We start from the raw sequence: 118,263 nt of genomic DNA, 5'->3' as shown, positions 1-118,263 counted from the left end.
TCTTGCAACAGTTTTTTCTGAAATCACTAAAAAGAATTTTTTTTAAGTGCAAGACTTCTTTTTCACATCAGTACATGTAACATTTCTTACTCATTTTCATTATTGTCCCACACAGACATGTGATTTTCCTGCCTCCTCCCCTTCCCTCTCTACCGCCCCAGAATCTCTCAGGGAGGGCAGGAGTAGGAGGGAGCATACTTCTTTGCTATTTTTCCCCTTTTCCCCTTTTATGTCTCCAAGGGCTAGTATCTCCAAGGGCTATTGAGTCCTGGAAATCATGAGTGGAAAAACTGAAGGTCAGCACCTGGCCCTTTCTTTGTGTTAAAGTTTCCCCATCCCTTTTCTCAACTCCCTGAAGTTATGTGGAAATACTGAGTGCTATAAAAAGAGTAAAAACATCAGCCTGCTCCATTATCCGTCCTCCCAAATGGCCCTGAACTCCCGCTGTCGTTGGGATGATAGGTTCTCAGGCTTCTTTAGAGAGGAACCCTTCTTGCTGAATGAAGGAGTCTAATAAATGAAGCCACCCTTGAGCCCAGAGTTCCACGGAAGCCGCTTTCGATAACATCACATTAGATGATTTAGAAAAAGCCTCCGGGAGTCTCCCCACATTTGCCCACATATCCCATGATGCATCAAGACTAGGTTACCTCAGAAGAGCCCCCTTTAAATTAAAATACACATAAACAGAATGGCAATTAGAGGTTTCTCTTTAAATTCATGAATGCTCCCAATGGATGACTGTAGAAAAGATTCTTTTGACTAAGCAGATTTACTTCTTCTGACTAGCTGTGTGAGTCTGAAGACCCATAATTCCCCTGTGTTCCTCAGTTTCTTCAGTTGTTACAGAGGGAAAATCCAATAGTCACTTCCCCTCAGAGGACCTCTGAATGATGAATGTTGTCTGAAAACAAAGCAGGGTATGATTTCTTTGGCCAGTGAAAATTGAGAGGTCAGGATTTCAGCTGTTCCCTGAGATTCCTGGGACACAAAAGTGTGTCCTGGTGATGAGGCGGAGCCATTCAACAGGAGCCCAGGGTCTTGCAAGAGGGGAGGGTTCAAAGCCCTAAGCCTGTGTGGTTTGATTCAGAGGACTGGGTGGCCCCAAACCAGGCCCATGATAACAAGGCAAGTAGGGTTACAAAAAAATAATAAAGCTTTGTTTTCCAGAAATTATATACACATTTGAGAAAAGAGGGGGTTAAAACAGGGCCTGGGGCCAATGCTCAACACATAGGCATAAGTGTTGGTGACAGGGTGGTTGGTTTCGGCCTAGTATCTGGTTTGGACTGGTTTGAGCACTATGTCTGTTAGGAGAGATCAAAGACACACTTGCAGGCAACACTATGGAAGGTCAGGGAGCCTGCGAAAGTGGGGTTTTCTGGGAACTGAGTAGGGTTGGGGATGGAGGTCCCATGAGGTGCACACAAAGGGGCCTGGATCTCTGTGCTACCACTTAAGTTCCTAAAATGTTCCCAAAGAACCAATATTGGCAGCCAGGCCAGCCCATAGGACCCAATGTTTCTTTTAAAATGTAGTAGAACCAGTGTTTCTTTCTAACCGTTACAAAACCCACATACCCAGCTTCAATAATGGAAAGCACCCTCATTGCTTTTGAGAGTTGGGTCCTGAGCATCAAACCCATATAAACTGCAGTTTGAGGACTTGCGACTCAAATTGTTGTCCTTGGACCAGCAGCATTTGTCAGAAATGCAGAATCTCACAGGACCGGGACTAGGGTGAGGCAAGCAAGGCACCCAGGGCACAACATTTAAGAAGATGCTCACCATACAGGCCATGTAATGCCACTCTAGGTACCTCCTTGCCTCATCCCAGTCCCAGCCCCAAGGCCCACCCAGACCTTCTGAATCGGACTCTGCATTTGAACAAGATCTGTGTACACAGGAAAGTTTGAGAAGCTCTGGCCTAAGACATGGGGCATGGATTTGGCAGGAAGCATGTCAGGCACTGAAGGAACTGTCAAGGAAGAGTGCAAATGCCATACACTCTGCAAGCACACTGGGTTGACTAGTGTCTCCCAAAACTTCATGTCCACCCAGTACCTGTGAACGTTACCTTATTTGGAAATAGGGTCTTCGCAAATGTAATCAAGTTAAGATGTGGTCATACTAAGTTAAGGTGGGCTCTAAATCTAATGACTGGTGTCCTTATAAGAAGAGGAGGAGAGACACACAGACAAATGGAGAAAGAAGGCCACATGATGACGGAGGCAGAGATCAGAGTGATGCAGCTGCAAACCAAGGAATTCCAGGAAGGGGCAAGGAGGATTCTTCTCAAGAGCCTTCAGAAAGATCACCATCCTGCTGGTACTTTGATTTCAGACTTCTGGATTCCAGACCTGCAAGAGAATAAATTCCTGTTGGAAACCACCACACTTGTGGTAATTTCTTAGGGAAGTTCTAGGAAAATAATGCAGCCAGAATTGCTGCATCTTTAAAAATGGGATGCTACCTTCCCCACCATGTCACTGGACTACGGGAAAGAATATGGGAGAGAATAACACAAAGATGCTTTAAAAACTGTAAAATGCAATGAGAACATTTGTAATGAGAACATTTTCAATTATAAAAGTATTTTATGCAGTTGTCTTCAAAAAAATGTGATAAGTTTGTGTGATAGATGGATTGTTGTTCAGCAAATACTTGCTCCCTCCCACTGTGGGTAGTGTATACTTCCTGCCCCATTGATATGCTTAGCCATGTGACTTCCTTTGGCCAATGGGATGTTAGTGGATATGATGTGAGCAGAGGCCTCCAATGTGCTAGCACAATTTGGCTGGTCTCTTGCACTCCTGCCATCCACTATGAGAACAGGCCCCAGGTAACCACCTAGGCACAGAATGAGACACATGCAGCAGATCTGAACCTGATCCACAGCCTGCCGCCAAATCTAGCTAGATCAGCCAACCCATAGACTATGAGTATGAGAATAAATTCTTGCTATTATAAGCCACTGAGTTTGAGGGTAATTTGATAAGCAGCATTATTGTGGAATAGCTTACTAACGCAGGATGAAATATCACACAAAGTAGAAAAGGAAATCTTTCCACACTAAAACTATCTAAAAAAATACGCTGTTGCCAATTTGAAGTGTCTTTCTAGTCTTTATACCATCTTGTAACCTAGTTTTTTTGTTTGTATTTTAATATGATATCTATTAAGTCATTCCAGATTCATGGAAATTAATTAATTTGTGAATTAATCCATGAAAAAAATAGCTATTTGAGTGCTGGCAGAATGCAGGGTAGGGGGCTATGATCTTGCTCTAAGGCAGCCTAAAACTTCTGATGTAGAATATGATGCTTCTTCTTTTAAGACAATTATTTTCTTTCTTTTCCTTTTTCACACCTTCATCTACTCCCCCACACATACACCCTCCCATCACCTTTGGCAACCACCAATCTGTTCTCTGTTCCAATGAATTGGTTTTTTTTTAGATTCCACATGTAAATGAAATCTTACAGAATTTGTCTTTATCTCTCTGACTTATTGCACTTAGCATAATGCCTTCAAAGTCCATCCATGTTGTCCCAAAAGGCAGGATTTCCCTCCTTCTCCTGGCTGAATAATATACTATTGTGTACATTTGCCACATTCTCTTTACCCATTTATCCACTGATGGACTCAGGTTGGTTGCATGTCTTTGCTATTGTGAATAATGCTATAATGAACATGGGCTCTTCAATGAACATATAGCTCTTCAACATAGTGATTTCATTTCCTTCAGATAAATACCCAGAAGTAGAATTGCTGGATCATATGGTAGCTCTATTTTTCATTTTTTGAGGAGCTAGCATACTGTTTTCCACAGTGGCTGCACCAATCTGCATCCACATTTTAAGATATTTTCTTGCTTGCTTTTCTGATCCTATCCAGGAAATTCTCTTACAGATTCTGAATTTGATCATGTTTCACCATAGCCAAAAACCATTGGCCTGGTCAAAAAGGAAATTAGAACAACAGTGGAGGAATATCTGAGCCCCAGTTTGAGAATGCATGTCTCCTCATCTGTAAAACAAGGGTTTGGATTGTGTGGTTTCTTGTAACCCTTTGTACTCCAGCATTCTTTGATTATGGTCCATTTTCCCCCACAATCAGGTTGAGATATATCGTCCATTCTGATGTAATAATCCAGGGTCTTTGCCCCATGCCTGTGCTTTTTTCCCCAAATCTGGCATCTCTCTGTCAATACAACCCTATTATCTGAGTCAGACCACATAATTATGTAACTCAAATTTCAGGGTGGGTTGACAGGCTGCCATGGCAGTCAAACATGCCCCAGAGGCAAAAGGGATACCAAGAGGGTAAATGGTTATGCCAACCAATGTTAGAGCAAGTGAAATCAGGCTTCTGCCTCCCCAAAGAGTAGTCTCAACAATAATAGAGCTAATGTTACATGGCTAAAAGAATTAGAAGCCTGACATGTATTAAGGGCTATCACTTGTGTTTCCCATGAGTTATTTCAATTCAATCTCTGGGTGAGGTATGTCTCATCAGCATCATTGTACAAACTAGGAAATGTACAGTGGTGTGCTAATTAATGTTCAACAATCCTGTGGGTGGGAGGGAGCCCTGATTTGCCAATTTCCCTGGTGTAAAGACCCCCAGCACAGCCAACATGACATCATTAAACACAGAGTTGGAAAGAGATTCAAACATTCCGCTCTCTGACAGGGAGAAGCCAGCTCCGGCACACACCGTAACTATGTACACAGAAACTTGTCAAGGTCACCCAGCTAGAATGTGCGAAACAAGGATTTGAACTCAGACCTTCTGACTCAGTGCTCTTTAGCACTACTCGTGATATTCCCATGTGAATGGCAAGGCCTCTTAAGACAAAAGCCCTAGGTTGTCTTTATTTGTGATAATACCCCTGAGGTGATTTTTCCCAGAACATATTTGGGTACGGACTACCAAAACTCCAGAGACTTTTTTTCCCTCTAATTATGTTATACTAGGTTGCAAATGCCAAAAGAGTGGAAATTTCTACTAAAAAAAATATTCAGATCCCAACTGCTGGCCCACTTGTCCAATAATGGCATATGATTGCAAATCCGAGTCAGAGGTAGGGTTCAGGAGAGGAGGAAAGAATTCTGTCTTCTTCCCAACAGAGCAAACACTAGACCTTGACCGGAGACAACCCCATCCACCCCTCACCCCATGACTGGTTAGCCCAGGTCTTGCCATTGCATATAAGTGATTAATGTCAGTTCAGCCAAAGAGAGGTGACTTTTCCTCAGGGACTGAGCTCTGTTTTTAGACATTGAATGAAATGTTCTTATTCTGACCTTTTCCTCCCTTTATAAATGGTTCTTTGAATAAGGTAGACATCAAGGAAGCCAATGAGCAGCCAAACAGTTGGCAAGAAGCTGTTGAATAATTCATTGCTTATAACCTAAGCAAAACTCACTCTAGGATAAGGGGCTGCAATTGCAAGTGGACTCAGGGATAGATGATGTACATGAGCATAGTCAGTCAGACATGAGAGCACACAGATTTGTGAGGTATGCTCTACCTACTATTCATATGTCTTAAACATATGTAAATATATATCAAATATATCTGAGAACTTAATGTAGGCTATAGGCCTATAGTTGTCAAGCTATGCTAGGGTTCAGCCAATTGTAATTCAAGCATACTCATGTATATATTATATATTCTATATATTTTTCTATTATATGATCTATATAATTTATATAATATAAATATATATAATTTATATCACACTGTATAATTTATATAATTTAAATGTTATATACATATATGTTAGAATTGCTTAGCTACAAGGGACAGAAAATCAAAAATAATAGAGGTTTTTCTCTCTTCCACCCAAAACTCATAAGACATGTCAGAGACCCACATCCTTTTATCTTTTTACTCTGCCTTGCACAGCTTCTACTCACAAAGTCAACTCAACTCTAACATGGCTGCTTTAGCTCCAGGCATTACATCACATGACTTCACTTAGCTACAAGGGAGGTTGAAATATTTGGTCTTTATTGAAAGTAGCCATGGGCTCAACTGAAAATCAGGGTTCTTTTAGTGATAAAGAAGGTGAGAATAGATATTGGGAAACAAGTAGCTCTCTCTGCCATAAGCAACTGTTATGTGCCAGGCACAATGTTAGCTGCTAAGGACAATACAATATATTGAAAGAGTTTATAACCTAGCAAGAGACAGATGTCTGCACAAATAACTATAATGTTATATAATAAGTATTACTCTTGAGATATAAAAAGAGACATCTGAGAACAAAAAGGAGGGAATAATTGCTTTTGCTAGAATCAGAAGCAAATTAGGAAGGATTTCCCAAAGGATGGGACATTTAGGCTTGGCCTTGAAAGATGAGTAAGAGATTGCCAAGTTGGGAGAAGGGCGAGTATTAAGTTAATCTTGGCAGAGGGGCCATCAGCAGAGAGCCAGTAAATGTTCTTATCCATGAAGTGCCATGATTACACTTGCATTTTAAAAATATAAGACTGACAGCTGATGGAGGATAGATGAAGGGAGGCCACACTGGAAGGTGGAGGGTCCGTTAAGATACGGCTGTGACAGCCAAGTTAAAACTTGGGGACTGGAACTTAGCCAGTGGAAAGAGAGGTAGAGCAATTTGAGAGCTGCCTCAGAAATAAAATCATCAGACTTTGTGACTGTGGCCAATACTATAATATTATTTACCTACCAAAATCATTTCCCTTCCTCTTTGCTAACAGAATTTGATTTGGCCCCAGTGATGGATCTTTACTGGTCTACACAAATCATGACAATCCTATTCCCCAACATCCCAGCTTCCTTTGCAGGAAAAGGTGGCCATGTGACCCAGCTCTGACCAATGAGGCCTAAGGTGACAGATGCCATGAAGATTTATGGGAAAGCTTTTTCTATCCTGACAAAAAGGATATTCAGCTTCACCTTCACCCTTCCCCATTCTTCCTGCCTAGATGTGGATGCGATACCTGAAGGTACAATAGCCATCCTGCAACCAGAAAACAACATGCATCAAGATAAAGGATAGACTCTAAAGATATGGAGCCTAAAAATGGAAAAAGTCTGTGTCATCATGGAGTAGCTGAAGGGAAATCAATATCTGCCTAACTCTGGACTTTTTGTTATGTAAGAAAAATAAACAAATTTGGGGGGATCCAAGATGGCAGAGTAAATAAACGCTGTGCTTGCCTCCTCCTGTGACCACCTTAAACTTACAACGAAATGATAGAACAATCAATCTGGAGAACCGTCTGAAGTCTACGTGAACAGAAGTCCTATAACTAAGGATATAAAGAAGAAGACATGTCAAGACTGGTAGGAGGCGCAGAGACATGAAACAGGCTGGCCCCAATCCTGCGTGTGGTGGATGAGAATCAGGCGGAATATCTCAGCCCCAGAGGTCCCCTCCCTTGGGGGAGTGAGGGACCCCAGCCCTACACTGTGCTCCCCAGCCCAGTGTACCAGTGCCAGAAAGAGGAACCCCCACAACATCTGGCTGTGAAAAACAGTGGGGATTCTGACCATCTAGATGAGAGAGAAGGCTGCAAGAAACACAAACATACCCTTAAAGGGCCAACGCACAGACTCAGTCATTCACAGACACTCACCCTAAGATCTGTCAGAGGGACAGTGATTCGGGAGGTGTCAAAGACGTACTGGGAGAGACTGAGTTGTATGGCTGCAGGATGAGGACTGGAGGGAAAATTGCCATTTTCCCTGTGTAGAATCCTTCTCCGGTGCAGCAGGAAGGCAGGCACCATCTTTCCTAGTTTGAGCCCTCCCCCACACAGTCAAATCTGAAACTGCATTGGCCTAGTGAGCTCCACTCACTCCATCCTGATAACTCCCTAGGACCCCACCTCACCCAACTTGTGCATCGCCGGGAGCAATTTCATGGTCAGCAGCCATCCTGGCCTGTGCTGCACTCTTTCTTAGACAACTTTCAGGGGTCTGTGGGCAGTGGCTGACCTTAATGTGCTCTGAGATTTTTTTCTGAGTAGCTCCAGGTTCAGCACTGGTACCAGACCAGAATCTACATGAATCTGGTGAACAACACTTGTCCCACTCTGGTGACTCCCTGAGACCCTGCCTTACTCAACTTCCATACCACACAAGGCTCTATCAGTGCCTGAGCCATACAGGAATCAGCAGGCAGCAGCTGGCCTTGGAGTGCACTGGGCTTTTTGTGGAGCTACCCCAGGCCTGGTACTAGTGGCAGCTGTCCTCTATTCACAGTGTAGCCTCCCCATGCATCTCCAGATCCACCACAGGCAGGGACCAACTGCAGATTGCTTTGTAGTTCCTACCAGGTAGTCCCTGGCCAGTCACAGGCAGTGGCCGACTTGGGCATGTACCGGAGCCACCCCAAGGGCCCAGAACCAACATACCAAGAGGTAAGCTTCAGACCACAGCAGAGTACCACCCAATTAGCCCCACAAGTGGCATACCCAAAGGGTGGTCTCAGCAGGCACCAGAGACTGCTGGCATGAATCCAATTCTGCAGGGTAAGCCCTCACACAGTAGCTCATAAGCTGTGGATGAGGCCAAACTCCACAGCCAGTCAGCCTGCGAATCAATCCCCACCATGGATGTACCAATAGCAATCAAGACTCAATGATAGGAGAAGGGTACACACCATCCACACAAGGGATACTTCCGGAGCACCCAGAGCATGTGACCAGAGACACAGGACCACTGGGCTGCACAGAGCACCTACTACACAAGACCATCTGACCAAGAGTTTGAGACATAGCAGATATACCATGTTTCCCCCAAAATAAGACCTAGCCGGACCATCAACTCTAATGCATCTTTTGGAGCAAAAACTAATGTAAAACCCAGTCTCATTTTAATATAAGACCAGGTATAGTATAATATAATATAATATAATATAATATAATATAATATAATATAATTAATATAATATAATATCAGGCCTTATATTAATTTTTGCTCCAAAAAAACTCATTAGAGCTGATGATCCAGCAAAGTCTTATTTGGGGGGAAACACAGTACCTAACACATAGAAACAAACACAGAGAGGTAGCCAAAATAAGGGGGGAAAGTAATATGTTCCAAATGAAAGAAGAGGAGGAAACTACAGAAAAAGAACTAAATGAGATACAAGCAAGCAACCTACCAGATACAGAGTTCCAAACAATGGTTATAAAGATGCTCAAGGACTGTAGTGAGAACTTTAACAAAGAGACAGAAAGCATCCAAAGGACATAGAAACCATAAAAAAGAACCAGTCAGGAATAAAGAATATGATAACTGAAATGAAGAATATATCAGGTGAAATCACCAGCAGACTAGGTGAAGCAGAGGATGAAATCAGCAATTTGAAAGACAACAGAAAACACCCAATCAGAAGAGCAAAAAGAAAGACAGAATTTTAAAAATGATGATATTTTAAGAGTCCTCTAGGACAACATCATGCACAACAACATTCATATGATAGGGGCACTGGAAGGACAAGAGAGAGAGCAAGAAATTGAAAACCTGTTTGAAGAAATAATGACAGAAAACTCCCCTAATCTAGCAAAGATTTTAAAAAATAGATATATTAGCCTAAAATGCACAGAGAGTCCCAAACAAGATGAACCCAAAGAGGCCCACACCAAGGCACATCATAATTAAAATGCCAAAGGTTAAAGACAAAGAGAGAATCTTAAAAGCAGCAAGAGAAAAGCAGTTAGTTACCTACAAGGGAACCCCCATAAGACTATCAGCTGATTTCTCAACAGAAACTTTGCAGGCAAGAGGGGAGTGGCAGGAAATATTCCAAGAGATGAAAAGCAAGGACATATAACCAAGATCACTGTACCGAGCAAAGCTATTATTTAGAATCAAAGGATAAATAAAGAGCTTCCCAGACAAGAAAAAGCTAAAGAAATTCATCACCACCAAGCCAGTATTATAAGAAATGTTAAACAGACTTCTTTAAGAAGAAGAAAGGATGAAAAAAAAAAAAAGAACATAAATATGAATAATAAAATGGCAATAACTATGTATCTATCAGTAATCATTTAAAATGTAAATGGATTAAATGTCTTAATAAAAAAACATAAGGTGACTGAATGGATAAGAAAATAAGACCCATACATATGCTGTCTACAAGAGACTCACTTCAGGTCAAAAGATATACACAGACTAAAAGTAAAGGGATAAAGAAAGATATTTCATGTGAATGGAAACAAACAAAAAAGTTGGGGTAGCAATACTTATATCAGACAAAACAAAATGGACTTTAAAACAAAGATTTGAAAGAGACAAAGAGGGACATTACATAATGATAAAGGGATCAAGATAATATGAGGATATAACCTTTGTAAATATTTATGCACCTAGCATAGGAGCACCTAAATATATAAAGCAAACATTGACCGACATAAAAGCAAAGATCAACAGTAATACAATTATACTAGGGGACTATAATACCCTGTTGACACCAGTAGACAGGTCTTCCAGACAGAAAATCAACTAGAAAACAGTGGCCTTAAATGACACATTAGACCAGACGGATTTAATTGATATTTTTAGAGCATTTCACCCCAAATGATCAGAATATACATTCTTTTCAAGTGCACATGGAACATTTCCTAAAATAGACCACACGTTAGGCCACAAAACAAATCTCAATAAATTTAAGAAGATTGAAATCATATCGAGCATCTTCTCTGACCATAATGGTATGAAACTAGAAATTAATTACAAGAAAAAAAACTGAAAAACTCACAAACACATGGAGGTTAAATGAAATGTTACTAAATACTGAATGGGTCAATGATGAGATCAAGATAAAAATCAAAAGATATCTTGAGGCAAATGAAAATGAAAACACAATGTCCCATACCTATGGGACAGAGCAAAAGCAGTCCTAAGAGGGAAATTCATAGTAATACAGGCTTACCTCAAGAAACAAGAAAAATCTCAAATAAACAATCTAATCTTACACTTAAAGGAACTAGAAAAACAAGAGAAACTGAAGCCCAAAGTGAGCAGAGGGAAGGAAATACTAAAAATCAGAGTGGAAATAAACAAAATAGTCTAAAAAGCAATACAAAAGATCAATGAAACCAAGAGCTGATTCTTTGAAAAAAATAAACAAAACTGGTAAACCTTTAACCGACTCATCAAGGAAAAAAGAGAAAGGACCCATATAAATAAAATCAGAAATGAAAAAGGAGAAGTGACACTGACACCACAGAAATATAGAGGATTATAAGAAAATATTATGAACAATTATATGCCAAAAAAATTGGACAATCTGGAAGATTGGATAAATTCCTAGAAACATAGAATCTTCCAAGACAGAATCAAGAAGAAACAGAAAATTTGAACAGATCAATTACTACTAATAAATTGAATCGGTAACCAAAAAACTCCCAAAACAAACAAAAGTCCTGGACTGGATGACTTTATAGGTGAATTTTACCAAATATTCAAAGAAGAATTAACACCTATCCTTCTCAAACTATTCCCAAAAATTCAAGAGGAGGAAAAGCTCCCAACCTCATTTTACGAGGCCACTATAACCCTGATTCCAAAACCAGATAAAAACATTAAAGAAAAAGAAAATTACAAGCTGATATCCCTTAAGAACATAGATGCAAAAATCCTCAACAAAATATTAGCAAACTGAATTCAGCAATACATTATAAAGATCATACAACATGATCACATGGGATTTATTCCTGGGATACAAAGTTGGTTCAATATCCTCAAATCAATTAATGTGATACACCACATAAACAAAATGAAAAATAAAAATCATATGATCATATCAATTTTTTCAATGCAGAAAAAGCATTTGACAAAATCCAGCATCCATTTATTGTAAAAACTCTCAGCAAAGTGGGAATAGAGGGAACATACCTCAACATAATAAAGGCTATATAAGACAAACCCACAGCTAACATCATACTCAATGAGGAATAGCTAAAAACATTCTTCTTAAGATCAAGAACAAGACAAGAATGCCCACTTTTTCAACATAGTATTGAAAGTCCTAGCCACAGCAATCAAAGAAGAAAAAGAAATAAAAGGCCTCCAAATTGGAACGGAAGAAGTAAAACTGTCATTATTTACAGATGACATGATACTATATAGAAAGAACCCTAAATATTCCACCAAAGGAAAACTATTAGAAATGGTAAATGAATTCAGTAAAGTAACAGGACACAAAATTATTATTCACAAATCAGTTGCATTTTTATATGTCTGAAAGAGAAATTAAGAAAACAATACCATTTATAATTGCATCAAAAAATAAATAAAATACCTAGGAATAAATATAACCAAGGAGGTAAAAGACTCATACTAAGAAAACTATAAGGAACTGAAGACAGAAACTGAAGAAGATACAAATAAAAGGAGACTTATACCATGCTCATGGATAGAAAGAATTAAAACTGTTAAAATATCCATATTACCCAAAGGAATCTATAGATTCAATGCAATCCTTATCAAAATACCAATGAAATTTTTCACAGAACTATAACTAACAATTCTAAAATTTATATGGAACCACAAAAAAAACAAATAACCACAGCAATCTTGAGAAAGAAAAACAAAATTAGAGGTATCACGCTACCTGATATCAAACTATAGTAATCAAAACAGCATGGTACTGGCAAAAAAATAGACACATAGATCAATGGAACAGAATTGAGAGCCCAGAAATAAATCCACGCCTTATGGCCATTTAATCTATGACAAAGGAGGCAAGAATATGAAAAAACAGTGGGGTAAAAAGTGGGGTAAAAACAGTCTATTCAATAAATGATGTTGGCAAAACTGGACAGATACATGCAAAAAATGAAACTGGATCACATTCTTACATCATATACAAGAATAAACTCAAAATGTATTAAAGACTTCAATGTAAGAACTGAAACCATAAAAATCCTAGCAAGATATAGGCAGTAAACTTTCTGACATTGCTCTTAGTAATGTTCTTTCTGATCTATCTCCTTGAGCAAGGAAAACAAACAAAATAAATAAATAAATGGGACCACATCAAACTAAAATGGTTTTGCACAGCAAAGAAAACCAACAAAATGAAAAGACAGCCTACTGAATGGGAGAAGATATTCACCAATGATACATATGATAAAGGGTTAGTATCCAAAATTTACAAAGAACTCATAAACTCAACACAAAAAAAACAAACAATCCAATTTTAAAAAATGAGCAGAGAACCTGAATAAACATTTCTTCAAAGAGAACATACAGATGGCCAATGGACATATCAAAAGATGCTCAATGTCACTAATTATCAGAGAAATGCAAATTAAAACCACAATGAGATACCACCTCACTCCTGTCAGAATGGCATTAATAAATAAACAAACAACAAGTGTTGGCAAGAATGTGGAGATAAGGGAACCCTCATGTACTGTTGGTGGGATTGACAATTGGTGCAACCACTATGGAAAACGGTTGGAATTTCCTCAAAAAATTAAAAATAGAACTACCTTATGACGTAACATTTCCATTTCTGGGTATTTATCAGAAGAAATTCAAAACACTAACTTGAAAATATATATGCACCCCTAGGTTCATTACAGCACTATTTACAATAGCCAGGAGATGGAAGCAACCAAAATGCTCATCAATAGACAACTGGATAAAGAAATTGTAGTACATTTATACAATGGAATATTATTCTGCAATAATGAAATCTTACCATTTGAGATAACATGGCTGGACCTAGAGGATATTATGTTAAGTGACATAAGTCAGACTGAGAAAGATAAATGTCATATGATCTTACTGATATGTGGATCTAAAGAACAAAATAAATGAACAAACAAAATGAAAAAAGAAAAAAATTGTTTAAGCTACTATTAAGTGAATTTTCCATAACTTGTAGCTGAATATATTCCTATTTGATTGTGGTGAACAGTAAACAAGTGAATTTGTAGAGTAATGGACCAGAGGATCAAGCTTGACCTACAGTTTCTAGCTTGGCTAGTTGGGTGGGTGGAAGCCCAACTGGTAAATAAATAGAAAGGATACCGGAAAGAGAGAAGATTTCAGTGGGCATAGATGGTAAATCTGTTTGCGGTGACTAAGATCTCAATCACTACTTACATGATGCAATTCTATGAAGTATGTGTGGACCTTGGCAATCTTTTTGCTCAAAACATTCTGAGAACTCCTGTTTGAATTCTTAGCAAAGCCTGATTCATTTGGGATATCCTTATTGCTGATGGATTTTCATTACTTTCATGGGGATTCAATTTTTGAAAATATCCACTCTGGGTGGTGAACACACAATGTGATTTATAGATGACGTAATACAGAATTGTACACTTTAAATCTATGTAACTTTACTAACAATTGTCACCCCAATAAACTTTAATTTAAAAAAAAGGAAATATGCAAGACTAAATAAAGTGACTTATGAGATTGTGATAAATAAAATATTTTGATGAATGACTTAATAAATAAAAGTAACCCTGATGATTGGTTTGTGTGTGTGAATCATAAACTCCTCCTGAAAGCAATTCCAGAACAAGAATTACAAACGTATTTTAATCAGGGAAAGCATCATTTACAAAAGGGCACCACCTACCAAGTAACTTTGCTCAATATCAACTCTTGCCAGATAATTTTTTTAAAATCACTCTGAGGAGTTGGTGATCCAAATATACTCTCAAATAAAATATACAGGTATTTTCCATGTTCTCAAAACTCCTAAAAAAAGGAAATGGTCTCAGAGTTCTTATCTTGGGTCTTTCACAGACTTACTTTATGAAATCAATCCCAGTTCCTCCAGCAATAAACTGGAAGTATAACATCTAAAAGTAGCATGATGAACAAAAATTGGTCAGCAACTTCCTAGAATTTGGAGTAGCTCTCATAGGTTTCACAAATACTTGGCATAATTAATAATCACCAATAAAGTGATTTGTTATTAATATATTATTAAGGATTAGTAATCATGTGCTGACAATCTATATTATTTTCAGTAATGATAGAAAGTCATCACTGTTAAAATCCGCTTTTCAAAAAAAAACCACAACATTCCAACTCTGAAATCACTGTTTACGTTCTTTTCTTCTCAAGCTTCCTCAACACCTACCTGCAGCTGATGAGCTCACCATACATTAATGAGCAGAGCAAACTTATCACATGGGAAGAGCATCATCTTTTTACTCTGTATCTGTCTTCACAATGTCTTTCTTTCCTCCTGCCCCATTGAGGGAAGTGCCCAGTCTCCAGCCTTCTCAGTTTCCCCTTGTGACCTCCAAAGGACTTTATTCCTGCAGCTTGCTCTTCTGTCTTCTGCATCATTCTCCCCTCTCCCCATTTCTTGGTGCATTCCCATCCAGCCCGCAAACATGTTCTCTATCTGTGAGGTTTTTAAAACAGGGCTGCAAATGCTTTGACTGTCTTCCCATCAGGAGGTGGGGTGTCTGCCCCCTCCCCTTAGATCTGGGTGGGCCTGTGGCTGGACTGACTAATAGAGAACAACAAAAGTGATACTACATGACTTCTAAATGTAGGTCATGAAAAGCCATATTGCTTCTGTCTTGTTCACGGACACTCCCTCTTGGAGCCCTGAGGCTACCATAAAAGAAATTCAATTACCCTGAGGCCATCATGCCAGAGATGCCACAAGTAGGCAATCCTGTTGACAGTCCCAGGAGAGCCCAGCCTTCTAGCCATCCCCACTAAGGTGCCAAAGTTATGAGCAAAGCCATCTTGAACCCTCAAAACCAGCCCATTCAATAGCTGCAAATGATCAGTGACTCCAATCAATGTTGTGTGGAGCAAAAGAATCATCCAGCCAAGCTCTAATCAAATTCCTGACCCACAAAAATCATGAAATAGAATATAAGGACTTTTGCTTTAAGCCTCTAAGTCTTGGATTACATGTTAGGCAGCCACAGACAACTACAACTTTATTTAAAAGGTTTTAAACTTTATCTTGCCCCCTTTTCCCACTCCTTTCCATAGTAAAACTGTACTGATGTAGGATTATTTTCTCTGTGCCGGGATTGTGTCTTGTGAAACCGAAGAATGGAAGCATGGACCAAGGAGAGATGAGGAGTTGTAAAAGAGGATAGTTTATTAAAAGTAAAGAGTAAAGAATCGCAGCTCTCAAAACGAGAGGGGGTCCCGACCAGGTTGCCCAGTGACTGAGGCAAAAGTTCTTACTTTTATACCTTTCCTCGCCTGCTTGGGGAAGGGGGCTGGTGCCTTCTAATGGAATTCGTCTTTCAGGTTTGTCCTGTTTGCACACCCTAAAGAGATTAACAAACCCATCCTTATCTCTCAGATCTGCTTATTTGTCCGGTCAAAAGGGATTTATGAGATAATTTATTAACCTCAAGGTGCGTTCTCATACCTTTGTCCTGAAGTGAAGGAGACATTCCAGAATGTGGAGTTTCAGGATATGGCTGCCTTTTGTTTATTCCACCAGGGACCTTCCTGTCTACCTAACGACATGCTAACTAACCAGTCTCAAAACTTCTCCAAAAAGTTAAGAAGACAAATACACACTTTCTCATATTCTTAACTCACTCCTCTCTGGTTTTGTTACGGATACCAGGACCGGAAAGAACCCAAGCGGCACTCAGAGAGTTAGGAAGGTCAGCTTTATTACACCGGAGGGCTCCGCAGAATCCTTCCCAAAAGACTGAGCCCCTAGCAAGGTTTTGGGCAGGTTTTTATGGGTTGGGGACTTCCTGGAGTTGGGGAAGGGGCAGGTGTCGTCTGGTAATTGGCTCGGGGTGTGGCTTGGAAGGGGTTATGCGGAAGTGGGCTGGGGCTTAGGCTGGGGACTTCTCTCTCTGCTCGGGCCACCATTTTAGGTCGGTTTTACGTGGCAGGGAAACATTTTAGGTCAGTTTCTCCATCAGTTTTTGTCCCTAACCCCCACTAAATCCCCTCTTGTCCAGGTCATAAATGTCCTCCATTTTTCAGTCTCTCAAAACCGTCTTGGCTGTGCCTTCCTTAATGAAACACGCCTCTCTCAACTTCTCAACTTTCATGATTCCAAACTTTCCTGAGTTTTCTCCCACCTCCTTGGCTGTTCCTTCTTCGCCTGCTAGGCTGATGCCTTCTTTTCTGTTCCATCTTCAAATGTTGGCTTCATCCTCTTCTCTGTCTACACACTTCTTCTAAGTGGTCTCTGTTAGGTACGGCCAGAGGAATGAGTCGCGGGAGAACAAAATTGGTCTCTTAGAATGTATTTGGCATGTTTGAGCTGTGGGAGGTCAGGCTAGAAAAGACCATAACCTCTCTGAGTAAAGAGTGGTATGGAGTTTTATAGGAGGGGGCAAACGAGGCTGTTCCCCCTGCAATGCTTCAGGAGGTTTTCGTTGACAAAGGGTTTCAGGGCATGACCAAGCCCTCCAGCTTCACACCTGGCCCCAGGTCACCGTCCAGAAGCCCAGGCCTGCTGGTCACAGGCCCCTAGAAGATAAAACAAGACAGAATCAAGACAAGATGGCTTTTAAGATACGGTTTCTGCTCCTGGCCTAAATATGGCTTAACGGCCTCAACGAGTCTATTGGCTTTAAGCATCATCTATGTGTTGATATGTCCAAATGTAACTCTCCAGCTCTGACTTCTCCCCAGAATTCCAAAGTTAGATGCCCAGTTATTTCCTCAACATCTCCTTGTCTACCAGACAAGGTAGAGATGTCTAGGTCTATGAGACATCTCAACCTTAATATGGCCGAAGTAGAGCCTGTGATTTTCCTACCTCAAATTCATTGCTTTCTTAGACTTGTCTAACCGAGTAAACGGCATCTCAATCCATCCAGTCCTCAGACCAAAGAGCCTAGGGATCCTCCCTGAGACCTTCTTTTCTCTCATCCCTTGTGTATTCGTTTCCAATGGTTGCTGTCACAAACTTGGTGGCTCAGACAATGGACAATATTATTCAGCCTTAAAAAGGAATGAAATTTTGATATATGCTGTAACATAATAGATCTTGAAAACATTATGCTTAGTGAAATAACACAGACAGAGAAGGATGAATCTTGTACGATTCCACTCATAAGGAGTACCTAGAATAGACAAATACGGACAGAAAGTGTAATAGAGGTGTGGACAGAAAAGCGGTTACATGTGAAACCTGACAAGGTCAGGAGACTGAAAATAACCACATAGAATAGTGTGAACATAAAAATTCCTAACTAAGGTGGGCCATGGCAGGAAGTTATCCTTGGCCTGTAGTTTCCTTGATGAAGCGAGTATATCCATTGTCTTTTTGCATCTAAGATAACATTCCCTTAGAATGTAAGAGTAATCCCTTTCCAGAGCCCCCAGGAGGCACAAACACCAGAAGAGGAAACTACAAAATTCCTCATTGTTAACTTGTTCACTATGTGCTGTAAAATGCTATTAACTATCCTGCAAACCACCAATGTAAAAGAAGTGTGTGTCTCTCCAGTTTGCTTTTTATTCAATCCCAGAGATTTCCCCACTTTGCTTTCACCCAGCCCCTTAATCTACAGCCAATGGATTTCATGTAACCCCCACCTTTAATTCTAATGTATGAAACAAGTTGCACAATGGCCATTTTCTGCAGCATTTTCTCAATCCATTGAGACTTTGGCAATCAATGGATTGCCACAATCTATTGAGGCAATTGTCATCAGTTTGGCTCAAATAAACTCTTACAAGCTTTCTTTTAGGCTGGATGTTTTTCATAGACAGGTTACCGGGAATTGAAGGTGGGGCTGGGTAGAGGGAGTTATTATTTAATGGGTACAGAGTTTTTATTGCAGATGATGAAAATATTTTAGGCATAACAGTGGTGATGGTTACACAATATTATGAATGTATTTAATGCCTCTGTATTGACTTGTACACTTAATGAGTGGTTAAAATGATAAATATCATGTTATGTATATTTTATCACAATAAAAATAACAACATAAACATTTATTCTCTTAAGAGTTCTTGAGGTGAAAATTTTGAAATCAGTTGCACTGAGCCAAAATCTAAGTGTCAGCAGAGCCGTAGTCCATCCAGAGAGTTTAGGGAAATCCATTTCCTTGCCTTTTCCAGCTTCTAAAGCTGCATTCCTTGCATTCCTCCTACCCTTTCTCTATCTTCAAAGCCAGCAGTGTAGCCTCTTCTTTCAGTCTCCACGTGACCTTCTTCTCTGTAGTAAAATCTGGCTCTTATAAAGACATTTGTGATTACATTCAGGGCTCATCTGGAAAATCCAGGATAAGCTCCCCATCTCAAAATCTTTACCTTAATCACATCTGCAAAATTCCTTTTGCTTGATAAAGTGACATTTACAGGTTCCAGGGATTGAGACGTGGATATGTTTGGGGGCCATTATTCAGCCTACCATACCTTATTTACAATCCATTACCAAATCCTGTGGATTCTACTTTAAAATATATTTCAAAGGCATATATTTGTCTCTACTTTCATTGTCATCACTCTCGAGCCAGCAGGATCACTTCCCCCTTGGACACTTTCAATGCCCTCCTAATTCAACTCCCTAGCTTTGCTCTTGCCTACAATTGACATAGAAACAAGAGTGGCCTTTTAATGCATAAAGCAGGCCACGTACAACTTAGTCAGATGAGCGTTCCTGCCTACCTCTCCCCTCACCCACTACCCTCCAGCCACAGACATCTGCTTTCTGTGACTCAAACACAGCAGGCTCCTTCCTCCTCCAGTTCTTTGCACATGCTATTCCCTGGAACATTATTCCCAAGGATGACAGCTCTATAGCATCCTTGGGTCTCAGTTCAAGAAGCAACCCTTCTTGATGGCCACCTCCACTCTCCTCCCCAATTCCTTTATGTAATATGAACCTGGTTATTTCCTTTATCACTCTTACTGCAATTTGTAATTACCTCATTTATTTGCTTAATGTCTGTATTCCCTGACAGAATGAAAGCTCCTTGAGAGGAAGGCCTATATCTGCTCCAGCATTTACAGTGTTTCCCCGAAAATAAGACTTAGCCAGACAATCAGTTCTAATGTGTCTTTTGGAGCAAAAATTAATATAAGACCCGGTATTATATTATCTTGTATTATACTATATTATACCCAGTCTTATATTATAGTAAAATAAGACCAGGTCTGATATTAATTTTTGCTCCAAAAGACACATTGTCTGATTGTCTGGCTAGGTCTTATTTTCGGGGAAACACGGCAGGACAGTGGCTAGTGCAGAACAGATGTTCAATGAATGAATGAATGAACAAAAAAACAAATGAACTTGACACCATAATCAAGGCCTGTATCAATCCAAATAGACAAGGCTATGCTGCCATAACCAGCAATCTGAAACTTCAAAGTTTGTTTCTCGCACTATATAGCCATGTGTTTAGCCTCAGGGGCGCTCTGGTCTTCAGAGACCCAGGCTGATGGAACAGCCAACATCCCAAATGGTGTCAGTTGCAAGAGGAGAAGAGAGCGCCTTGGACAGTCTCACACCAGCAATTAAATTACAGTAATGTAATTAATCAGTTACAACTCATTGGCCAGAAAAAAACATGAAAGCATGGCCCCCCTCAACCACAAAGGGCCAAGAAGTACAACCTGAAAGTGGCCAGAAGGAAGCACCCCTGAACTATGTGGCAAATAGCATTAACGACTACCACAGGGCCTTTTACACTGTGACCCGAAACCTTTCTAATCTCTTCTCCCTACACTCCTCCTCCCTGGCCCCTGCGATCCTCCGGCCCTACTGAGCTGTGCATTCCCTCAACACTCCACACCTCAGCATACCTCCATTCCTTTGCACACACTGGGCCCTCTGACTGGGATGCTCTTCAGAGGTAACGAGCTTTCTGACCAGTAATTCACTTTGCCTGGTTTTGAACTTTGTATCAATAGAACTGTACAGTGTGTACTCTTGTGCCAGGCTTTGTTGTTCAACACAGTGTCCATGAGACCCATCTGTGTTGTTGAGCATGACATAGGTCCTTCCTTTTGTGGCTTTGTAGCAGCCCATTGCATGACTAAACCAAAATTTATGTATCGATTTTCCTACTTGTAGCCTTTGGGGTTGTTTCCAATGTGGGGCTTTAATGAATAAATTTGCTATAAATATTCATTGGGCGGATATATGCACTCATTTCTCTTGAGTGCAATTGCTGAGTCATTAAGTAGATATATGCTTAGCATTTACAGACACTGCCAAACAGTTTTGCAAAATAGTTGTACCGTCTGACATTCCCATCAGCACTAAGAGTTCTAATTGCTCCACATCCTTCCCCAAATTTGGTACTATCAGTCTTTTTCATTTTGGCCATTCTGATAAGTGCATAGTAGTCTCTCGTTGTGCTTTAAATTTGCATTTCCATGGTGAGTAATGATGTTAAGCGCATGCTCATAGGCTTATTGGATAGAATGCATTTCTTCATCCCACAAAATATTACTGGACATCCACAGTGCATGGGAAAGTTGCTGTAGCCATGGGAAACAAATAACATCCCAGCTCCATGAGATTCCAAATCATTACTTTGTTTGTGCAACTCAAATACTTTTGCTTTTGGTAGATCTTTTTTTTTTTTTTTTTTAATATATTAGAAACCTAAATAAATATACAGCAAACCAGGACTATTCTTCTGTGGGAATTCCCAAATAAGAAAATATAACTGATCAGAAACAGGAAAAGCAGAAGTCACAGTTAATAGACACTCATCCAGCAACTATTTCTTAAGCATGTAGCATGAGCCGGTATGGCCAGACACTGGGATACAGCAGGGAACAAACTAGATACATCTCCGGGCCTGACAGAGCTCGAAGATCAGCCCTTTGTGACATGATAGTGAGCTCCCACTGTTGGTGATGGTTTCGTCTTCTGCCCCTCCTAGACTGGGAACTGCTTGAGGGCAAGGTCCAGGTCTGGTTCATCTCTGAGTCCCCATTTTCTATATGGAATACCTGGGGCAGGTACTGGCATGTTCTCAGGACATGTGTGCTGAATTATTAAGCCTGAACCAATTCATTGACTTTACACATGAAAAATGCAAGACAGCCAGAAGCTTAAGAATATAGACATTGTACCCAATAAAATAGTAGCAGTGTTTGGATGCAAACCCAGTATCCTGTCGCACTTTAAGGAGCTTTTACACTTGTGCTGCCTCTGACCGTGGTAAATTCCAGAATGTGGTTTATAAAAATGGCCTATGTACAGTTTTGTCCCATTTCCTACAGCCACGAGCAAACTCAAGTGGCAGATTAAAGTCTGACCTCTCCTTTCCCATTGAATCTTTTCCATTACAGATTTTAAAAGAATCTCATTTAAAAGTGGTATTTTAAAAAATTCTAAGCATTTTACAAATCCTCGTGCTGAAATCTTACTGCCATTGAGTGATGCCTCAATAGGAAAATAAACTCAAGTTTCAACGACCGTTTTATTCCCTCAAGATCATTTCCTCGCAGGCAGGTCAGCCACGTCAGCGGAGAGCACACAGATATCTTGGTCCCTACCACCCGAAAGCCTCTTTTCTGCATACCATTCTGTGAGGGCTGGCTGCCTAGAGACTTGACAACCTGGTACCGTATCCTCCCACCATCACCCTCCCCTTCTTCCAGCTTATCTCTGGTGTCAGAGAAGAATGCAGCCTTCAAGTTTGTACATTCCAACTCCAGCACTTGGGAGAAGAGCCCTCTGTACAGCCAGCTGCTGTCTGAAGGGCAGGGCAGGGGCAGCTGGCTAAGCAGTCACCTGTCACTGGGTCAGCTCCCTCACTCCACTCCAGGCTGCCAGAGTTGTGAACAGAGCTGGACAAGATGCCCTTGGAAATGTCCAATTCTGGGTCTCTGGGGCAACCACTATTATTATTTATTATTGGAGTTCTATTATTTATTTCTGGAGTTCTGGGAATGGGATCAAAACAGCAGGGGTCAGAACCCCTAAAAACTCTGTCCAGTGACCTGACATTCACTAGCTGTGTTTACTTAGTCATACCTGCGGGCAAAAGCTAATGCCAGGGCAGGTGAGAGACCTGGTCAGTGGTGCAAATAAGCCTAGAGCCCAGAATAGAACAGTGAAAATTAGGTCGCCCTTCTTCTCATTGGATAATTGGGACTCACCTGTGTGACCTCAGACAAGCCAATTTTCCTCTGTGGGGCTCAGTTTTCTCCATCTAAAATGGAAAGAGAGGGGTGGAACCAGGCAAGTTCTAAAGTCACTTCTAAGGCCAAGGATCTACCACTCTAATTTTTATCTAAATCAAGAAGAGAAGTGCAGCCAAGTATATAATTACTGGCTCTTTATTTTTCTTTTTTCTTTTTTTCCTGTAGGCTGGGGTTTTACTAACACTCTAATCTTGTGATCTTCTGCCACAAGATTTCCCCACCACCATCAAAGACCCATGAGAGTGTGGGGAATCTTGATTAGAAACTTCTTGGTGACTCAATTCTCTCCTTGCACCTCCACCTGCCCCACACCATGACCCAGTTCACCCTCACCTGAGGCCTTCTCAAGGCTGGGATGCTGCTGGACCTGAGTGGCAAATCTCACTTGAATTTAATGTTTACTCTCGCGAGTCCTGCCTCATCCACTCCAGAGCACTATGGAGGACCTTCTGACTCACCATGTACTCTTCCCATTCATTTGTTGAATATTTGTCTCAAGTGCCAGACTCCACCCTGGGCACCTGGGCTACCGAGAAGAATGACATGGCCAGTTCTCAGGAAGTTTGGTCCTAAGTTACGTAGGGGGCCATGTCAATCCACCTGATGGCTGTTAGCCCAAGTCACCTGGGAGAGAACACCAAGGGAGGGCCCCCTTGGGAGAAATCGTGAAGGGTACGACAGCAGATGCTATCAATGCCCATCCTCTTAGCCCTCCCTGGAGTTGTTTGATGCATGCTCAGCTCAAGCCAGGTGTGCCAAGGAATTAAAGCCACAGGAAAAACCCTCAAGCCAACGAGAAGCAGAAGCTGGTAGGTAAATACCCCCACTTCCTCACCACTTGATGAAACAATCCGAAGCTGCTCTGCAGTCTCTCAGAGGGTCCCAGCGAGTGACCTCCTCAGTCACACACCTGCAGTACCTTCCCTTCCCTGTCTCACTTCCTTACTCCCTCTCCTTGCTTCTTGGGATCGCCCTCCAAATGAACTACCTGAACCCGAGTCCTTGTCTCAGGGTCAACTTTTGAGGGAACCCAAACTGGTATGGAAGAGTGAACCGAAACGGAGAGTAAGGTGGTCAAGGTGGAGAGCCAGGCAGACTAACTAGTCATGTGCTCAGAGCCTAGTCAGCCTCTGTGAGCCTCAGTTTCCTTATCTGTAGCATGGGAATAATAATCAGAACCTGGTGAAGATTCGATATGATAATGCATTAGGCTCTGACTGTAGTAAGTGCTCAATTTAAAAAGGGGGTAGTGGTGACAAGCAGAATACACCCACTGGGGCAAGGCCAACGTGCCACCTGGGTGAGACTGGTAAGCAAACTCTGCCACCAGACTCCTCAGCTCAAAAGCCCTACTGGGCAGCCCCCAGGATGTATCTGCTTGGGTTGGGTATCACCAGAGCCAGAGCAACAGAGCAGTTCAGAGGGCCAAGCTCAGACGTCAGGTCAGCCAGTCCAGGCCAGGCCCTTGCCGCCATTGATGAACTAGCCAACAAGCAGCAGGGACAAGAAGTTGGCTCAAGGGCCTGGGGCTCTGGGCAAACACAGGGCGATGACTTCAGGGAGCTCCACAACCAGAGCCTCCCCAGATCCACTGGTGTACAGAGGAGACCCCAACATTACCACCTGGGGTCCTCTTTTATAGCCCTCCATGGGGGGCCAATTTCCTTCCTCCTCAGGGTGTCTGTTCACACAGGTGAGTTTCAGTGGATTCAGCTCCCTCTCATCTGGGCAGCCCTGCCTGAACCCCCCAGACCCCTGCTGGCCTCAGGTAGTCAGTCCATTGCCTCTAAGGTAGAGCCGGCTCTTTTAACTCTGAGAGAAGCTGATGTTTTCATTGACCTGCTGGGTGCTCTCTGCAACTGGTAAACCAAGCAAAGGCAGCGGTAAGGGCATCACTGGAGGCTGACACACGGGTCTCCTCACTTTCACACTTTTCCCTCGACTTCTCCCTCCCATTTGGCCTTCTGTGTTGTCCATGGCGCAGCGTTTCTACCTCTGGGGCTCCCTGGGTGGTGACTGCACTGTCTCAGAACAGGCTTCTCCCCACCCCCACCTGGGGCCAATGAAGGAACACTTCTGAGCAGCAAGGCCGTGGCTGGCACTGAGGCTGAAAGGATATTTTTGAAGCTTTGGGTGGAGAAGGCCTAAAAGGAGATCCCCAAGGATGTGCAATTATCCAATTAACCTAACATGCCAGTTCCAAGGTGTCCTGGAATTCCTCAACGTTGCTCAGATAAGGACTGACAGGAGGAAAGATTGTGCAGTTCTGGTCTCAAGGTCTGTGTACAGAGCACTGGGGATGATTCACCCCTGGCCTGGGGGTGAGGGAGAGGGTGTAGATCAAAGGTCCTCAGACAAAATGTCCAGTCTTGGAACTCAGGGGGAGAAAGGCAGCGTCTGCTCTAAACAAACATGCTCTAAACAAACGTGCTCTAAACAAAGCTCATTTAGCGTCTTCACCACAGCTTCAGGGAGACCTGGGGCTCTCGGTAAATAGGATCAATAACTCCAGCCATGATGCAGGAATGTTCTTTCTGCATTTCCGCTTTCTTTCTTTATTCCCCCCACTTATGAGAGACAAACATCCACACTATCACTGAACTGGGTCCCAGAGAAACCAAACCAAACCTTCTTGGGAACCCCAGGATCTAGTTTGAGCCTGCCCTTGCTCCCAGACTCCTCTGAAGAACTCCTCTCCGGCCACTTTTTCCTGTAAATCTCTGCAGCCCTTCCTGTGGACTGGGTTACCTTCCTCCTTTGGGGCACAGGGCTTCCTCCTTATTCCAGCTCACCATTCAGCCTCCAAGCATCCTAGGAAACGGGAACCACCTGGCAGGAGGATCAGATTCCTGGGAGGTGACAGTGCCACCTCTGCATCACTGCGCCCATTAGCCCTCAGCCCTCACTTTGGCCCTGGAGAGCTGACTCCCTCCATTTCTCAGGCCTGGAAAGGCGGAGTAAGGTGAAGATGGGGGAGGGCTAGGAGGAGGTGCCAGGCCTGCAAAGGGGCAGGCCCAGGCCCAGAGTGGGAGGAGGAGACAGGCAGTGAGGGAGTGGGCTAAAGACCACAATGTGAGGAAGAAAGGGCTGCAGGGGCTGGGGCATCTCAGGCCCTCTCTGTGGGTGGGGCCGGGGGGCAGGGGCATCTGGGAAACAGGCTTCCCTCCGGAGTTCAGAGTTGAGCTGCTGTCTAAGTCACTGGCTCCTGAAATCCATAAGACAAGACTGAAGATTAAAGATTGAACGGGTATCCAGAGGTGCTACATTCCAAACGCTCAGCTTCCGGTGAGTATGACATACTGCTATACACATGGCTTCCTGGCCTCAGTTTCCAGGATCTTCCTCACTGCCTTGACCCCCCACTAGCAAGAGGGAGTCCTGGGTGATTGCCCAGAGACCTAGTGGCCAGCAGAGATAGCTGGGACAGAAATACACACCTACAGAATTGGGGGAATATCAAGGCGTGACCTCATGGCCAGGGCCTGGTTGGAAGTAGCTTTGCAGCTCCCAAACCAGCCCACAGCTGCCTGATCTACCCCTACCTGACCTCTCAGCTGCCCTGTACAATCCTGGGTACTCCAGAAACTCCAGAGCTAGCAGCCCTCAGCCATTCCTTCTGGGCACAGCTGGCCTCAGGAGCCCTGGCTTTTGTTGGGACCAAGAAATGCTTGACTTCAGCTTCCCACACCTCACAGCTGTCTGGGGGCTCCTTTCTTCCCGAAAGACAACCCTGAGTGCCCTCCCAAGAAAGAGACCCTAGAACTTACTTTAAAATGTGACCTGCAAACCAGGGCTCACCTGCACCTGGGGCAACTGAGTTTTCACTGGGGTTGACAAAATCTTCCTCAAATCCTATTTTTATGTTCCAGCAGATCTGCTTTCCTAGCTGAAGCCATTCACTGGTCTGCACACCTGGGGAGAGTTTACAGGAATAATGGGCATGTTCTCTTCCCTCAGGAGGTTCATGGGATGGGGACAAGGAAACGGAGGGGGTTCCTGGGGTACAGGCCCAGGCGGGACACACGAGGGAGGCCTTCCACAAGAGGTCCCCTGTGGATTAATATTCACATAATTAAAAGGAATTAGAGGGCACAGCATCACTGGGAGAAGGAAAGGCAGGAGGTGCCACGGTGTATGTTGGGAAGGCCATAGGGTAAAGCAGGCGGGGACAGTCACTGCACACCCAGTCATGCTGGGGAGCACCCCCTGTCCCTCAAGGAACACCCAAGGCTTGTCCTCCTCCTCAGAGCTCGGGGTAGGGGTACATTTGCCCTTCTTAGGTGGTTTCCGCTGGATTTAATGGTCTGTCACATTATTCTCTCCCCAGCCACGCGCCATGTGGTGGGCCCTGCGGTGGCTGCTGCTGCTGTTGCCTACGGCTGCGCTGAGCCCCGGCCCAGCAGGGACACCCCACGAGAGGACGCCTCTTTTCTGGCTGACTCAGCAGGGTCCCTGGGGGAATGAAGCCAACAACGCCACGCGCTCCCCCTGCGACGGGCTCTTCGCCGCGGGGGCTACGACCTTGACCCTGGCGAACCGCAGCCTGGAGCGCCTGCCGGGCTGCCTGCCCCGCGCGCTGCGCAGCCTGGACTGCAGCTACAACGGGCTGCGCGCCCTGAGCGCGCCTGAGCTCGGCCACCTGCCTCACCTGCAGGTGCTGACGCTGCGCCACAACCGCATTGCGGCGCTGCGCTGGGGCCCCGCTGCGCCCGCGGGCCTACACACGCTGGACCTCAGTTACAATCGGCTGAGCGCTCTGCCGCTGTGTGTGGAGCCCGCGCTGGGCAGCCTCCGTGCGCTGGACCTCGCGGGGAACCCCCTGCAGGCGCTGCCGCCTGGGGCCTTCGCTTGCTTCCCAGCGCTGCGCCTGCTCAACCTCTCCGGCACCGCGCTGGGCCACGGCGCCCAGGGGGACATCGCTGACGCCGCCTTCGCGCCCCTGGCCACGCTCGAGGTCCTGGACCTCAGCGGCACATTCCTCACGCGAGGTGAGTCCCCGGCGCCCCGGGTTTTCAGAGGCGGGCTGGGCATGCGCTCCTGGGGTGGGGCTATGAACTTCCTCGTGGGGGGTGACCCAGGTGCCAAGCTCAGAATGCCATTTATATAAATAACCCCACCGAGATTTCCTGAGCCAAGCCGTCCCCGTTTGAAGCGCCAACGGGGCTTAACTCCTTGAGTTCCAAGAGGTGAGAACAGACAGGTGAATAGTCCGAGGTCTCACAGTTTAAGTGGTGCCTCCAAATCCAAATCCAAGCATCCTGGGTCCAGAGCCCAAACCTTTAACCACATGGTTCTACTAGCACAGCTGGTAAATGCTCATAGAATGGGGAAGGGAATGCGTGGTTTTCCCAGGGGCTGATTGATAAATGAACTCAGCACCAAACAGGCTGTTCAGCCCAAGCAACTGCTGTCCTAAGGATGAATTCATTGGCTTTTCTACTTGATTGGCTAAAACTGTGTCTGTAAATGTTGGCTCCTTCAAATAAGACACAGGAGGGAGGTGAGAATAGCACTTCACTTGTACGTGGTATGTTCTGATTGTGGTTCACACGGTTGGTTTTATTATTTTTAAAAAACACTTCATGTGTCTATAATCACCTGTTCCGCCGTAGACCAAGAAAGAAGCGTGAGAACTGGAAACAGGAGAAGGGACACATTCTCTATGTGTTAGGAGAGCCACACAATTAGGTTTCTGGACCTCCTCTAGCCTTGCTCCGCCTTCCTTACCGCCTTCAAAAATTTCCCCACTCATGGCGGCCATCAGAGGGAAGTTTGGGGTATTTCTGTGTGGAGAGGGTGGGCCAGCAGCAGACTTGGAGACAGTGTCCTGGGTTCAAGTCCTGGCTCTGTCCTTTCCCAGCTGTGTGGCCTTCGGTCAACCATTCTCCTTTCTGGCCTCAGTTGCCTCAGGCTGAAAGGAAGGACTGGTCATCTCTGAGGGCGCTTCTGGCTGAAATGACCTGTGCTTCTGAGATTCCCAAGCTGCCAGCTGTGCCCATGCTCAGCAATGACCTTTGCGACTCCCCTTGTCACTCTTGGTGTTCCCTTAATATCGCGCCAGCGTCTTGGGTTTGTGCCTTCCTGGGTAGTGGGCAGTTGTCCCTGTGTGTTTCAGTTCAGTCAGGGTGGATCAGAGACCTGCCAAAGCTCACATCCCTCTATCTGAGGAAGATGCCCAGGCTGAGGAGCCTGGAGGGGGACATTTTCAAGATGACCCCTGACCTGCAGCGTCTGGATTGTCAAGATTCCCCAGCACTTACCTCTGTCCAGACACACATCTTTCAAGACACTCCTCACCTACAGCTCCTTCTGCTCCAGAAGTAAGTGTTTCTGAATCACATGGCTGTATTTTGCCCGTTACACTATGTTGAATAGGTATAACTATTTTATAGAATACACCAGATCTTAATTTTCCTCCCATGGCTCCTTTAAATCCTCTCTGAGCTTTTGTTCTTCCTCATCCTTTGGGTGATGTCTTGGGCAGGTCCCAGATAGTCCACTCTGCCTACAAACCAGGCAACTCAGTCCTGTCCAGGGTAACATTGAAACTCCAAAGTCTCATGAATGTAAGGTTTCCTTTAAGCCCAGGATGAGAAAGCTGCAGTGAGAAGAGGGGATGAGGCCATTAGGTTCTTCTTTATTTCTCCATCCACCTGCTTCCCCATGCAGGAAGTCAGCCCCTTCCAGGGTTTGAGCAGGTCTAGGGAAGAAAGGTGGGAGGGTAGGAAGGTCCTACTTATAGTCGGGATGCAGGGTTGGTGCCCTCTGGCTCAGTGATATTTATAGTGTCACTATATCCACCTCCTTCCCTGACTTCTACCAGGAAGGGCAGCCTCCTTTTGAAGATGATTCCAAGCTACCTCCTTTCCTGGGGCCCACATCTGGGTCCTGGGGAGCAGGCACCTGTGCCCCACCACCACACTCAATGTAGCCGCTTCTCTCTTTTCTCTGCTGGCTCCAGCCCCAACCAGAGTCCTTCACTTCAGGCCTTGAAGGAAAGGGAGATGGAACATGCAGTGTGCTTAGCTCACTGTCTGGCACACGGTGGTTGTGGTGAAAGTGATGGTAACACGGCAGTGATGGTGATGATGGTGATGATGTTGGTAATGTGGTGAACTGGTGATAGTGATGGGAATGGTGATGATGATGGTGGTGGTGATGTTGAGGAGAGTGATATCATTTCTGGCTCAGACTCCTCTTTTGAGCTTTAAACTGATGCAACATTGTGTGTAAGACAGCAGGTGTGGAGCCAAATTGCCTCGGCTCAAATCCTGAGTTCACCACTTACTAGCTATGGGAGTTGGGGCAAGTTATTTAACACCTCTATGACTCAGTTTTCTCATCTGTGAAATGGGAATAATGACCAAATTCTCCCCACTGAATTGCTGGGAGAGGAAATGCTTTGATATGTGCCTTCAAAATACCTGGCACAGAATAAGAAGTTTGTATTATTCCTATTACTGGGCATTTGCACTGGATGTCTCATATGTTTTTCAGTATCCAGCAGGCAGTTAGATACATGAGCCTGGAGGTTATCACAAGGCTTGAGAGTCCTCAGCACACAAATGGTGGAGGAAGCATCAGGTGATAATGCTGACGGTGACAGTGGTGGAGGTATTAGGAACAATGGTGATGTCGATGGTGATGATGGTTTTGGTGATGATGGTGGTGGTGAGGATAACAGCATGGCCCCTGCTTTCAGGGACCTCACAGTTCAGTGTAGGCAGCAGACATCAGGCAATTGTCTTTTTACATTGTGATCAGTGACAGAGGCACAAACCATGTACTGTGTTATAAGACAAGTAGAGTTAGTGATCACCTCCATCACACTGAAGAACATAATTGATCCATATCTTTAAAGGTGAGTCCAAACTCACCAGGTGAATGCCAGAGGAGAAAGGCAACCCAGACCCAACATAAGCAAGCACCCCTGGTTCAGAAGTGGTGACCACCTCCTATCCCTGCCCTTCTCAATTCACTGCAATCTGACCACCCACTTCAGCTCCATGATTGAATGGAACCAGTGGCATTTCAGCTGCTAAGTCCAGTGGCCACTTCTCTGTTGAGCCTCTTGTTGATTCTTTCCTCCCTATTGATGCTTTCCAACTCCTTGGCCTCAGGACACTGCCCTGATGTTTCTCCAGCCTTCCTGCATAGGCCTCTTAAGGTCCTTGGCTATTTCCACTTCTCCTAACATTGTTGCATGTCATTTCTCACCCTACACGCTGACTTCAGCACTGTCCCCACCCCCATGTCTGATATCTCCTCTGTCATCTCTGTGCTGAGTACGCTCAGTTAAGTATCTCCAGCCCAGGCCTTTTGATAAGCTCCAGGCTATGTATCTAACTGTCTGGATGTTGAAAGACCTATGAGACATTCAGAGCAAATACCCAACAATAATAATAATGGTAATAATAATAATACAGACCTCTTGTTCTGTGCCAGACATTGATTGTCCTAGGTATATATCAAAGCATTTCCTCTCCCATCAATCCAATGTGGGAGGATATGGTCAGTATCCTCATTTCACAGATGAGGAAACTGAGCACAGAAGCATTAAGTAAACTGCCGCAATTCACACAGCTAGTAAGTGGTGAACTCAGGACTTGAGCCCAGGCAATTTGATCCCACATCTGATAACCTTAAACAACACTGCATGAGTCTGAAGCTCAAAAGAGTAGTCTGAGCCAGAGATATAAATGTGAGAGTACAGAGATTAAACTTGAAGCCATAGAATTTAGAGCAGAGATTTAGAGAGAAGAGGGCCCATGACTGAGCCTTAAAGAACCCCAACTTTTAAAATTAGGAAGAGGAAGAACCAGGAAAAGAGAGCAAGAAGGTACCACTAGTGAGGCAGGAGAAAAATTAAGAGGGTGTGGTGCCCTGGAGGCCAAGAGAAGACAGTGTTTGAGGAAGGAGGGAGTGGTTGGCAGATCTGAATGCCACTGGGAGGCCTAATCAGCTTAAGACAGAAGAGTAACCATAGGATTTGGCAAAGTATGGGGTGTTGGTGACGTTCATTCTCCATGGAGCCAGACAGGAGTAGGTTCAAGAGTTAGTACAAGTGTAGGCGACTCTTAAGTTTTGCTTCCCTGTCACCAGATCCGGCCTGGTCTCCAATCCCAACAGCCCCCCTTTAGGGCAGCTTTAGGTCAAGTTCTCATCATTTCCTACCCCATTGACCAAGGGCCCTGCAATTGGAGACTCTGCCTTCAGGGAGCCACCCCTTAGTGCAAGGAATCTGAAACACTTCTGTGCCAGACTTCTTGGGCAGTCTGGTGCAGCCTATGGCCCTTTCTCAGAATAATGTTTTTATATGCCTACAATAAAGTATATAGGATTACAAAGAAACCCATTATAGTTACAAAAGTATTTCTAAATATGTGTTTTATAAATATATGTGTAGGTGGTGTCCTTCTTTATTTAACATCTTAAATAACAAAATCCAGGTCTAACAACTTCCATAATTTTTTGATGATTATAAATGACAAGAAACTACTGTAAAGTGATATGCAAATATCTGTCATTTCAACTGAAGATTCACCCATGGTTTGTTGCCTTCATTCATCATTGAAGTAAATGGTAAATTTCAGTTAGAGGTTCGTGACAGTGAAGATGTTATATCCTCCATCCAAGTTCACGGACTCTGTCTCTGCAGACTCAGGTTAAGAAACCTTGAATCCAGTCACTACATTCAGCCAAGAGGTCTATCTAAATTATAATCTGACTGAGTCTCCTGCCCAATGAAAACTTTTCAATGCTTTTCATGGCCTGAAGGAGAAGATTTAATTCCTTGGCTGGCTTATCGTAGGCCCCACGCTGCACCACCTGTGACCCAGCTCAGAGGAAGGAGCCACTTCTTTCTGGGTGCTTTCTGGGTGCCTCTGAAGTTCATGAAATTCCAGTTCCTTGCTGGACCCATTCTCTCTGCCCCCTCAGCCTGACACGCTCCTGGCTCTCCTTAGCTCACCCACTCCCCTCCCCTGGGAAGCTATCTGTGATAAATAATGGGTGACATTCCTGGCACCCAGCACCCACTGAAGGGGGGATAGGAGACTTCCTGGCTTCTCTCCAATCCAGCATGCCCAAAGCCCTCCATAGTCCCCTCTGACAACACTAGATGCAGGACGGAGAGGCCCTCATAATATTTCGGCAAAGAAAAGAGATTATTTGGGAGAGCAAATGGAAGCTTCTTTCATATTAGGGCTCTGTCAGATCAGACTCAGAGAACCCCCAAATGTGGATATGCATCTGGGTGTGAGCCAGGTTCTCCCTTGTCTCCTGGGAGATTGGAGACACAGGGAGAAAGGCCCCTGCAAACCCACTAAAGACTTCATATATGTGAGGCCATCCTAAATTTTCTGGCCCCAGCTGAGCTGGCTCAGAGCTCAAGAATCACTGAACCAACCTGCAGAATCAGGAGAAAAAATAAATATTTATTGTTTTAAGTGACTAAGTTTGGGGGAAACTCTCTAGTCAGCAAGAGCTAATGGATACACTTCAGTGAGGGGTCTTCCATGGGGCTGGTGTTGAGGGCCATTAGCTGTAGTCCAACCGCAGTAGCGTACATTCAAGAGTATTCTCATTAATTAAGAATTCCTGCCAATTCTCATGACTGGCCTGTAATAACAATATCTTACTTTTGTGTAGAGATTTACATTTATAAACACTTTCATCGTCACAGACTCTTTTTGATATAACCAGCAGTCAGGGGAGTATTGTCTCCATTTGATGTAAGGGGTGACATTGACTGAGTCGGGTTGGTATCTCCAATTTACAGATGACAAAAAAGGAAGTCCAAGGTCATTAAGAGTTTTGCCCAAAATAATATCTAACCCCTAGCAGAATGGTTTCCCCATGACGCCACCATGACTCTCAGGGAATAGTTCTGACCTGATTGTAAAACCCTGACTCAACTGGTTTTCTGTGTATTTCAGCTGCAACTTGAGCTCCTTCCCTCCTTGGACCCTGCATTCCTCCCAGGTCCTATCCATCAGCCTCTTTGGCAACCCCCTCACTTGCAGCTGTGAGTTATCCTGGCTCCTCATGGATGCGAAGAGGACTGCCCTCAACAGGTAACACATTTACAAAGCAGGTGACTGAGGGGGGACGGCCAGCACCCCCAGAGCTGAAGTTCCCACAGCTCATGTCTTCCTCACCTAACCATGCTAGGCAGGTGGGCAGTGTTGGGCAGGGTAGCCGTCCCTCATGTTGTCACATTCAGGGACTCAGGTGATGGAGGCTATGCCTGCCTTCCAGTCAGCCAATGGGGCTGACGGCATAGAGGAGCAGACATGGGAAGTGTTAATGGACCAGGCCAATGGTGGTGCAGATCACTGTCGGGGTGCTTTTCTCACTTCCCACCCAAGCCTGGATATCAAGTGGGGCTTAGTCTGCCCCCTTTCCCCTTCATGTTAACTCCAAAGACAAGCACCCAGATCCTTTGCAATGAAGTGTCTCTCTTTGTCTTAATGAAGAGGTTGAGAGTGCCGTCTCTTCATATCATTTACTGCTGTTCATTTTGGCTGCATTACTTAACCGCTCGGGGCCTCTACCTCCTCATCTGTAAAATGGGGATAATAGTGCCTACCTTATAAGGTAGTGCAAATTAAATTAGTTGATATAGTAAGATGCTAACAATAGTCCCTAGCATGTAGCAATCACTCAGAAAACATTAGCTAGTGTGAGTATTGTCACTAGCACTCATGGCCAGGAAGCAGACAGGTGAGCACAAAATAGCAGACGGCAGTTAGAGAATCTGGACTGCTCTTCACAGTGCCCCCCACCCCCCCCCGCCCCCACCCCCGGGCTTAGGCTTTGCCATTTGCCAGCCCTGCTGTCTTGGGCAGTTAACTCCTCTTTCTGCTCTCCCGTTTCCTCCTCTGCTCAATGGGAGTGATGACAGGCCCCATGACCCTGCTCCACTGGGTGCCCTGAAGGTCAGTGAGGTGATGCGTGTCTATCATGTGTACCATGTGGTACCTGGCAGGTGTGTTGATAAGGTTTTGGCAGAGGAGTGTCTGCACTGAGGACTCAAAGGTCAGCACAAGAGCAACCCAGATGCCAAACACCTTCTAACTGGTTGGCCTCTCCTCTAGGGCAGCAGACACTGTGTGTGCACCAGCTGCGGGCTCCCAAGGCCCCTTCTCAGCCCCTCTCCTGCTCTCCCAGCTGCCCAGTGTGTGCCATTCCAGCCAAAGCACCACCCTCCTTGATTCCAACTCAGCCTCCTCTGTCCCCTCCACCCACGCACCCTCCACTCCGCGGAGCACAGCCCCCTCCACTCAAGCTGTGGGAGATCGACAGAGTGTCACCAAAGCCCCCTCCCACCCTATGGGTCTCCACACAGGAACTGCATGGCCGCACAGCCCTGTCGGGGAGAGGGTAGCTGCCTCCTCTACAGCAGGTTCCAGCAACTCCGGTAATCTGCCCAGGGCTGCAAGCACAGCCGGGACAGAGCTCAGAGAACAAGCTGCCTCGCTTGTCCTTGACCCTAATATCTCATCTGCCTTCACCCCATGGGCCAGCAAACACCTTGGTCTCTTCCCTGCCTCCCAGAACCCAGTGAGCACTCCCCAGCTCGACTGGAGGACACAGGCCACCCCGCAGGCTCCCCAGCCAAGTCCTTCCGAGGGTGACATTCCAATCTTGCTGTTGGACGACTCCAGTGAGGAGGAGGGGGAGGCGGAGGAGGAGGAGGACGCGCCTCCCCAGGAGGGTCCCTGTGATTACCACCCCTGTAAGCACCTCCAGACCCCGTGCGCAGACCTGCAGAAGCGCTTGCGGTGCCTGTGCCCAGGCCTCAGCCGGGAAGACACCATCCCAGAGCCTCCCAAGCTGCAGGGGGTGTCTGAGACCACCGACACGTCCGCGCTTGTCCGCTGGTGCGCCCCCAACTCAGTGGTGCGCAGCTACCAGATCCACTTCTCTGCGGAGGGCCAGCCGGGAAACCAGTCGGTGGTGGGCGACATCTATGCCACCGCCCGGCAGCACCCTCTGTATGGGCTCTTGCCGGGCACCACCTACCACGTGTGCGTCCTGGCGGCCAACAGTGCAGGCCTGAGCCTGCCTCGGGCCTCGGGCCTGTGGGGGCCGTGCGCTACCTTCACCACCAAGCCCAGCTTCGTGCTCATCTTCGCGGGTCTGTGCGCCGCCAGCGGCCTTCTGCTGGTCAGCACCCTGCTGCTGTCCGCGTGTCTCTGCAGGCGGGGCCGGACTCCTCGCCAGCAGCGCTACGACACCCACCTCGTGGCCTACAAGAATCCCGCCTTTGACTACCCGCTGAAGCTCCAGACCTTTAATTAGTCCAGCGTCCTCTCCAAACGAACCTGAGCTGAGGAGCTGCCTGCCTGTGTGCAGAAAAGATACAGAGGGTCAAACAACGCCCCATCATCTCTGACCATCGGTAATTCCTGTGAAGCCGGGCGCTCCTCAGCACACTAGGCATTTGCCGAGCCGAGTTTCTCAGTCTAAGGAACTTCCCTTCCTTCTTCTTCACTGTGTGTTTCCAGAAACGTGGTGGTCCACACCAGACCTCTCCCACTGGGACTGGGCATTCTTGTGTGTTATTTGGTTTTGTGTTTGGTTTTTTGTTTGTTTTTCTGTGGGTTTTTTTGTTTGTTTGTTTGTTTGTTTGTTTTTTAGCAATCAAGCCCTTTAGTGTCCAGTAGACTGGAACTGTGTGTGGAAGTAAGAAGAGAGAAAACAAACTCCGTAATCTGGCCTCATACTATATTGGAAGCGACATCCTCAAGTCATTTTAAGGAAGTTCCCTCACGGTCAAGCTCTGGCAAGGCACGTGTTATTCAAGGAATCAACTACAGTGGATTCTTACTCTGAGAACAGAGGGTGAGGGAGCAGAGCACTGGTTCTGTTTCCTGAGGCCTTCTGGGTTCTTAGTTGTAGTCTAGGGATGGCAATAAATAAATAAATAAATAAATAAATAAATAAATAAATAAATAAAGTGCTTCTAGCTTTATAGTTAAAACTTCAGTCTTCTGGGAACATTTATGAAACACAGGAAAAGCTGTTCTTTTTAAAGTCCATTTTTATTGCATTTCACCTAAGTGGACAAAGTAACTGTGAACTTTTTTTTTTGGGGGGAAGCATAATGAGCTCGATTTTAGGAACTTATTTTTCAGAGAGAAATGAGCAAAAGAGAACCTCAAAGCTCTGGCTAGAGGCCAAAGCATTTCTTTGCTGCCAATTGCATTAAACAATGCCTTCATGATTTGTATCTGCGTGTGGGATGTGCCTTTTTCACTTTTATACAAACTTAGGGGAAAAAATGATTTTGTAAAATTACAATGGGAGTTATATTTCTAGATTTTTTTCCCACCAAATGGTCCATTCACTCCTCTGTATTTCCCATTACTCCTTGCAGAGCCACATGACTGTGTTGACCAATGAAATTGAAGAATGATGTATGTCATTTCCAGGCTGAAGCAGTACAAGCCTATGTGCAATTCTCCAGTCTGTTTTCCTCTTTTGTGGCAACTGAAGAGGCTACATAGTCTAAGAAATGCAGCCATAGGTGATGGCACTTGTCTGTCTGAGCTCTTAAAAAACTATGTGGGAAGTACACACCTCCCCTGCAATCCCACACAATCACCGTATTAGGATGCAGCATAAGCAAAAATAACAAGAATTCTGGGGGTTAATTTTTTAGTGCAATATCACAATGTCTGTGCTGGTAAATACAATGTCAGTTTAAGACAATGCCTTTATTACGCATGTTGTTTTGCGACTGTTTTATCATGACACTGCATTCTCATTCAGAAAATAGTTCTTCTGCAGAAAGAACATCATTCTAAAGGTAATCTGAAACAGTAAATCAAGCTCCAGAGAATTTTACTGATTTAATTACTTCATTTTAGAAACCTTGAGATTTTAATTTTCTACATTAGCATTTCTTAATTTCCTGTGGCTACCATAACAAATTACCATAAACTAGGTGCCTTATAATTGAAATGTATTCTCTTACTGTTCAGGCCAGAAATCCGCAATCAAGGTTATCAGCAGTGTTGGTTCCCTCTGGAGACTCTGAGGGAGAATTGTTCCAGGCCTCTCCCCTAGCTTCTGGTGGTTGCTGGCAATGTCACTCTATTCTATGCCTCTATTGTCTCGTGACAGTCTCTATGTCTGTGTCCAAATTTCCCTCTTTTCTATTATTTACCCTCAGCTTTGAGATACGTGACATGTAACACTAACTTTGAAGTACAATGTGATGATTCGGTACATGTATATATTGGGAAATGATTACAATAAGGTTAGTCAACATATCCATCACCTCATTACCTTTATGCGTGTGATGAGAACTTCTAAGATCTCTCTTAGCAACTTTCAAGTATACAATACAGCATTAACTATAGTCATGCTGTCTTCTGGGGATCATTAGATTCCCCAGAACTTATTCATCTTGTAAGTGGAAGTTTGTACCCTTTGAACCAATTCCCACCCCCCAACCTGTTTCTATAAATTGGTTGCTGTGTTTTAATTCCACATATACGAGATCACAGAGAATTTGTCTTTCTCTGACTTATTTTACTTAGCATAACGCCATCAAGTTCCATGCTGTTGGAAAAGGCAAGATTTTCTTTTTATGGTTGAATAATATTCCATTGTATATACATATACCACATTTTCTTTATCCATTCATCCATTGACAGACACTTAGGTTGTTTCCGTGTCTTGCCTATTGTAAGCAATGCTGTCATGAACATGGGGTACAGATACCTCTTTGAGATAGTGATTTCATTTCCTTCAGATAAATACCTAGAAGTCAGGTTTCCCTCTTCTTATTAGGACCTTAGGCATTGGGTTAAGGTCACCCAATTCAGTATGATCTCATCCTACCTAACTTGAGTACATCTGCAAAGACCCTATTTCCATATAAGGTCACATTTACAGGTACCAGGCAGGGGTTTGAACATGAACATGTTTTTGGGAGACACAGTTAAACCCAAAACAGCATTTTTACTGTAATTAATTTTTAAAAAATCAAGTTTGATTCTCATATATTTGTTTCCAAACTGCGCTGCAATACAAAAACCCTGCTGCAGAAACAGCATATTTAAGTTTGACCCAAATAACTGTACTATATATATTTAGATAGTAAAGTTTTGAAAAACCTCCCCCAAATCCTAAGGTGTATCACCAGATTCATCACATATGTAACCAAGAGAAATGGACTAAGTGATTTAAAAGATATCTACCAGCAACTGATTAAAAACTGCAAAGTAAAAAAACCTTGCATAACAAAATCCAAAAATGTGATTGATTAGCACAGCCTTCAGACGTAATTATCCCAATGCCTTTCTAAGCACACTACCAAGACTGAGTGTTATGTGAAGGCACCAAAATGAATTTCTGCCGTGCTTGCAGTCTGTATGCATGAATATACACTCAAACATGCCTAATATAATTCCAATGTTCTGTCAACTCAGAATTTATGTTTTACAAGTCAGTATCCACAAACCTGAGGAAACAGACCATTTTTCTAAGGGTTGAGGCGGCCAAAGTATATTAACTAGAGCCTGATAAGACTTTAATTCTAAAGAGACTGAGTCCAACTCATAAGTCACTCCAAACAGCATCAACACTAAACTATACATAAGCATAATGAAGCACAAAATCCGAACTTTCCCACAACTACTTCAAGTTGCTTTTTGAATACTATTTTTGTGGGCTCACTTTGCTAGTGCTGAGATGTGCTGTGTGTCTCTTGGATGGTCTAGACTTTTACCTTCAGCCTCACTGCCTCCCAGGTGACTATACAGGAGGTTCCGGAAGCCCTTCTCTTCCAGAACTCTCACCACCCTCCATTTGGTTCAGTGGCAGTGTCCCTACCTGCGGACTTCAGTGTTTTCCAAGCCAAGGGTGGCTCGGCAGCTAGTCTGGAAACAAGGAAGCCAGGACCAGCAGGCCAGCAGAAGGGCACACTGATCAGAAGATACCGCCAAGAGGCAGGAATTTTGCTCATAAATTCCCACCTTAACATGGCAACAGGCTGTGTGTAGACCTGGGAAAATGGGCAGCAATTGCCCTCCACTGATAAGAGGAAGCAACCAGTACCAGCCCGGTGTTCCTTCTCCTTCTCCCTGAACTAAACACGCCAGCGCAGTGAGGATCACGGCTATTAAGTCAGATGGTCACAAACCAATTATTTTTCCAATGTAAGTGCAAGTGATGTACCTGAATGGACTTTATGAATTAGAAAACTTACAAAAAAAAGAGGACCATATTGTTATACAAACAACCCAAAATGAAGGTACACTTTTTTCCCCCGTTTTTTTTCTTTATTTCTTTAACATCTTAACAAAAGAATACTCCCCAAAGTTTAAAAAAACCTTTGAAAAATATACAGTTTCATATTATTTACAGTAACATATAAGTACAGGTTCCAATATTATACAAACATTGCTTTGTTAGAAATACAGTGGGAAGGCATGATACCGTTCACTGCCTCCTGGATGGTGCAGGCTCATGGATATGTTTTCATAGTCCAACTACCTCTGTTACTTGTTATCCTGATACATAAAACTATTAGGCACCTGAGAGGTTGGAAGACTACTGAATATGAACTTCAATACCTTCTATTTTGATCTTACTATTTGCAAAACCTAGGGCATTTATCATTTCTTTACAAGTTTATTTCATTTACAACTAAGCTACTTTTGTCATTATCCTAAAATGATCAAATATTAACCATATGAACTGTTAACATATACATCAATCGAATTAAACATACACCTGTAGCTGAGTTGTATAGGATATATATTTAAAACCAGGAAACTCCCTATTGCTTTGTGAGCAATCTAAATTCTATTAAACATAAGTGGCAATTCTCCAGTTTCCATGCTCTGGTCTAGTAAAAAAAAAAAAAAAAAAAAATTACAAAGTGACCGACAATAATTGGAATAACTGGTTCCTTGTAAGTTAATTAAGAAACCTAAGATAAAAAAATAATTCTAAATGATAGTTTTATTTGCATTTAAAAATACACTGGAAATTCTGCATATGCTCATGATCAAACTTATTTTCAATGCACATTACTTAAATTTGGATGACATGGTTTGTTCTGACAAGCCCTTTTACAAGCTGAACACCAAAACAGGGAAACTCCTGTAGCTTTCCACTGGCCCTGATGCCGGTAATGTATACTGTTTCCTTGCTCACGATGATGGATGACCTTCATCTGCCTTTTATCACCTGAATAGTTTTCCGGCCGTAATGGTAGTAACTGTATGCTGACGCAGCTGTGGTGAAAGCTGTGAAACACCTTTAACGGAAAGAAAGAAAATTTAGTTGTCAAGTCTAAAACTCAGTAACTGTGAGACTCATAAAGAATACATTTAAAAGAGTTACTTAAAAAGTGAAAAAGGCTGTGTGGTGTAAATTTTTTTTTTTAACTGCAAGAATTTACACTGTGGAATTATAACAGCTATACATGATGTCAGAGGCATAGGAGACTGGGGGGGCAGGGGTTATCACTTTGTGAGGGGTATAAATGTCTATTACATTGTCTTATATACCTGAAACTAATTTTTTTAAAAAGAATATAAATACACTACTTTTAAAACTTCATTTGAATTACTAATGTCAAACCCTGTAGTTAATGAGCCTGAAAAAATACTAGCAACCGTCATTTTTACCCAGACATTACTCTGTCTTATATTCTCATTTCACTTTCACAACCTCATCTTCTAGAGGAAACGGAGCCCCAGAGAACTTGCTCAGGGCCACAGAACCTTGTCTGAGCCTGGCTTGGCTTCAACTCTAGCACCATGCACCCTTTTCCACTGCTCCATGCTGCTTAGACTTTATTATTAGCATTAGACTCTATTTCCTGAAATTCTGAGTCATTTAAAGTAAGTTTCCCCTTTCTTTATTGATTTTTCCTTAAGTGAATTACCAGACTAACCAGATTCGCTGTGACATGACATCAGTGATGCTCAGAGCACGCTGAATGCTCGCAGCTCCCTGGCTACACTTCAGCGCACTGCCAGTTCTGCCTCCACCCGGTGAGGTGCAGGCCCATCAGGACTCTACTTTCATTTGATCCTAAGGTGGTTCGTGCCAGTTTAATATCGTAAATTCACACATAAACCAATGAAACATACGAGTAGGAAAAGTTGCTATTTCTGAGGTCTAGTTTGGAGACTCTGGAAAAACTTGACAACAAGGCCAGTTGCTAAAAACTACTGTCAAAATAAGCAGGCAATATGATTGTTAAAATACTGGAGAAAATGGTAAAAAAACAAAACAAAAAAAAGAAACAACCTAGAAAGTTTCTATACTCAAGATTGCTTTGTAATGTCTTAAATTCTTATATCACTTTAAAAGAAGCAGAAAATGAAAATCTGAGAGGTTGTATTATGGATGTAGTTTATTAAAGGAAAAAAAGCTCCCCTTGATGGACCTATATTCAAAGAAAGGGCGTTGGTCCTATATCAGAAGATGTAGGATGAACCAGAATAAATGTACACTTACATGTATTTTAGAAAATGTTTAGTTTGTGTATGATTTTTTAAAGCTTCTTTAGCTTCATTGACTGCTTAACCAACCATTTTCTGGCTCAGACTGCATCAAGCATGAAGGCTTTAAGTATGGAGTTAAAAGCATACTAAAGTACAGTGCTTCAATACCAGTGTGACACATTGGATTCTGGGAATTTGAATGTGACACATTTTCAAGGCTATAAATAAGCACAGTAAAATAAAATTCAAATTCCTCTCTCCAAGTTCCCCTCCTACTGTGCCCCTTTCACTAGCCTGGCTGCACCTTCCGTTGCCCACCTCCTACACCTCTGACTTTGCTCAGGGTCTGTCCTTCAACTGAATGAGCTCTCCTCAGTCTCTCCCTGTAGAAAATTCACCTAGACCTCAGGGCTCAAATGCTACTTCCTCCCTGAAGCTTTCCTTCTTCTTCCTGACTAGAACTCTGTCCTTCCTCCACAACCCAACACACTATCCGTACTTCTCATCCCTTTTAACTTGTTTGAAAGCGCCTATAACTCCTACATCCCATAGTTGACAGTAAGCTTCTTAAGAATGGTATCAAACATAAAATATACCCCAGAGTTTTACCCAGTTGGTGCTCAATAAACACTGTAAGAATAAAATAATTCTAGGGCTGCCACAGTAAAACAGTTTGTTGACATTCACGCAGAGTGATTCTAAATTTAGCTTACCACAGTATTTGAAGATAGATGCTGTCAGCATAATTGAAAACCGGAGCTGCCAAAGAAGCTGCCACCAAGATTAACTGGACTGCTGTGTTTACCTACAGAAAAGGAGTCATAAATGAACAGTGCCAACCAGATTGTGTTTTCAGCTCACGAGACTAAGGCATCGCCCACCACAGTGTAACACGATGGACCCTCGGCATGCCTAATGTTCTAATGTCCCTGCCAAAGAAGCTGGCATTCACACCAAAGAGTGAACTTCACTAAGTGGTCCATCTGTCTGCACAGTTAGTTGCTCTTTACAGTGAGAATGGCAACTGTCAGAAAATACCACTACCTTGAATTTCCATAGCAATTCAATAATGCTGCAACGTTCTTTGCCTTTTTTTCAGTTGCCCATTAAAACAGTTCTGTCTGTGAATACGCAAATAACTAAGGTTAATAGGTAAGGAGTTAAATGACTTGCTTGTAGTCATACCAGGTTACAGATCCAAATCTAGAACCCAGATTTTCCAGAACCCCATTCAATGCTTTCACTTGCCTACCTGTCAAACCTGAGGTTAGAAAACTGAAATACATTCAGCTCTATGAGAAAGGCTCTCCGAAGGAAATGAGTAGGTTTCCCGACTCTAAAAGAGCACGGAGGACAAGAGGAAGGAAACAGAACCAGAAAGACACTGGAGACTCCCTCTACTCATCAGAAGTGTTGTGGGAAGTGTGTGAAGTATGAATCAATGGGTGATGTGCCCAGAGAAGCACATATGTTCTATCCCACCATTCTGCAGCCAAATTACAAGAATTCCACTTAGTTTTAAAAAGAAATAATAAAAATTGTATGCAGAACTTCTTGCAAGACCAAGGGTTTGAGGCATTTGTCCCTGCACCTCTTTAACCCACTTTCAATGTAGTGCTACACTCAAATTGCTGCACTTGATATAACTGTGAAGTTGAATCCAAAGAACAAAACAAACAAACAAACAAAATAACCCAACCCCATAAATGTAGGTAAAAGTCCATGCCAGGAAATCTGTGGTATAAAAGTCATCACCCTCTGTCCCAAAGATGATCAGCATCCCTAACCTGTTAAACCTCTGCCACAGTGGATGGTGCAGAAGAATGATTAGAGCAAACTTTTCAAGGCTACACAGTTGAAAAACCAGCGTGCCTTAAGAAGCTCTATGTGCCAAGACTGGCATAGAGTTATTGCCCTACAGAGGTCTCGGAAAACAGGATGGACAACTAAGAGCAGCAATTATTTATTAGCAAATAAAACTTTCTCCTATCCCTTTGCATGTAACAATCAATCTTAAAAATGAAAGGACCTAATTTATTATATGGTGTTTTCACCAAAAGGAGGGGTGTAGTGAAACCATAATGGCCCCTTCATAATCTGTCATGTTTTAATCAAAATGCAATTACTTCCCATTCCTTCCACCTTCCCTACATGGTGGCCCTATCACCTCATTCAAAGACTTACGTTCTCAGACCACCATCACAAAACACCATGAGTATATTAAAGATCCAAAAAGCTTGCAGGACAAAAGAACTGGGTTAATGGCCCACTCTATCCCCTATAGTCAGTGCATTTAAATTTGTCTCGTTTTCAGCTGCTCCATACTGAGGTTTACATTCATTGTAATAAAAATCCACCGGTAATAATTTAAAGGACGTTGTGTGTCTCTTACCTTGCTTATGAAAGTGGGCTTTAACCTAGCAGTGGCGTAGCAAGGATTGAAATACTTAGAAAGTGTTCGCTGGCAGACAACAAAAGAGATAAGAGTTTATTCAATTTACTGTTCAATTTTAAAACAAACATTTCCTTATTATATGTAGGTAACAGTTACTGAGTGCTTACCACATGCCTATTTCTGTTAGATAAGCCCTTTATCTGCACCTTCTTTTATTATCCTAAATGAGCAGTATCTACATTCTTTACAAATCATACACGGGTTACTGAAAATAAATTTTTTAAATTTATAAATTTCTCAATTCCTACAAAATTCCAACACAACATCATAGAGTCTGCCTGACTACATCTTTTTACAAAATAAACTCAATAAATCTCCCTTATCACTATGTTTTTAAGACTAAAAAACAAAATGAATACAATACTGATATTTTCACCAGCTTGGAAACCAAAAGATGACGTTATTATGCTATGCTTATGTGCTCAAATATTTGTAGAACAAATATACAATCCATTCCATGTTCATACAACTGTGATCTTTTAAAAACCAGTCTATCTAGAATCTAGATAATTCAAAGTATAGTAACTTAGATAGCACGGGGAGGTGTGGTTATGCAAAAGCTCTTAATAGAGCTTGTTGCTAAGGGTGGGGCTAGCTGGTCTGGGTTTTATGTGCTATCAATTGAAAAGATTTTGACTAAAAACAAAAACATACTTTTAAAAAACTCCTTATTTATGTGTTAACTGAACAACTACCATAGCAAGATGATAAAGTATGTTTTTAAAAATTCTTGGTAAATGGATCAAAAAATTGCCATAAATTATTCCCACAAAGTGAAACTCAGCATATAAGTGCTCCTTTTTTGCCTTAGGTAATAACTAATAGTAAAAGAATATTTTTTGGTAACAAACTCACCGGTGTTGGAAGAGTTCGATATCTGACATAAAAAACAGCAGCAATCAACATGACATCTCTTGAAATTATCATATAAGTAAGTGGAACTGAAAATCAAACATAAAATAATTTTGATTGGGATTTTTAAAATTACTAAGACATTACACATACAATGAAGCCTCATTCAGCCTTACATAACTGGTATTTCTTATAAGTAAAAATTCTGTGATAAACACCTATTGATGGTTTACAGTCCTTACAGTGTGTCACTGACTTTTTATGTTCTTTAACTGGCCCTCAAAACAAATGAAGGACAATGGCTTTTAAAATCTATCTCTGCCTTTCAGAATGTTAATTTTCTCGGCCTCTTTTTTGTTTTCCTTTCTCTTGTACCAGTTTTTAAGCTGCAGTGTGTCAGCTCAGTCCCACTATCTCCTTTGTTATTTCTCAGCTTTGTGAGTTTGGAAGAAAGATAAATACGCTCGCTCATTGCAATTACATGGAATGAGATGGTAAAGAAGTTGGGAAGGATGTTGGGACTCAAACCATTCTGGTGTCTCAGGACCTTTGCTTGCTTCTGCATTCTAGACTATTTTAGGAATAATAAAATTTGCTATATACCACTTTTGGAGAAATAAAATATTTGTATTCTTGTCTAGCCAGGTCCTACCCAGGCAATTGCTATTTTTTCCTAGCCCCATTCATTCAATGAATTCTAATTAAACATGAATTCAATTTATCAATAGTTTTCACATCATTTTTAAGACTCCACAGCATGACCCCAGAGCCAGCAGAAGGATATTTTAGATGGATACCCAAGGAATCCCTACTTACTCCTCTGTTGGATGGGAGGGCAAGGACCTGTTTCACTTTACACCCTTCTGTGCTAAAGAAAGCTGTAACCATGAACATGTATCATTTTTATAAGAAAAAAATTTTTTAAAAAGGGAAAAAACTCCTGAAGCTAAAACTCAGTTCAAAATATTTTAATTACTAAAATAAAAGGATCATGCACATCTCTTCGATAATACCTGTTTCCCCGAAAATAAGACCTAGCCAGACAATCAGCTCTAATGCATCTTTTGGAGCAAAAATTAATATAAGACTAGGTCTAATATAATATAATATTATATAATACAATACAATACCCAGTCTTATATAAGACCAGGTATAATAACATAGTATAGTATGACATAATACGGGGTGGGGTGGGGTGGGGTGGGGTGGGGTAGGGTAGGGTGGGGTGGGGTAGGGTAGGGTAGGGTAGGATAGAATACCGGGTCTTATATTAATTTTTGCTCCAAAAGACAGATTAAAGCTGATTGTCCAGCTAGGTCTTATTTTCGGGGAAATGCTGTACTTTCAAACAGCTCTTTTGTGAATTATTTTTGAGGCTATATTCTCTAGTTTGACATTCTACTGATTCTGCAACTTGAGAAAAATCTCACTAATTATAGACTTAAAATTTAAATCTCTGCTGATCACAGCCATGATGTGTTCATCCTCGCCCTAGTCCTGGATGACAAGATTATTCCAAAGAGAAAATGCTAATCCACCCAAGTCATGGCATCTGGAACACACAGAAGACACAGCCACATGAGCCAAACAACAAAAGAAGCCAGCCACCCATGATTTTAAAAGCATTTTGTGCCTGTAAAACAAACTTTTCTATAGCAATTACTAGCTGGTAAAATCTAACAACAATCAGATTTTAAAATGCAGCAAACTCATGCAAATTATATATAGTAAATCTCCTAACCGTAACTTTAGAAGAAAATAAATGCCTGTTAATGTATTTCATCACCACCAGAAAAAAAAAGAATATGGCTTAATCCTAAATAAGAGGTTTCTGCACAAGAGGAAATGAGACGATTCAATCCACTGCAAAGACTAGGATTCTAGTTCTAACTATTTACCACCAAAATTACCATTTATTGAGCCTCTGGCATTGTTTTAAGCATTTCATACATACAAGTCCTTCAATCTACATATCAACTCCATAATCTAGGGACCATCATTATCCCCATTTTGTCCCCAATATGGAAAACAAGCCTCAGGCAGATTATATAACCTGACCAAGGTCAACAAGTAAGGAGTACAGCCAGGTATGGAACTTAGGTCTATGGAATTCACAGCCTATGCTCAGGACAGTACATTAGGCTCCAATCCAGCAGTGTGACTAGCAATTAGCATCTCCAGACTCAGTTTACCATCTCTAACAGTCTGGTTGTGGAAAGGGCTGTTAATCAAATCAAAGGTTCCCCAAACTGACTTCCCATCATAGAATCACCTGGTTAGAGCTTCATTACAGATTAAAGCTCCCTGGGGGGCTGGATGCACCCCAGGCTGGAACCCTGTGGCACCAGACGATCCCTAAGGCCTCCGCAACTGACTGTATATCTACAGGCTCTCTTGCTTTGCTTCTCTGGGCACTTTTATCCAGTTCCCTGGCTGTCGGATCTTCTAAGTGCCCCTGCTTTGTCCCCCAGCCTTCCCTTCCCTTTGCTTCCAGGGCTACGGGCGCCCTCATTCTGCCTATCAGAGCACCATAGTATGTTAGTGTGGGCAGGAGGGTGTGAAATCTGCAAGGGATTGCTCCAAGGTCTTCCTCCCGACTTGCTAACTCTGTCTGAAATATAGTTAATGTCTGCGACAAGGAGGTGCACCTTGGGCAAATTTTATTGCTATTAAAGGGAAATAATAACATCAACTCATCTTCATACATTAAAAGTGGTCATTATCAATATCACAGGCTATTGCATTGAAAATAATAAATTTTACAGATTCTAGACATTGATTTAAACCAGCAATTAGAATTTGCTATATTATAAACCAGGAAAATACGATATGGTAAATGTGACAAAACAAATGCACATAAGCAAGTAAAAATTAACTTGGACTGACATCCTACACACTGTTATAAACGTAACAAATCAAAGAATTTTTTACCTTTCTCTCCCCCTTCCAGAGAAAAAGCAAGAAAAAAACCCCAATTATTTATTATCCTAGCTGAGGAAGAAAGCAAATGTCTTATTCTTGAAAAAGCAAGGCTATTCTAATCAAGGTGCATGAACTTTTAGAAAAAAGCAGTATAAAAGTAAGAATATGAGATTGTATACATGACTGCCTTTCTCCCCGCCCTCGAACCCGCCTAAAATGACAGTAAAGGGATGAAAGAATACAAAGTCACAAAGAGAATGAGTAGAGACCAATTTCAAAGTTTTCATTAAGGTAATCAGTATAACTGCCTTAACAGAGTGGGAAGAGCTGAAACGTAAGTCCTTCACACAGGACTGCTCACAAGCAGGCCGTCTCACAGCGGAGATCCAGAAAGTCCACAGGAGAGTACTTGGGTCCCTGGCCCAGAGCCCTCCCTAGTATCATTCTGGTAGGTCTCTGTGGTTCCCTGCAGCTAGGAGTGGTTGTCAGGTTGGGGGAAAAGCCCCAAAGAGTACTATTTCATGATACATGAAAATCATATGAAATTCAATTTCTAGCATCCATAAGCGAAGTTTTATTGGAATACTGCCACACTCATTCACTTATGTATTTTTTATGGCTGTTTTCACACCACAATACTAAAGTTAAATAGTTGTAACAAAGACCACATGGCCCACAAAGCCTTAAACATTTACCATTTGGTTCTTTACAGAAAAAGTCTGCCAACACTTTTTCTTTATATTAATCGCTGTACATAGGGCTCACTGGGGTACAATGGGATTAAGTAAACGTCAACATACTGAACACTGAGACACCTCAAGTTTCCTCCCACAGTTCAGCTCCCAAAACATTGCTCTTATTTACAGAATAGACCTAAAAGTACTGAGAATTCAGAGCCATGCCTGGTTCTTGCCTGTTCACCCTAGAGGGAAGGACACCACCCAACAAATTCCACCAATGCACAGAGAGAGCTCTATTAATATTTAATGCCTCACTAAAATATAAGCAAGCAGCCAAGGATCATCAGACATTTCAGTAAAGTCTCCATCATAAGAGAGAGATCAAAACCGAAAAGAAAAAAAAGGGGGGAATTTGAAATAACCAGATACAACAGAGAGGTAAAAAAAGAAAAAAAAAAAAGAAAAAAAAAACTCTTAAAAATATAAATACATACAGTCATGCACCACTTAACAACAGGGCTACATTCTGAAAACTGTGTCATTAGGCGATACCGTTGTGCAAACGTCACAGAGTGGACTTACACTAACCTAGATGAGAGCCCACTCCACACCTAGGCTGTATGATATAGCCTACTGCTCCTAGGCTACAAGCTTCTACAGCATGATACTATACAGAACAACACAAGGTTAAATCAAACACAAGAGAAAATGATGCCATCGAGATGTGGCAAACACAAGATGTATGAGGTTGCTGCCAGAGTCACACAGCATACTGTTTTACAGCACACTTTTCTTTTTAGTAAGTAGAAAGAGTATACTCTAAAATGACAATAAAAAGTATAGAATAGTAAACACATAAATCAGGAACACAGCCTCTTATTATCAAGTATTATATACTGTACAAAACTGCATGTGCTGTACTGTTATATGACTGGCAGATTTGTTTACACCAGCATCACCACAAACACATGCATAGTGTGTTGCCCTATGACATTACGATGGCTTCGTTATCACTAGGCAATAGCAATTTTTCAGCTCCATCATAATCTTATGGGACCACGTAACACATGCAGTGCAATGTTGACTGAAACATTGTTACGTGGCGTGTGACTGTACAAACAGATAGGATAGATAGGTAGGTAGAAAATATCCTCAATGACAATACTCATTGATAAATTTTTTAAAAAATATATGATTTTTTAGAAAAACATGGAACCAAGAGCTCTTGGAAATTAAAAATGATAGCAATAAAAATGTCAATAGAAGAGGTAAATGACTAAGTTGAGGAAATCTCCTAGAAAGAGGACAAAGAGTTAAAAATATATAAAATAGGAGAGAAAAAGAAAATCCATCCAAGAACTTCAATTCTGATTAAGAATTCCAGAAAGAAGAGAATCAAGAAAACGAAGGGTAGAAAATTATTAAAGACATAATATAATACAACTTTCAGAATTGGAGCATGAGTTTTAAGACGGAAGGGGCTTACTTAGTACCCAGTACAAGGAAAGACACACCAAACTCAGGTAGAATCTAGAGCATATACTATTGTATAATTTCAGAACTACAAGGATAATGAAAACATCCTGGGGTTCATTCAGCTTCCATGAATATCTGACTACATAATTCAGAACAATCGTCCTACTAAGACAACTAAAGAAGAACATTTAAAAAAAGAAAAAGAAGCTTGAAAGCAAAAAGCTTACAAGATGCTAAGAAAGCTTCAGGCTAATACCTATTAAAGAGTGAGAACTCAGAAAAATAAGCCTAGACACTCAAAGCCATTATCCCTACACCTAGGAAGTACGTACACACACACACCTCTGAATGGAATCAGTGATAGTTTCATGGGGTCTGGAAGACAGTAGTCAGAGCCCAGAGCCTTCAAGGTTGGGCTCGGATAAACCATCCTCTAGCTTTGAGATGAGATCTGAATGACTATTCATTCCCACAGGTTTGGGACAGGAAGTGGTACTAAGTAAACGAGGCCTCACAAGAATGTCTCATAATCTGACGGTCTAGGTGGTCCCGTCACTTAGCATTCCTAAGCACCTAGCAGAAATTAACAAAAAAATCTTCTATGGAGAGTGATGCCATTATCCTAGACATCAAAATATTCTTCCAAATTATTTTTCAAAGATTAATACAATGTATAAACAGTCAAAAATAACCAAAAACAGAAGATACCATAAACTTAATACAAATGACAAATGAAAGAGACCCTCAAAAGATGAGATTTTAGAATTGTAAGTCTATAAGAGAACTAAAGTTACTATGTTGAAAGGGGTACAAAAAAAAGACTTCAGCTGGAAACTGAAAAAAATAAAAGATGATTTAGTAAGTTTGAAAAAAATAGAATCCACAGATTTAAAAACAGCCCAAGTCTCAAGCAAGATAAATAGAAATTCATACTCTGAAATATTACTGTGGAAAGCCAAAGACAAAGGAGATTTTAAAAGCAATCAAAGTCAAAAAATTTCCTTTAAAAAAGACATGGATTAACAGTGTTATTGCCAACAATGGATATAAAAAGACAAATGAACAATATGCTAAATGTGCTGAAAGAAAATAACCACCAGCCCAGAATTGTATACACAGCAAAAATATCCTTCAAGAATACAGGCAAAATCAGATAGAAAGACAAATACATACTACATGGTATCACTTATAAGTGGAATCTAAATTAAAAACTTGAACTTATAGAAACAGTAAAAATGTGGCTGCCAGAGACTGGAGGGTGGGAGAAATAGGGAAAGGGTGGAAAAGGGCACAAACTTTCAGTTCTAAAATGAGTGAGGTCTGAGGATCTAACATGGTGATGATAATGGAAACAAATGAAATAAACATTGCCGAGAGTCAAAAATAGAGATGGGAGGCTATTAGGGAAGTGTGGCCCATACACACCTTGTGCCTCAGTTGTCCGAGATACTAATTAAGTTGCTATACCTGTTGCTAAACTCAGCTTAAGGCCAAGCTATAAACATCCTGGAATAACAATTGCTACATGGACAAACATGGACTTGACTTCTTTCCTTCTAGTTTTTCCCTCCCTTATTTGCATATTAGAACTAACCAATCTCTGTTAACCTAAACAGAATCCTTCATTTGCATAAAGGAACTACATTTTGTGGTGTTGCCTTTATAAACCCTACCTTTCTTTGCTCTTTTTAGAGTGCAGTTTGGGTTGCTAACTGAATCGTTGTCTTTTAGATTCAAATCCTTTAAGACCTCAAATAAACTTTCAATTTGTTTGTCTGGGCACTGGAAGGGCCTTACAATGAACTCCATTTGGAACTCTTTCTCAACTTAGGTTATTGTTATACTTTGATTTTATATATCTCTTAAACCCACATGATATTGTTTATAAAATCAGTGTTTGTTAAGATTTATCTTTATATTTACATTTTTTTTTTTTTTTGGTTTATATTGTTTGATGTATTTCAGATCTTCCATTGTTAATTATTTTTCTTTTGCTTAAAGTATATCTTTAGAAATTCTTTTAATGCACATCTACTGGTGGTACATTCCTGTTTTTGTATCTCTGAAAATATTTTGATTTTTCCTTCATTTTTCTACAAACATAATATATCTGCCCTATTTCGGTCTTTTAAAAATGTCAAACAAAATTTATTTTCTCTAGAGAGGTAATAAATAATTTTTTCTTAGATTTATTCTTAGGTACTTAGTAGTTCTTGATGCTTTTATAAATGGTAGCTTTTTTATATTTCATTTTGTAATAACTGCTTATTGATAGATGAAAACCAGTTCTATTTCTAATGTTGATTTTTGTATCTGGTAAAACTCGCTAAAGTCTTATTCTAATATAAACATAAAGTCTCTTGGATTTCCTGTATCCTCAATTATGTATTGTGTATTATCAATGACAGTGTATTCTTTTCCAGTCCTTTTACCTCCCTTACTTATTGCACAGTACAATGTTGAATAGGAGTGGTGTCTGTGTCTTAATTCCCAATCTTGAAAGGAATGAATTACATACATATGACATTTCCTGTAGGGTTTTCCCGCTCCTCCTCTTGCCCTCCCGCCCCCTTTCCCCTCCCCCCCACACTCCAGTTCAAGCCATTGTTTCTCAGTCTAGTTGTGTAGGATTAGACTGAGAATGTTTGTAGACCAGAAAACTCAATATTGTAAAGATATCAATTCTTCCAGATAGATCTATAAATTCAATACAACCCCAATTAAAATTCACAAAGAATTTTCTGGGGAACTTGAAAAGCTGATTCTAAAATTTACACATAAATGGAAAAGGTAAGAATACCAAAGGTGGAAGGACTTGCTCTATCAGTTATCAATACTTTTAGCAAAGTAATAATCATTAAAAATGGTACTGGTGCAAGGATAGAAAATCAATAGGGGAAAACCTACACAATCCAGAAATGAACCCATGTATGTATACATGGACACTGAAGTAAGTCTGGAGAAAGTATACACTTTTCAATAAAAAGTGCTGGAATAATTGGGTACCTACAGAAGCAGTTCAATAATTGTTTAAGAGAGATAATGGTTTAAAAAAAATCAACTAGAAAAATGTAAAAAAATGAATCTTAAAAGCTTTCCAATCCCAAACAGAATCATATATAAAGGAAAAGGTTATCAGAATGGCATGAGACTTCTCAACAGCAGCATGAACTCTGTAAGTCTACAGAAACGGGTCTTCAAAAGTCAGCGTGAAAATAACCTGCAATTGAAAATTATGCCCAGTTCAGACCTCAGTCAAGTATGGAGAGTAGAACAACAAACATTTTAAATGTCTCCAGAAGAAAGACATTTTAGAGCTGATAAGAATTTGGCTGCCACACTGCGTCTTTGCACAGGAAACAACTGATGGTTGCCCTCCGCCAAAAGGAGCGCCTTAACAAGGAAGCCATGGCAGCCTGGAAAAACAGATTCAACACGGAAGAGGAAAAATTGACATTTCCAGAATGACAGTGAAGGAAAGTCTTAGCTTGGAAAACAACCTACACCAATAATTTAGGCAAAGCTCACAGCAACATCATCCATAATACCCAAACCTGGAAACAATGGTGTGTTTAACAGGGAAATACCTGGCTAATCTTTGTAAAATTATACAAAAAAATACAAAGTAACTGAAAAATGGGAGGCACAAAATACACAAGATCATTTGAATTTCGAATGTCAACAGAATGCTCCTTAGATTCTTTACTACAAATTATTTATGTTAACTAGAATGAGACTACTCCTGCCCCTTCCACACCCCCAATCATACACATGCAACAATTCTGACTTTCAAAAAAGCACATAAATATAAACATAAATCCAATTCACTTCTTAATTTGGTATGGGAACTTAAATACCTAAAGGCAGAAGAGAAAAAGAATGTCTATGTTGAGGAGACTGTACTACACTGAAACACCATCACATTTCTTCCTATCGAATGCCAATAATACATGCTAAAGTACATGCAAAATACAAAGCAAAAGATCATAAAACTTTGTTAGAAAGAGTATTCATATAATGTACAAACTATATGCATGATTTGAAATTGCATAATAGTGTCTAAGTAATAATACTGTGAAATTTTAGACATCTGGTTTTCAGGGCTCTCATTTATGATTAATTTGTACGTAGGAAAACATTAAATTGCTTTCAAAAAGCTAGGCACTAAAAACATACAAGTTTCAAAACATTCTAGACTCATATGAATTGGCACTGTAAAATTGTAATTATAAACAATCTTACTACGCAAACAACAGATTCTACTAGTATAACGAAGATATAAATGTGAAAGTAAAACAAATAGCTTGACAAGTCAAACAGTTCAATAGTTTAAAATTAGGCAAACAGTTTAAAGTTGAAAAATATATTTTTGGAACAAAAAGAGAAATCCTCAGCTGACTAACATCATTCTTCCCGGTGCTATTAAAAAGCACGCATGACGGCGTTCTTACCTGGAATAAGATCTGCATAGGTCAAGCTAACATATAAGATACTGATAAGTATTTTATCAGCAAGTGGATCAAGAGCACTTCCCAAAGCTGATTTTTGATTGGCCCAGTTTCGAGCAATAAATCCATCCAACTGAAAATAGAAGTTTTTTTTAAAATAAATGTCATAATAGGTACAGAGCAGATATCTTGAAGAGATACAGAATAACAACTATACTTTCACAAAATGTAAATAAAATCTCTTCTGTTTCTTACCAGCAAACCTTCTCATTCTTTCACTGGTCTACGTTTAGCTTTTAAATTACCAACTGGTCTGAAAATAATTTCACGTTTCTACAGTATTTTTCTTTTTCAAGGCCTTCTGGTATTTCTCAATGTTTTCACAATGTCCCTTTGTGGGATGAACCCAGACACAGATATAAAAACCCAAATAAAACTCACAGAAGGCATGACCGACAGAGCATGGACCAGGAGCCCCCCTTTCTTGAACCTTGGGCTGAATTTTCACTGGTCCAAACTGCTGCTTCTCCTTAAAAGGATGACCCCGTAACTGTGAGGCTTTTTCACTCCTACAAACTTTTATGTAATATGATGACTCCCCAAGTTTTAACTGTTATTATTTTCAACTTCTTTTTTTGTTGTTGTTTAGTGCCACTGCTAATTCCACATCTGGCTGCATTCGCATGACCTGTATTTGAATAAAAAACTCAACCCTCTACTTAGCATTTTGGTATGAAAATCACTTAATCACTATTCTTGCAAACAAATTACATTTAATTATATTTAATTTGCTTGCAAGAATAAGGTCATACATGGTTGCCAGTGGGCCAAACGGGGCTTACAGGCTGGTTTTGTATGACCCTCCCAAAGCTTTTAAAAATATAAATTAGTTGCCGATATTTGAATATTCAAAATCTTACTACAAAAAAAAATTAAAAAAAATCCAGATCTCTAGGCCTATTTTGGCGCCACAAAATGGACTGAAACCAAGAATCGCCTATCCCCACTAAACAAGACAGATATTTTCAGGTTTTCCAAGTTCCTACCTGGCTTTTATTCATTTTATTTTACTTTAAGCTTCAAACAAATGTTTAATTCTGTCATCCTATTTCCAAGAGAAAAGATCAAATTAACTCAGACATAATTTAACAGGCACATCTCACAGGAGAAATAAGTCCTCCATATCTCAGGTATTCCAAGGAGTCAGAGGAGACGGCAGTAGCACAGGACAGTGGTTAAGAACTTGCTCTTTGCTGCAGAATATAATTTTCCTGGCTCTCCCACTTACTGTGTGACCTTGGGCAGATTATTTGGCCTCTCTAAGCCTCAGTTTCCTCATCTGTAAAACAGAGATGGTATTACCTACCTCAAAGGGTTGGCTGTTTTCAGCATATAATGTGATTAATACTTGGTCAGCACTCAACACTTAGCAAATCCTCCAAAAAAGCAGTTACTAGCTATTACTACCACAGAGAGAATCTATTTTATTTTTTAGTAAACTCGATGTAACACTGTCTACCAGAAAGTGCCTAGAACTAGGAATTAGGGCCTTGGAAGATCCAGCTTTCAGTTGTTCTTGATCTGAGGGAACTTAACCTCCCATTTTTTCATGGTCATCACTCTCTCATCCTCACTGTTCCTCTATCTACATTAGATTCCCAAGTCATCATCACTGCTCTGCAAACGCCTGTAAGACCCTACTCTACTCTCTTTCAACTCTGCTTACACACCAGTATCCATACACTCCAGCCAGGTCTGCACCCAAGCAGCTGATCAAGAAAAACACATAAATGGGCTGATTGATTTCACTTCAAATGCATGACCACAAATCTCCTGTGGGCACTCAACGGTGTCTGGCAACCCTACACCTGCTGTGTTTACCTTCTCTTTTCACCCTGCCTGCTCTTACCTCAAACTGACTCCATCCCTCCCAAAGCCTCTCTAGCTCATGACCATGTCTATAATTTCCTTGAAAAGTAAAAACAGATTGTGAGCCCCTCATATTCCCACCTGCAATCTACCACCTATCGGCAGCTATTCGTTCTCTCTGCCGTCCGATTCCAGGCCCTCTTACCTTCTGAGTTCCCCCATCCTTCCCCACTCCCTCTGCATCACCAATCTCTTCCTTTCCACCCGCTCTTTTAATTAATTAACAACAAAATTTCCCCCAGTATATATACCCGGAGTGCAAAAAAAAATGTATACAAGTAGACACTTTGGTCAACGTTGCCCAAGCAGTAGTTCACCATAATCAGAAGTGTCTGACGCAGTTGGTAACCACTTTGAGCACCTTTTGTAACTGCAGAAGTCAGACATGACTTGTATTCATCTTTTGTTATTGGTACTTACCGAGTCTTAAAATTTTAATAGTTTTCCTTAAAACGTGTATACATTTTTTGGGCACACTCTGTATGTATCTTTAAAACTTCCCTTCTTCCTTGACCCTATTTCTCTATTCCCCTATAAAACAAAACTTCCTCAAAGCAATATCTATTGTCATTACCACCTCACATTTGCTCACCAACCCACTGACTGCCCCTACCATCTAGAGGCCCTAAACGTCACCAATGAATTCTTCCTGTTTCGCTTACTTGACATTAACACCAACACAAACGGAAGCACTTTTTTTTCCACTTAACTTCAGTGACACCTTACTGCCTAATTTTCTTCCTTTCTCACCAGCCATTCCTAGCTCCTTGTCCTTTACTGGTTCCTTCTCTACTGCTCACTGTTCATTTCTCTGATCCCTTCGCTTTTATCACAGCCTAGATGACTTCGCCAGACTTGACCATCTCAGTATATGCTGATAATTCTCAAATCTATCTATAACCACGACTTCTTCCAACTCCAAACTACTCTCTGTATTCATCTACCTAGTTGATAGCTCTATGTGGACGTGCATAATAACAGTTCTTGGCATTTTTCCACAAACACTGTCCTACCCTAAGTGTTGCTAATCACAGAAAATGTTAAGCTCCATGTACCTGCTTGTTGAAAAGAATAAAAGCAACAGCCTACCAGTCATACTTGTCTTTTTTCTCAGCCCTTATCCAATTCATCAATACATTAACTCTATCTTCAAAATAGATCTCAAACCCATTCACTTCTCTCCAACTCCAAACTACCACCTCCCCACCCTAAGATCACTGTGAGCCTCCTAACCAGCTTCTCTGCTTCCCCTCACCTGCCAATAATCCATTTCCCACACAAAATATAAATTAGACCTTGTCATTCCCCTGCTTAAACCTTCCTTGAGTCCAGTCATCTGCCATTCCAGAGGCATCAAAACCTCCATGAAATAAATGTGAAATATGCCAGTTAGTTTAGGTTTCCACACTCACTGCCTTATATATTTAGAAAAATGTAAACGAGGCCTCTGCCATTCAATGAATATTGCAATCTCATGTGGAAGCTAAAAAAAAACAACAACAAAAAAAACTGCAAATGAAAATAAAATAAAATCCAGTAACGGAAAAAGATCTTGTCTGTTACAAAAACCAAAAATTCCACTATCATTATAATATCCTTGGACAGACTTGGAGACTCTGCTAATGAGTGCAGGGCTTCAAACTTCAGAAATAAAAGCAGGTGTAAGAAATTGTGAGAATGGGGAGATGTTGTGACAAACAGGAGCTAAACTCTGGAAAAACAGAGGTGGCGGCTATTTTGAGAGACTATTTTGATGCATATTTGGAAATGCCATATAACAATGCAAATGCCCTCCCTATTTATCCTGAAAAATCTTCAGCTAATTCCATACTGCTCACCAGTACTACTGGGCAGGTGGAATTTTGTTTCTATGAACCTCAAAGAGAACAGCTGATGTTACAAAGAAAGATGCTATACCACTTTTATTAACAGAAAATTAGTTTTGCTTTATTCTCACTTATTAATTAAAAGCAAAGCTTTTCAAACATAAGTCAGTTTGAAGACGACCAAATCATTACTGCCTGTCTGGGTGCTCACATGGTAAGACGTCTAGACCAGCCATGTACAATTTATTTTATCTATTTCTACATGCTAACTTTGCCCTAATTTAAAATTTTTCCTCTAACTTTTCTCCACTTCCCTCAACTGTATTTTTATAGGACGTGTAGTTTTATGAGCCATTTCAAATTCCTTATGAAACAAGGTAGGTGATAAACACAAATAATGTCATATATGATGATGGCTGTTAGTTCACGAAAGCCAATTTAACACATAATGTAGCCTTCTGTTATAAAATTATTTTCCAAGTTCTAATTTGAGACAGCCCAAATAATGCCCCCGCCAAGTGACACAGTAGTATCAAGGAGCTCTTCTCTCTTTTGTCCATCTGCTGGGGGAGTAGAAGAAAGGAGGCCTAATGCCCACCCAGGGCAGGGTCTACTGCTGGGTGGTCAGCAGGGTGTGGAACAGGGATCAAGGATCAAATCTATCAAATCTGTGGGGTGCCTATGGCCTCCCACCAGCATAAACCTGAGCAGAGCTCTGGGCTCTACAAGCTCCCTGAGTACAACAACTGGCCCACTGGTCCTCTCTCCACCAGTAAAACCAACTGTTGTTGAAGATCTGAGTATTCGTATCACAATAAATAGAAAAATGGTCTCATAGCGTCTCTCCTTTATTTCTATCCCTAACGCAAGTACTTGGTTCTTTGAGACTTTCTAAGGGTTTTGCTTTGATGAAGAGGTTAAAAACCAAAGTAAAAGGCTCCCTCTCCTTCCTACAACCTCTACTATTACCTTCCTTAGATCATATAAAGAATCAGAGTCCCACAGAGATGCTAAAGACAAGTTCTTGCGTAAAATACCAGGGGAAATTAATCTTGAGGATTTCCTTCTAAAGAAAAGCCAACTAAGGCTGTGCTATTTCATTCAGTGCAGTAAAAACCCTGGGATTTCGAAGGAGAGCAAAACAGATGGAGTACCTTTACAACTTACCAAATCAGTTAATCCAGCTAAAGCAAAAACTCCTAGCGCAATATTAAAATCTTCTTCAATAATCAAATAGCCCAAAACTGGGGCCAAGCCAATTCTCGTCATTGACAACATATTTGGGATTGTCCATGGGTTTTCATACTGAAACACAAAGACAACAAAATCTAAATACTATAAATTCTTATTTAAATAACCATATACATTAGACAAATACTTTATCAATTTAAGGGTTAGAAGATGTATAAACTTTAAATTTAGTACTTTAAATTGAGTTTTTAAATCTATTCTGTTCTTTTTACAGATATCACTCTAAAACTGTCAAGTAACACAGACAACGAAGATGCATCATGTACCCAAACATAGACTAAAGTGTCTACTATATATAGGTTTTCTTCCTAAAGAGAGAAGGAACAAACATGTATTATCAACTATATAAATCAAGTCTTTATTAGATTTCATTAGAATTCAAAACTTAAAACACTGCTTTTAAAAATTAAACTTCAAGATCTTATACTTCAAGTAGATAGCCTAAAAAGTCAGAAAAAAGCCACATTATTAACCCCAGGCATTTTGGCTTAAAAATGTTTATTGCAAATAACCTCCCTCACTCCTCTACATATACCCATCAAAAGAATACTAAATGCTATATACACAGTGTGTGGAAATACAAATGAAGAGAAAAAAACATTCAATTCCATAACATCACTACTAAATTGGCGAACTGCTGCAGCAAATGGTACTAGGAATAGGGATTGAGACCCTTAGGAAATCGAGAAATTTTGTAAATCTGTTCAAAATAGCCATGGAAATGTTAAGATCTCAAACTAGAAACCAAGAGAGCTTTCACAGCTGCCCGTGGGAGGCTTTATGATTCCTTGAAACTTCATTTGGAGCCAAGCTGTTTGAAGTTGGCACTAACAAAAGGGCTTCTTGGCAGCTTCTCTGAAGAACATTACTTCCTTGCCAAACATAATCTATTTCATGAGAGGTTATTTCAACTTTTGAAAAAGCCTCAGTCTAGCAGAGCTAAGACACCCTGCACAACAGGGTATAGAAATAATACCAGAAAATGTCTTTAACTAAAGCCTGGATTGTTCTCCACTAAGGGAAAGGTGCCAATTCCACCCCATAGGACTATCTCCTCACAAGACTAACCCTGGTTAACCTCTTTCTTAACAGTAACCAATTTGCCTGAACACAACAATCCTTTAAGAAAAGAGAGTTTCCTAAAGATACTAAGTTTGTGTTTTTAAAAAGACACCCCCCCCCCCCCCCAAGAAATGTTCACCTCAGCTTGGAGGGATAGTGGGGTTACTGGGGTCAGGTGGCAAAATACAGTCATTGAAAGCTACAGAAAAACTTGAGATTCTCCAGGAAATAATCACCAACCAAGAAGCAATACAAACCTCTACTCAGGGACCTTTTATTGAAAGTAGACCACATTACACAATTAAATAGAAACATTCTTGGAACATATTCCAAATTGAAGTTCAAAAGTCAGAATTTCAGAGTCCACAGAAAAAAGTAAGTATGTTGACCATATTGTGGTATAGAATTAAGTCAAATACTGATTCAATGTTACAGCAACTCATGGGGGGGGGGGGGGGGAAGAAAGTTCCTGATTGCGAAAAAGGAGCAACAAAGCAAACGGTCAGAATAAAGAGGCCAAGCATTAATCTCAGAGATATCCATGGGACAAAATTAAAGACAAAGTTGCAAACAGCCATTTGGTGAATCAACCAGACTGAATGTTGCTGGGACAGTGAAAGGGGTTCCTTTTAAACTCCATACAAACGATTTCAGTTTAAATAGTGCCTCCCTAATCATTAAATTTGTTAAGTTTCTAAATTAAAAATAAGAGAGCTAATCTCCGATCACCCAACCAGATAACCTGTGGCATACTCGACCAACTACTGCCGTTCTGGGAAGGCCTTCAGCCAGCATATGGCAACCTCAAAGCAGCCAGCATTCAGACCCTGACATGCTTTAGCAATTTGTGGAGTCGCCAGGATGTGGCCACCTCAACCCATGCTGCACAACAGATGAAAGCAGCACAGGAGCCCACTGAAGACCTAACAATGAAGATGTAATAATTGCATGAATCTTGCTAACATGACATCAAAAGCTCTCCCACATTCGTGCTCTGCTGTCTTCTGCTTGGGCAGTAGTTCAACAGGTACGTAGACAAATATTTCCCTCCGTTACCTCGAGAGTTTATTCTTTTCCTGCAGTTAGAAGTTACAGGATATTTTAATTACGATTTAAATAATTTAATTATCCTTCATCTTATAATACGTAAGGTTGCCAGAGGTCAAGTAATAGTTAACCAAACCTGCACAAGCAAACCAAAAGTACCGTATACCTTTCTGATGATTCACAGACTTGCCCTAAACATCGGGGATTCCCTTCAGAAAATTAAAAATAGGCTTTTAATAAGACAAGTGAAGGCTATTTTTACCAATGCAACATCCAGAGGCCGGATCAGCAACTGGCGCGTATAGGAGGGGGGAGGGGATTCTAACTTGACCACCGAGACTGACGGGGGACCCTGCTGGTACCTCTCAAGTTCATCCCAAACGAAAAACCTGCCCGTAACTTCGCTCCAGGAAACGGTTTAAAAGTTCTGAAAAAGAAGGGCCGGAACCCGGCCGGCCAGAGCTTGTCATTCGCGTCCAGGACTGACCCCAGCAGGGCCCGCGACTCCGACCGAGGGAAGCGGTTGCCCCTCCTCTTCGGTACGTACCAGGCTGGCGGCGCTCGCCGGACCCCATCGGCCGCCCCGGGCCTCCGCGGCGGCGCCCCCTCCGACCGGGGGCCCGGGGGCCGCCTTCTCCGAACCTGAGCAGTGGCCCCGCGGGAATGCCCCGGGCAACCGCAGGCCGAGCGCGGCCGGGCGCAGCCACCAGCGCTCCGCCAGGCAGCGCAGACAGCCGGGTGCGGACGGCAGCAGGGCCCGGAGGGCGCTCCCCTTGCCCGGCCGCGCCCCCGGCGCCCATGCAGCGCCGCGGAGGGCCCCCCATGAGCCGCGCGCCACGCGCGAAGCCAGCATGGCCCTGCGGCCGCGCTGAGGGGACGCAGGCAGCGAGAGCTCAGCACCCTGAGGTACCGACGAGCCGCTTCTCCCTCGAGTGTCCAAAACCTCGGAGAACCTCGGTCAGCTCCATACTTGCTTCCAAACCCCAGCAAGCTCTTATACAGGTGGCTTGGAGCCGCCAAGGGCGGACGGGCGCCTTCGCGACGCTTTTGCGACACCGTCGCCGCTGGGCTTCCCAGCACCCCCGGCGGCCGCGGGACGCGCGTGCGGTTAAACCCCGAGAGATGTTGGGTGGCCGCTCGTGCGCGTTGCTTGCGTCCCTCCGCCCGCTGTCGGGACTAAGGTCTGCGGGGAGGGGAGGAGAGGATCCGCCTGGGCCGGACGACCACGTGACCGACTCTGCGGGGAGAGGACGGGAGCCTTTTCAGGCCCCAGCCTAAAACTCTCCCAAACCCGTGTCCTGCACAAGGGACCCCTCCGAAGTGTGCGCGGCGCTCTGGGGGCCCTCGTAGGAGATTTAAATATTAGCAGAATGATCCAGAAGAACTAATTAGTGCTAACTCCCTGCTCATTTTCTTCTTTTGAGTGTTGCATATGCCAAAAATACGGGTTTTAGAAAATGTCAGTAATAGCAGTTACTAATTGTTTATCTGAAAAGGGTGTTCACTATAGCCAGGCGCATCATCCCATTTAATCCTCCCAACAACTCTTAGATACCTTCCATTATTACCTTTACTTTTTTACAGATAAGGAAAGCTAGGCTTAGAGAGGTAAAGAAACTTGCTTATTAGAGGAATATCCAAAATAAGTTTAATTAACTGGTTAATATACATGTTACTAACTTAATAATTATGCATTATACTTATTGATTTATTAATATTCATTAATATTGCAATGTTGCAGAACTGTTTTGAGTTCTGTGTCAAATTGAATTTGAATGGTTCTTGCTGCTGAAGGGTAGCAGAGTTTGCCACCCCCAAATGTACTTCCTTGGGATGTTATTTTAGGCTGGTTAATTTTAAGAAACAGCAGGCATTCAGAGAAGCTCTGAAAACCAAGTAGGAGTTTTCTTCATGTAAAGACATTTACAACTATAAGGGAAATCCTTCTTTCTAAGAGTGTTTTCCTCACCCTACCAGGCCTGGCTTCCCTATCAATGGAGAAAACATGGGTATCCTGCTCGCTTATCTTCCTGTCAGCATGATGTCATCAATGTATGGACCAGAATGGCATCTGTGGGATGGTGAGATGGTGGAAGTTTTTGTATACTTGTGACAGCGAATCAGAGTTGTCACATACCCAAGACAAGACACTGAAGGAATACTGTTCTCCTTGGCAGGTGAAAGCAAACTGCTTCCAGTGTTCTTTCATTATTGGGATAGAGAAAATAACATTGCCAAATTTATACCTGCATACCAAGTTCTAGGGTCTATATTGATTTGCTCTATAGAGAGACTGCATTTGGAACTGCAGCTGCAACCAGTAATTTAAAATATTCCACTGTTTTTCCTAAGACATCTTCTATAGTAAAGTGAGTTAAATAGTGCACTCCTTCATCTTCCAGAAGAGTTGGTGGCAGTAATCTCTGATTCCTCCCGGAATGCAGAATTTCCTTTGGTTTACTATTTTGGCCCTTCTATCATACTACAGTATCTACTATTTTCTCCTTTGAACAATGATAAATTAGTTTCTTCTCACATCACTTTATTTTGATTGATATGATCTATGTATGTGTTAACTTTTAAATAAAGCTTTTAATTCCATTAATAGATTGTTACCAGCTTTAAATACCTTTAACCATCCAACCCAGACTTTAAAGACAAAGACATCATATTTACACTATTATCTACCTTCTCTCACCTTTAAAAATCAGGACTTAATATTTACATTTTCTCCTATGACAGTAATCTCATTTGTTTAAGTTTTGGTCTTAGAATTAAACATTCAACCATTCTACAAGAATGGTTCATATTTTCTGAGTTCTTGTATATTATTAATAGATCGTGTTTATTGGTTTTATACACAACCAGTACCATTTGAACTCTCAATAAGAACATACGGGAAAGTCTAGTTTTATTGGTCCTGTCTCCCTAAAGTAAAACCCAGAAAATTCCCTAGCATTCTATGAAAGGAGTATATAAACTAGCCTTCAATCAAGATGTTTCTGGGTGACTCAGAGGCCAAATGACCCAGAAAGCCTAAAATTTTTTGTCTGGACCCTTACAGAAAAAGTTTGTTGACTCCTTTTTTGCAACTAAGAGACCTGACTGAAACATCTGGGTACGAAATTCTTTCTGAAAAAATTTTGTAGGCATTGCCCCTTGTTTTACTAAAGAATATTGCTTTGATGGAATTTGAGGACAGCCAGATTTTTTTTCTCCTTCAAATTGGCTCATCTGTGTGGCTTCTCATTTAACATATCTTTACTTCTTGTACTCCAGCAAGGTTCAGAGAAGCTGCTGCTGCCAACCTATACGCCATATTCACACTGTTGCAAACATGGGATGTTTGTTGCTCCAAAAGGTGTGCAAAGTATACTTTGAGAAATACACTTTGCTGGTTCCGTCTAAAATCTTCGGCCACCGGCATCATCTCTGCTTCCTCCCTCATGCAAAACTGCCTGGTTCATCTTGATAGCTTTTGGCAGCTCTTCCTAATCTGTTGGGGTTTGTGGTTTGTTTCCTCCTTCACAAAAGATGGACCATCTATTTCTGTTTCTGTTTCCTTATTGTTTTTGAACAACTTCACAGGAGAGAAGGGGGAGAATTCCTCCATCTTGTTACTAGAAACTCTTTTTTATTCTCTACCACTCTGTCCTTATTTATAAGTGGTATAATCACCAATTTTACTTGTGGCCTCACAGGTATATGTGGCCAAAACCTATTCTACCTGCTAGGGCAACATCAGTGAATAAACAGAAACTTTGTCTTTATGAAACTGGACAAGAGACGGTAGCTTGGGCCAAAATAGTGGAACTAAAATAAAAAGTGATCAGATTCCAGATATTTTGAAGATACGAGGTTGGACAATTAAGTTCGCCAACTCATCCTAGAAAAAGTGCTACATACCTCATTGTTGAATATCACCTTCAAAGTACTCCCTTGGGAAGTGATGCTCCAACGCCAGCACCTAGTCCACCCTTCAAAGCAATTTTGGAAGTGTTTTTCTGGAATGGCCATCAGAGCTGTCGTCCTATTACCCTTGATGTCCTGAATGTCATCAAAATGTCTTTCCTTCAATATTTCCTTTATCTTCGGGTAAAGAAAGAAGTCACTGGGGGCCAGATCAGGTGAGTAGGGAGGGTGTTCCAATACAGTTATTTGTTTACTAGCTAAAAACTCCCTCACAGTCTGCTGTATGAGCTGGTTGCATTGTCGTGATGCAAGAGCCATGAATTGTTGGCGAAAAGTTCAGGTTGTCTAACTTTTTCACACAGCCTTTTCAGCACTTCCAAATAATAAACTTGGTTAACTGTTTGTCCAGTTAGTACACAAATTCATAATGAATAATCCCTCTGATATCAAAAAAGATTAGCAACATCATTGCAACAAGTTCATGAACTTAAATGTTAGACCTTGTAGTGTCAAGATTTGTTTTGATAGACTGATATGGGGATAAGAGAAAGATGTAAAGATTAACTCCAACATTTTTGGCATGAGAAACCAGCGTGATATTATTAAACACGAAAATTTAGAATACCATGGGAAAAAAGAGAGATCCAAATAGCTTCTCAAGAGAAAAAAAAGTCACATACCAAAAATAAACATCAAAATGGCTTTAAATTTTTTAAACAGCAACACTGAAAACTAGAGCACTATCTAAAATTGTGAGTGAGAATAATTTCCAAACTAAAATTCTATGTCTAAAGTATCAATTCAGAGGTGAGGGTAGAATTTGCCTTATGAACACTTTCTCTATATATGAGCTTTTGGATTCTGTAATGCCAACCTAATCAAAAATAAAAACTCCAGTATGCAAAGAATCTTTTCTATTTGTTTTAACCTTAGTTCTAAACAAAGACTACCTTTTGAAATTAAGTGGACAGTTTTCCATATACACTGTTTTACATGATGGAAAAGGGGAAGGGGATTAAGAAGTACAAACTTCCAGTTATAAAGTTAGTCATGGGGATGTGATGTCCAGCACAGGGAATAGACTCAATCATGTAATAACTATGTAAGGTGACAGATGGTTACTAGACTTACTGTGTTGATCACTTTGTAAGGTATATAAATTTTGAATAAATATTGTATACCTGAAACTAATATAATATTGTCAACTATAATTTAAAATAAATTTAAAAAATAAAGTCCTATTACATCCATTCTCACTAAAACTTTTCAGTAGGTAGAGTAGGTGGAAGAGTTCATTTAATAAATGAAAACACAGATTCAAAGACATTAAGATGACTTGCCCACAAGGGACTGTCAGAAAAACATGGAAATGTTTCCCTGTAACTATCAAGATGCTGAAAAACCTTTTGAAAAGAGGTAGGTAAATATAAAAACTATCTTTTAAAAGCTCTGTACAGCTAATTTCAAAACTTAAATAAAGAAAACAAGCTTGTATTTTTAAATACTCCAAAAATGCTGATTCCATTATTTTAATCCAAATCTTTTGATATTTAAAAGTTCTATTATACATTAATAAAGACTGCTGACATTATTATAAAAAAGATTTGTTAAGTATTTGGCTTATCATACCTGAATGTTTAGCTCTTTGGCAATCTGCCGAAGTTGATGAAATTGAAATAAATTATCGCAAGTTCTTTCAGCAATATTGTTGAGAGCAGAAATAAATCTTTTTGCTGCTGATCTGTTGCTCATTCCAGAACCGTGCTGGGATCGCTCAAAATCCAGGTTCCCAAATTCATCAGAGTAAGTTCCCAGCATGCTTAATGGGAGAGGAAGATAAACAGTTACCCAATGTGGCACACCTGTAGAAATTTTTATCCCAGGCCACCAGATTATAAGAAAAATGGGGAAGTAGCCATGAGGCCTCACATAGCAAAGATTTAAACATGTATTTACTGAATGGCCACTATGAAATTCCCTATAGCATGGAGGGATACAAATATTTTGGACACAGATACCATTTTTAAGGAACTTCTAAATTTGAAAGGAGAAATATATAAAAATATAAAGTTGATAGATTATAATATGGATACCCAGAACATTTTTTTTTTGATCCATAAAAAAAATTCTAAATATACTCAATTTAGACTTTCCTGGGAAAAGATACATCCCCAGTTCCCAATGCGGCATCTGGCAAATAAAATGTGTTTAAAATACTCTGGGAATGAACTAGAAGGGTTTGCTGACTTGCGGTAATGATTGTTACATATTAAAAGATATACGTATTACCTCCAGTTCTCTGCTGCTGCTTATTTTCACAATATCAAGGAAAGAAACATGTACTTGACAATACATTTTAGCCAGAAGTCTGAAAACCCCAGTTAGATACAATTAGCCATTCTCTAATACAGCCCTATTGCTGATTCCTTGCCTGAATTCTCCGCCTTTTTGATGGGACAGATACACTCTCACAGTCAGGCTCATAGGCCAAGATGTTATTTAATCAGGAGTTAATCAAATATAATTGGTCATCTGCTAAGCAGTGGGCTTATGATGGTGAACAAAACAGGTACAATCCTTGCCCTTGAGGAGCTTACAGTAATGAGTTTAAAGGGTACTATAAACAGCTTCATTTTGTTTCTAAATAGATGAGAGCCTACATGAAAGAGAATGAACTGTGCAAACAGGAATTCTCATTCAAATAAGACTCTAATAAATGACAATAAGAGATGAATATGTTTCCCCCTGAAAGATAATATAATCTTAAGGCTTTCGTGATTAACTACTCTACCATATAATTGACCATATGCTTATTTCTCAGACAGTTGTCAAAACTGCTTTAGGCTACTACATTAATTATAGTGGCTAATATTTACCTTAATTATGTTTATTTACCATATGCCATCCCATTTAGTCCTCCCAGCAATTCTATGACATAGGGGCAATTCTTATTTCCATTTTACAGATTCTATGACAGATTCTATGAAGAAATAAAATCTAGTAAGGTTAAGTGACTTGCCAAAGGTTACACAGCTGAGTGGCCTATCTGGGATTTGAATCTTCAGATTTGAAGAAAGATACGTAAAATATTTGAGCTACTTTCCTGAAATAGAAAAAATTCACAATGACCTCCCATTTGATAGTGGCTCTGTTCTCTTCCGCGTCCTAGTATATTTTTGATTATAAGAGAAAGCTTATGTGAACTACTGCCAATAAACATTTCATTTTTACAGCTATGTGCCCCGATAACTGATGAACTATATATCACAGTTTAGATTTTTCTTATTTAGGTTCTGCTTCCCAGTTAAAATGTAATTTTACAGGTTCAAAACCACATTAAGGACAAACATTCAAAAGCTGAAGAGACAAACTCTGAAATGGAAGAGTTAATGAATGAAAGATGAGTACTAAGGTCAACTTTACCATCAATGCAGTACAGTTACTGAGGGCCTATTGTGCACCAGGCATGATTCTGGGCCCTGGGAATACACTGGTAAATGTGACCGATAAGTTCCCTGCTCTCATAGAGTGTAGACTAAGGACAGGAAGTAGGATAAGTATAGCAAAACAGATAATTCGCAATCTAGTCTCAGTATTTTAACTGGGTCTTTATCTCTACCATGGATATTATGCCAGGTAATTCCAATCATTTGGAATCAAACTATTACATTTTATCTGAATATTTTTATAAAAGCCAGTAAAAAAACATTCAGTTTAGGAAAACAAACTGGTAATCTCTTGTGATGTGGGTGGTGTTTACACTTAATAGTGAGACCTTTTTTTTCAGGAGCCTAGAAGTAAACTGACAGCCTGAAACTAACTCAAATTTACCAGCAAGGCTACTGACATGATTATTCAGTCATGCAGAACCAATTATAAATGAGCAGTGTAGCATTTTTATTAAAAAAGTAATCAAGGTATAATTTACCTTGCTTAAGTATAATGCTCAGATATGAGAATTAATCCATGGTGTCCACAGACCAGTGGATTTACTGAGGACAAATACCAAATGACTGCTTCAGGCAAAGTCTGGGGTCTGAGGTCTAGGGAAATTGAGTAAGGGTAAAGCCTCAAAGAGAATGTTACAGGTGAGAGAAGGTGATCAGGGTAGATTGACCCTTGATTGGTTTGACAGGCAACATTCTATGAAGTAGACATACGTACATGACATTTTCAATCGAACCAGACACCAAAAGACCCAAAGGACAAGAGAAATCATTAAAAAGAAAACCAAGAGTAGAAATCTTAGCCCCAACCCCATAGCTGGACAGTTTAAGCACAGGATGCAAAGAAACAAAGACACAATCTAGATTGTAAGCAAAGAGGCAACTTCTTGTTATTAAATAAGAAGTTGTTATTGTTGGTTCTTGTTTTTAATTAGGAAAAAAAGTTTGAATCCAAATTATTTGGCATTTCGGTTAGGTTCAGAGACTTACTTTTTAGTGAAAAAAGGATGACTGTTAGGGCAGTTTCTGGTTTCTTACTGGTCTGGTCTCCTCTATTAGAAGTCAGGAAGGCAACTGGTATTTGTGGCCATTCCTTTATTTCATATTAGTAAACTGAGCCCCTGGCAACATGTTGTATGAGAAAGTCTAGTAATTCCTAGACTATCTGGTTGCTTATAAATCGTAACTGGAGGGTCTCCAACACAATGAAGTCAACTGGAGAGGGAAGGAAGCCAGCTTGGTAAAATTTTCACCCATAAGACCCCTCAAACCCTAGTACTGAATCACATAAAAAATTGATGGTTCAATACTGTGTGATGCTAAACCAATAGGATATTTAGACGTAGAAGGCAGTACCTGTTTCCCCGAAAATAAGACCTAGCCAGACCATCAGCTCTAATGAGTCTTTTGGAGCAAAAATTAATGTAAGACCTGGTATATTATATTATCATTGTATTGTCTTATTTTACTCTAAGACCGGGTCTTATTAATTTTTGCTCTAAAAGACGCATTAGAGCTGATGGTCCGGCTAGGTCTTATTTTAGGGGAAACACGGTATGTTAGGAATTGGTTGAAAGGATTGATAGTCTCATTAATTGTGAATGATTTTACTCATTGTAAGGCAGTTCTTTGGCACCAGCAATAAAAAGAGCAGTCAATTCTAGAGTCTTTAAAGCTTTCAAAGACTGCAAGTATAACCTCACTGTTGCTGACAAGTTCTGACTCATTGAATTAAAGAGAAAGGCTCCCCTTCACCCACAGGCTGCCTATAAGAGCAACAAATTCGAGATTGATGCTTCGACCTTCAGGAGGTAGCACGGGCGCCCTTCTACCATACAGCAGGCTTCTGGAGGCAGCAGTGGCCTCCAAGCAGGTCAGTACCCGCTGTGAATGAAGAGACAACCAGGTAAAGTCTCTCCCTGTGAGGAAAGGGGGAAAAAGAGCTGCAGCTTAGAGCTATTAGAAAAGTTAGGTGGAGAGCACTGAAGACTACACCCAAGATTCTTCAAAAAGGTTAATAATTTTGGAAACTTCTGGTCTGTGATGTGAGATCTGCCAGTTTGTGAAGGCTGCAGTGTGTAATATGAGCCAGAGAAGGGGGGGATCTGCTCAGTCTCACCTTAATATCATCGAGGCTAGCACTATTGGTAATACAGTGTTCTGAGTGTCCACTAATGTGCCAGAACCATACTTGTCACTTTATATAGCCTCACTGCATGATACCTCAGAGCACAATTCTTTGTTGTGCATTTCACACAAAAGGAGACTGAGAAGCACAGTGTAACTTGCTCTCAGTGGGAACACCAGGTCACACTAAAGCCTGTGCTCTTCCAACGATGCTGTACCACTTTTACTCAGAGCCAAAGAGTAACAACTAGGCGAAGTCACCTAGTTCTGATTCCAAGCAAGCCCCATAATAGGAGCTCTAAGAAAAAAAGAAATTTACTTTTGAATGGAAATTACTTAAGATAATTTCACCTTTAATGTATTTTTTGGCATTGGAAAAGTAGATTCCTAACGATTTATATTTTAATTGCTGGGAGAGCATATTAAAAAGAGCTAATTTGTAAATTGTGATACATCCACACAACGGGATACTATGCAGTTGTAAAAAATAAAAGCTCTTTAGGCACTGATATGGAATGGTCTCCAAAATGCACTTTAACTGACAAAAGCAAGGTATAGAATGTGTATGGTATGCTACCATTTCTTTATAAAAGGGGGAAAAGAATACACAGATACAACAGAGTTCTGATGGGTATTCATATCTGGTCACAAAAAGATATTTGTTGCCACTGGGGCAATAGGAGGAAGAACAAGGTAGCTAGTAAACAGAGTAGGAGGGAACTTTTTCCACTGTTTTTGAACTTTGGAATTTTGAAGCATATGAATGTGTGAACCAATTTTGAAAATTTTAATTGAAAGAAAAACCTACCTAATGATCAGCTTTCACTTAAAAGAAAAAATCTATTTCTAAGGTAGACATATACATTAAAATTATTTTTTTTTCTTTTCTACCTTCTAGGAATCGTGATCTACCAAATGATATAAAATACAAAGGACAGTTTAGCAATATTTGTCAAAGTCCTAATGTGTTTATTTACCCACGGACCCAGAAATAACCATTTCTGAGAATTTCCCATTTCTGAGAATTACCCACATATGAAGTATCTTACAGAGATTACTCATTGTAACATTTTTTTGTAATGGCAAAAGAATGGAAAATATTCATGTATCTAGCAATGGGGACTGGTTAAACTATAGTGTATCTAAACAATAGAATATTACGTAGCTATAAAAAAAGGAGAAAGTCTTTGTGTCCTTCCAGGGAAAGATCTCTGGATATAACGTTAAAAAAAAAAAAAAGCTACAGAACAATGTAAGTCATATGCTATTTACAAAAAAGTAATGAGTGTTTGGTGAAGAGGAAGAGTGGATGGTAAACAGGATGGGAGCAAGCCTTCTCAAAATATGTATTTCTGAAATAATTTTAGAACTATGTGAATGTATTGCCGCAAAAAAAATTCATGGAAAGACTATTTACATGGAAATATTTTAAACCAAGAAAGTACAGTTTGTTCTGAGGAAGATGTGATCCAATGGGAAAAATAAAAACAATTTCGTTTGGCCTAATTAAATCTATACTTGAGACGGAACGATCACTGGTATTTCATTTAAAACATTAAAATTTTTAATCTTACCTATATTTCATAATTTCAACTATATCCTCGGCGTCTTCCTTGGTTGCTTGCTCTCTCAATTCCAACCTTGCTCGTGCCTTTGAAAGATAACAACCATTTTCAGATAACAAGATTATAAATATATTTAATCTTGTTTGAGCAGGTATAACATGTCTAAGCTTCTTTCATTTACTCATTTTAAACAAAAACTGACTTTTGGGGAAGAATGTTGTAATATGAAAGTCAGAATTTTAAAAAGTGATTTGAAACCTTTAATATGGATTAAAATCTACTTTTATCTACTAACATTCTCTCTGAGTGTTTACTTCAGAAGATTTGATTATGAAATGTACTTGGTTTTTCCTTGCCTTTTACTTTCAGGAAGTCATGCCTAACCAATCTGTTAAAACAACAAAGAGATTATCAGATTTTAGAAGCAAAAAGCCCAAATTCTGACCCAGCTAATTTTAACTGCAAGAATTCTCTTAGCATTCCATAGCTGTGAACAGCTGTTAAAAAAAATCGGCACTTCTATCCTGATGGAGCTGTCGTGCATCAAATCAAATACTCAAGGTATTTGACACATTCCATGTTCCCATATACTCAACTTTGAATTCCAACATCCTTAGTTAACCTAACTACTCTTCACACTACAGGAGTTTCCTAAGTGTCATTTAAAAAGAATAAAAAAAAGTTGCTTGGCAATTTACTGCTCCTATGCCTAGAAAGAAATGGCTATATTTCAATATTTCGACTGATATGTCAAAGAGATGAACAAACCTTTTAAAAAACTTAATCTAGTTCTAATGTCTCCCAATAAAAAGAAAAACCAAATCAATCATGCAGAAAATGGAGAGAAATCATATTAGTCCTTTGGCCCCCTTCTTAAGCCAAAAAAGCATGAACTTAAACAAACCTCCGTTAGGCGAATCAGAGATTCCAGCTGTCTAGTAGTGATTGGTGAGCTGTTTAACTGAGTGCTCTGTTTCCGGAGCTCAAGGTAAAAATCTTGAAGAATTTGAGCAGCTTCTGTGGAAAGCCTTGGAGAGACATATTGACGAGCGTAACCGATGTACTTTCTCAATAGCTGGTGGGGAATTGGATCTATTGTTTCTCCAGGAACCACCTAACACACGATAAAAAGGCCCAAGATTACAAAGATAAGCAGCAAATGAAATCTTTCTGCTAAAATAACTTGCTTAGACAAATATAAAATTCAAAAAGACTCTACAGATAAACCAAACATGCTACAGTTCTAGCACTTGGCCTAGTTGACTTAGGTCACTTCACATGGAGTTTACATAAAGCCTCGTATTCATTATAACATAAAAGGTTTGGTATGAAAGATTATATACTACTGCAGTACAATAAACACACTCGGCTGACATTAAAACAGAAGCGACCTGAATGATTAAGGAGAAGAAACATACCTTCAGTCTTTCTGATAACGGTTTCTCAGAAACCACTTCAAGTATGGAAGTATTTGAACCTTGACTATTCACACGAGCTACTGGGGCACTGCTAACAGTTCTCTGCTTCCCAGCTCGTATTGCAATGACATGTTCAGAGAGTAAGTGATCATGATGCTCATTTGGGGTGTCTACGAGGATAAAGACCAAATCAAATCTGGACAGCAGGGCACTCCCCATTCTAAAGAGGCATGAAAGAAAGAAGAAACAATGACTAGAATCAAAACAAACTGAAAACCTAGAACACCACTGACTTGCTTGTTTATTACTCACATTCCATGTAGAATTTAAAACAGGTTTTAGATTAAAGAAACAAGCAATAGATTTTGGATTCAATATCCAGAGACAACAGGCCATATGCTCTTCAATATGTTCACAGCTTTATAGCCTTGGTAGGCTGAGGACATGGCCCTTTCTACCACCAAAACCAGAGTTCTTCTCTATGTTCCATATCACTACCTATGATTTAGGATCATTGAATTTTTAAGCTAGAATGCTATATGATATATCAGCAATTATCCAGTTGAGTATTTCTTAATCTTATTATCTGTTGCCTCACATTGAGTCACTCAAAACACTTATGCCCATTTAAAAGCAAAAAGCCCATTTTATTTCTTAAAGGGCCATCTAATTACTCACTATAATAAAAATGCTATACTCTAATCATCATCTCTAAACCCACCAATCAGATAACTTCATCTTTTTGAGACAAGACTGAAATCCAAAGTGAAGGATTTGACCAATGTCCCAAAGCATGTTCGTGGTACCACTAAAAACCACAATCCGTGTTCCTGGATCCTTGTTTAATAGGTTCAATAGGATCCTTAGGATCTTCCCAATAGACATAGCACTTTGTCATTTTACTAAGAAAAACTAATAGATTTACTTTTTTGGTGGTGGTGGTACAGAAATACCCAGAATCTCAAAGTATAATTGGGTATTTTAGTATATACCATTTCTGTATTAGAGGTATACATTATTAAACATTAGGAAATTAGCTTTTTTTCCCTACTAGAATTTAAGGTTCCAATTTTTTCATTCTTTTATCATTTTCTCTCTTTTGAGTCACTTGAGTCTATTTTCCCCCTTCCATACATTTTGTCTAACCTGTACAGAACAAATCAGAAGAGAAAGCATACATACATACAGATATAAACATTGTTTGGGCGAACAGTGGGATCATTCTACATATGTAAGTATGTGTAATGTGCTCTTTGTTCTTAACAGTAAAGAACAGACCTGTTTCCCTATCAGTACTGACAAAGTTCCTTTCATTCTCGTAACTGCTACTTTCCACTGTATAGTCTTACCCACTATATAGTTTAACCACTTCCCTATCAATGAACATTTTAAGTTGTTTCCAATCTTTGGCAGTGATAAACAATGCTATAATACCCACCTTGTAAACATATTTTTGTGCACTTGTGTGACTATTTCTGTGAGTACAACTGCCAAAAGATTTGGCAGGAACAAACAGAATATAAATTTACTATAGTGATAAAAGTGCCAAGTTGTCCTTCAAAATGCTAAATTGTGTGAGAATCCATTTCCCCATCCCTTTGCCAATAATGATTATTAATATTTCAAATGTTTGCCAATCTGGAACATATCAATGGTATTTTACTGTTTTAATTTGTAGTGTTCGAATACATTTTTTTACATTTATTGGAAACTTGTAATGTCTGTGAACTATCCATTATATCTTCAGTTATCTTTTTCTTACTGATTTATAGGGATTCAACATATTAAAGGTATAAATATTTGACGAGACTTACTTTAAATTCTCAGAAACTGTTTTGGCTTTATTGTAGTGTCCTCCAACTGGATTTGCAGCAGCAACAATGGAAGTTCTCGCAGGGAGACTACAAACCATGCCAGCCTTAGCAAGACTAATACTTTGCTGTTCCATGGCTTCTAACAAGGCTTGATGTTGATTCCCCATCTTATCAAATTCATCAATTCCACAGATACCTACAATCACAGTAAAATAATACAGACAAAAACGTTTCCTTTGGTCAAGTTCTAAACCTTTTCAGAATGGATATTCCACAATAAAAAATTATTTCCATTTGATTCCAGCAGTTAAAACTATAAAATGTCATACAGTAGAGAATTTCTGACTGTTTTACAGCAAGTAAAACACTTGTCTTACTTAACGAATTTTTATGTAATATTTGCTCATTCAGCATTTTCAATAGGGAAGGTCCTATGTTGTGAGGGTTACAAAAAGCAAGGGGATATGAGAGTGACGTTCAAAAAGCTTAAAGGCTTAAATTCAAACAGGCGAGATAAGATACACATTCTACAACTCTAAGAGATACACAATTATGTAAAATGAGTTTTTCTGTGGTTGTGGGGAGATTAAAAGAAGAAAGTTAATCTGGAAAGGTTTCAAGAAAAAGGTGCGATTTGAGTCAGGTTTTTTGGGAATACTACAGCAGCACGACTTGGAAAGAAAAGCCTGGGCTCGAAAGTCAGAAGACTCGGGTGCAGTTCTCAGCAATACCAGGTACTGAGTGTACAATTACAGGGAAATCACTTAATCTCTTTAAACATAATGTAAAGATCTACCACTGACTGAAGACATTTTATGTGCCAGGTATATTACATCTAATCTACAAGTTACTGGAGACCCTCTACCATTACTTTGTAATATTTTTCCTCCCTTCTTCCCCATACTATGAGCAGTTAGGTGGTCATCTCCAAAGGGCTTTGCCCTTATCAACTTTTTGACTAAATAAGGCATGCCAGCTCGGAGGTCAGTCCATGTCTCTCTAGAATTGATGGTATGACCAGAAATATCTCCAGATTACTACCCTGTTTCCCTGAAAATAAGACCTAGCTGGACAATCAGCTCTAATGCGTCTTTTGGAGCAAAAATTAATATAAGACCCAGTATTATATTATATCTGGTATTATATTATATTATATTTATTATATTATATATTCTATATATTATACCCAGTCTTATATTACATAAGACCCAGTCTTATAGTAAAATAAGACCGGGTCTGATACTAATTTTTGCTCCAGAAGGCGCATTAGAGCTAATTGTCCGGCTAGGTCTTATTTTCGGGGAAACACGGTAGTACAGTTCCTCAGAGGTGAGGACAGTGTAGGAACAAAGGCAAGCTACTTCTTTGACTGCCACTTTTCAAAGTTTGAAAACAGGAGTTGACAAGCTTTTTCTCTGTAAAGGGGCAGACATATATTTTATGTTTTGCAGGCTACATGGAGTCTTGTCACATATTCTTGGTGATTTTTTTCTTGTTGTTGTTCTTTACAATCATTTAAAAATAAACCATTTTTAGATTGTGGACTGTACTAATAAACAGAGTGAAGGCTGGGTTGACCTGTGGACTTCAAGTTCACTGACCCCTGGTTTTGACAGCATAAAGTTTAAACTTTAAAAATTTTAAACTCTTTCTCTTATCTTTGGAGACAATGGGTAAATCTTGCTGCTTTTTTAAAAACTATTTTTTAATCATTTCATCAGATATTGAAGGGAAATATTATAAAATAGCTCTATTTCTCCTTTTCCCTGTGAGTCTTCAGTAAAGACTGTAGCAGGACTCTGTATTTGTTTCTAGAATCTGAGCTCTGCTGGCTAATATTCCTTTGTATTTTAACAGTGCTACTTGTGCCGGCATAGTGTTCGGCTTATCTACCTATATTTGGGAAAGAAGGCAGTAGGCTCTTACCATTGTGCATCTTAAATCCCATTACCTATCCGTCTAGCTAAACACATCACCTTCAACTTCTTATCAATGGAAAGTCTGACAGTTTAACAAGAAATATCCTCTTCTTATTATTTTCTTTATCTGGTAACTTAGTAAAAACACTGTCACTTCTAATGAGCTACATGATAACCAGATAAATGTTTGCTCAATTTATTCATCCAGCAAATATTTACTGCATACCTTCCATATATCAGTACTATGTTCTAGGAATGGGACATAGCACTGAAAAAACAAAATTCTCTGCTTTTGTGAAGCTTAGATTCTACTAGGTGTAAGGAGGCAGACTAAAAACAAGTAAATCATATAATATATTATAGAGTAATAAGTGCTACGGGGAAAAAAGGTAGAGGAGCATAAGGAGAATAGGGTCTGCTGGTGGGAATGGGGGTTACAATTCAAAATATGGGGTTTAGGGAAGGCCTTGCTGGGGTCGGGACACTTGAGCAAAAATTTGGGGGAGGAAAAGGAACAAGCCTTATAGATCTATCTGGTGTAAGAATAGCCCAGGCAAAGGGAACAGCAAGTACAAAGGCCCTGATGAAGGACTGTGAGTGATTGGAGGGCTGGTGCTGGTCAAGCTGTGTAGCTGGGGAAGAGAAATACGAAGGAAGCAGAAGGCAAAGAGGGGATGAAAGGCTCAATGTGAATGGCCCCGGGCCACTAACAAGGCCCAGGCTTTCCCTGAATGAGACAGGGAGCTACTGGACAGTTTTGAACAGAAGGATAAAGTGACCTAAGTTGTAATGGGATGGTTTTTGAAACAATATGAAGGGCAAGGGTAGTCACAGGCATGCCAAGTGGGAAATCACAATACTAATCCACGCGAGAGGTGATGGTATCTTGGATCTGGGTACTACCGTGTTTCGCCGAAAATAAGACCTCGCTGGACCATCAGTTCTAATGCATCTTTTGGAGCAAACATTAATATCATACCCGGTCTTATTTTACTATAAGACCGGGTATGATATGATATGATATATGATACCAGGTCTTACATTAATTTTTGCTCCAAAAGACGCATAGAGCTGACTATCCAGCTAGGTCTTATTTTCGGAGAAACACAGTAGCAGTGGAAAAGAGGTTGGGTGCTGGATATATAATTGACCCTTGAACAATGTGGGGGTTGGGGCGCAGGGCTCCTGTGCAGTCAAAAATCTGCATATAACTTTGACCCTCCCCAAATTTAACTAATAGCCTACTGTTGACTGGAAACCTAAAGAATAAACAGCTGATTAACATATATTTTGTATGTTATATGTGTTATGTATGACATTTTTACAATAAAGTTAGAGAAAATAAAATATTAAGAAAATTATAAGGAAAATACATTTACAGTACTGTGTTTACTGAAAAAAAAATCCTCATATAAGTGGACCCAAGCAGTTCAGACCATGCTGTTCTAGGGTCAACTGTATTTGGAAGGTAGAGCTAACAAGAGTCACTGACAGACTGGATGTGGGGAAGATTCGCTGACAGACTGGATGTGGGGTATGAGAAAAAGTCAAGGATGACTCCACATTTTCTTATTTGAGTAAATACAGGGATGAAATTTACTGAGATGGGAAAGACTGTAAGAATAGGTTTGAAGGGGAAGATCAGCATTTTGGTTTCGGACATGTTAAGATTGACACCGTTATAGACATACTGCAAAGGCAGTAAGAAATGTGTGCCTAGAGTTCAGGGGAGAAGAAATACAAATTTGGAAATTTTCAGCATATAGGTGTAAGTAAAGCCATGAGACTAGATAAGATCACCATGAAGGTGAATACAGACCAAGAAGAAAAATGGTACAAAAACTAAGCACCCTGAGGTACCAACCAGTTAAGAGGCTGGAGAGATGAAGAACAAGTCAAGACTGAGAAGGGGAATGAAGCAGGAAGAAAACTAGAAGAATGAAGTATCCTGGAGCTGGAGGGGGCAGTGATCAGCTGTGTCAAATATAAATGACGGGTCCAGGATTTAGAAATGTGGCGGTCACCGGCAGACTGGAGGGAATGAATGACCTTTATTGGACTGGAATCTGGGTACTGCCTGACACGTGCATAGGAACATGTTTTTCCAATAGTGTTAAAGCATCACAAAGAGAAAGTTCGGTAGCAAAGCCCAAAGGAGATTCCGTCTTGTTAAGCCCTCCAACTGGATTTTTTATGAACTGTCAGTCAAATCCTGAAAAACACCCCGATAAGATGGGTTAAAATATCGCAAAACTTCTACAGTAATAGCTCTAAGCTCTTATTGTAAGTCCTCTGAGAGCAAAGGTTAACATTCACCTTCTTTTTAGTTCCAAGGCATCTAGCACCATTCTGAGCTAAGTAACGGTCATGTATTCAACAAGCATTTACTGTGCACCTATGTACTAGGTGATAGGAATACAGCAGTCAACAAGCCACCCAATCTCACCCCACACGGAACTTACTACAAAGCTTTTTTTTTTTTTTTTTTAGTCTCAGATGCACAAAACAAAGTAGTACTTAGACGTTTATCATTTATATCCCTCACACTGTGTCAACCCCCTTCACCCCATATAAAGCTTTAAAACAAGTCACAAATGTGATGGGTGGTGTGAAATGGAAAGTGTGGAGAGCTATATCTATTTGACCTGATTATTTAATTTTTACATACAATTGTATCTGCTGCAAGATTCTGAAAATGAACGACATTTAAGTACCAGTTTCAATTCTGCATATAAATAAAAATGCCAGTACTATATTTCTTGTTATTTTTTCTGTCATTTATACTTAACTCACTGGTTGGGAAAGTGCTGTCCAAGTGCCTCTTGAACAGAATATAAAGAAATTAACTGAAAAGTTTTTTTGAAAAAAAAGCTCCAGAATTATTATTATTCACTTTGATCTCTTACCTTGATCACCAAGTACCAGGGCACCAGCTTCCAAAGCAAAACCTCCAGAGGAACTATCTTTTGAAAGAGTTACCGTCAAACCAGAGGTGGTTGTGGTATTACCACAAACATACACACCGCGTGGAGCGACGTTGCATACTGCCTGGGAAAACAAAAAGTTTAAGAGAATCAGCGAAAGGAAAAGGGAAATAATAGCTAATAGTAACTGCTCACAAATGTTAACTATATGCCATGTATTCTTCTAAGAGCTTTAGCATACAGTCTTCAGCAGCAAAGTAAGAGGAAGGTATTACTACATCCCTGTGTACTGATACAGGAAACCAACGCCTACAGAGAGTAACTCACACAGCTATGAAGGTGTGAAGTCAGGATTCAATCAAACCCAGGCAGCCTGACTGATGTCTGTGGGCATGTGATACTCTACACAATTCCATTTTATGCTTCATTTTCAAGTTCAAATAGCAAAAATGTGAGTACGAATTTTAATCTCAAAGGCCCCAGTGCTTCTTTAAACATCAAATAATAAAATGGCTCAATAATGGTTGCCCCTGAGTAAAAAATCTATGATAGATCGGAAAAGTTGTCAAATAGCACAATAGTTAAAAGCATGCACCTCCAGTCAGGCCGACCTGGTTTAATCCTTGCTCTACTATGTGCCAGCTGTGCTGCTCTTGGACCTCTCTAAGCCTCATCTTCCTTGTATTTTATCACATATTGTCCTGAGGAGTAAGTGAGATCACGTATGGAAGGCACTTACCCTGGTAGCCGGCACACAACATGTGCCCAGCGCAAGGCTGCTGGATACGGCCGTGCACTACACAACTCTAGGAGACAGCGCTCACACTGTTACCTACGAGTATGTCAGTGACCTGGGCTTGTGCAGTGCACCGGCCAAGGCACCCTACGGTGCCTTGCTTATAAACAGTAGCTATAATTATTTTTGTTACTTGTAATTCCTTATTTGTTAGTCTAAGAGTATGATGGTTTACTACATGGTCAGAGGAAAGGGGGGTTAAAAATATAAAGTAAATGACTCATAACTGTTAGTGTTAGACTAATTTTTTAAAATCCTGGCTTAGTGGGTCTAGCAGTCTTACATGCGATACCCTCAACTATTATTCACAACATTTAATTTCCACTAATATTACATCTTCTATTTTTAAATTCAGCCAAGGGTTTTAAAGGTATTATTTTGGGTCTAAAAACAAAAACTGCCAATGTCATTTCTTGGTATTAAAACATTTGCAATGCCCTTAATGTTTTTTGGAACCATTACCTGCCAAGACGTACTGTGCAAATAAAAAAGGAGTAAGAGAGAAAAATGAAGTTTCATATGCTGTAAGCAAAATGTAAAAATTAAATGATTTGTACAGATAATAGACACTGTGGAGGTTAAGCCAGGCTTCAACCTATAATATTCTTAATTCAAAAATCACATACACAATGCTACAAAAAGATAGAAAAGAAAGCTGTACCAATTTAGACCCCCACATGTACTTTACGTGTGCATATTCTGGCTAGCTATCCTGTTTTCATTTTTATCAACTTTGTTTCACCTGCAACTGGGTACTCTGTGCCAGGCTTGTGGCAAGGGCTCAGAACAGAATGCTTTTTTGTGTGTGTGTTTTTTTAAATAGGTCCAGTTAGTCAAAAGGAACAAAATACGGAAACAGATGAAACGTCAGATTAGGAATTAAAATGATGACTGGTTTAACACTCAACCACAGGAATTAAAGACCTTATTTCCTGTGGATGAGTGTTAAACCAGTCATCATTTTACGAGAAGGGCAGTGTTAAACCAGTCATCATTTTACGAGACTCTTAACGAGAAGGACAGTGGGTTTACAGAGACCAAAGCAGTTCTCAGTCCTGGCTGCACGTCACAATCACCTGTGGAGGGTTATACACGCACAGACAGTAGGATCCTAACCCAGAGACTCTTCATTCATTTGGCCTGCGGCAGGCCTCAGTATTTTCAAAGTGCTCCAAAGGTGCCAGACTTCCCAGCCCTCAGAGGAAGATTCAGTAGTCATAGGACTATAACACCCCCCAAAGAGCCAGGGATCCCCTGGCCTAGTCACATTTTTCCACATGGGGGTAGGGGATAAGGAGGGGGCGTGGGCATTCTTAGAAAAGACATCATGGTTGGCTGACCAGGTTTCACTCCAAGGAAACCACAAGCATCCTCACAAGCAGCACCTGTAGGGCCATCATAAGCCCTTGAGGGGAGACTCACTAGACTCTGCTCGGCACAGACAGAAACTTCTTGGGGACCAACAATGAACTGGTCACAGAAGCTGCCTTCCTTTGGACTCAGAAGCAGTGAGATATCAACAGATTTCTTAGCTTTATCAGATTATTCTTCAAGCCCCAACAGTGTTTACCGAGTTGTGTGAAGAGAGAACGGGTGACCCTGCTTTGGTTTCTTGAACTATTCTGTGCATAGGTGAGGTCACAACGATAAAGACGAGCAAAGCAATGGAGACAAAGTGGGGGTTAGGGAAATAAATGGCTGATGTTTCACAATATTGACATTTCCACAGACCGGCAGGCCTGTGCAGCCTGCATGACAGAAGACCAGCTCAATTTGAAAAGATGCTCAGGTACAGGTTCTATATGCCTCACACAAACCCAATCACTTATACCACCAGGCAAACTAGATCCTGTGGAACACACACACTTCATGCTTTGAACCAATTCATTTGTGAATTATTCATGCGTTTTATAAGCAAAAGGTAAAATATTAAATGATCGATTTCCTACCTGTAGCATCTGACTCTTTCCCAAGCCTGGATCTCCAACAACAAGGACATGAGGGTCTCCTCGAATTGGAATTCTGTTTTTGTCATCTGCATATTTATGGCTTCCTCCAAACAGTGCTAACACCAAACCTGCTTTCACAAGCTCAAGTGTGAAGAAGTGAGGGGGTAGAGTGAGAAAAATATAAAGATGCCTAGCAAAAGGGGTGCTCCTCCTTTTAGTTTATGACATTTATTTCTTTAAGAAATTTTTTAAAGCATGACTGAACTTAACTTTTTTCATAAGAAAAGTTAAGTCTAATAATATGAACTACTATAATGTAAATGATTAAAAAGCAAAAACTAGAAGTACATAAAATCAGAGCAGTACATATCTTAAAAGTCTCTGAGTGAAGACCTACCGTGCAAGGCATGAATCCATTCCACAAAACTGAGAAATATTTGTTAGTTTCCGCTTTAATGTTTACAGTGTCCAGAGTCAGTTTAAAGGAAACCCATTCCTATTAACTAATTAATAAGCAACTTTTTCTTACAAGGGGCTATAGTTTGCCTGTCACAGCATTCATTTATGGAGAACAATGATTCATATTAAAATATGAATAACTGGCCAACAGAAATTAGCTATTTTTATAAAGTCTAATTTTATTTTTGCCAACTTTATATACTTTTGAGTAAAAATGAAATAAAATACTTACTTCATGGCCAAAAATGACAGGGCAAAGCGAGCTGAAAAACAGAATACAGCTTATAAATTCCAACTTACACTTCATTAATCTACTAGAAGATCTACTTTACAGTTTGCTTAACTTGCTTTATTTTGCATCAAAAAGACAAAAAATAAAAAATTACATCCCCTCAAATAACTCAAGAAGTTTCATTCTAACAGTAAATTTCTCAAAATTCTTGGTAAATTATAAAGGGAAGAATGCTTAAAAACTGTTCCAATGTAAAGGAAACAGGATACTTATAAAGTATTTTAAAGTAACCAAATATACAGTTGATCTTTTTACATCACTAGCCTTTAAAACGATCGCAATCATGGTCTTCCACTTTTGCGTACAGAATTATACTGTATTTTATGTGAATAGACATCTTTAGACTTGTGCAGCCGAGTCACTGAAATGAGACTAAAGGGTGAACTGCATACACATTTTAAGGTGGGACAAAATTTCATTTTTCAGTTCAATCTAAAGATTCAGAACAAATAAGACCATATATGAATATAAAGTAGTTACTTTTATCAATTGTACAAACAAGGAACACAAAAAATAGGGTGGAAGAGATATACTAAAGAGTAACCTGTGAGTCATTATCCCGTTTAATGTATGTAAACGCGGACGTTGGTGTCCTGCCATATCCCCTTTGCACTCCCTGACCAGCATGTTCCTGCATAACCACTGCTGGCTTCCTACCTGGCTTTCTATGGCCGCAGACAGGCTAGAACTGCTGAGTTATCTAGAGCTCCCAGGAGCAGCTCCAAATCTAGGCCCTTGGATGGAAAAATACTGAGTTCTGCAGTCTAGTGTCCCAGCGGCCTCAGGAGGATTAAGCCCCGGATGCTAGTAGTAACCTGTTCATTATGGCACCATACACTCACTGACTGCCATCCTTTCCCTGTCTCACTTTCCCATTCCCCTACCAGTATATCTGGGTAAACTACACTTGCCAAATCATTGCTTCTGAAGGAACCTAAACTAAAACACATCCTTCTAACTGTCTTCTCCATTCTCCTTTCAAGGTCCTCCATTTGTTAATCTGGCAAGAGTCAACAAACCTTTTCTTAAAGGGCCAGAAAGTATTTTTGGTTCTATTGTCTTGGTCACAACTACTCAATCGGTCCAAAATCAATAGTCAACAATATGTAAATAAAAGTGCTCTAATGGAACTTTATTTACAAAAATAAGCACTCTGCCCAGTTTGCCAACCGCTGCAAGATTAACAAGTAGAGGACCATAAAAAAATTCTAGTTTTGATGTTGAAATCACAAACTTAGAACAAAAAGGTAAAAGCAAACCGTAGGAAGAAAACCCTAGTTTTTCATACTAGCTTATCTTTTATAAGTAATACAAAGGAAGGACCACTACAAATACTCATTTTTATTATTAACGGAGGAGAGGAACCAATCAAAGGTGTTTTGGTCCTCAACCAGGTAGCTCCTGGGCCCCTGCTACTGACCACACACGACACCCTCACTTCTCAGCAGATCAAACCCCCACCTGGGCTCAGCACCCTCTCTCCCATGGCAATCTATTCAGAAGTCTCTGAGAGTTTAAGGACTAATCCCCTGAGGAACTCTGTACTTTTCATCGTCCACTAATTAACATATTAAAAGCAGAAAAAAACAAGTGTACAAGCCTGAAGGAGAAAGCATGACAACACCAATTTTTCTCATACAGTTCATTTCAAAACCTCAGTTCTTTACCTCTCTTAGGTATGTCTATTATTGAGTCTCATTTTCCTCTATTTCTTCATAATTATCTAAAAAATTGTCAAAAAAGTATCAAAATAACAGCACACTGTTCATAGGTATATTATGGAATCTCATTTAATCTTCAGAACAACCTTCTGAGACAAGTATTAGATGATAAAAATGAAGGCGAAATTAAGCAACATGCCCCAGACCACACAAAGCAACTGGCTGAAGCAGGATTCTAACTTAGGTTTATTTCCAAAACAGAGCTCTTAACTACTCAAAAATGCCTCTACTTTGTTTCTTCTCTACTTCATGGCCATAACAAGAAGAAAAAAAAGAATATTACGAAATACTTATTGAATGTTAAGTGAGTTCTCCATGAGTCTCTTTCTTGCTTTTTCAAAGTGAAAAAAATAATCCCTTACGTACTACTAATTGAAATGACTTTGGAGTTCATTGTCCCATCAGTCTCTTGTGAGACAGTAAATTTTCCTTACTGTTTAAACTAGACGTCAGCAAACTTTTCTGTAAAGGACTAGACAGCAACTGTCTGTGAGCCATTTATTCTGTCGCAACATGAGTTCTCTCATGAATGAGTGTGGCTGTGTTCCAATAAAAGTTTATTTATGGACAGCAAAACTTAAATTTCATATAATTTGTGTGTCACGAAGTATTCTCCTTTTGATTTTTTTTCAGCCATTAAAAAATGTAAAAACCATTCTTAGCTCATGGGCCAAACAAAAATGGGCAGTTAGCTAGACTTGGCCTGTGAACCATAGTTTGCAACTGTGGACTAAAAGGGGCCACATACTAAACCTGACAAGCTCAGGGGAGACCTGCATGGTGGGCCTTACAAACTCAGAGACCACAAGTAACCACATAGGATGGTCTGAACATAAAAACTCCTAAAAGCAGGTCAGAGTGGATAGTCACATCCTAGGCCTGTAGGTTCCTTGACAATGACCAATCTTTACCTTAGGTGAGCCTGTCTATTATAACCTTTTTGCATCTTTGAAATGTCAGAGTAATCCCTTTTCCAGACCCTTCAGGGAACAACCATGCACTACAGCAAGAGACCACAGAACCCCTCATTGTTACCTTGTTCCCAGAATACCATCTCTATGCACAGTAAATGTTAATTGTTAACTATCCTGTACCCACCAAAGTAAAAGTATGCATCTCTCCACTTTACTTTTTATTCAATCTCAGAGATTTCCCTGCTTTGCTTTCTCCCACCCCTTAACCTACCACACCAACGGATTTCACGTAACCCTCCTTACATTTCCTCCTTTTAGTCTAATGTACAAAATAAGCTATAAAACTGCAGTTCTCTGAAGCTTTTTCTCAATCCGTGGAGATTTTGCTTCCCAGCAATTGTCCTCAGTTTGGCTCAAATAAACTCATAAAAATTCCCTACAGGTTTGGACATTTCTTACATCGACACAACCATTTTGACTAGTTTTTTGTTACTTCTAGCCCAAAGCACCCCAATATGCACACAAATAATAAAACCTCAGATAATGTCATACATACTTGACGATAAGTTTGAACAGGTTTTCTTCAGCTTGAATCTCTTGGATGGCATAAAGATCTCTAAGTGAGAACTCCATCAATGTTCCATGCTTATACCCATCCTCAGAAGCCTTTGTTTTCTGTCCTTTGCTATTGCTAATAGAATTTGCTTCAATGTACAAAAGGAACATGCATTTGTCATTCTTATTTCGAGAACCTGTCAATTTCAAAGTGTGAAATACAATAACTGATATTTTCATTTTCCTATGAAGATTCAAACAGAATGTAAAAGAATGGCACAGTGAGCTACAAATAAACCTTTATTTCACAGGAAAAGTTTCACCTATGTAATAAACAAGGAACCCTCTAAATTAATGGAGATTCAGAAGTATCATAAGAGGAAAGACAAATGCTGACAAATTATTGTAGGACAATCAAAATGAGGAGTTATACCATACCTTCCTCGGCATTTGAGACTTTGACAACTCCAGTAATAGTCACGGTGTCTCCTGGAACACAGCTATCCACAAGATCGTGAACAAGCTCACACTCTATTGTTCGTGGAATCCGACCTGCTTCCCGCTGATCATCAGACATCAGCTCCTGGATTCTAAAAAGGTAAACAATTTTGGGTCAGTACACATATGGACTTTAGGTTATTTCTTCTATATATTCATTATTTAGGGTCCACATAGTGCTGAGCTAGATAAAGGGCTGTTTAAAAAAACAAAGTTCAACGGTGTATCTAAAATGACTTCAGCAGTTTCCAGTTAAGGATGGCAGGATGAGAGCGTGCATTTGTCCACCCTCCCTCCAAAATGTCCACCAAAATCAGTCACTAAAAGAGTGAACTTTTGAGTTGTGCAGAGGAATCAGCAAACAAAGGATACTATACTGAAATTTTAGAAATCAGCAAATGGGAAAGTATCAATAGATAAAATGAAATGATGTTCACAAAACACACAGGAAGATATAAGGCTATAAGAAATGTGGGTGCCAAAGTTCACTATCCCTAAGTTTGATTTCCTAATATCAGTTGTTCAAATCCAATTAAAATATGTAATCTTATTTTCTTTATGCTATTTTTACCTAAAAACAAACAGGTTTTGTTCAAATAATCAAATTACCCAGAATTTTCTATGCATATATATCCTATTGTGATACTTATATAGCACCGTCGAGGCCCTCATCACACCCTTCAGTAGTTAAAAGTCCTGCCGACGTGGGAGGGAAACCAGGGTTCCCTACTCACTGCGAACACGGTCATGTTCAGGAATCTTAAGCATTTCCTCTTTTATAAAATAGAGTGTAAATATCTCAGCACAGTGAAGTTAATTATCACATATGCTGGTCTTGGTTTTTACAGGACAGAAGGGGATAAAGCTAGGACAGGACTTGGTAGCAACCTATCTCACTTTTCCCCTACTTTCTTAGTTTTTTAAGACTATTTCAGCCAGGTTTCCTGGAGAGCACTCTGACTTCAAAACTACCCATTCTTGGGGAAGCCGGATGGCTCAGCTGGTTAGAGTGCGAGCTCTGAACAATAGGGTTGCCAGTTCGATTCCCACATGGGCTGGTGAGCTGTGCCCTCCACAACTAAATTGAGGACAATGAGCCGCTGCTGAGCTGCCGGCGGGGCAGCCGGATGGCTCAGTTGGTTTGAGCGTGAGCTCTAACAAAAAGGTTGCCAGTTCAATTCCCACATGGGATGGTGGGCTGTACCCCCTGCAACTAAAAATTGAAAACGGCAACTGGACTTGGAGTTGAGCCGCACCCTCCACAACCAGATTGAAGAACAGCTACTTGGAGCTGATGGGCCCTGGAGAAACAAACTGTCCCCCAATATTCCCCAATAAAATTTTTTAAAAAAAGTAACTGCGGTTTAAAAGGTTAAAAATAATTGCAAAAGCTGCAATTACTTAAAAAAAAACACCCACCCATTATTTTATATTTAGGATGAGTTGCGGGACTACCGCCAGAAACATGGAATAAATTGTTGCATTAAAAAGATATACACACAAAGAAAATATGACCTGTGAAAAAGTTTATTTTTTACAAAAATATCTATAGTAAAATGCTTCTTGGACAATGAGAACATGAAATGAAACACACCCATTTCTAAGAAACTCTTTATTTTAAACTTTCAAAACGATATTATTTCAATCACAGCTCATTATGGAATGAATTATACAGCTTTGCTTAAAGTCTACATCCAGTTCAATGAGTCACATAAATGAGAAATAAAATGAACTATTTCTTAGTAGCAAAAGGACATAATACTTGCATATCAAATCCTTTCTGGAGTCTGATAGGAAACCAATTTCAAAGACAATTATTTCAACACATAAACTCCTAATCAAATCTTTTATTATATACTGTGTTGCTGTCTACAAATAATCACAGTATAATACAGGAAAATCAAAGACTTACTTGGCAGTAGGACAGATCTAAAACCTGCCTTTCATTAAGTAATCTGACTGCTTACTTGATTGACTGCCAGTCCATCGTCACTGTGAGAGGAGAGCTACGCAGAGCAGTAAATGACTTCCCTCGACATGTAGGCACAGGACACTACAACAAGATTAATTCACATTCAGATTCTGATAAACTACAATCACACCTCGAGCTAAAAAGCATCATTTAATATTATCTTAAAAGTTGTTCTCAGAAGTAAAATGCAGTAAGAACTACAATGGTTTTCTATTTCCTTCTATACTGATTCTGTGTCATGAGCTATTAAGGCACTTTTTCAGCTGGTCCCTCTTGATGACCGCAGTTACTTTCTGCTGTGGGGGTTCCTCCCTTGCCTCTCACAATAAGCACTATTCCTTCCTTTGTGTCCATGCCGTCTCCGATCCTTGCATGCCCCCTCGCAGCCAGTCCCACATACCCAGCCTCAATCGTTCCCTTTTCAAAAGCCTTTCCTGGTTCTTCTTTAATCACCAGCTCTCCCATCTAGCCTCCTTTTGCACTGCTTGTATACGATACTATTTATAATATTGTCACTCACAGGCAGTCCTCAACATATAAGTAAGTTGTGTTCAAGTTTTCATGCGTCACTTGTTTGCTGACTGCACCTTAAGGTGCATTTATAAATTCAGAGAGTATGGCAGACTGTATTTTCCAAAGACGGTTGCAATGGTATCTCCCCATGAGCCTTTCTACAACCTGGCCACTCCCCCATCAAGAAATGGAGTCTAATTCCCCCTTCTTACAATCTGGACAGGCTTGTGACTCATTTTGCAACCAACAGGCAGGGACAGAAGTGATGCCACCTGACTTCTGAGGCTAGCTCAAAAGAGGCAAAGCCATTTCTGCCTGTCGGTTGGACTTCTGTCTCCTGAAGCTAACAGCTGCCGAGTGGACTGAGTGTCCTGAGATGCCCATACTGTGTGAAAGCCAAAACCAACCCACACAAAGACCACATGGAGGAGAGATGCCCTGCCGGCCCCCGCTGAATCCAGCCCACCTTGTTCTTCCTGTAAGAGAAAAAAGCCTTAGGGATTTCAATTTGAGTAAAAACGTAATAAATGTTAAACTTATTAAAGCCCAAGGATGATAAAGGCAACTCGGGAAAAAATAGCTGTGGTAAGTCTAACTACCTTATTAAAAGTTTTAATAAGAGCAATGTAAACATGTATAGAGAGCTGGCACAAGACCAGTGAAATGAAACAGAATCGTGTGTGTACAGAAGCACAGGGTACTACGGAAGAAGCATTATACGTCAGCAGGAACAGAGGGCTTCATTAATAAATGGTGACAACTGGCTTTTCACCTAAAAGAATAAAATTAGATCCTTAGTTTATGCCATTGACAAAATTAAATTCCAGCTGGATCAAAGATCTAAATACAAAAAACAAGGCTTAAAAGTTAGGAGAAAAGGTAAGAAATATGTTTATGACGTTTGAGTGAGGAAGGCCTTCTTAACCACAGCTTTGTTTTATACAAAAAAGTCATAAAGGAAAAGATGATCAATTTGACCATATCAAAATGTAAAACTACAAAACAAAAAATGCACCACAAAGTTTTAAAAAACAAACCCAAAACTGGGGAAAAAACATCTATAATGGATATAATCAATGATTAGTATCCAGAACTCATAAATAACTCCTGTTAATAGTACAGTAGTCCCCTCTTATCGGTGGTTTTGCTTTCCGCAGTTTTTGTTATCTGTGGATAACCACGAGCTAACTGCTATCTGAAAATATTAAGTGGAAAATACCAGAAATAAACAATTCATAACTTTTAAACTGTATGCTGTTGAGTAACGTGATGAAATCTCAAGCTGTCCCACTCTGTCCTGCCCAGGACATGAATCATCCCTTTGTCCAGCATCTCCACACTGTACAGGTTCCGTACCTGTGATTCACTTAGAAATTGTCTGGGTTATCAGATCAACTGTCATGGTATTACAGTGCTGTGTTCAAGGAACCCTTATCTTACCTAATAATGGCCTCAAAGTGCAAGAGTAGTGATGCTGGCAATTTGGGTCTGTCAGAGAGAAGCCATAAAGTGCTTCCATTAAGTGAAAAGGTATGCATATACAACGAAAACGGAATATATATATGTGTGTATATATATATATACACACACATATATATAATATATATATATATGTATGTATATATATTTAAGTACTATTTGCAGTTTCAGGCATCCACTGGGGGTCGTGGAATGTATCCCCTGCAGATAAGGGGGGACTACTCTATAAAGAGAAAAATAAACAGAAGGTACAAACAGAAAATTCAATAAAGAAGAAAACTGAATGGCCAATGAAGATGTGAAAAGACACTCAACCATAACAAAAATCATAGAAATTCGTATTAAAAATGAAGTACCATTTTACACCCATCAGACTGGCAAAATTAAAAAGCCTAACAACACCAGATGTTAATGAAAATATGGGAAAATAACAATTGCTTAACACTACCTGGAGGGGTGTAAGTTAGGACTGACACTCGAAAATAATTTGGCGGTATCTAGTAAAGTTAAAAATAAGCATATCCTGCAACTGAGGAATTCCTCTGCTGAGGAGATATGTACAAGAATATTCTCTGCAGCATCACCTGTAATTGTAAAAAACTGGAAACAACACAAATGTTCACCAGAAGAATGGATAATTAGTGACTATTCATTTGATGGAATACGCCACAATAATAAAAATGAAAGAATTAGATGTGTGCCAAGAGAGGAAGAACTCAAAAACAACCACATGGAATAAAAAAGTTGCACAATGTTACTTTCAGTATACCATTTATGTAAATACACACTAGAAAACAAACCCTAGATCTATAGTCAAGTATGAATGCAGGCTTGAGGAATCCATACCAATTTCACAATAGTGGCTGCCCCTAGGGATGGAACAAAGTGAATGGAACTGGGGAGGGGAACAGAGAGACTTCAACTCTTAACTACTTTTGTTTAAAAAATTAAGCTAAAATCACAAAATATTAGTATTTGCCAACTCGTAATGGTGGGTATACAGATGTTAGTTATATTATTCTCTGTACTTTTCTATAGTTTTAAAAATGTTAAAGAAAAAAAGACCACTTTCAAACACCACAATAAAGAAAACTTGATGTGTGCACCTATTAAGTCAAAATAGAAAAATATGAATGGAAAGCATACACATTAACTTCAGGATAATGACTATTTCTGGGGGTTAAAAAAAGTAAGGGGTTAAAAAAAGACACTGATTTTATCAGTGATGCTTTATATCTTTAAAAATATATCTGGAGCTGGCAAGATGTAAATTCTGAGTGGTGGGTAAAGGAATGTTTATTTTCATAATTTAAAGACTAAAAATAAAAATAAGCTCTGTGTTCAGAAACTTCAGGAAATGTTTTCTGTAAATTAATTTGCCTTCTCTACCAAGATAAATAAAGAGGTAGTTCAAGAACATGCGATCACCTTTGTGGGAAGATTATATTTTCCATCTGGAAGAGAAAAACCCTGAACTTCTCCACATGCAGCACAAAGAAAAGCCATCTTGGTGCAAAGCGGCTTTATGTTACTGACGCGAACCACTGTCCCTCTCAGAGCAATGTATTTTCCATAGTAATTTGCTCGGACATTCTTGAGCTGTGTCAAGGGCTCATAGTTGTATACCCTAAAAACAAAAACAGCAACATATTTATCTATGATTTACAATGGACAGAAAATTGAGGTTGTCTATATTTTCACAAGTTCCTTTTAGGAGAAACCATGCAATTCTCCAACCATAGCGTCCCTGTATACATATCAGAAAATTCACAAACATGAAATCATTCTTAAAAATAAAACATGCTAAACCTTCCCTTTTCTTCTTGTCCCACTGATTGCTTTCTAGTGAAAAAAAGAAAAAAACACACAATAAAGATGAATTAAAGAGAAACAAAGTTCCATTAGTTCTGTGTCGAGTAGCAACCTAAAAATTTTAACAAAATATAATCACATCACTTAGTGTATTACATGGATCATTAAATTTAAACAGTGGGGTCTTGATAAGTACACATCCAAAATCAATGTTTACAAAACACTACAGGCTGAGAAATCAAGTTATTTGGGCAGAAGAGGTTTATTTCCATTGTGATTTTTTTGAAGAACTCTCAGTGGGTTCACTTGGGTGTGATGACCAATGAGGTAGTAAGGAACTCATACGCGTTTTACTGATTTCTTTGGCTTTATAAAATGAGGTTCTCATTCTTAAACAGTCTTCAATGCCCAATTCTAAATAATTAATACCAGCAAATTCCTCACCTTGCATGAATGTGTGGCACATTTACCATTGTTTTCCCATCTCTAGACAATCCTTCTTGGGCTTGTAATTCAGCTGCATGCCTTTCAAGGTCCTTAGTTAATACCTAAACAGGACATTTACTCAAAAGTTGGAAACAAAATACCATCTTGAAACAGAACTCTTTTATAAAAAGAGAATATGAAGTTTATGAATATAAACAGTTCAGAATAGGACATTAACAGAACCCTAATAGCCCCTAACAACTCTGATCTTCAATTATGACTACTTATTTTATAGGAGATTTTGATTTACCTGGGATTCTGTTGTCCCTGGACTGGAAAACTCCAGCATCCCTGTCTGCTAAACTTAGTATTAAAAGTCCTTATGGTAGCCCCCAAAGCTATTACCTCCTGGATGGGTCTGATGAAAAAGTATTTTGTACATCTCCCAATTCACTGATCAATTAAGAGAGAAAACAAGGATGACTTTTGAAATACACAATACCCATTCCCTTGGCATCTGACATTAAATAAACATTTAATATCTACTTGCATATAAAACAGTATGCTGACAATCTAGGAGAGAAAATGAAATGCACATACACAGCTATACTTGTTATAAGTACCATAAAGATTTACAGATGAAATACCATGCGAGTTTTTAAAAGGGGTCATGAGAAAAGTTTCACAGAGAGATAATTGAGCTAGGCCTCAAAAATTTGGATATGCAAGGCAAAGGGCATTCTATGCCGAATGCATAGCACATGTGAGAGGCAGAAGTATTTAGAAAATCCTGGAGAGAGCTCAGTTTAGCTGGATGGTAGTGAATGAAGGACAGCTGTGGGGAGAGGAAGCTGAACCAGACCGTGGAAGGCCTTCAATGTCAGGTAAGGATTTAGATTTCATTTGGTAGAAGTCAACACAGTTTCTAAGGACAAATCTTGTTTTACCATGTATGGCAACAGTTTAGGAAAGATAACAAAGGCTTAAGACAGAGGCAGTAAGGATGGAAAAGAGGTAGATTTAAGAGACATTTTAGAAATAGAAATGAAAGGATGTAGTGACTTGAATACTGAGAAATAATGAGCAAGAGGAGTCTGAAGACAACAGCCAAGGTTCCCAGGCTTGGGTTACCAGTCGTATACACATCTTTGTAACGAATCATTCCTTTGCCTGGATACGCTTACCTCCCCTGCTCCATGTCCAGTCCTCGGTACCCCTTTTAAAACCCATCATAAACCACATCACCTCTACAAGATCTTCCTCTGAGCTTTCCCCACTCATTGTATACCATGTTCCTCCCCAACAGCTCAGGATCTTATCTTTACATCTGAATGCACCCAGCACTTTCTCTGTTCCTAGCCTGAGATTTACTTCCCTTTGCCTTGAAGCATTTATGTGTTTGCCAGCCTAAAAAAATGCTTTTACGTATGTTGTGCCATCAGACCCTGAGAAAAACTCAGGCAGACACAGCACGCATTATTATTTTCAATTTATATACTGTGACGCGCAGAGAGATTAAGAGACTTGCCTCATGCCAGAGAACCTTTTTGTTCCAAGTCCAAGTTCATAACTGATAATACCATGATGCCTTGTCTTATCTTCCCTATGAGATTATATAGCTCCTTGAAAACAAAGTTTAATTTCCACATAATCTTTAATACAATTAAATTAATTATTCAAATAAATTAGAAGTAAACGTTGTATTTTAAGTAAGCTGTTGTATATAGAATGAAGGGTATCTCTCAAGGTAGGATTGCAACCTTTTGGTTTTAGCTATAGTATCTGTTTGGTAAAATCTAAGTATCTTTTAGAGAAGGTACTATTAAGGTAAAATCTTCCTTTAAAATTTTGACAAAAGTCTCACAAAATAAATATTTACCTGATGTATCGCCAGACCCATGCAAGCCAAGGTTTTCTCAGGTGTATCCCTTAATTCATTTGCTATATTTGGTATCAATTTAGCTATTTCATCGTCTTTTGTCAATTCTTTAAAATCCACCAAAATACTTCCCTTTCTTTCTATTTCATCCTACAAAATATTAAAATATGAAAACAATAATTGTTTTTCAGAGTTGATTATAACTGAGCATTCAACTACATATTTTGCAAAAGCATATATTTATATGCTAAATACTGTACAGTATTTATATGATAAATACTGTAAGTTTTGTAGCCAAGCATGGTTCTATTATTTTAAATATATGAACTTATTATTTATGCCTCTTAACAACCCTTGGGGTAGACATTAATACTACTATTCTCAACTGATAGATGAGAAAACCGAGGTATAGAGAAGGTAAGTAATTCAACAAAGTCCACATTGCAGGTAAGTGGCAGCGCTGGGAGCTGGACCAAGGTAGTCTGGCTCCGGTGTCTGTGATCACAACCACTAGCCCCTCAGATACATTGTTCAATAAGATGACACAAAAAAGGGAACGAGTAGCTTTTTGTTGTATGGGAATCTTACCTTATCATATAAATCAATACGCCTTGTGAAAAAAATTTCAAATGCTTCAATCTTCTCAATAAAAGGAGATCTATCGCTGTAAACTAATCAAACAAATACGGCATTAGCACTAATAATCACACATAATTTTCATGAGACAGAGGAAACACTATATACATAGTAGATGATTTTCCCAATTGCTTTGCGTTCTGGTTACATTTAGATAAGAAGTGGTGTTGCATGTATACTTAAGATTCTAAAACAAGTTTAGGTTTGCGTCATCTGAAATGCAGACAGAGAGGGTCTCTCTCTAAAAGCACCAATGTCTATGTCAGGTGGGCACTAGACTTATTGGGGTGATCACTTCGTAAGTTATATAAATATCTAATCACTATTTTGTACACCTGAAACTTATATAATATTATATGTCAATGGTAATTGAAAAAAATTTTAAATTATAAAATACAAAAATAAATACATAAATAAATAAAAGTACCAATATCTGGGAATCTTTGTATTGAAATTTTGACACCTAAAAGGATCTATCAGTTCAAATAGCTTACATAATAAAGCCAAAGCTAGACACAGGAACTAAACTCTTATTCTGAAACAGTCTTTACAAAGTAAATTCTACTAGTCCAAAATGCCATTTGTCAAAATCCCTTGCTCAGATCAGAGGAGAGACAGTCTACCACTTGACTCTGGTCCTAAAGCTGTAAGCTATCTTTTACACTCTAAAGTTCTATAACATTTTTGAATCGGTATTCTACACAGAAACAGTACAATGAAGTAGTCTGAAACGTATCTGTCTATATAACAGAAAACAGACTCTCAATATAAAAAAACATCCAAAAAGCACTTTATTCATTCACAAAATGAATACTTAGTGCCTGTTATGGGGCAAGATCCTTGCCCTTAAGCATTCCACAGTCTAGTGGGGAAAAAAACACTTTATCTATCTGTCATCTATCTCATATCTCATAAGAGACATAACAAGCCTACAGATACTGTAAGAGCACAGAAAAGACAATTCTCCAAACCTATACAGAGAGATGTATGATGTTAGCTGTTGTGCTTAACTGTGTTTCTACACAAATCTGTGTTGATTATCTTTCTGTTCCAAGTCTACCTTTTTATTTTCTGCTCTGTGATCCTATGACCAAGATCTGCACACTGCATTTCCTAGACTCAATTTAGGTTCTGCCAGTTGGAGGCACCTTAAAGATTGGTAGGTGGCAGGAAAGAAGAAAGGAATTTATTCTTGTTTCCAGTTCTTTTCAGCATCTCTTTAGCTGCAGAGGACAACTACAGTTCCAACTTCCAGTTCCGAGCACCAACACTGCTTTCCTCCCACCAGAGTCAGGAGCTTAATTTGCTTTAGTAGTCCAAATACAGCTTTACAGCATGCCCTTCGGGGTCAAAGCAAGAGGTATGCTGTGGCCCACTCTTTTGAATTCCTAGGTTCTGGCAACCTCAGAACTTTTCAGTTTTGTTTCCTCAGTCATAAGAATGGTTGCCACTTCCTGAAGTTACTACTATCTAGGGGCTTACCTCAATGTTCCCTTTTTGCTCTTTAGTTTTTTATCTATATATCCAAATCCCTGTATTAAATCCCCTTTTTGAAATACCTACTGTGGTTTCTGTTCTCCTGACTGATACAAAATCTAAACATAATGGTCTTAAAACATAAACATGAATTGTTTTGGTGAACTAATATTAAAGAGGGTATATATCAGTAAGCAAATGAATATGAGATGTAGCACCCAAAGACAAGTTAAGAAATGATCATTTATGGTACTTTGTACATTTTTTATTCTACCTTCTGAAAGATAAAGCTTCCAGCCTTTGTATGGTATGAATTGATCCAATGTTGATTGTAGTAGCAAAGACTGTGAGGTTTGTTCTGAAAACAAAACAGAATACTAGTTTAGTAGAAATGGAGCAAACATTTTTCTCCCTTATTTGCTTCTCCTTCCAACAATAAGAACTTGACATATTAATAGAGTATCTAAACTATAGGCTTCGGTAAGAAGTTTGGATATCAACATTCAAATACTACTTTAAGGGGTTACATCAATAAAAGACAGACTGAAATTTAAGTTAAACTGCTTTGTATATATGCCAGGCACAAACAGATTCCTTCATGAAGGAAAAAAAAAAAAAAAAGGAACAATCATTGACCTCCCCTACCAGAAGTATGCTTTCCCGTGGTTTTACTCAGGTCAAGTCTGTGTCCTCTTTCTCTCCATTTTTCTGAGAAGCTCCCACCACTTCTTCCTCTTTTCCATCTTTGAAATCTTCCTCGTCCAAATCCTCTACCTCTATATTCCCCATTCATGTCTTCTAAAAGATAGATTAGGCAAGTCTTCATCAAAACTTTAGGGGAAATAGTGCTCCTAAAAATGTATTAACATAGTAAATAAGTGAAAATTAACATATTCTAGTTTGAGACAGGCTTGCAACATTGCACACCATGGTATAAGCCCATTTCTTTTCTAATCTGCAGTTACTCTTCCAAACTCCATCTCTTTTTAAGGTATACCACAGATATTTAACCAAGTATACTGGATGTTGATGAGATAAAATAAGAAGAGGTATTGTACCTGTTTTCAAGGAGCTCCCACAATAGAAATGAAAACAAAACAGGCAATTAACTGAGATAACTTGTTTGTAGTGTTTTGAGACTTACAGGGCAGCACTGGCTGAACATAATCCTGACTGGTGAGACATCAGGAATACATCATTGTAGCTCCTTCTATATAGTCAATCCTGCAGTGTCTTACCCACTTTTATCACGGATACCAGGGCATTCTTACATAGGCATCTAAGGTGGACCTTTCTGGGGAAGCACAGGAGTGTGACAGGGTACATACATACATACATACATGTTTCAACCTTTCAACCAGAGTTCAGAACTGTCTTATAAAGACAATGGAAGCAAGATCAATTCTAGGTCAATATTGACTAGATGTTTTTTTTGTAATTTTTAGACAAATTTGTTGAACTACAATACTTTTTTGGAAAGCATCTCCATATCTGTTAATGTGTTGTAATTACAATCTTTTTTGCTAATTATCCTTTCACATTGTCTCTATTTTGTTACATAGCCAAGATACTCATTTTTATTAAATTCAAACCCATAAAGAGTTAGTTCCAGGCTGAGTATCAATAAATTGAACTACAAGTGACCTTTAAAAATCGGTTTTAAAATAATTCATATAGGTGGGGCACAGGGCATTTTTAGGGGAGTGAAACCATTCTGTATGATTCTGTAATGGTGGATATATGACATCATACACTTGTCAAAACTCATGGACCTATAAAACACAAAGAGTGAACCCTTTGTAAACTATGTAAACTACGGACTTCGGTTAATAACGAACTTATTGAATTTGGTCCATCGACTGCAACAAATGTATCACACTAATGCAAGATGCTAATAGGCAGATCTGGAGGTGGAGGGAGAGAAAAGAATATGTATGGGAACTCTGTGTACTTTGTGCAATTTTTCAGTAAACCTAAAATTGTTCTTAAGAAAGTCTATTTTCAAAAATAGGCCCTACCCTAAAGATAAAATTAAGAATATATCCGTATATTGTAGTGCAATTCATTACAAGAGAATGTATTCAAATGTTGGTTTAAAGGGATTTAAGTCATAAACAAGTTAAGAACTAAAGAAGTTCAGGATATTAGGGCAAGCCAGGACTTTGATAATCACCTAAAATACCTAAAGAATTCTTGATTCCATTCCTCAGGCTTCCTCCCTCCCTCCATCTCTTCCTTCCTTCTTTTCTCCCTTCCTTCCTTTATCCACATATTCAAAAACATGTATTGATCACCTGCTATGCGCCAAACAGTATTCTAAGCATAAAGAACCAAAAAGCAGTGACCAAAACAGACAAAAATGCACGCTCTCAAGAAGTGTTCATTCCAGAAAACAAAACAAAAATGTAAAGTAAAATATACACTATGTTAGAAGAGGACAAATGCTGTAGAGAAAAGCATGAAAGGGAAATGGAGAGACTGATTTTCCATAGGCTGGTCAGAGAAGGCATGGAGGCAAAGGTAACATTTGAAGGGATTTAAAGTAATAAACAAGTTAATAACTATAGAAGTTCACGATATTAGGGCAAGCCAGCACTTTGATAATCACCTACACCACATCACACGTTAAGAAACTAATGGCCAGAGAAACTGATCAAGATCAAAGTTGTTTGGTGGCAGCACTAATTTCAAAACTCCGTCTTCACACTCGCAAGCTGATGCGCTCCTTCCACAACGCTACGTGCCATCTTCCTCAAACGAGGTAATAGGGTGAGAACAGCTAGTAAAAAATCCAACACAAATGCAAGTAGGACTGGAGAATGAGCGAAGGTGCCGCCCCGGTAGGCCTGCTGTGCTTCGTTAAATACCCTACTTCACTTACGATCAGGCTAAGTTCTTACTGGCAAAGGACTGCGGTCCCAAAGCTTTCCTAGTTCACGCCCGGCCGGCTCTCCCTCCAGCCCGGGGAAAACACGGCGGGACGGAGAGGAGACTCCGAGGCCCGAGATCCTCCAGTGACCCCTGCCCAAGTCCCACGTTTCTCTTCAGCTGAAGCTCTCTGACGTCCCCGCGCACGGCCAAGTCTAATCTGTTCGAGCGGCTCGGGGACCTCAATTCATCCATCGAGGCCCATAAGACTCCCGGGAAGGTGTAGTGCCTCAAGCTGATGCCCAGTTTTCTTCCAAGTTCTTTTTTGGCGCTGCTGTGACGCAACTTCCGGCCATGCAACAGGAGAAGGGAGGGGCGGGACGGAGAACAGCCAATCAAGGAGTTCGACCAGACGGAAACCGTGAGGCTCCTGGGGGCCGTTCAGAGGGTCGGACCGGAAAGCGGAAGTGGCGCTCAGCACGTGGGGGCGGTGCCGAACGGAGGGTTCTCAGTCCCCTTGGTTTGTGGGAGTGAGGCTGAGCATCGGTGGTGGAGGACGAGGAGCAGGGAGCGGGAGGCTGGGAAGACGCTGCAAAGCACGGAGACCCGCTGAGCGTCATGGAGGGCTCAGGGGAGCAGCCGGGCCCACAGCCACCGAACCCCGGGGACCACCGCATCCGCGACGGCGACTTCGTGGTGCTGAAACGGGAAGATGTGTTCAAAGCAGTGCAAGTCCAGCGGAGAAAGTAAGTCAGGTCGCTGGCTTTAGGGCTCCCCCGCCCCTTCTAGATAACACCGTCCCTCCCGGTCTCCCCACAGAATCCTCCCACCAGGGTCCCCTTCTTGGCTCTCTGGATTCCCAGCCTCCTCTCCCATCTTCCCACAAAGGCCTCTACCCCCAGGATCCCATTCTCGGCCCTCCTGTCTTTCTACAGAGCCCTCCTTCCATGGTCTCATACCTGGCCCTCTGCCTCCAGCTTCCCTCTCAGCCTTTCCCCAGAGCTCCTTTCCCATTCTTGGCCCTCGGTTGCCCGGGTGCCCACCCACCCCCCGTCCTGGAGTTCTTCCCCTAGGTTCTTAAGATCTCTCCTGTTTTCTCATGGAACCCACCCTTCACCCTCTGATCTCATCCTTACCTCTCAGAGTCACACCCCCCAACCCCCCAACCCGTCTTTCTCCCTAATCCCTCAGCCGGGATCAATCCCACAAAAAATGACACCTCCCCAACCAAGTCTGGTCTGCTGGGTTCTCTCTACCCAAATGGGACTACCTGTCTGCACAGAATAAGGTTAGGAAACGACTTCCCATAGAATGTGGGATCGCTCTAGAGTTCCCTCATTTCACCCCAGGGGATGCGAAGTTTGGAAAAGTTAAATTGCTCAAAGCAGTTTGCTCAAGGTCTCAGAACTTGAAATTAGGTTTGGTTTGTGAACCTGCTGGTTAGTCATCGCTCTGATTTAGTATTAAAGAAGTGGCAATTTTGAACTTTCTGGCAGGGATGGTGAGGTTGCTAAGTCCTAATTGTTTATTAATGGTGAAAATGTATTGGGATGTTTTGATTAATTATCTGAAAAGTACAATCAAGCTTTTTTTCGAATTTGGTTATTATAGTACTTTTGACAAAAAGTAAGTTATTTGAATGCAGTCTCAGGAGAACAGTTTTCTGCAGACCGTAAGGCCAGGTATTGCGAGACTTGGAATTTCTCATAAGTGCTCACGTCAGATGAATTCTTTTACTTCTTTGTGAATCATCCTGTGGACTGGTATTTAAAGCGAAACAGGTGTCAATAGGAAATAGTCTAGTAACAGTCCCCAAAGCGCCAAACTGATGACAACTAAGCTTTTTTGCACTAGCACCAATCTGCTAAAGAAAAAGAATAGAAGGGGGAAGGGATTTCTTTTAGTCCAGAAATGTAATATGTGCACAGGCTTTTAAGCATTTTAAAATTTCAATACTCATTTTAAAATGAGTATTTAAAATACTCATTTTGGTGGTTGAAATCAGAGAAATTTTATAACTATCCCACATCACTACTATATTTTGTATTCTTGAAACCAATACTTTGTACTTTTCAGAATTTCTGGTTAGAAATGGGTGCCTGCATCCAAGAACGTAAGTTCTGGGAAATGCCAATAATAATTATTTAAACTTTTTCATTGAAGTATACCTGCAGCATAATTCTTAGGTTAAAAGTTCAATGAATGATCTTCAAATTTTACAATTGTATAATGAACAGTCATTATACAGGTGAAACTGGTTTTTTTCTTTCTTTCCTTTCTCAAACTATCCTGTTAAGTCGCCAATTTTGAGTTTGGTTGCTTGAGTGTACTTCTTAATAATACGCTCTTCTAGACAAGAGGTTTTTCATTACCAAGGAAATAGTCAGCAACATCTGTTTATAAAAAGTACTCTTTAGACTGTTTTGTGTGTGTGTGTGTGTTTAATTTGGAAATGCTTTTTGTCACTTTTTCTTGGCAGAAGCCACAGAATTAATTTCCATTTTATTTAGAAAATGGCTTTCTGAGCTCAGCTAAATCCTAGGCCAGACTCTCTCTTCACTCTTCCCTCAGGACTGCACTCATCTGGTTGGGCAGAAGCTATCTGGCTTTAGGAGAAGGAGACTCTGCAAATCCCACTCTTCCCCAGTGAAGATATGGCCCCACATCTCTCTGACTGGGCCCCGCTTTCCTGACTGGGGTAGTGACCTCCTGTCAGGCTGATCAGTTTGGGTGACACACCCTCCTTTGCACATCAGACCAGCTGCCAGAGGGGTGAACCCAACCTAGCTCAGATCCAGGATTTCATTAGTTCTCATTAGAATGAGGATGGGGGTGCGGGTAGGGGTGGGGGAGGTGCACATCTGGGCTGACCTGACCTGAGTTTTAACTTCTCTGCCAGGGTTTATGTCAGCAAATGTTTTGAGTGTCTGTTACGTGTTTAGTAACTGAGGACCCAGCAAAGAAGAGAATTGGCCTTGTCTGGATCACATATGATCTCGCAGACATTCATTCCGATGGTTCAAGTGAGGAGATTTAGTGAAGATGTGACACATGCACATACAGAGGGGTGGCAAGGTTTAGTAAACGAGTAGAGACTTGTGATGCACCCAGGGTCTAACAACGGTGGAAAGCCTTTGGGAGGAGACCCTGGGTGTTGTGGTCTGTGCATTCTGTCATGCTCAGCCTCCAGGGGCACAGATAAAGGAGAGAAGGTGTGGGTTGGGGCACAAAGGAAATTCCAGGATTCAGGTTTCTGTTGACATGGACCATGTCCTGAAGCTAGGCAGGGCTTCCTGAAATTCACTGGTCTTTGCTGGGTAGACGGTGGGATCTAGTGGAAAGAACCAGGCTTTGGGCTCAGGCAGACTTGTATTTGAATCCCATCTCCCACTTTGTAGCTTAACCTTGGACAAGACCCTTTTTCCTGAGCCTTAGCTTGCTCGTCTGGAAAGGGTTAGGTCCCAAGATTAGTGTGGGAATTAAATTAAAAAGTATGAAGCATCTAGCACATACTTCCTAACCCCTTATCAAGATGTTAGTTTTCTTTTGAAAGGGAAGGTTTGTGTTTTTCTGGGATTTCCCTTTTAAATTGTAATAAAATAAAAACCTGGGTAATAGGAAAAATGAAAATTGCCTGGTCCTCAGTAGAACACTGTCAGTGTTAGGCACCATTTCCAAATGTGTCGATTGTCAATAATGTTTATTTGTAAATATAATTTGCTTTTACTAGACAATTTTCAAAGAACATGGCCAGTTAGGCCAGGGAATTTGTTCCCCAATGATTGTTCAGTTTTGAGGTTTTCCTGTGTAAGTTGCAAGGGTTGTCACAGTGTGTGTCCATTAGCCTGACGATCTTGGCAAGTCTTTATGCTATTCCGGAAGTCTGCACAGCCTGTGAGTTTGGACATCCTGTCAGACATTGCACATTGGAGTCAGACCACTGCCTCAGAAGAGGAATGTCTTCTGTTCTTGTTTCTCATTCCAAATTCAGTGTTTTTGTGTCATATTAATTTTATGTTTCTGCCCCAACCAGAGTCTCTCTAGTGCATTTGTCAGTTCATGTTCAGAGATAACACTGCTGATCATCCTTTGCGGAGCCCAGTTTTGAAGTAAATGAGAGTGAACATGTCTTTCCTGGACTGAATACAAATCAGCTCATTGATTGCATTCTCTTCCCCAGAAAAGTAACTTTTGAAAAACAGTGGTTCTATCTGGATAACGTCATTGGCCATAGTTATGGAACCACATTTGAGGTGACCAGTGGAGGAAGTCTTCAGCCTAAGAAGAAGAAGGAAGAGCCTACTTCAGGTACACTATTTTGGATGTATGAGCTAGATGGCTCTTGAGCTGGCTGGTCAGAAACCTGTCAGCCCCACTTAATTCTAAAGTGCTAGCCCAGACTATTCCTAAAGAAATCTGAACTCATAATCTAAGAACTAGCTTGGTGGAATGAAGCGAGGTCTGCCTTTGGCTTTGAGATACCTGAATTCTGGCTCCAGCCCATCGTTAACTGGCTCTGTGACCTTGGGCCGTAAGTCCTGGCCACTTCAGTGTAAGAGCAGATGCAGTGCCCAGAAGTTAAGTAACAGCTGAGAGGTAGTTAGCATATAGGGTAGAGGCCACGAGGTCTGGCTCTGAATTCAGCTGACTAGGGTTTAAGTTTTAACTTCATTACTTGCCTTGTAACCTGGGGCAAGTTATTTGGTTTCTCTAAATCTTATATCATCCTCTGTAAAATGGAGCCATAAACAAATTTCATAACTACGCTATAGCAAGTGTTCAGTCATATGGCACATAGGAAGTAACAGTGCCTTGCCTGTAGTAAGGCCCTGTAATTTTAGCCCTCGTTATTGACTGAAATTAAATACTTAAGTATTTGTTAAAATAAATATACTTAAAATATTGTATTAATAAAATAAAAATATGTAAATAGTTACTTAAAAAATACGATTAAAGTTTTAGTTCAATTAAATACTTTTAAATTAACATCTATATTTTTATTAAACACCAAATCTGTTCCAGGCATGATTAAGCACTGCGATTATAGCAGTTCATGAGGTAGCTTATCTCATAAAATTCATTTAGCAGTGGGGAAACACCAAAAATAATCACATAGACAAGCAAACAGCATACTTTCAGATGGTGACATGTGCTTGGAAGATGACAAAGCAGGGAGGTGTCCTGGATGTTAATTTGATGAGGTGAGACTTGGTGGAGACGATGAGCTCAGCCCTGAGTGATGGACGGCTCTAGCCACTCAGATCTGTCATAAGAACATTCCAGGCAGAAGGAGCAGCAAGTGCCAACGCCCTGCAGTGAGATGGTGCTTGGGATGTTTAAGGAACAGGAAGGAGGGCACTGTGGCTGAGTACAGGGGTCAAGAATGAGGCCAGACCTGCTGGAGCTGCCCAGACACCTTGAGCACCGAGGACAGAGCCCAGTACCCTCCAGGCACTGGAGCCTGGTCAGGGGTGCTCGAACAGCAGAATGGACGCTTCTGATGGCTTTCTGAGGGCCTGCCTCCCGTGGCAAGACGAGGAAGGCCATGTCCTGCTCTGTGGCTTGGTTGCACGCTGGGCCCCGGTCCTCTCCCAGCGCTTTTGGTGTTTGAGCACAGAATAGGGAAGATTCTGCTCTGTTGCTGTGGCAGTGCGCCTGTGGCTACTATAGAGATGGGAGGGACAGCTGTGTCACATGGGGCTGGGCATTGACTGGTAATAACTTTTACATGCGATTGTCCAGCCAACTTTCATCGGTTGCAACTCACTATTGCGAGTTAGCCTGATGTACCTGGAGCAAGGTTTACTTCGCTGAATGTAGTTGGTATTCTGATGTGCAAGTGAATTTGCTACACATTGTGCATGTGCACCTCTGGGTTTTTGCAGTAATTCACTTAAGTACCCAAATGTGGGCATGTGTGGGCACCCAGTCAGTGTCTGCTGGGTCATACGCTGTGGCGAGCAGGCCCTGTGGACTCCGTGGCTGTCTGGTGCCTGCATGATGGACATTGGACATCTCCATTGTCAAATATTCATTCATTTAAGTGCTTCCAGGAAAAACAATTCATGTAATCCAGGCTCTAAATTTTATGTAATATTTAAGGAGTGTGTTTAACACTTGAAAACAAAAATCAGCTTGTTTTGTATATGAGGTGGTTTTTTCTTTTTTAATGCTAATAAATCAAGCACTGCTCATGGGAAAAAAAAGGAAGAAATGAGGCCAGAAAAGGTAGCCGGGGGGCCAGATCATATACAACTTGTAGTTTATCTTTGGAATGTATTCTAGTTACAAGAAGCTGCAGTGTGGTTTTTGTGCATTGGAATAAATGAGCCAATTTGCATTTTAAAGAGAGAACTCTGGTGTCCAGGTGGATTGTAAGGGGGCAAGAGTGGGAGCAGGAAGATGAGTTCGAGTCTTCGAGTAGTTGTGGCCAGAAAGGATAGTGGGCTGGGGGGGAGCAGGGAACTGGAAGGCCAAATTTGAGTGGCTGATGGGCTGACTGTGGCATGAACTTAAAAGAAGAAAGATTTTTAAATAATATCAGATCATAAATGTCATAAAGCAATTTCCTTCCTTAGAGACCAAAGAAGCGGGCACTGATAATCGAAATATAGTTGATGATGGGAAATCTCAGAAACTTACTCAAGATGACATAAAAGCTTTAAAGGACAAGGGCATTAAAGGAGAGGTAATATTCAAAGGATATTGTGTTCTGTTTTTGTTTGGTATTTAGGGAATTGCTTGGTTTTTAAAGCAGACTTGACGTAAGGTAAATTGTAAAAATGCTGTGTATTCCTGTTAGACATAGAGCTTGAAATGTACATGCAATTCAGTATATCAAAAATTTCATTTCTTATATGCAGGGATATAAGTGAATAACATTACTAATATTGATAGCAAAGGACAATTTAATAACTTAGTGCATCTCAGAGCTTAACTTTGTTTTTCTCAGTAATGTTTTCAGCCAGGGTCTTCAAGAATGAGAGGTTCCTTTACCTCTCTTCTTTCTGTATCGTATGCCTCTGTTTTATTTTGGTTTAAATGGAGCTATAAAGCACTTGGATTTTAATACAGATTCTAGATAGAGTGAAAAAATACAAAGTTTACCCACTTGGACTTCTGTGGAAAAGGGACTGGAGAATCAAACCTTTGAATACATTCTGGGGTAAGAAACCTTGAGGTGATCTGTTCTGCGAAAACAAAGTTTCAGGAACCCTGCTTGCTCCTTTTCTTACAGGAAATAGTTCAGCAGTTGATTGAAAATAGCACAACATTCCGAGACAAGACAGAATTTGCTCAAGATAAATACATAAAAAAGAAGAAAAAGAAGTAAGTAGTTTTTGTTGGGAAAGGATGGAAACATTAAGTCTTTTTGTAGATTTGTAAAATATGTTATTAAAAATAAAATATTTTTAAACTTTTAAAAAAATTGATGTTTTGTTTTTTCTTCCCTCAGATATGAAGCCATCGTTACTGTTGTGAAACCATCCACCCGCATCCTTTCAATTATGTATTATGCCCGAGAGCCTGGAAAAATTAAGTACGCTTTGTTTCCTTTCAAAAGTATAATTGGGGGGAAATACAGCTTTAAAAAAGTCATAATTTTAAGTAAAATGAAAAAACGTGCTCACCTACATAAAGTATCCTCCTACCACATAAATTGTAAGTCCTTTTTACTATTGCCTCCAAAGCAATCAATAATCTTAACATAAATTTTTATGAAACAAACAAAACTTGAAAAATGACAATTAAAATAACAGGTTTTGCCTAATTAAAAGTGAATGAATCATCCTTTTTTCCTTAGCCACATGAGATATGATACACTAGCCCAGATGTTGACATTGGGAAATATTCGTGCTGGCAATAAAATGATTGTAATGGAAACATGTGCAGGCCTGGTGCTGGGTGCAATGATGGAACGAATGGGAGGTAAGATTTAACATTTTCAAGTTCCTGAAAACCCCACCACGATTAGAGTAGAGGGGTCTAGAAAATTCAAACTCATGGAAAGTGAGGTTGAATTACTCTGAGGTTAACGAAATGACTTGGGCTGGCCACAGATGCAGTCCCCAGGACCTTCCTGCACAGCCCACATCTGCCAGCCTGCATTGCATTAGTTGTCTTTTCTATCTTCACTACGTATCAGTGGGGATAGTTCTGAAGCTCGTGGCAGGCTAGGACCTCCACAACAGTGATTTCAGTAAACTCCTGGATAGCTGGTGCTCATTTTACTGGCCTGAATTGAGTGGGAAGAGTACAACACAGCCTGATTTGCCTGCCCTTTCTCTGACCCTGTAGAAGATAAGAACTTTTCACTGCCCTTTTTTCAGGACTGGAGGGGGGGTGGGGCTAAGCGCTGGTCACCAATCCATGCGACATCCACATTTGCATGATCCCAGGGTTTTGCTGTAGTGTCAAATGGGGATTAGCTTCTTTAAGACTTCCTGTTTCTCTGTTTTGGAATTACATTACATCCTTTGGGAATATTCATAGACTCCAAACTGACCCCCAGAGAAGCTGTATCACCCTTCAAACTGAACAGAGTAGAGAGACCTTCAGTCTTCTTACTATGGAGGATCCTGAGTGTTGGCAAAGTCTTGAGTCACCTTCATTGGGAGATGTTTGTTTCTTTTCTCTGTTCAGGTTTTGGCTCCATTATTCAGCTGTACCCTGGAGGTGGCCCAGTTCGGGCAGCAACAACCTGTTTTGGATTTCCCAAATCTTTCCTCAGTAGTCTTTATGAATTCCCCCTCAACAAAGTGGACAGTCTTCTGAATGGAACATTTTCTGCCGAGATGTTATCTTCAGAGCCAAAAGACAGTGCTTCGGTTGAAGAAAGGAATGGCACACTGGAGGAAAAACAGACTTCAGAACAAGAGAATGAAACCAGCATGGCAGAGGCCCCAGGGAGCAATCACCCCAAAGAACAAGAAACAATGGAAATTGTCTCTCAAGATCAAGACTATAAGGAGGCTAAAGAGAGAGGAAGCAAAAAGGATTATGTAAGAATGTTAAAGAGTCCCCACTGCCTTCATAATATTCCCCCTCAGGACCTCAGTTATTTAAGCACTGAGATTTGGCTTTGGAACATCAGTTCCCCAAAATAATAAATGTCAAACCAGATGGAGAAGGAGAGTGTGTGTGTGGGTGCACACACGTGATATTCTCTTTGGGATGAAGCTTAAGGATACAGAAGCATTGCATATAGGTAGCTTAATGATGGCTTTATAACATATGGGCTTTCTTGTGTGTTTTCAACTTCCTTATAAATGACCTCTTTCTGTTGCTTTAGTCTAAGCTGATAAATATTGTTGAAATGTTTTGATAGACCAGGGTTCCCATAAGCCTGACTGAATGACCTCAGTATGTTGGTTTCTTATTTTTCTTCTTGAAGATTCAGGAAAAGCAGAGGAGACAAGAAGAGCAAAGGAAAAGACATTTAGAGGCTGCTGCTCTGCTGAGTGAGAGAAACGCGGATGGGTGCGTTAATGATAATGCAGGAGACATCTTGGTACTCGTGGGCTCTGCTTCAAACAGATTAGCATTCTCTGCTTGTCTGCTTTGATAATGGTGGGAACAGAGATGATGATTCTGTCTTGGGTTTTTAAAGAAAGGAGACTGCATCTGGCAAAGGTGGGAAATTGTGCTCGTATCAGAGTTTTAAAAGAACTTTGAAATTTCTCCAATGATGGTGCATCAGACAGGGCTGTATACTCCTATTTGGTGTGTGTGGGGGGGGGGGCATTCAGACTGATGTGATACTGGCTGCTGGCGAGGGCTAAGGAAATCTGACAAGGAGAGAGATCCAGATACCCACAAAGCCAACATCACAATGTTGGGATTTGTTTCCATGTGATTTTTTTTTTTTTTTTAAATCAAGAATGTGAGTCGCTACTTATAGTTGCCAAGCACCATGAGAGCTTATAATCCAATTTGTGTTTTCTAGAAAGTAATAGCTCATGATTTTATTGTTTGGAATTTCTGGAATGTTGTATTTAAAGCTCTTCCTTGTGTGAGTCATGCAAATAAATACATGATCATTTTAAATGCATTTTTAAACCTATGCTCCATTTTGGGGGCATAGAGAAAAAATATGTCCCACATTTTTCTTGCAGTTTAATTGTAGCAAGTCGTTTTCATCCCACTCCACTGCTGTTGACTTTGCTGGACTTCGTGGCCCCTTCAAGGCCGTTTGTGGTCTACTGTCAGTATAAAGAGGTAATAGTGAAACAAATGGATGGGAATTTTTGCATCTAAATGTTGATTCGCATATTGTGGCCCTAGAAGTAATTCTTAACAGAACTCTCTTTATACCCTCAGCCTCTGTTGGAATGCTACACAAAACTGCGGGAAAGAGGAGGGGTCATCAACCTCAGGGTATCTGAAACCTGGCTCAGAAATTACCAGGTATGTGTTCTTACAGCCAGACCCAGGAGCTGCTCTCCTGGGTGGTTGGCTCCTTGCAGGAGTGCCAGAATGTGTTAAAAACAGACATTCCTGTTTGTGTCTACAAAGATGAAACAGTCTCCCACCTGTAACTCAGAAAGTGCCCTGACCTTTCCTGACCCCTTCTTCTCATGTCAGGATCTATTACTCTGTAACTCTAGTCCAGAGACATTTAAAATGCAAACAATTATGCTTGTATTTACCCAATGCCTCAAGATCACTGTGGGGGGAATAACTGATCATAGCCAAATTCCCAAGCCAAGAGAAGGACCCTTTCCTCTCTGCTGGGATGTCTTTGCAGCAAGTTTTCAGGACGAATTGGTGTGCTCCATGTCAGTTCAGATCCTCTGGAAAGCGTATGTCAAGATGGAATTAGAAGTATAAGAGATTTATCGGGGCAAACACATTTGAAAGATGAGGAGGGAGCAGGATTACCTAGGCAGGGAGAGCCATCAGACCGTGAGGCAGGTCTGCTGCCTATGAAAGAGGCAGAAGGATGGGGAATGGGGGGGAGGACCTGCAGTGCTGCTCTGAGGAAGTGTCAGCCAGGATGATGGGGAACCCCGGAGCAGAGATTGCCCATTAAAGGAGCCCTGTGTCGGGCAGAAATGGTGCAGTACTGGTTGCTATGCTCAGTTAATCAGCATGGAGCAGCCGATGGCCGCCGTGGGAATGAGCGCTACAGTGCATCCCAAAGGAGCAGCTTCCAGAGCCTTTCTGCTGCTTGAACTCCTCGCCACCAGTTTCCTCTTGACAAGATCTCAGGGAGCACCTCCGTGGTTGCCACAGGCCCTGCCCTGCTGCTTGGACGTCTTATTTAATCCAGGGCACTTTATGGCCCTGGACGACCCTGCCTTTCATGGCAGTCATCTTATTTAGCTATGGTAACAGGAAAGAAGCAGTCTTGTCAGTCAATAGGACAGTAGGAAAGGGAGGCTCTGGGTGTATGTCCCATAGCTCCATCTCCATGGACCCACGCTCCACTGTTTGCCATGAAGCATCCTGGAGCCAAGAGGAAGAAAGCTATGTACAGGCCCAGAGCACTATACCAACCGTTTGCCCATTTGCCACAGAAACTTGCTTCAGGTTTAAGAGAAACAGCTTCAGTTTCATTTTTCAAAAGAAAATCACTTAAACCAATTTCTATACTCTTACCTGAACTATTGTGTGAAGAAAGGAAGGAACTTAGAAATTGGTTCATTTCAATCTTCAAGAGAATCTGTGTCATTGAAATTCTGATTTCTAGTGTGTGTATTGTTAGCACATACTTTACTGCTTAGGAAAACATAAGTGTCTGTCTTTCTGTCCTGATTAGGTTTTGCCAGATCGAAGTCATCCCAAACTACTGATGAGCGGAGGTGGGGGGTACCTTCTCTCAGGCTTCACCGTCACCATGGACAACCTTAAAGAAGACCCCAGCCTCAACTCCAACTCGAGCACTTTAGAATTACACCAGACCGAAGAGCCAGCAGCTAAAAAACGGAAATGCCCCGAGTCTGACTCTTAACCTTTCAAAGTTGCTTTGATTTTTGCTCTCAGGCATTATACAGTTAGTAATTAAACTTTAAATGTCATTACTAATTGTTTTTCCATATCCTAAGAATGAGATTGTGTCTATACACCTGTTCTTGGGAAAGACAAGTAAGCCTTTATTCACCTCTGACCAGATGGGTTTGGTCTGTCAAAACCTCGAGCCAAAATAGCCAAGCCAGGAGTATGCAGTGGACTGATATATGGCCAATTCTGTTTATTTTACAAAAATCCTTTAAGTACTTTTAGTACTCTGTGCAAATATCTTGAGAATTTAGACATCCTAAAAATATATTTATACCAGACTTTGTTTCTATGTTAAGCTAAGTGGAATGACACCATATAGCTAAAACTTGGTGGGTACTACAAGGAAGGAATTTGTGGAAGAAATTTCCTCTGTTCTTTCCACTCTCTTCAACCTAAGCAATACAGATGTGTGAGATTTACGGTACCAAAAATGTTTGCTCTGTACCCTGCAGTGGAATAAACTTTTTTAAAATGCTAGATTTTATTATTTTAATAGTTCACAGCCTAGGAAAGTTTTGAATATTTATTTTACCTCTTCTTTTGTCGATAGAAAGGTATAGTAGGGTACATTTTTGCATTAATTGACCGATCCCCTCCATCTTTGTTCCAAGAAATGGGACTAGAATTTTTTGTGTACTATCCAATTAAAAGAAACGAAATGTTTTTTCCCTCCCCAGAGACTTACGGAGATAGGTAGATATTTATATACACATATACGTGTACAGTAAGTCCTCGCTTAATGTTGTCATTAAGGTTCTGTGACTTTAAGCAAAATGACATAACAAAACCAATTTTACCATAGGCTAGTTCATATAAACAAGAGTTAAATTCCTATGGCATCTCATCAACATTATGACAAAACGACATTAAACAAAACGGTTTCATTCGAGGATCTGCTCTAATGGGTGTTGGTATATATATATATATATATATATATATATATATATATTTACACACACACATGCACATGGAGACAGAATGCACTATCTCCATGAAGTTGAGTGCAGGGCTTAGGCCGGTTCTCATTGCATTAGTGTCACTCCTTGTCAAATGTATTTTAAAGTGCCTTTTTTTGGTGATTATTAATGCTGGTTTGTTGAACTCTGGCATGATTAGGTGGTTAGCCTTTCTAAGCACTGAAAAAATAAAATTCTTTGGTCATTTGCTTCAGCCAGGAGAAGTGTTTAGAGGGAGCCAAGGCTCTCTTCCGTCTGAGTCAGTCTTGCTCACTAAACACGCTCATCATGTGTGTTGTCATGTTCTTATAGAATAGATGCAGATCACCCAGCAAGGAGCATCTCGGAAAAAAAGAAATTGCTTTTTCCTAATAGCATGTACTATTCTGATAATGGTCAGTGTGATTACCAACAAGTACAGTTTTGATTACTTTTTCTTAATTGCTTTTAGAGAATAAAAGTGTTTCCTACTATGATCCGTCTGACTGACATTAATAATGCCATCAGTGATGCCACATTCACTGGCTTTCAGTTGATTGTGACACATGGTCTGTGTCAGAAAACATGCCTTGATTGACACCTCACTGAACATGTCCTTGCAAACAGTTGTCACCCATAATCAACCAGTCATATTTGGTCAAAGGGAGCACATTACAGACTGGATTCAATGGTGGCCGGTCTCCATGGTCACTTATTAGAAGCACCTCCTACTTGTGACTCAACCAATGTCCAAGTCCCATCTCACTCCAGTATGGGGGTCTGCACTACTGAGGCCGTGTGTGCCCATGTTGCTCTCTCTGACTTATTTACTCATCTCACACACCAGCAGCAAAAACCAATCTTAAAAAAGTTATTTTTCTCTCATGCATATAACTTACTTCATCTTTGAGTACTAAGGCTTTAGTGTGCACCAGGATTCCCTGGAGGGCTTACTAAGCACAGATTGTTGGGCCCCCACCCCAAAGTTCCCGAGTCGGTCTGGAATGGGGCCTTTCCGACAAGTTCCCAGGTGATGCTGGCACTTCTGGCCCAGGAACCACTCCTTGAGAAACACTCCTGTTTGTACCCACATCATGAGTGCAGCTAGTAAATACATAATGTACCCTGTTTGTAAAGTGGACGTCCACCTTTGGAGCAGATGAATGGATAATTCTATGACTTCTGGACATCCAGCCACCAGGATAGTTATGTGAGATAGCATTTTAATGAATGCCAATCAAAAAGTAAAGACAATCACTTTGTAAAGTCCATATTATTTCTCCACTGGATTAGGATATTGGAAATGCACAGATGTGCCAATTAGAGGATTTTTTATCTTACAGGCACACTAAAATTGAATGAAGCAAGTCTTGTTTTTGTTTTTATTGAGTTGTAATTGGCATAACATTGTGTAAGTTTAAAGTGTAAGTCAACATATATTCATTTGGTACACTTACATATTGCAAAATGATCACCACAGCATTAGCTAAGACCTCGATCCCATCACAATTCCCATTTCTTTTTTGTGGTGAGAACACAAGATTTACTCTCAGTAACTTTCAAATAAATATAGCAGTAGTGTTAACTATAGTTACCATGCTCTATGTTAGATCCCCTGAACTTACTCATCTCATAACTGGAAGTTTCCAACATCTCCATTCCCCTTCCCCCACACCACTCCCACCCCAGCCCCTGGCAACCACAATATTGTGACATGACATGTATTTGTCTTTCTCTCTGGCTTATTTCACTTAGCATAATGTGCCTTCAGGGTCCATCCCTGTTGTCACAAATGGCAGGATTTCCTATTCTCATAGCTGAATAATATTCTATTGTATATTTATATCACACCTTTATCCATCCATCAATGAACACCTTAGTTGTTTCTATATTTTGGCTACTGTGAATAACACTGCAGTGAACATGGAAGTGCAGATATCTCTTTGAGATGCTGATTTCTTTTCCTTCAGATATATGAAGTTCTGACAATTAAGTTCGTAAACTCATCCTAGAAAAAGTGCTACATACCTAATTGCTCAATATCACTACAGTCACCTTTGAAGTTCTCCCCTTGGGAAGCTATGCACTGATGCCAGTGCCTAGCCCACCCTTCAAAGCAATTTTGGAACTCTTTTTCTGGAATGGCCATCAGAGCTGTCATCATACCATGTTTCCTGGAAAATAAGACCTAGCTGGGCCATCAGCTCTAATGTGTCTTTTGGAGCAAAAATTAATGTAAGATCCGGTCTTAGTTTAAAATAAGACCAGGTCCATAATATAATATAATATAATATATAATATAATGTAATGTAATGTAATATAATATAATTAATGTAATGTAATATACTGGGCCTCGTATTAATTTTTGCTCCAAAAGACACACATTAGAGCTGATGGTCCGGCTAGGTCTTATTTTCGGGGAAACAAGGTATTACCCTTATATCCTGAATGTCATCAAAATGTCTTTCTTTCAATATTTCCTTTATCTTTGGGTAAAAAAGAAGTCACTGGGAGCCAGATCAGGTGAGTAGGGAGGGTGTTCCAATACAGTCATTTGTTTACTGGCTGAAAACTCCCTCACAGACAGTGCTGTGTGAGCCGATGCACTGTTGTGATGTAAGAACCATGAATTGTTGGTGAAAAGTTCAGGTCGTCTAACTTTTCCATGCAGCCTTTTTAGCACTTTCAAATAGTAAACTTGGTTAACTGTTTGTCCAGTTGGTACAAATTCATAATGAATAATGCCTCTGATATCAAAAAAGTTAGCAACATCATTTTGACTCTTGATTTGGGCTGATGGAAAATTTTTTGGTCGTGGAGAATTGGCTGACTTCCCTTGTGCACTTTGACGCTTTGTTTCAGGGTTGTATTGGTACACCCATGTTTCATCACCAGTGATAACATGGCACAAAACATCATCTTGCCTCTCCAAAAGGTCTTGGCAAACTTCAACTCTCCTTTGCTTTTGTTCATCGGTGAACTCCTTCGGGACCATTTTGCACACACCTTTCTGACCCCATGATTTTCAATTAAGAATTTCCTGCTTCTCTATCGATGTTTACTTGTTGGTCTGCTATGCTTTTCGCTGTCAGCCAATGATTTTGACATACAATTCAATGAATTTTTGTAATGTTTTCATCAGTTCTGCTCATTACTGGCTGCCTTGACCTCTCTTCATCAGTGATGCATTCTCTCCCCTCAGAAAAACATTTAATCCATTTGTATACTGTTTTCTTCACGGCATTATCCCCATTAACTTGGACTAGCACGTCCCTAACTTCACTTCCACTCTTGCCAAGTTTAACAAGAAATTTAATGTTTGTTAATTGCTCTAATTCAAGTTCAGACATTTTCATGATGGCACACAAAAACACACAACAACAATAATGAACGCCACTCAGCAAGACACTGCCACACATTGACACGAACACAGCTG

At 40.4% G+C, this 118,263-nt stretch overlaps 4 protein-coding genes and 3 long non-coding RNA genes across 16 annotated transcripts; 3 read left to right on the top strand and 4 right to left on the bottom strand.

The window, feature by feature from the left end:
- Nucleotides 1-16,599: 16,599 nt before the first annotated feature.
- LOC141568321 (uncharacterized) lies at nt 16,600-26,057 on the bottom strand. 2 transcript variants are annotated; one of them, XR_012491448.1, is made up of 2 exons: nt 25,842-26,057; nt 16,600-17,438 (listed from the first exon to the last, which is right to left on the bottom strand). It is a non-coding gene; the product is annotated as an uncharacterized LOC141568321 (long non-coding RNA). The 2 variants fall into 2 exon arrangements; XR_012491447.1 differs by having other exon boundaries at nt 25,886-26,047.
- A 94-nt stretch (nt 26,058-26,151) lies between these two features.
- LRRN4 (leucine rich repeat neuronal 4) lies at nt 26,152-37,811 on the top strand. Its single transcript, XM_019734888.2, has 5 exons — nt 26,152-26,378; nt 27,421-28,081; nt 29,209-29,413; nt 34,031-34,168; nt 35,192-37,811. Exons 2-5 carry the CDS (start codon nt 27,430-27,432, stop codon nt 36,396-36,398), a joined length of 2,202 nt encoding a protein of 733 aa, XP_019590447.2. The 5' UTR covers nt 26,152-26,378; nt 27,421-27,429; the 3' UTR covers nt 36,399-37,811.
- Nucleotides 37,812-40,357: 2,546 nt separating this feature from the next.
- Nucleotides 40,358-63,679, bottom strand: CRLS1 (cardiolipin synthase 1). The gene is made up of 7 exons (XM_074318300.1): nt 63,067-63,679; nt 60,327-60,464; nt 55,408-55,537; nt 45,882-45,967; nt 44,964-45,032; nt 43,285-43,376; nt 40,358-41,373 (listed from the first exon to the last, which is right to left on the bottom strand). The coding sequence occupies exons 1-7, from the start codon at nt 63,370-63,372 to the stop codon at nt 41,286-41,288; spliced, it is 909 nt and encodes a 302-aa protein (XP_074174401.1). The 5' UTR covers nt 63,373-63,679; the 3' UTR covers nt 40,358-41,285.
- On the bottom strand, nt 61,731-62,943 carry LOC141568323 (uncharacterized). Its single transcript, XR_012491451.1, has 2 exons — nt 62,882-62,943; nt 61,731-62,548 (listed from the first exon to the last, which is right to left on the bottom strand). It is a non-coding gene; the product is annotated as an uncharacterized LOC141568323 (long non-coding RNA).
- Nucleotides 62,317-65,120, top strand: LOC141568322 (uncharacterized). 2 transcript variants are annotated; one of them, XR_012491449.1, is made up of 2 exons: nt 62,317-62,499; nt 64,497-65,120. It is a non-coding gene; the product is annotated as an uncharacterized LOC141568322 (long non-coding RNA). The 2 variants fall into 2 exon arrangements; XR_012491450.1 differs by lacking the exon at nt 62,317-62,499 and adding an exon at nt 62,932-63,058.
- Nucleotides 65,121-68,032: 2,912 nt separating this feature from the next.
- MCM8 (minichromosome maintenance 8 homologous recombination repair factor) lies at nt 68,033-102,224 on the bottom strand. Of its 6 annotated transcripts, none has more exons than XM_074317505.1 (18): nt 101,630-102,224; nt 99,667-99,819; nt 99,296-99,379; nt 97,498-97,580; nt 96,910-97,059; nt 95,049-95,152; nt 94,221-94,419; nt 90,796-90,881; nt 88,769-88,920; nt 88,332-88,527; nt 85,081-85,111; nt 84,390-84,530; nt 81,627-81,768; nt 76,802-76,997; nt 74,988-75,207; nt 74,474-74,683; nt 73,579-73,655; nt 68,033-68,250 (listed from the first exon to the last, which is right to left on the bottom strand). In XM_074317505.1, the coding sequence occupies exons 2-18, from the start codon at nt 99,812-99,814 to the stop codon at nt 68,055-68,057; spliced, it is 2,415 nt and encodes an 804-aa protein (XP_074173606.1). In that variant the 5' UTR covers nt 99,815-99,819; nt 101,630-102,224; the 3' UTR covers nt 68,033-68,054. The 6 variants fall into 6 exon arrangements, with proteins under 6 accessions (XP_074173606.1, XP_074173609.1, XP_074173607.1 ...); XM_074317508.1 differs by having other exon boundaries at nt 99,667-99,816; XM_074317506.1 differs by having other exon boundaries at nt 101,903-102,224.
- Nucleotides 102,225-102,355: 131 nt separating this feature from the next.
- TRMT6 (tRNA methyltransferase 6 non-catalytic subunit) lies at nt 102,356-115,324 on the top strand. Of its 3 annotated transcripts, XM_074317548.1 has the most exons (11): nt 102,356-102,635; nt 106,070-106,197; nt 108,468-108,577; nt 109,127-109,218; nt 109,346-109,429; nt 109,694-109,818; nt 110,533-110,891; nt 111,284-111,369; nt 112,005-112,107; nt 112,210-112,296; nt 113,651-115,324. In XM_074317548.1, exons 1-11 carry the CDS (start codon nt 102,508-102,510, stop codon nt 113,840-113,842), a joined length of 1,494 nt encoding a protein of 497 aa, XP_074173649.1. In that variant the 5' UTR covers nt 102,356-102,507; the 3' UTR covers nt 113,843-115,324. The 3 variants fall into 3 exon arrangements, with proteins under 3 accessions (XP_074173649.1, XP_074173650.1, XP_074173651.1); XM_074317549.1 differs by lacking the exons at nt 106,070-106,197; nt 108,468-108,577 and having other exon boundaries at nt 102,504-102,635; nt 113,651-113,912; XM_074317550.1 differs by lacking the exons at nt 102,356-102,635; nt 108,468-108,577 and having other exon boundaries at nt 113,651-113,912.
- Nucleotides 115,325-118,263: the final 2,939 nt, after the last annotated feature.

The sequence above is a fragment of the Rhinolophus sinicus genome, linkage group LG13 (genome assembly GCF_036562045.2).
Source record: "Rhinolophus sinicus isolate RSC01 linkage group LG13, ASM3656204v1, whole genome shotgun sequence".
Lineage (NCBI taxonomy): Eukaryota > Metazoa > Chordata > Mammalia > Chiroptera > Rhinolophidae > Rhinolophus > Rhinolophus sinicus.
This window is presented reverse-complemented; position numbering and strand designations above follow the sequence as displayed.

What these genes read in the sequence shown, in the direction of transcription:
- LRRN4 (XM_019734888.2), top strand. Translation starts at nt 27,430, where the DNA reads ATGTGGTGGGCCCTGCGGTGGCTGCTGCTGCTGTTGCCTACGGCTGCG. An exon ending in CGGCACATTCCTCACGCGAG is followed by an intron (nt 28,082 to 29,208) that starts GTGAGTCCCCGG and finishes TGTGTGTTTCAG; the next exon opens with TTCAGTCAGGGTGGATCAGA. An exon ending in CAGCTCCTTCTGCTCCAGAA is followed by an intron (nt 29,414 to 34,030) that starts GTAAGTGTTTCT and finishes TGTGTATTTCAG; the next exon opens with CTGCAACTTGAGCTCCTTCC.
- CRLS1 (XM_074318300.1), bottom strand. Translation starts at nt 63,372, where the DNA reads ATGCTGGCTTCGCGCGTGGCGCGCGGCTCATGGGGGGCCCTCCGCGGC. An exon ending in TAGCTGGATTAACTGATTTG is followed by an intron (nt 55,538 to 60,326) that starts GTAAGTTGTAAA and finishes TTCTATTTTCAG; the next exon opens with TTGGATGGATTTATTGCTCG. An exon ending in AGCCCACTTTCATAAGCAAG is followed by an intron (nt 43,377 to 44,963) that starts GTAAGAGACACA and finishes CCTTTTCTGTAG; the next exon opens with GTAAACACAGCAGTCCAGTT.
- MCM8 (XM_074317505.1), bottom strand. Translation starts at nt 99,814, where the DNA reads ATGAATGGGGAATATAGAGGTAGAGGATTTGGACGAGGAAGATTTCAA. An exon ending in CACGGGAAAGCATACTTCTG is followed by an intron (nt 99,380 to 99,666) that starts GTAGGGGAGGTC and finishes TTTTGTTTTCAG; the next exon opens with AACAAACCTCACAGTCTTTG. An exon ending in CTGTCATTTTTGGCCATGAA is followed by an intron (nt 84,531 to 85,080) that starts GTAAGTATTTTA and finishes TTCACACTTGAG; the next exon opens with CTTGTGAAAGCAGGTTTGGT.
- TRMT6 (XM_074317548.1), top strand. Translation starts at nt 102,508, where the DNA reads ATGGAGGGCTCAGGGGAGCAGCCGGGCCCACAGCCACCGAACCCCGGG. An exon ending in GAGGAAGCAAAAAGGATTAT is followed by an intron (nt 110,892 to 111,283) that starts GTAAGAATGTTA and finishes TTCTTCTTGAAG; the next exon opens with ATTCAGGAAAAGCAGAGGAG. An exon ending in CCTGGCTCAGAAATTACCAG is followed by an intron (nt 112,297 to 113,650) that starts GTATGTGTTCTT and finishes TGTCCTGATTAG; the next exon opens with GTTTTGCCAGATCGAAGTCA.